The sequence below is a fragment of the Barbus barbus genome, assembly GCF_936440315.1.
Source record: "Barbus barbus genome assembly, chromosome: 3".
NCBI lineage: Eukaryota > Metazoa > Chordata > Actinopteri > Cypriniformes > Cyprinidae > Barbus > Barbus barbus.
In genome coordinates, this window is record NC_136731.1 from 26,347,350 (window position 1) to 26,486,025 (window position 138,676).

Sequence of the window (138,676 nt, forward strand, 5' to 3'; positions counted from 1 at the left end):
AGCATTACTGTCCATTACCATGATCCCTCAAGTTCTCTAGGACAACTTTTTTATCTGCTTATTATTTTCAAGACAATTTTCGAAGCATTTTGTGGTACCAGAACCACGTGAAATATGTTCCCTCGAGAAAAAGAAAATTGGTTTCCAATCAGCTCTCAATATATGGTTGTTCTCCATTTTACAGTGACCCAGCATGAGTCCACTGAAATGGCTGCTGGTAGGATTACTGCATTGTGTCGAAAAGGAGAGCATATAAACCTTGTGACATCACTTTTGGTAAGCCAGAATTCAATGAAAGTGATTTTATGAATTGAAGCTGTGCTGTAACTCTTCTCCAGTCAAGCTTCACAGTTGAGTGCGTTTTATTGTTCTATAAAGCTGGTTTGTCAGGACAGCCACTGTTCTCCTGTTCCACTAACGTCTTTCACAGTGTTAATGCTTTGAAATGGACTGCACTATGTATTGTAGGAAAACTCATATTTCATTTCTATTGACTATTGAGGTAACAATTGGGCTGTTTTATTATTAGAAACTACTCTCTGGACAAAGGAAAAGTGATCTGGTTACTGAAACATTCTAGCACAGCTCTGACATGGAATATTTTACATTAGAATATTTATAACATTTATATATGTGACCATGGACCACAAAACCAGTCATGAGGGTCATTTTTTTGAAATTGAGATTTATACATCATCTGAAAGCTGAATAAACAAGCTTTCCATTGATGTATTGTTTGTTAGGACTGGACAATATACAACTTGACCGAGATGCAACTATTTGAATATCTTGAATCTGAGGGTGCAGCAAAAAAAATCTAAATATTGAGAAAATCGCCTTTAAAGTTGTCCAAATAAAGTTCTTAGCAATACATATTACTAATCAAACATTAAGTTTTGATATATTTACAGTAGGAAATTTACAAAATATCTTCATAGAACATGATCTTTACTTAATATCCTAATGATTTTTGGCATAAAAGAAAAATCAATAATTTTGACCCATACAATGTATTTTTGGCTATTGCTACAAATATACCCCAGCGACTTAAGACTGGTTTTGTGCTCCATAATCACATATAGTTATAGTTTTAATAAACTTTACCTTTGTCAGAAAATCACAAATAAATCCGTTTGGAATTTCTGTCATAACTTGTAACGAATATAAGGAATCCTACACCGGTTTAGAAACAGTTTTTAAGGAAATTTCACAAACTATTACAAAGAAAAGGCAAAGTAACACATTGAATATGAAATTGTGAGGTAGAAAAACTGAAATGGTAGAACATCCTCCAATTTGTATTTATTTATAACTTAATTCAAATAATTTTCCGCTTAACTAAATGTTTTTGTATTTTAAAGCACTTTTTTTGAAACTATTGAAAATCAAAGAATCTTGTAGTTACAGTAGATCACACTTTGATTTGATCACATTAGTTTTTGATAAAATTCCTTTAGGGTTTTTCTAGGGATACTTTAAACAATTATTGTAAAAACAGCTGCAATTTATATTTTGACAAACACACTGCAAAGACCAGTTCAAAAGAAGTCAGTATTAAGATAAGGCTGTTTTACTGAGTGCAGCTATAAGGCACAGCAATTCAGAGAGCATCGGATCTTGTCATGCGAATTGCAGGGTGCGTTTCAATATCCAAGCCACATTTACTGTCACTGTAAAGCACCCCCAAGGATGTCTGGGATGCCTGTAAAAAATTGCATCCGTCAATGGTCCGCACAAGCAATCACAAATCCGGGAAAAACGGTTTGACAGCAAGGACATGGGTGCGGGTTTTTGTAATAAAACATGTTGATTGAATCTGAGCAAAATTATAAAAAAACATCTCACAGGATGGTTTGTGTTTGCTTTGCTCACTGGGTTCTGCTTTGGTAAAGGCCGTGAAGGCTGGGCTGGTATGACCCAGATTTGCAGACAGCTGTTTCTATGCATTTGGACACACCCCAGAGAGCACAGGAGATGGAGCCATTACAAATTAAAAGGAAACAAAGTGCGATCAGCTTTGCTGGGCTTGAAATAGCAGCATGTATGTTTTATTTCTCCTTTCTAGCAATCCTTTATTCAGGTTTTAGAATTTTATTCTCCCCACACAGCTGGGTATCTCGTTTTGGAGAAGGGGTGCTGGTAACAGCTTATTTGGTCTGAGCCAGAAAGCTCATAAGGCAAAATGAATAATGAAGGTTTCCACCCATGCTGTATGACTAACATTTTAGAGACATTACATCCTAGAGAAATAACATTGCTTGCATGTAGTATTCAAAGATGGCACAGGCTGCTTCACGAGAGTGTTGTAAATGTGTTTGACAGTCGGTCCCTGCAGACATAAGTTGCAAATAGAGAATGCGTGGCTGAAGTTGAGAACTACACAATGCTGAAGGTCATTGAAATGTGTGGTTTGCGTTCACCACACATGCAACGTTTTAAGTGAGAACATTATTATACAGCTGACATATTTACTACCGCAGCCCAACAAAACACTTGCAAGTTTGAAGTTTTTTAAACTAGAAGTTAATACTGAGTACACTGTAAAAACAAACAAAATGTAATTTACTGTAAAAAAACAGCAGATGTGCTTGTCAGAACTTTACTGAAAGAAATACAGTATGAACAATTTATGTTTTACAGACTGACCTTAAAATTACAGTAAAATTTAACAAAAGTATAATACAGTCAAAACAAAAATTATTCAGACACCAGATATCATCTAAAAATCTTATTTACTAGTGGGTGCAGGACACTATAGTTCATAAATGTAAGTGAGAATAGCAAAATAAAGTGAACTGTGACATATTATACCCAAAAATTATTCATACAGTGGATTCCCAGTAACATTTGGAATCAAAAAATATTCAGACACTTTGACCTGACCATATTTTGCTTAAGTGCTTTTTCTTTAATTGCTAATGCGACCTTTTTTACACCACAGACTGAACAAAATTAAGCATTGGTTGGTAATTGATTGACCTAAATTGGTATTATCTAATTGTGTACTTAAATTTAACAGCTGAATATTTTTTGGTTGATTGTAATCCATTTCTGTCAAAGTTATCTGACATATCAAGATGAATTTGTTCTGACACAATCTAAATTCTGAGTTCTTGTCATATTTTATTACCATTTTCTAAACTGTAGCGAATAAACTGTGATAAAATCGGAGAAATGTTGAAGGTGTCTGAATAAATTTTGGTTTGATTGTATTTCATTAATTGAATCTAAGATGAAACTCTAAAATAATTTGAATGGGAAAAAAACCCCATCAAATTTGGGAAATATAGGAATGTCAATTATAATATAAAAATGTAAATTATGGTGACTTCTTTTTCTTCTGAAAACTGTACATTTAACAGTATTTTACTGTAAAATTACATAAAATGTCCTATGTTTTTAAAGGTTAGTTCACCCAAAAATGAAAATTCTGTCATTAAGTAATCAGCGTTGTTTATGTTCATCATGCTATTCTACTGAACAGAAACAGCGCTGATTATGTTGATTACGTTCTGGGGTTCTCTCCAAAATGGCGGAAGACGGTAACTCTGGGAGAAGAATTGCTGAATAAATGATGTTATTATTGTATTAAGTGCAGTCATTCAATCCCATAATACACCTCAATAACAAAATATGTACACTTACCAGCTATAAGTGCTAAATGAACAAGAAGATGGCATCTGCAGCACTTCTTGCTTAGTATTTAAATTGGGTCTCTCATTTTCAGTCATTCATGAAAAAAAAAATGTAATCAATCTGTGTACTGTATTAGTATATTATTAGTAATGTAGGGAATAGGGAATGGGAGTATAGGGCGATTTCAGGTACAACCACTGTTTTTGAACAAATAAATGTTCCTGAATGAATTGGTGTTTTGGACAAATTGGTTCATAAAACTAGTCCTTGTGAAGTAACGTGTAACCTCCTGAAAGAGTTCCCTGCTTTTCTGGAGCACGCTAAAAAACAACAACAGCAACAAAAAACAACAATACACACACAAAATACAGTGAAAAGTCTCTGTGATTTCTGTCTGTATGTATCAGCACTTTTGAAGGAATAAAAGTAAAGGTTGTAGGAGATAATAAGGTAAGATATGTTATTATACACCTTAATCATATGCAAGTTGTCATGAGTAATACGACCCAAGAGACTTCATAAAAGCCAGCGTGATTTCGACATACTGCAATGCACTCAGGAAACCATCTGAAAGTGTTGTTAGCAACATGCACACATTTCCCGAGCATTAGCCCGGCACCATCAGCTGGATATAGATAATTGACAATGACAGTTTCATTAAAGTCTTTCAAACATTTGTCTCTCATTCTTGTAATATGAAGTAGCTTTTGTGCCAAAGCGGCAAAGCTCCTCTCTCATCTGTGTGCACTTGTCTGCTTTGTGGAGTGACACGAGCAGCTGCATCTGGGCGCCTTTTCAGTTGAGGAAGTCGATACTCATGATGTCATGATTAAAAGAAGGCTAAAAAGAGCGAGTGTAACTGTAAGGTATTGTTTGGCAAGCTAAGTCGCGGCTCCGGGGGTGAGCTGTGGTTTTCATACCCAGAAATGGCATGCATGTTGCGGTTGATAGAGGCTGACACGCCTGCACTCCAGAGGCCTCAGAGTCACCGACTATGCAAACCGCACACGGGTAGATGAAAATGCTGTGTGGGTGCATTCAGAATAAGACAGTGCATATTAACAGGAGTTTGTTTTTGTCACGCTACGCTATTTTTGCACAATTGCTAGCAAACTTCAAAGCCACTTCCAAGCTGGGTTTTTTGCACATGGGTAAAATGCGGGTGGCGCTTTGTTAACATTCTCAGAGCCGTTTTATTGCATAAAACTGAAAAAAAAAAGATGACATTATTTTAGTCCAGCAGCAGCTGGAACATGATGATTACTGTGATCTAGTAAAGAATAAAACATTTCACTTCGGTTGTAGTCGATTTTAAAGGTTTGTAGCTACAGCATTGTATTTGCTTTATTGCCCACTTGTATTAAGCCATCATCCTCTTTCTGTCAAGCTTTATGCTTTCATATGCATATACGTCAATATTTCACGGCACAGTTGCCAGTCCCAAAAAACAATAACCTTGATTGTGGTCAGAAGCAATTAAATACTGAACCCGTTTTTCCCATATATTTATATCCCTAATGCATGCACTTGATATTTTTTCAAATCCATGCAGGTTCACAGAAATTTAGGCATCCATCATCCCGGTCATAGTTTCCAAGAGATCAATAATGCAAAATGAAACTTTTTATATGCAGGCTCAAAACGAAAGCCTTCCATTTTCTGTGTGATTTATTTCTGTGCTAGAAGCTGTCACCTTCCATCACCACAGCTTTTATCACTAAATAAAAAGCTGTGCTATAAATCGCAGGCATAGTGGGGTCATTGTATCACAATGCAGTGACGCTCACGCTGTGCCACAGCAATCCCGCTCTTCATCTGACCAATTTATTCAAAGCATCAGGCCTTTATTTAACACGGGAGAGGTCAGGTGACCTTCCTAGATTGGTGCGCCTGGGTTAATGGCAAAGAGCTGAAGCACATCACATTGTATTTCCCAGAATTCACAGCCAGCTACACTACAGGGGAAGTTATGGCCTAATGGTTAGAGAGTCGGACTCGTAATCCAAAGGTTGCGGGTTCGAGACTCGGGCCAGCAGGGATTGTAGGTGGGGGGAGTGAATGTCCAGCGCTCTCTCCACCCTCAATACCACGACTGAGGTGCCCTTGAGCAAGGCACCGAACCCCCAACTGCACCTTCATGCACGTAAAGACTATTTAGACTCCAAGATAAACATTACGGTAGCAAAAAATCAATATTGTGTTTTTGTTTCTTAGCGTCCTAAAAGATGTCTTCTTTGATAAACACTCATTTGTGGCTTCTATCTTTGATTACATCACTTGAAAACAGCATAATGATTGTGCTGATTGTCATTTGCACCGTATGTTTATCATTTTATCTCTTAGAATGTAGCTTGAGGATGAACTGAAATAAAGTTCACATCTGTTCATTTAAACTGACGCACTGCTCTTTCATTACTACCAAGCATTTATAACCATTGGCATTTATGATTAGTCATTTAATGTGAATAGGTTTCCATAAACTGTTTATTTACGATACCAGGCTGCCGTTTATTAGACTATGTATTGATGCAAAAAGCAAATCCATCAAACAAAATGATTTCTATTGTATGTGATTGATGAGATGAAGCAAAATGAGAGCAAATGAGCACAACTGATGGAGTCCAGTAACAAAGCAGAAAATGACTGTCATTTGTCCCTCTTCTATGGATCAATAGGAGTACAATGAGTTCTGAAAATGTCATATTAGGGTTTTGTTCCACTGCTTGTTTGTCATGGCTCTCGTAACGCAAGTAAATTATTTTTTGGACTTCTGAATGACTACTACCTGGTAAACACTTTAATTGCTTTTCATGCTCTTTTTTAGGGTCTCTGTGCTGTTATTACGTTTCACTTTTCAACCACAGTCACTGCTACAGTCAGAAGTCCTTTGCCTGAAATTGCGAGTGTGGGAAAGTATAGTGATGGATGGAATGCAAGATATTTACCGAACAGTGATACTGGAGTGTATGCACAAGTAAGTTATATCAATTTAAAAGCAAAAACAAAATGTTTTTGGTAAATTGAATCATAAACAGGTGTTGCAGAAGCTTGGTTCCAGTGTAAATGGTCTAGAAACATAAATAAACATATCTAACTCGCAAGACATCATAAGACAATTCACAACCTCATATTACTTCTGGGTTATAATTTGATTTGTGATCAGATTCATTCATATTAAATGACAGAACTGGCACCACATTGACTTTCATCTCAGTGTTTTATGTAATTGTTAATTAATTCATCCAAGTTGTTTGCTAAATGCTTTGAATGCTCATGAAATATGTGGATTTGTGGGAAATGCTTGATGTGGGATGGCTTAAAAACACAACTCTTTATATTTGAATGATAGATTTAAAACCATAGATTTAAGAGAAATTAGGATAAATAGTGCAATAAAAATTAATTATAACTGAATAACATTTATCTTATTCTTTTTCCCCATTTTAAATCAAAATGCTCTGGGTGGATTTATAAGAAATGCTTGATGGGGGTTCCACAACTGTTTATATTTGAATATTAGATTTAAAACCATAGATTTATTAAAAGAAACGAGTGAAAATAGCACCATAAAATAAAAGTTACAACAACTAGTATACAACAACTCTCCTGGTCCCCCCTGTTTAATACCTGTAATGAGATAATTGATGGAAAATGTGCAAAATTGCTCATGACATTTAATTACTACAGCTATTTTTTCCCAATTAATATTTCTGTATATATTCCAAAGCCATGTGGACGTAATTGACTGTGGGCACAGAGCACCCACGACACCTGCTTAAACTCCACCATAGATGAGAAGCTAAGATAAACCATGTTTATCTATAAAAATCAGCCTCTTTCCTCAGAATCGCATGAGACTATTTACTGTTATGTTTTTCCCATGACTTTTTAATAGCAAGTTTTCAACCATCGCCGTCCTCGAAATACAGTGCCAGCTTTGTGCTATTTAAAGGCTATTTTCTGCTATTTAAAGGCTATTTAAAACAGCGGGAGCAAAAAAGTGCGTGTACACTCTGATTTTGAACAAGAGCTGCACACTTTTTCCCACCACTGTGGATAAAGCAAATAATTTCCCCATATCATGGAAACATGCAGTCCAGACGTTCAAAGATACAATAACATAAAAGAGATTGAAATCAGAAGCACTGGTACATAAATATGCACTGATTATATTCTACAGTCTCATCTATAATCCACATCAGCAAGTATGTGTAACGGTTTGCTTTCCCAGGCAGACACGGGATACAAAACGAAATCCAATTTTATTAAAGAAACAGGAGAAACTCTGAGATGCAGCAGAAACGTAACTTTAAGACAAGACAGTGACAAAGACTAAACTGAATGCTTATAAAGGAAACGGAAACAATAGAGCAGACTAGATAATTAATTAAACACAGGTGACAGGACTAAATGATGATTACGAATTAACTAAATCAGAACAGGAACTAAGTCAAATAAGGTCAAAACAGAACTGAAAAGAAACAGACACTTAACAGCATGTAATCAGCCAGTCTTTCTGTGGAGTGGTTAAATAAATAAAGAAATGACTTTAGAATGATATTATTCTCAACTCTAAAGCCCTGAAGAACTCTTTTGGTTTTAAGGTTTAATTGCAGCTCTGATGTGCATCAGATCAGAGTGTTATCTGCATATAACAAAACACAAATTCAACAGAACATTTAATCTCACTATTAAGCATCAGAACCCAAGCACACATATTGGAGGGGAACAAATGGTTTAAAAAGCCAAGCTATCGTGATATGGTTATGATCACAGAGCTTAAAACGAAGCACGTCAAAAGGACTCCAAACACTCCTTGCTGTATTGTGAATAATGAGCGGTCATATAAGAAACGGTGTGGGTTGCGAACATTGTGGCAAGACGACTTGGGTTTTCATGAGGGCCTAATTTCCCCATGCTGAGGACGGATTGTCATGTGTGTGCGAACTTGAGCCAAAGCTCAAGGGGAGAAGATGGACTTAAATTCTGCTCTGGCAACAAAATTCTATTCAGACTGACACTTGAGGACCAGAAGTCAGTAGAAGCTGGCAGAAAAAAAGAGCAGGAAGGTCACCGGAGGTCAGGCGGCAGGGTTATTGGGGAAGAGCTCATGCTATCTCTGTATGTGTGTTGTTGGGCTCTAGCTGAAACGTCTGAAGCTTTGCCCTTTTGAAAGACTGCATCTCGATTACTGAGGTACACTGCTGGTTTGTGATGAACCCAGGGCTACTACAAAGCCTGAGTTAATTAAAAATGTCAAACGCTCTCCCACCCGCACCGAATGCCCCCTCAATAGGGTCTGATTTGAACAGCATTTAATTTTTCATTGAAATAAGTTTAATTTCCTGAAAGCTCTCTCTCCCCTCCGAGTCTGATAGACGCTTTGTGTTAGGTCCCTGATTGGATTTCACTGGAAATGTTTAAGCCACAACAACATTCTTATTCACAACGTTTCTTCCAGAGGATTACAGATGGATTTGCTGTATAGTCCTTGTATTAAAAACTGTAAATATTTGGGAAAATGACTGCCGAATTCTGAGTTGCAGATGAATATCTTTCTTTTAATAGACAGCATGTTAAACATGTTTTTACAGTTTATGTGACCCTGGACCACAAAACCAGTCTTAAGTGTCAATTTTTCGAAATTGAGATTTATACATCATCCGAAAGCTGAATAAATAAGCATTACATTGATGTATGGTTTGTTAGGATCGGACAATATTTGGCTGAGATACAACTATTTGAAAATCTGGAATCTGAGGGTGCAAAAAAAACTAAATATTGAGAAAATCGCATTTAAAATTGTCCAAATAAAGTTCTTAGCAATGCATATTACTAATCAAAAATTAAATTTTTATATATTTACGGTAAGAAATTTACAAAATATCTTCATGGAACATGATGTTTACTTAATATCCTAATGATTTTTGGCATAAAAGAAAAATGGATAATTTTGACCCATTCAATGTATTTTTGGCTATTGCTACAAATATACCCCAGCGACTTAAGACTGCTTTTGTGCTCCAGGGTCACAAATTTGATTATTTTCTGCCAAGAAATGTTCTTTCTGCGACTGAGGAAGTGTATTTTTCTTAAAAAATGTTTATGAATATCCAAAAAATGCTGCCTAATGTTTTGATGACTTTGAACAACATATATGAGAGATACCTAGACTGTCATTAAAAGATTTTTTGCTTGTTAATAAACACAATTTGCAATTGACAAAAAATACAATGATTTTGAAATATAAACTGCATATTTTAAAAAAAGAAAGAAACAGACAAAACTTAGACTTTAAACACATTTAAACATTATTAGTCATAAAATAATAAAAACCATAGGAAAAAATATTAGAAAATTAAACTAAAATTAAAAAGTATCATAGCAATACTGTACACCTTACATGCATATACAGAGACAATGGGTTATTTTCATATTATTTTAATGATTTTATTCTGATTTTTTCTATTGCTACATTTGCCCCAACAACTGTTAAAATAACCCAATATTATCGTCTCATTATAAGTCTGTTAAAGCTAGTTACTTTTCATGTTTGACATGTCGTCAGTTAAATATAAGCAGCCTGTGAGTTAAAATATTGAAAAGAGAAAACTGTTTCTTGCATATTGATTTCCTTTTAAATTAAAGAGAAGACTATCACTATATCTAGTGAAATGTGCACCATGAACATCCCATCTCGCTGTATGATTTGATGTGTAATCCTTTTTTTTGTGCATTTTGGGCTACACTGAGCAGTCTGGTCTAGCGGCCGTTCTCTTGTCACTCACAGACAGACGCTGCACAGGGGAGAGAGCGGCCTAACAAAAGGCAAACAAACTCATGAATAAAAGAGCCATGAATATATGTGATGGTGTAAAGTGGGTTGGGACACGTTGGCTGGAATGTGAATATCCTGGGGTACATTTGATCCAGCGCCCATAGCAGACAGTGCATGATGAATGTTGCCCAGAGAGAATTAAAAGCTGTCATAGAAGCGGCCCACCATACTGAGATTAAGCCCCAGAAGGTCTCTGAGCGCTGTGGCAGGTTGTCTCACTTGCCTGTCACTGCCTCACTCGTTTGTCACTGCCTATAAGACTGAAGGCACAGGAAGGCAGAAAGCTACATTCCCTGAGGATTTCTACCAAGGATCCCTCAGAAATGCGAGTCTGTAAAGCGCAATAAATTCTGTATCCAAACATATATTTCAGATAAGTGGCATTTAAAATACAAGATTTCCTCATGTTTAGCGACGTAGAAAAGGGTTGTCCCGTTTCAGAAGAGATCTCTAAGCTGGTTATTTACCTTTTGATGCACTGAGCTATTTTGCCAGTGAGCAGTTGTGTCTCCATAAACTGCAGATAAAGCAGTAAAGTAGATTACATCTGCCCCAGGGGATCAATGTTAAGCATTTGTGTGACTGAAATCACAGACCTGGGAAAACCATTGGAATCAAACAGGCACGACTGAACTTAAGTGTATCATTTTTAAAATATATTTGTATAGGTTTTGCTCTGCCAGATTTGAGTGTTTAAATGAACTCAGAAAAACTCCTCTCTTAAAATGTCACACTGGCGCTGTCGTTTCTGCAAAAACATTCCAGCTTAGAAATTTGTTGGCTATCAGAAAATATGACTTATTTTTAAGAGAAGAGTTTCCTCTCACACACACAGAAAATTTGCTGGTGTTATGTACAACATGATCACAGGCTAATACATTTTTCATTTGTTATTGATAAACTTTTCATCCTTTTTAAAAAAATGTCATTTCTGAAGATCTGAATATTTCTATTACGATGTGAATGGTTTGTACTACAATTTACAACACTTTTATACTTTAGCTATTCACCATATTAGTAAAAATAAGGGGTTAAAACAAACAAACAAACAAATACTAATGGTCAAAAACTTGGAATGATTAAGATTTTGAAAGAAAACATTTTCTGCTCACCAAGGCTGCATGTGATCAAAACACAATAAAAACAGCAATACTGTGAAATATTATTCCAAATGAACATAACTGTTTTCTATTTGAACGCATTTTAAAATATTATTTATTTCTGTGATGTCATATGGCTTTTTTTAGCAGCCATTACTCCAGTCTTCAGTGTCACATGATCCTGATTTTTTGCTAATTATTATAAATGTTGCAACATAGAGTTAATAGCTTAAACTATTTCATATAAATGCTGTTCTTTTGAATTTTCTATTCATCAAAAAAAAAAAAAAAATGATCATGACTTTGAAAATTGTAAAGCGCTAAAACGGATTTCAACATTAACAATAAGAAACATTATAAAAAATTTTTTTTCCAATAATAATCAAGCAATGTTAGAATGATTTCTGAAGGATCACGTGACACTGAAACCTGGAGTAATGACTGCTGAAATTTTAGTTTGGCATCATAGGAGTAAACTACATAAAAAAAGAAAATAGTTATTTTAAACTTTAATATTTGACAATATTCCTATTTTTACTGTATGTTGTGCATAAGAGACTTCTTTCAAAACATCTTGGTTATTTTAAAATGTTGAAGGTTATTACAACACCTCTTTTGGTTAGTCACAGCACGTGGCATTACTTTGCCCTTGACTGTAAATTATATCTGTTGATAAACAGTAATCTTTATTGCTGATGGAGTAGGAAAGATTGCACTCTTGGCTAACATACACAACAATCAGCTTTTCTGTTCATGTGCAGTTAGTCATGGTCATGTGAACTTAGTGCACTGCAAACATCGGTTCTTTGGTTTATGTCTATTTTTTGTTTCTAAGCAGGGGTCAGTTTTCCTCACTAGTATTGTATGAAAATTATAGGGTAACAAGTTATAAAACGAGCTTAGCCAGCAAGGCTAGATACAAGTACGTTGAATTGCATAGCTTGCTAAGGTCCCCCTCCCCCTCCCTTCTCTGGACCTTGAGAAATAAAGCCCACGGACTTACACTAGCTAAAGCATGTGGCTGATACCTTTAGATTGCACCGTTTCTCATCACACATTTTTTACCGAATCACGATCTTTTCTTCCTATATAAAAACAAAAACTTTTTCCACAATCGTCATTAATAAGTTAGTGACATATTAAAATGAGAAATGTAGGATTTCATATGCAGCATAACACGGCACAGTAAACAGGCAAGGTGAAATTATCACAAGTTCGTTTTTTTTTTTTTACACACAGCCCAACACACAGAATAATATAAACACTTACATAAAAAAAAAACGCTCAAATTAGTCCTTTCTTTTTCTCAAACCACACGTTCATGGTTTTAAAAGGCATTTAAAACATGCACTGGAAATGGCAGCCACAACAATCTACGTTTTTATCTTTTGTGTCACACACACACACACACACATGTTGGTTTTTGTGGTTTATGGGGACTCTCCATAGGCGTAATGGTTTTTATACTGAACTGTGTGTGCTATTGCCCTACACCAACCCTACACCTAAACTTAGCTCTCACAGGAGACTTTGTGCATTTTTAGATTTTCAAAAAAACACCATTTAGTATGTTTTTTAAGCCTTTTGAATTACGGGGACATGGGCATTGTCCTCATAAACCACCTTCATATTGTAATACCTGTCATACCCATGTCATTATACAAATTTGTGTCCTCATAAACCACACACACACACACACACACACACACACACAGAGGCTGTCATCTGATTCAAAAGCAACAGAGGCTGTGGGAGGCAGATCATATCTTTATTTTATAGAATTGACCTTTTGCTCAACTGGTAGAGGGGTAAAATTATAGAATTATATCTTTGGTTGCAATAAGTTAGGCCTTTTGTTACTTATTTTGGTAAAAATGTGTCTGCCAAGAATATGTGATGTTGAAATTATGCTGTTTAGAAATGTCAAAAGTTCATATGCCCTCAGAAGAGTCAAAGTCTATTGCTTTAGGAAACTGATTCCCTCATGATTGTAGGATATTTTCCCAGCATGTTCAAGCCCTCTGCAAATAAATAAATAAATAAATAAAATAAAACCCAGGCAAAATTCTATGAGTTTGTATGTTTACCTTGCATATAGACTTTTAGAATCTTGATAGTATTCCATATATTCCTCATATATTCCTGACAAATTGACAGACTTACAAACACTTGGACATCAGCCATGTTTTCATGATCATCACAACACAAGATATTTTCTTCTGTGCAGTAACAGTTTACATATTTTGTAGACAAGAATACCGTTTATTTTTGTTGAATTGTGAACACAGACAATATTTCAAATTAAGTAAAAAAAAGCTACAAGATGCTTGAAGTCAGATATAGTGTCCTTACACACACACACACACACACACATATATATATATATATATTAGTGCTGTCAAATGTGTGTGCTGTGTATATTTATTATGTATATATAATACACAGTCAGTATATATATTTGAAATATTTACATGCATATACATTTATATTCTTATATTATATATTTTTTTAATATATAAAGATATCATATTTTATTACATATATACATGCGTGTGTGTGTATTTATATATACATAATATACACAGTACACACACATATATTTTGTAAACAAAAACTTTTATTTTGGATGCGATTAATCGTTTGACACCACTAATATATATTTATTGTGTTGTATTGTAAGACACAAGCTAATGAAACTGTGGCTTGCCAATTACTGTCAATGGTGAGTGAGTTTCAATGCTTTTAAGTCTACCGTGAATTTTGTGGGCATTTGCATTATAATTATAAACATCTAGCTTCAATTTCACTTGTACAAGGGATGTACAAGCCAGTGTGACTTGCAAATTCTTGGAGGGCATTAAGTTGTTTTTATTTGCACATTTCAGGAAAAAGGCCTGTTACGTACGCCATGCAAAATGTCTGTGGGTTTTACTAACGTAATGTTTATTATGTTATTTAGTTCTCTTCTGGTCTGAATAAACAAGGATTTGCATGGCTCAAAATTCTTTATGTGAAACTGTACATAACAGTTCATGTTTTACGTGAGAATTGTGTAAACTTTTTGTTTAACCTTTTATTCATTTTAATACACTGATTATTGATTTATTAGATTATTAACAGTGCAACTGGCACGAATCTCGAAACATTTTTACTTTATTATATAGATTCGCATTTTTGCACCCATCTGTGCTTTTTCAGGCATTTTACCGGCATTCCCAAGATTCTAACATATTGTAAATTGTTTGGATCAATGTGCAAGACTGCAAGTTGTAGCAAGCTTTGAAAAAAAAAAAAAGTGTGTTTTTGGTACATCCAATACACCAGACATTTTTTGTTTTTCATTTATTTTAATACCTTGATGTTTGTACACATTGCGCATTGCTTTTAGGCAATTAAGGCATTTTATTAAGCATAAAATGTTATAGGCATGTAAGATCATGTTTAAATAAATATAAAATATCTGCATAATATAACTAAGGCTAATATATAATAAAAGCCAGAGCCCTTCCATCAAGTCATATTTTCATTTGAGACATATATTATATTGTACAATATTAAAAAAAAAATAAAAATAAGAAGAAGATAAAAAAATCAACGTTCGGCTTATATGTAACAATTCTATATTTTACAATTAATTTCCTTAATAGACATAGCCTAACCAATATTCACTAAATATTAAGTCCAGCTGGCTTATGGACTGTGGCGCAGAACATTTAAACAATAATACTAAAACACAGAACCATTAAAAACATAGGCTTGGTAGATGTAAAATGTGCATTTTCACGACACGCATGAAACACCCACCTTAACCATCGAGACGATGGGTCATCGTGAACAATGGACGCAAGCAAAGATCCCAAATCAACTATCCATGCTGATATTTATGCATTGGATAAGGCGCACGGCTGTACGTTAACCAACATCCGAAGACAATCGGTATTTTATCAGAGTAAGTTACAGTTAAATGCTCCATTAATGACACACGCGTTCAGAGAGAGCCACGAAGCTGTGGAGATGCACGGATACAACGTCTCGAGACGAGCGGCAAATCCGAGCTATTGTTCCCGCGAGTCCTTGGAGAAACCGGTCAGTCCCGAAGCACGGTGTTTTCCCGAAAGTGTTGTCATTTCAGTAGGAGTTACAATTGAGGAATGCTCTTTCAAACCTGACAATTCACGTAGGTCTTTTCCTCCTATGTGACCCGTTTCCCACTGCCTTCATGAGGACACCTTGAAACCGCCTCACTGGAGAGGCGGACGCCAGGGGCGGTTAGAAACAGTGCCAGTTTTTTTTTCCTAATCATCTTTTTTTTCCCCCCAATGTGGTAAGGTCTCGTGAACTGATCGATTGATCGGCTTGAGTTTGTAGTTCAAGTTCAGATGAAATCGTGATGTCATGCTGACAATGAAAGTGAACGGGTGATTCAGAAAACTGGGAAAATATACTTTGATATTTCTTGCTTGAGCTTGTTTCACAGGCTGTGATTTTGTCAATTGAAACTTCAGTATTTAATTTTACGGATTCTCTGTATTCTCTTGTGGTTATTAAAGTTTTAAAAGGAAACAGATTGCTGGCAAGGGAAATTTACCAATTTTTAACAAATAAACGCATGCGCTGCTTTACACCTGGGGCCTATTTCATAAAACAAGTTTACCAAATAATAAATCAAATCAGCTGACAAAAAGTCAGGCTAACTGAAATAAACCTGGTTTTACCTGGTAGACTTGTTTTATGAAACAGGCTCCTGGTTGATAAAATTATGAAATGCGTGAAGAAATAACAAGCCTTCAGTCAATCTCATATGTGTTCAACTTCACATTAATGCAAGGCAGGGGTTTTTAAATTTAAGACAAGAACTGCCAAATGGGATTATATTTCCATAAAAACCATTTTATACTGTTTGTGTAAAAATATAGTAGCCTAATGCTGTTATAAGACAATGTTCTGTTTCCTAAATATAATAATTTACTTTTATATTTTCACTGAACAAAAGCCAATTAAAGCAAAGTAATAAAATATTATCTGCAAAATAGGTGTACCATCTGAAGACAACAATAGCGAGGAGAAACTATAGGAAGATAGGCCTACAATACATTTTACTATCTGTTCTTGAATATATGCGTCGCTAAATAGTCTAACTTTATTTTATTCCATTAAAAGCTACGACTGTCAGTAAAAGACAGAATGAGAGTGTAATAATATCAGATCGTGAAAGATCAAGCATTGAACATACTGAGGGGACAGGGTTTAAGATTGGTCCTAGATTAAAATAAATGTCAGAGCGGTCTAAACTGAAAAAAGCTTGGACTGGATCTTAAAATACATCAGTGCCATCGTTAGGTCTTAAAATGCACACAAATAATGCCTTTTTCTAAGGCATGTTTGTAAAATCTACTTAAATGTCCTAATTTAACAAAGGCCAAGTCCTGGTTTAATCTAAATTTTTCGCCGATCGCCCCCTTGCGGTTCCCGGACTCAATTTCGAAATCCCCTGGTCTGATCTACAAAGCTCTACTCATACCATGGATGCTTTAGAGAGTTGACTGGTGTAGTGTGTGTTCATTGAGTTATAACCAGGTCCGCATCCGTCTTTTAATGAGTCGAGTTTGAGCGGCCTTGAAACTGCCCTCCAAAAATTCTTCGCTTGTTTTGATCATTCAAGTCTAGAAGGAAGGGGAGCTTGAAACAGTTCAACCTCCTTGTTCCATAATTGGCTTTATAGAGCTGGCGAGGAGCCGACGTGTTTACATGGAGTTGATGGACACTTCTGTAGACCAATCAAATGCTTCGTTGTAGACCGTGTCGGGTGAGATTGGCGGAGGCGGAGCTTGTTAAACAATGCGTGTTTCATTGCAGAAGAGTTTAGCGAGAGCTACAGTGGTTTGAGCACAGGGCCTCCCTCCGTATGTGCTTTGCTCTGCGTAACTACGGATGGTTTGTAAATGGAGTCTAAGACATTTTCCACCACACGTCTCACGGATTTTGCGAAGAAACTGGATTTTATAAACTGAGTCGCCATTTCAAGTAAGACGTCGCCAGCTATCATTCCGCACATGATCCGGTACACAGTAACATGATGATTACGAAGCAAAATCTGAGACACTTTAAACAAAAACAAGAAGAATGTTCTGTTTACGCGGGGGATAGTTTGGCTCGCGAGGTTTAGTCACGCTACTTCTTTATCTGCAGCTCACCGAGCACTGTTTTCGAAAGATTAACGTTTGGGCGGAAAAGTTTTGTTGCTGGAAATAGAAACGGGAAAGTTTGAAACGTGGCTGTCGATCGGCTTGGTGTTGCCATCATGATAACTTATATAACAAGCGCGCATCTAAATTAAACTTTGACTCGTCGTTATTTTCAGTCGTGTTTTGATGCCTATATTACTTAATCTTGACATTCAAGCTACTAAAAGTTGCCATGTCAAAAGGGCAGGCGTTTGTATACGGCATTGTGTAATTTTTTTTATTTTTTTGTAATAAAAATAATAAGTGAAATCACATTTGGAAAGGAAGAAGTGGAACCACCTCATCAAATCATAATCCTGTTAACATTAACCATTTATTTTAAATTAATATCGCCTAATATAAGGATAAGGCTGCAGTGACAAACTGTTCAGCAAGGTATTAGCCTAACTTACATGATTGAAACTGCTTCTGTATGCATGTAAAACTAGTTATTAGTTTAACGGGATAATGTAGCTACTTCTCTGGATATTAAAACAGACTTATATGCATTATATGCTGTATAGCCCATTTGGAGGAGATAAGCCTGGTTTATTTGCACTCAAACGTCTCGGCAGAGGTCAATAACACACTCCGTTAAATGGTAGCCTACAAGAAGCAAAGAAAATAACATTATTTTTACCATCATTAAGAGGTTTGGATAACCAAAATCAACCTGACTCGTTCTCCAGTGGTGGTTCTTACATTCATCCGTTTAATACAGTTATTTTGATTTAAACACACTGCTCTTGACCGTTTACGTAGAATATTATATATATGTTTATGTATACGATACGAACAATAATAAATATGTTTGCAATCCGTTTGAATGAACCTATAGGTCACTTTGGGTGAATGATCAGTCAAGGGTGGACCAAAAGGCTGGATTTTCGCCCAATATAGTGCCTGCAAGCAGATTACGAGAGGCATTACCGTCTGTTTATCCTAAAACGGACTTTTAGTGAGTGATATTAAACGTTTTGATGTCGGCTTGCATCCTCGCTCGCGTTGAGAAGATTGCTCTCTTTTTCTAGTGATCTAGTTGAGATTAAAACTGCGTCATTATATGCCAGCACTGCTCGTGGTCACCTCCATATAATTTTGGATTAATTTCAGTAGTGATCCGCATCTATCGAGATTATTTCTTCTTCTGTTTTGTTTTTGTAGGTCGGCAGAATGCCGGATAAAGACACTGATTTGCCTGGGAATCTAGGGACATTATAGCCATTAAGACTGGCTTATTCGGATTTACCCGATCGGACTGTTTCTTTGATCAAGTTGGGTCATTGTGGATGATGGATGGCCGAGACTTCGGACCCCCCAGATCTGTTCATCTCTCGGGGCTGCCCATGGAGTCACACCGGCTCGGCGCGGCGCCTGCGGCCGGCAGAATGCCACCGTCTCCCGGTCATCTGGGCGCGGGGCACCCGGCGGCTCTACACACTGGAAAATTTCTTTCATCGGCCATGAACCTACATTCTCACCACAGTAAGTGCAGTTTAGTTTATTTTTCCTCATTTTAGCAAAAGCATTTTTTTTTTGGTAGAATATGAAAACGCAAAAATCACTTTTTAACTTTTTGGCATTTTTGTAAACGATCTGCAGTGCTGTTCAGATCTTCACGTGTTATGTCGCTTGGTACGACTTTACGGAAACATGGAGAGGAATGAATGATGTTTAATAGTGTTAATAGTGATTTAATACTTCTGTTCAAGTTTATGCGGAAATGTGTATGTGCGCGAATACTCCTATTAAACAAGTGTTATGATTCGTCTTAATATAGACTATAAACTATTCACAAAACAGGAATCGCGTCCGGTTACAGATAAACACAAACATATTCTCATTGGCTTTCAGATGTAGGCGACTCGTAAACATTTATGGGAACAGTTGTTTTTAAAAGCAGTGCAAATCACGCGTCTCCTCGCTCGCAAACAAAACTAAAGAAAAATGCAAAAAACGTAGAAAGTAATGCGTGTTTGTTGGCGCAAGTTGAATTATTCAGCTGTTTGAGTTAAACACAAGGTGTCTTTTGGGCAGAAGACCTAATGTTTTAACTAGCATTCAATGAAAATCGACAATATGGATTAATGACTGAAATTGCCCCATTTGTTTTCCATCACTCCCCCTCTACGGCTGGGGCAAACACTACAATTATTGCTCTTCCCGAGTGAACTATTGCCTTCCCTGTCACTCAGTTAAGTCACAGTGTCTGACCCTTGTGTTTAGAAATACTCTAACAGTCTACACTGCATATTAAAGGAAAATTATGTTTGCTGAGATGCTACATTTCGTCCTGTAAATGTTATGATGTTATTTAGATGCATATAGCTGGATTCATTAGTAACATGCTGTATGGTCTTGTGATTTAGTTATAATATTTTTTTAGTAGGCCTAGTTGTTGTTTTTATTAAGAAACAGATCTGTATGTTGTTCTCATTGAGATGACTAACGTGTTGCACAAATTATTTTAAAGTTGAAAATATAATGAAAATGTCACACTATATGACCCTTCTCAGGAAAAATCCACACATTTGTGCTGCATATAGGCATTGGGGCATTTTTTTTTACTGGGTTTAATTGGATGCTGATAAGAACATTGTGTTGTGAAGTCTTAAAGACTGCAAAAAAAATCTTTATTGTGAGGATATTGAGTTCAGAGAAAGAACTGTTGGTGTATTATGTGTTTCTGCAACTAATAGATTTGAGGTTCTGTTACTGTCTCTGTCAATTATTGTGAAATGGTGGTTTCTGGCATGTGCAGTAATAGAAATAAATGTTCAGCTTATGTTGCTAAAATAATGCAGTAGTTTGTTGTAATAGTTATTGGAAATTCTGAAATGTAAGTCTTCATTAAACAAATGACTGCCAAACAGCATTAATGATGCTGTATAACATAGCTGTCTTGTGTCCTGGGGCTGGACCCAATGCAAATTATTTGTAACGAATGTAGAACAAACCACCATCTACATCAAGGTTTGTCATGAATGACAACAGTGCTTGGATTGTTTGTGGGGGAAAAAAACTGTAATTTTCCAGTGTAGCAACCTATATTAAAAAGTGATTCTGTGTTATATCTCTGGTATATTGTTAATGTTTTTATATAGTTAATGAAGTTCTTGACTTTTCCCTTTTCAGATAGATGTAACATTTTGCAGATGTCAAAGAGAGCCTTTAGATCTCAAAAGAAAGGAGATTTTACTTTGTTTAGGTGTGTAGATCTCAGCAGTTTACTATGCATTTTTACAATCTATCTGAGAGAGCATTGCATTAGTTCTAGTTGCCCTCACCCTAACCTTCAACTACCATGACATTTTTACACTGTTATTTGATGATTTATACTGATTTGGGTAGTGTAATAAATTGTCACTGCATTTGATAGCACCTTACCCTTATTGGATGATTACCTATCAGAGATGATTGTTTTATTGCCTAGAGCTTTGAGTCATCCAGTTCTTTAAAGAATTAAAAAATGCATTTTGTGTTGTGTGTGTGTGTGTGTGCGCGCACATACACGTCTATCTTTATCTAGCAATTTCTTGGGTACAGGAATCAATAGAAACAAGACCTTCAAAGGGCATGAGGTGCTCTTTGCTCATGAGTCCAAATATGTGTTTTTATTATTTTGATCTGCCAATATGTTCGCTAAAACATTTTTTGTGGCATTAACCTACCACACAGTGTCCTTGTAACATTTTGTAAGAAATGTTATATTGACAACATTACATAAATGCATTTATTTTAAAATGTGACATCTCATTGAAGTATTCATTTGTATTTAATTACTTTTTTCATATATGGTCTTCATGCGTAGTTGTACTGAGTGGCGGATACATCATATGTTTATGGAATGACTCAGTTTCCTGGGAACTGCCTGAACATTCCATTCTTTCCAATAATAACTGTTCAATAGCCAAATGTCCTCTCTTTGAAAGAGAAAACGGATTTCTGTCTCTTGTTTTGCTGGTTCACCAGATTCTATGGAATATGTTTTTGTGACTGGATACATTAGTTACTGAATGTAGTTTTTGGAAGAGTTAAGAGCAGCATGTAAGTGCACTGTAACTTGAATTTGATCACTGTTCAGTATGGGGCACAATGTTGGGAAGTGAGCTTTTTAAATTATATTATCAAGCACTTTGTACACAGACATGTTGAATTGTAAAGGAAGGCTGTTTTTGAACCCCTGTCTCAGCGCCAGGTAACAAGGGAGGGTGGCTTCTGGTTTGTTGGATTTAAACCAAGTCACATGGTGAGAGACTTGAGGGGAATGTGAGCAAAACTTCATGCCTGCAATTTCATGTGGAGTATATGAAAATATGTAATTTGAGTCTTGAATGCACTACCCTTTTACATGTGGGGTGGAAAGAAAGCAATCTCAGTTTGTGCCACATGGGTGCTTCTCAACAGATTCAGAACTGTTCTGGTTTTCACCCAGCTGTTCGTCATCCTGCATTACTTAACACTGTTTGATACTTGTAAGGCTTTGTAGAATTGTCCAGAAAAAAGAATAACAGCAGTAGTTGTGGAGAGGATAGAACCGTGAATAAATGGGTGATTTAGTTTGTAACATTGTTTTTCTCTTAAACCGAAGGAGAGTAGATGTTTGAGCAAGCTAAATGAAGTGGCTCTATTTTGGGAAAGGGGTGGGTGTACATTTTGGAGTTTTTGCACCAGCTTGTGAAGCAAACATGTACAATATTGAACACTCGTTCCAAAAATTTCACGCATGAATCCAACTCACCAGATGGCTGTTATTCTTGGATTTCAAAGTGACAACATTCTGTCCCTTAACTTTAATGCTTTGCTGTTATGGAAAGCCTTTTACTAGTTGCAGAGCATTTCTATAGGAAGTGCTTTTTTTCTGTAATTCACCTTAATGGCAACCATTTTTTCTGCAATCTGACAAGGACCCTATGCATTGCACACATTGTTTATGAACTGTAAATCGTCATAATGATAGTAGAATTACAGGGGTTTGGAGTTTTGTTTTAACTTCCAAGATATGGTTAAGGTTCCTTTTATGTAACTGTTTTTTTTTTTTTGTATTTACTTAAATTCAAAATGTTGTATTTAATGCTCATTTTTGTTTTTAAGCAGAGGCATGTTTTCCTTTGGGTAATGGCTTTCTCATTTGAACTGTTTAGATTCTTAGAACTTCTTACATTTACCTCCTCATTTGATTCGCATCTAAAGATCAACTTTTTCAAATATGTTTTGAACACCTCTTGATATTTACAGCACAACACTTTAAAACAGACCTGTAAACATGGCAGAAATGATATGAATCATCACCCAAAGGGCTGAGTTTTTGGGCATCTGGTAGGAAATGGCAGAGGGTGTTGAGAGCTTAAAGAGATGGTTTGAGAAACATGAATCCAGGAGTGTTTTATAGGGACATAAACTGCTCATATGCTGGTCTTCACATTTAACACTGAACATTTCACTGAAAAGGAATATGCTGTTATGCATAATATTTGCTTCATCTCTACAACATTTTATGTAATACAATTTATATGTCATTGTAATTAAAGCGGTGGATCTAGATGAATATACTCGCCTTCTGTGATACTGTAGTTTAGGGACAGTAGAATTAACATTGTTTTTCTGTTGCTGGGAAGGAGGATGAAGGAGAACAAGCTTAAATTGTGTAATGCTCAGGGTCTGTGTAATAGCTGACATGTTCTGAGATTTTTAAAGGATATTAATCTGAAGATTATATGGCTTTCTGAACCTCAGAGAATGATTCACCAAGTTTGTTTTGACCTGCATTTACTGGTTGATGGTTTTTTCCTTTCTCGTTGTCCTTGAGTCAGTGATTGTCTATTGTTCAGACTGAACAAGCATCCATTATTTTTTACTTCCTTGTCTTATATCAGTCATGTTAGCCTTAGTAATTGTAATAGCCTTACTAATAGGGGGGTGTTAATGTTTGTTGAACATGCTGAAAATTAATGCATGAAACGTGCCTTTCTACTCCATAGCCAACTCGTTTAACAAGGTTCCCGTGCATCATGAGAAAATGCAAATATTCGCTTGATATGCCTTTGAAGTGCGCTGCCTTTTGAAATGTACGCTTGATCGATTTTCATATGGCGCATCAGAGGATCCCAGGGTTGCAGCCCTGCTGGTGGTTTATGGGCTGTTTTTAATAGAGGACCCTGGTGTTTGGCCTCAAGATAGGAATGACTGCCTCCACATGGTTCACTCCCCTCTCGATTTTGGGGTTTGTTTTTATTGATTCCGTTTGAGCACCCTCTTTTTGCTAAAACCCCAAATCGCAGCTCTGTTTTATGTGAATTCTTCTATTTTGGAAGAACTGTCTTTCCTGTTGTTACAGCAGCTTGCGGGTATACAAAGCCGTTTCTGTTGTTACGTTTGTTATTTTAGCCTTATTTCTCAAGCTGTACATTATACCATCATTTTAATGGCTTCTCCAGAAATGGCTGTGCTGCCTTATTCAGGAAGGGAACAAGCCGTCATTTATAACCTGAAGGGTGTTTTTAGGGGGGAAAACCACTTGCAAAAATGACCTTTGCCATCCAGGTGTTATCCTTTCCCGCTATGTACGCTGAGGTTTCAAGGTTACAGGAAAATTCCTATGAAGTACAGAGGGAGGGAAAGAGCTAAACCAGTGATTGTTGCCATTTATTTAGCAACAGGATGCGACGAAAGCCGAATTAATGTGTGACAGTCCTCAGTGCTGTCTGGTTGTATCACGGCAGTGGAACTTACTCTGTGGTCTGCCTGCAGCGTCGGCTAGGAGCGGGCCGTAGTAGACAGTATGAGACCTGTCCCTCATTGTGATCTACTGTGACAGGCGAGGAGCTCAGCTGAAAGGGTGAATGGTAAAATGCGGGTGTCCAACCCCCTCTCTTTCTGAGTGGTATGGCAGGAGCGCAGGGACTGATGGAAAGAGAGCAGGAGGGGGAGGATGTGTGTAAACGTCCTGCAGCCTTGACTTTCCTCTGAATTAAACATAAAGTGTTTAGTGTCCTGGCGCGTAGACCCCATTTGCTTCATCCTACATGGGTTATGCGCTGCACACATTTGAAATAATCTCCCCCGGCTGTTAGACATGCTCATGTGAATGTATTTTATTAGGAGTGCTGGGGTCTCACTGGAGGGTGTTTGCAGTTTATTTTTTCCTTTTTTTATGTGTCCGGATGATTTTGAGTTTTTTTTTTTTTTTTGATTATTTGAAGCCTTTCTTTCTAAAGCGTTGATCCCTAGTCTTCCTTCATAATGCTGCTCAAAAAAAAACAAAAAAACTTGGGAGTGCCAGGAACTAATACGAAATTCCCTTTAGAATAATCCCATTGTACAGCAAGAGTGGGAAATGGAACATCCTTGATTTAACATCTGCATGAAGTGGCAGTGGGGATAAAATGTTATTAAAATGTGATTGGAAGGCTGATAAGATCAAGTTTCTATGTTGCAGAACCTCGTGGCCTAGAAAAACTACAGTGTGTCTGTGCTGTTTAATTTGGCTCATTTTTACTTATTTTTGGTATCACTATACTAAGTGGCTATATTATATTTTATATTATATTACGTTATTTTATATTATGGTTCAGATATGTTCACTTATGTTGTGTTAGCTCATTATTATTATTATTATTATTATTATTATTATTATTATTATTATTTGTATTTTTTTTCTTCAGGTTTGAGTTTCAGTGATTGCTTTTCTGGAAGTTCTTTTATAATTTGATATCTATAAATGATTTTATAGGCTGGTAATGGCATTTTACAGTACACTGAGTCACTAGCAGTAATAATTAGTGCTCTCAACTGAAGTTGCTGAGACTGCATGTGCACACGGGTCTGAAGGATGGGCCAAAGGGCAGTGAGGGTGGTGTCGAGACCGGCCTGCATGTGGATGGGGTAGTTTGTGACGGGGGAAGGGCCACACATGATAGCAATGACCTGACCTGGGATTAGGCCGTGCCTCTGAAAAGCTAACAAAGGATTTGAAATGAAAGCCAGCACTGCAGCCCTGCTCTCTCATATCACTGACTCCAGTTACAGTCCCTGCAACAAAGTGCTGAAGACGCTCATACTATTTTAGCTTGCCCAGCCGTGGCAAACATTTACCAAATGCACACAGTTGTTTTCATTTAGTTTCCTAAATCAGTACATGGATTATTAGAGGTAATTTTTGGTTCTTTAAATGTGCAGTTTTAGGTAAAAGTATCTACTTTTACTTTGAGTAATCTTTGCTTGAATTGGATTTTATTACACTAGAATTTATACTGCAGCTGCAGTTTAAAGAAATTTCCAGTGTATACAATGTTTTCCAATTCTACTAATTCTGCTAGTTATATTGTTATTATTTAGATATTTATTATAGAAATTTGATCAGCTCATATGGAAATGTGGTCTTTTTGCATTTGTATTTATTTTTTCATAATTCGCAGGAAACTTTTTTTTTTTTTTTTTCCCTCCTGAGGCGTTTGTCATCATGTGCTAATTTGTCTGAGGTAAGATGAAAGGGTCAGGTGAAATCACAGCACCCTGTGTAATATCTGGAATGGTGGGATCTTGAATTTGGACACAAAGCCTTATTTTCCATGTCACTGATGTACAGTGTTGTTCTTGTGTAATGAAAAGGTGATGAGCAGCTTTTCTTCAGTGCAGATATTAATGTTAGTAGGGCAGTACATCACATCGCACAGCTGTTTGAAGTAGATATGATGGAAAAAGCTGCCGCATAATACAGAGCTGCTTCTGTGTTTTTATTCCATGCAGCATTTAAATTTTTTTCTTGTTTCATTGTGGGCAAGAAATTGCAAAATTTCATCACACACTCGCGTCACTCCTTGGCCGCAAGGTCACGGCTCTGGCTGCTGGCAGCACCTTAAAAAGACACGCTGTGAACAAATGCTACTTTTGTAAGTTTAACAGCGTTCTGCCTTGAAAAGAAGGATTGAATGTTGATGGTCACAAATGTGCTTGACCTTTCTATTGCTGGCTCATGTTTCTGCCTCTCCTGGTAACCAATCAGGCGTTGGGTGGAGCTCAAAGGAAAATAGAATACAGCAATAGAACACATACTTTATTTAGATTATAGATTTAATTGAGTCTTTGTATATCAAATCTGTTTAAATAATAAAGAAAAGTACCTTTTGTCCTGAATCATATTTACTTCCCATGTGCTTTATGAGTACATATTATTCTGCTCAAACTAAAGGACAAACTAAACATTCACTATTGTATACAACAAAGGGCCATAATCCTTGCTATTTTCTCGGATTAATTGCTGCCCAGGCACATTGTTTAACACAGTTGTAGACTTGGTAGTTGAATAGGCAGTGACGCCTAAATTTACGGAGCCCCTAAGAGCTCATGGTGGTGGAAAGATTTCGGGGTGGGTGAAAAATTCGGGGTGGGAGGAAAAAATATTTTTCAAATCTTTTGCGTTCTCTCTCTGATATTTGCTTTGCGAGAGAACGCAAAGTTTTGCGAGGGAACGCAAACATCTTTGCGAGAGAACGCAAAGTTTCTCGAGGGAATGCAAAAGATTTGAGAAATATTTTTTCCTCCCACCCCGAAATCTTTCCACCACCATGAGCTCTAAGGGGCTCCGTATAAACTTGACACTTAGAATCTTGTTTATTAGACAAAGATTACCTCGTTGGATTTACCACTATATGCTGCAATTATTTTGTCACTTTTTTTCCTGTCAAAACATCTGAACAAAAGTTTCAGTTTGAGCCCTGCAGTGCGAGTGAGGTGCAAGAATTCAGTGCATTGTATAAGATCCAGGTTGACTTGTTAGAACTGGTACGTTTTAACATTTGTTTCTTTGCAGGTGATGCATTGAGTTGAGATAGAATCCCAAATTACTCGTTTTCCATCGGGTCGTTAAAATGTGCCAAGCTTAATGGATAGGAATGCTTGCAAAAATAACTCTGCAAAAACATCAGAAAGAGATTAAAAAAACAACAACTTAAATTTATGTTTTCCCCAAGTGAGTGCTGCTTTGCTTAACAAGGATGGTGTTTAAATCTTATTGGTAGGCTAGGCTAAAAGTTGAACAGCTGTTTTCCACCGTAATCATTGGGCTACCAGTAGGGTAAGTTAAAAAGGAACTGGCACGTAAACTTTTTTTTCTTTTTCTTTTTAACAGCAGAAACTAGCAAGGACAAAGATTTTTGCCCTTCTGTTATGTATTTGGGTATCCAAACAATAAGATTAAAATAATTCCCAGTGCAGGTTTTAAAAAGATGCATCCTTAAGTGGAAGATGATATTATAAGATATTAGTGTTTAGTGTGGATATGATAAAAATATAATTTACTGTCTGCTATTGGTTGACAGCAATATTGTTTCAATCAATGGAAACATCTGTTTATGTCAGCCTGATTGTTGCCTGTTGCTCTACTTAGTTTTAGTATTGTTTTTAAATATAGTAGTGTCTGCACATTAAATCTCAGCAGGACATAAATTGCAACCAACTTCCATATTTTAACAGATTCCCAAGTGGAACTGCTTATCATGCTAGAAAAAAAATATGAGTATGAGGTTAGTTAGGAAAGAAAGTACTTTAAATACTTTTAATCACCATTAAAATGTCTTTTTTTTTTTTTGTGCATGTTCGCCGCAATTTTTTAAGCATTCTTGTGTAGTTCTGCCATGTTTTTTGCTTTAAGTGACATTAAATCCAGTTTCCCCTTGATGTGTGAATTGGTCTGCTGAGCATGCTTTACGTCTACAGCATTGTAATGTCTATCATAATGTCGTCTATTGTCGTGTGGGAGTGCTCTTTATGTTTTTCAGAGCAGGTGGTGGGCTTTGAAGGACCAGTTAAGAGTGGCTCTGAGTATTTTAATGGTCCCGTTTTCTTTGCCTCCGTTTAAGACCTTATTCTAATTAGTGTCTCTTTTCTCTAATTTACAACAGTTTTTTTCTGAATTGTTTTTAAGGGTCTGGCTTTAATTATAAGGGTTGTTGGTAGGGGAATTGCGAAAGCTCTCTGCAAGGCCTGTTGGGTTGCAGACGAGTTGAGCAACATAAGCAATTAGGAAATTCCTGTGTCCTATTCAGCTGGTCTCTGACAGTGCCCATTTCTTTTGGAGGAGGAAAATAGTTGAATCCTTCTGAAAAACTCTCATGTTAAGGAATTGAACTATTTCTGACCTACTGAACTTGTGTTTTTCTTCATGCGTCTGAGATGACGACTGTAAGCACTATAAAGCTGAGTGATTGGAAACAATTAACATGCCCTGGGTTCAGAAGGATTATATGGCACTGCGAAATGTTTGCAGATGGGATATGAATATTTCAGAGATAATGTGAAACAACTGACTTTGTAATTTCCCACTGAGACCTTCTTGGACATACTTCTAGGTAAATGATCAGTGCAACATTTTTCGGTTGCTGTTGTGTTGTGGTTCTCTTACTGTGCTCGGAAACTGCACGCCGACATGATGCTGGCTTTGAGGTTTAGTTTTATTTATTTGACAGGAGCTGCTGCTTATGTTACAGGCCGTGACCCGAATGGAGCGTTCACCCTACAGAAACGCCGAAAGAACTTGTTCTCAGCCAAAACTCGATAATATGCAAGAATGTTTACTGTGCATGGCCAAATGTCTGGACAAACTTCTGATTCAGTCATTCCAGTCGCACCCCAAAGTGAAGTACACAGCCATAGACAAACAATGACAGTAAAATGGACATTATTGAGAAGCTTTAGGATGTGATGTGGAGCCATCACAGGATGCCACCTCTTTAAAATCTTCACATTTCAGTTTTGTCCTCATGCTCTCAAATATGGAAAGGAAACACAAAGATGTTTCAGACTTTTTGAAAGAGTTTAGGCAAGGCCCTTTCCTGTTTTAATACGTCTATATACACATGCACAGAAAATGGCCAGTGCAGAAATGAGATGGGAATTGCATAACTTGATTGACCTGCACAGAGCATTTAAATCAACCTGAATAAACACCTTTGGGATGAAGCTGAATGCCAGCTAGTCTGACTGCCTGATATCAATGCCTGACATTAATGTTCTTGGGCTGAATGGAGCCAAATCCCATTGCATCAAATAGGGACTAGGCATGCAAAACTGCGTTCCTATTCATCGATCTGATAATTAAGATTTTTTTTTTTTTCATATGCGTATTATGTAGAATAAACTTGATGTTCCCAAATGTATGTCTTGATGAGTATTTGTTCATCATGAGTTCCATTCCATTAATGTATAGTTGTTATTCTTTAAGCCTCCTTGATTTAAAAGAGAGCCATTTTTGGTTTAATAAATTTTACATGTATACAAATCTGTTATGCATATTTAATAGACAGTCTACCAAACATCTGTTTGTTTGTTACTTTGCAGACTTCATATTACCCATTTTCTATTGGATCAATAATAAATGAAGACTTCAGATGCAAAAACCTCTGAGTACATCTGAGATTTTTCTTTTACTTAAGTATTTTTATCAGGCTCCTATGAAAATAACATTGGACATTTCTAAAAACAAGGCGTTCAGTAACTCCCCTATAACCCTTTTTTGCTGTTAAAGTGAAATTACTGAACCTAAATATAGGAGCCTGGGAAAGTTCTCATTTAAAAGAAAAAATCGGACTTTTTCCAGTGTAAATTTACATTTACATTTATTCATTTAGCTGACGCTTTTATCCAAAGCGACTTACAATTGCTATATATGTCAGAGGTTGCACGCCTCTGGAGCAACTAGGGGTTAAGTGTCTTGCTCAGGGACACATTGGTGTCTCACAGTGGATTCGAACCCGGGTCTCTCACACCAAAGGCATGTGTCTTATCCACTACGCCATCAACACCCCAAAAACTTCAACAAAAATTCACTTCTTGAGACTTCTCAACAAACTCTCCAGTTGCAGTCTTCGGCATGATTTTGGAAATATTTCTGAATCATTTCAAAATAATTTCTGACTGAATTGTGACCCAGTTTCATATTTGCTCAACTCAATATAAACCCTTGTTATTTTGAAACGAGGAACTTGATGAACAAGTATACTTTTCATAAAGTTGTGTTGGTGTAGTGGTTAAAGAGTAACCCAAAAGGTTCTACATTCAAATCACATAAGGAGTGAACCGTAAACTGGACAGTTGCTGATTTACCAAGTAACCATTGCACTCCTGAGGAGAGGATGACCCTGTAATTATAATGTACTATTCTTTGCTTTGGATTAGATGCATCTCCTAAATGTCTCATTCTTGTGTTATAGGACTGGACTCAAATGGGAAAAAAACTGCTTCTTGTCATGTGACCCCTACAATTGTCCAGATCTTCTGTTCAAATGAATGAGGCAGTGCCCTTGCTGTGTGTTTGAAGAAAAGGCTTACGAGTATGAAATGCACCCCTGGTCAAGTCAATAGATCTAGAGTTAAGAGCCCAGTAGTTTTGCAATCCTTCGTTTAGAAGAACCTTTTGTAATAATATATTCTTTCTTTCTTCTCAAGGAAATGAATGTGTGTTATTGCAAAAACTATAGATTCTGGTGTTCGTCTCGCATATTGCAGAATAACCTTCCAAGTCTCCCAAGTATGGATCTCCTCAAGCTCTATCTCCTCTCCTCCGTTTGCACCCCATCCAGAGGTCTAATCTGTCCTGTGGTTAATGTTTAGATGTAGTCCAAAGGGTTCACATCTGCTGTTAGCGATGTGCAATACAATGGCCCAATGGTTCATCAGTAGAGCAAGACTGCTTCCCTCCTAGGTTAATCGCATGCTAACCTCTACTACAAAAGGCTCATGTTAGCGTTGATGCCTTGTTGTTCCTCCTCCTCTTGTCATGCTAATGCACTATTTACACATGCAAAAAATGGATCCATTGTGCCAAGGTGTCTGCAGCACAGGAGGAAGTGCTGTGTGTGTGTATCTGTGAAAGTGTGTCCGAATCCATCTCTGGTGTTTGAGTAATAAGTGCGAAGTGCTCCTTCCACGCTGGATTGAGGAAAGGCATGTGGGAACGAAGAGCAGTCGTATCGGAGGAATTGGGGGAAGGGCTCATTAATTTCCACAGCCGTCCCTGTTTATTCGTCATGCTTGAATAGATAGTGTGGTGTATAGATGGACCTTTGTTGATTTAAATGCAAGCAATATCCCGCACTAGGGTCAAACTTCAAGCACATATCCGTTCCCGTGGATTTTCAGTGACCCGTCCAGAGTCGTTACAGACCCGGCCAACTTTTGTAAATGTTTCTGCAGATCGTATCGCTATTATTTTTATCAGTTTTACTTTAAAAGCTCTGAGGAGGTAGCAGACCGAATACCATACGTGTCTCTGCGTCGTCTCTCACTCCGATGTCAAAGCTGGCAAAATGAAAACATGCTTTTATTTAGACATTCCCCCTTTTGAAGCTGCACATCTGGTGGCTGTTGTAATGACAGTTAACATAACATTTAGGATGAGTAATAATTACTCGTGACATTTGTTTACAAGCAAAAGCAGTTCGTGTTTGTGGTCTTTCTGTGCCTCTCGGTAAACATTCTTATTTTGAAGCGAATTAAAAGGCGTCTGGCAATAGAAACAGGATTGTGGTTCCTGTATTTCAAAAGAAAACCGCAGAGCATCACAGACTAATCATTCCACTTTTGCCAAGGCTATTCTCCTGAGTGGAATGTCATCATATCAAATGACAGCACTTACGGAGTACGGACTTTTTAGAGTCTCATTTTATTCTGTCACTTCATAAGCAAACGTTTGATCCTCTCTTTCACAGGTGATGCCTTCCCAGGTGCCTCTAGCTCATTCCTCGGCGGATACGTCAGCGCCTCCAGTGCTCACGGGTCGTCGGATCCGGCCTTCCGATCCCCAAACCCAGCCAGCCTGCAAATGGCCCAGCTCTGGGCCTCTCACCCTCATGAAGGTAAGAATCGCAACCTTTCTATGTGTCCTGCGAGAAATGGGGAGAAACGTCGCAGCATGTCAGAGCTTAAAACGAAGCGTGACCTGCCTTTGCACGAGGCAGCCTGAACATATTGGGTTTAACGATTAGGTTTGTTGGCAGATCAGTGAACTCAAGACAAAAGCTGTAGTCAGAGGTCTGGGCAAGACCGGGTGGACAGGCTAATGGAAAAAACACACCCTCTACTCTACGACCCACAGGGACTTTTAGGCGGTTTTATATTTGAAGATAATGGAAATCGACTTGGTATTGGAAGTACGAGCATGTGCTGTGGACTGTGCTTGAGCAGATAAAGGTGCAGTATTGTTTTTGGTAAGCGAGTGTGTGGCTGGTTAAGGCTGTCGGCTGGTGATGTGTAATATGCAGTCATGTCTGATGTCTACGATGGATTACCCTCTCTCTCTCTCTCTCTCTTTCTTTTGAAGTCAATAAACTAGATTTGTGTGAATGGTGTGCCACTACCGTAGAAAAAATCAATTTCGTCTCTGCAATCCTAATGTAGAATAGGCCACATCTGACAGCCGCTCTGCTGCAACGTAATTGTAACCAATTCCTTTTGTGAAATAGCTGGTGTCGGTCAATAGTCAATGTCTAAGAGATTTGACAGAGCTTAAGATGGATATTAGTGCTGCAGTTCTTTGTATAACAGTGCTATGTATATTATATTTTATTGCTATGTTTAGAGACTTAGCTTGAAGTAGCTTATAAGGGCTCAAGTTTTTTGTCTGTACTAGTTAGTACCGTAGGACAAGATTTTCAAAAGTCTCTTATTCTCACCAAGGCTCCATTTATTTTATCAAAATACAGTAGAAATAATATAATATTACCTTTTAAAGTAACTGTTTTTTTATTTGAATATATTTTAGCATGCAATTTATTCCTGTGATGGCAAATCTGAATTTTCAGCATCATAACTCCAGTCTTCAGTGTCACATGATCCTTCAGAAATCAATCTAATATGCTGATTTGCCGTTCAAAAACATCTCTTACTTTCAGTGTTAATGAGAACTAGAGAGACATTAGAGAAACTGATTAGGCTAATATTTTTTGGAAACTGTGATACGTTTTCTTCAGGATTCTTTGATAAATAGAAAGGTCCTGACAAGGGCAAAATATTTATTTTAAATCTTACTGATTCTAAACTTTTGAACAGTAGTGTACCCTTTTTAAACCATTAAATGTGTGTGTAATAAATGGCAATAAAATCTGGATCTGGAATTATACAAGTATAATGTAACACTGGCAGCAATGGCATATGATGATGATGATTAATGATTTCTTTTTTTAATCCATTTTAACCAGTGCTTCCAAGGCTATCGCAAATCATTCTTGCAAAAAAAGTTTTTTTAAAGCTCATATTTATCTGTAGTTTCCACTCAGGTTAAAAAAATCTGAATGTCATAAAAACAAATAATAAAGCATAGTTTATGTGCATGTCATCTTACAGAGTGAATAAATAAATCAACTTACATTTATAATTTATTTGTATGTTGGTGTTTCCGTGAAGCATTTCCTGAAACACACACAAAATAATGCAGATAAATCTTTGATTATATTAGCTAGATAACATTACCTTATAGATAATGTTATGAACAGATATTTCAGTTTGCGCTATACATGTATATGATCAACCTATGTAAGCTTTAGTGTTACATCAGCTGGCCCAAAACTCAACGCTCCACCAAACCACTCTTCTTGTTAAGCCCTGTAGAGTTTTGAGATCTTTATTTTGCCCTGCAGTTGCATTACACATTTCCTTCATATTCTCTCCTTCTCACCTCATCCAGTGTGTAAAGTCAAGCCCTTATCTGTGCTCTAACTTCAAACTTGCACGCTCAAGCAAGATGATTAATTCGGCACTAAAGCCGTTCCAGTCCCTGCCATTTTGAGAAGACTGAGATTTCAGCTCTCAAAATGGTTCACATGTATACCAAACAATCAAAAGAAAAGCAATGCTAGCTCTGTAAAAGGGTGTGGGCGGATTATTAACAAGGTTTGTCGAAGGGCCTTGTACCCATAGGCCTTTGTTTCAAGTCCCCACAGAGAAAGTATAGATGAATTGTCTAAAACCTTGGCACAGATCATAGCAAGCCTGTCTCGCTCTGCCTGCGTAGAAATGCGATGAATGACATTGCAGTGTACTCTGTCTCTGCAGCCTGTGAAAATATTTGAACATGCCTGTTTATTCTGAAGGGTGCACCTGGCTCTTATTAACTGAAGGAAGTCGAAGTAACAGCTGTGGAATTTGGCTATTTTTACACGAAACGTGTGAAACAATTGGGCATGCCGCACTCCCTCCGTTGCAGATTGTAAATAATAAGGGAAAAACGCTGCTGTGCTGTCGGATTCTTCTTTGAAGTTCAATTAATAAACATGAATCGCAGCGACCTGTGAAATGTTACCGTTTGTTTGGACGCGGGGCTCGTATATGTAGCGGGTATTTGCTCTAACTCCTCACGTGGCGGTTAACTTTAAAATACGCAATTTATGCGAAAGATTTTTGTGAGGACAACGTGTTCCACAACAGTGGAGCCTTGTGTGACAGTTTGAACCACATCTCTGTTTGTTTTAGACAAGAATCAGAGTATCCCTGGAATGTGTCCTCCCTGGTTTTAATTCACGGGCCGATGTGGCTTCGCAGCTGCACCGCTCCTTTTTGTCCAAGCATGTGTCTGTGGCTGTTATCTGCAGTGGTCTGTGGTTTGCAATCAGATGTGTGGCCGTTGAAATCCACTCACCTTTGGACTGTTCAGGAGATGCTGGTGGCTGCAGGGCGGCACTGTGTGGTTGATCGAGCGTCCATGCCTGCTGTTGGACTCTGCTCGGAAAGGAATGCCCCTCTTTGACTATGATGATGGATTTGTTGGCGCAGGTAGCGCTTTGATGTTCTGCTGCGCTTCCTGTGGCGTCCCTGGGGTCCAGATGACTGTTTTGAATACTGATGTGTTTGTGAAATTGGAGATGTATAATAAAGATAATGAAAAGAGAGAGTGTGGAGGCGGATTCACGTTGGCAGAAATTCTGGAAGGTGCCTCTTTCTGGTGCAAACGAACGGGTTTGTTGAAATTCGTGCAGCTTCTTCTGACCTTTGCAGCCCCTCTGTGCCTAAATACAGGTCTTGAACCACCTCCTCTCCTTCAAAGCCTTTTTCAATGACTTTTATATAGTCCGAACCTCAGGGAACAGTTTTTCTCTTATGTCAGCAAGGGCATGTCGTAGCACCTTTGCTTTTGAATGTTAATGGCCTCCTTTTTTGACTGTTCCTTTTTAAACTAAATTCCCCTCTCCACACGTAGCCCATTTACACGTAACCTTCCGTTGTCCTTAGTAAAAGATCCCTAAAGAATGAGCTAGGATAAATGGTTCTGTGCTCCAGAAAACACGCATATCTTTCCTCTTTACATTCACACTGACTAAACCAGTTATGGTAAAACACCACTTTTTCTTTTTAAAATTATTATTATTTCAGGAGGTATTCTTATCTACACTGTTCTCACAGCCATAAAAATCCTGGAAATATCAGGTCATTTTAAAAATGATTGGAAATATCATAAAAATCAATCATAATTTCTTCCATGGGAAAAATCTAGGGGATATAAATAACGAATTTAAAATTCCTTCATATTTCCTATTATTATTATTATTATTATTATTGTTTTTCATGCTTGAATACATTTTATTTTATTTACAGGCAATAATGATAATAGTAGTGTTTTAAATATTTATGTAGACTTTATTATAATGTTCATAACTTTTCTAGTCTTCCTCATATTTCCTCAAATTCCTCATATTTCCAGGTATTATCAACATCATTTGTTTTTTCATGCTTGAATAAATTAGTAGTAGTAAATAATAATAATAAACTAGTATAATTATAATATAAAATGAAATAATATTATTAATGTTATTTTAATTCTAAACTTAAAAAGGAAATGTCCTCGCATTCAATAACTTTTGTTTCCAGCAAATGTCTTAAGGTGTAAATATTTGTATTAACATTTAAAGCTGAACAACTGAGACATAAACTGAACGAGTTTCTCAGACATTTGAACAAAAATTAAATGTCTTCCTGAATGTATTATTTGTTTAAAGTCTTATTAGAAACATTTGTAGATTGAAAGTTTAAATGGTTCATATCCATTAATTAAAATGTATACTAATGGATATTCTGCCCAGCAATCCCTAAAAAAAATATTTCTTTCCAGTAATCATGAGGGCACTGAGAAGTCATGTACATTCATTGGTCAAAATGTGTGGGAAACCTGTATCTAGCTTTCTGGCTTGTCAGGAAGTTTCTCTGCATTAGGCACATTGTGGTGCAGAACTGTAGGAAATGACAGTGGCAATCAAAACTAATTAGTCTGCAGATATATGTAGGCTGAGACTTTCTCTCTATTTCACTTCAGAGAAAGCGAGATTAACTGAGATTAGATGTGCCATACATTGAGAGCAATGCAATCAGTGGCATAGCAGTACCCAGTCACCTGAGATGTACTAAATGAAGTGATAGCCTTTGAACCACCGCTCTTCTTACATGTAGTGCCATAAAGACACACACTGTGCAACATGCATTTTAAAACAAGGTTGTATTTTTAGACCGCCAATAACACTTAATGTTCTCACGTTACTGTTACTAATTACGAAGACTTTGCTTTGACTGCGAGGCTGCGATTTGTAGATAAGTGTCGAGTAACCCTGGTGTTTTATTTGCAATGTTTCGTCTCTGACTCCCAATTAAAATAAAAAAACCGAACGCAGTCTTTCCATGTAAATGTAGCTTATTTAGACCGATCGACCGATGCATGCCACCTCTTTGCCACCCATACAATGCATAAATAAACAGCTCAACCACTGGCATTTTGGCAATCGTGTGACTAAATATTACCGCACTAGCTTTGTGGGCTGACTCAGTCCTTTATTTAGCCTGTTGTTGACACTGTGTTTTAAGCAGCCCTGCCTGCTCTGTCTGAGGAATTTAATCTATGGCATATGAGATTCACAGAGAGAGATTGAAGACACTGTTTCAGTTTCTGAGGCTTTGAGGCCGTTTCCATGTGCCCCCAATAAAACTTGCTTCAGAGCTCTGGTAACTCTCATTGAAATGGGCTGACCTTTGATCTTACCCCTCCAGGACCCAATATCTATCTCTCTCTAAACATTGCGTTGAAGGACTGACCGCTCTGGGCGCACAAGTCAATCCATAATTGTTGATGTGACCTGATTTGAATTGCATTGATGGCAAGAACTAATCCATTACACCTAAGACACTCCTTCTGTTGTTCATAAACTGAACTTGTCAATATCTGCGCACAGAGGAGACCGGTCTGTTCACACTGCAAATTTGATTGCCAAGAATTAAGAGTTTTCTGTACACTTCTTGTAATCTTTGTTTATTTGGAAATTAGTTCTAACCCTCTGCTTTCTGGTCGTCTTCAGTTGCAGTAATTTGTTGTGAAATCTTAAAAGGTGCTTCAGCAGCCATGTGCCCCCGTAGCTTGGCCGTAAATCCAATATAACGGCTGCTTGACCTTTCTCCAGCAAAGCTTCTGTGAACGTGTTGCAATTTTGCCAGAGGGATGGGAGAAGCGCACATTCCAGCCTCATTTCGCTCCATTCATTTGCAGCAGAAGACGCTCTCGCTTCTTGTTTCAGCAGCTAGCATTTAGCGCGAACACATCGTTTACTCTTTGATTTAGTGGTTCCTCATCTCTTCGGGGTGTTCTTATGAGTCATTCCAGCACCACCTGACCTCTCGCCAAAGTGCCAAGCCTGCATGACGCAGCTGCTGGTGTTCTGAATAACTGCGTGCTTTAAGACGTGGTCATCCGAAAACAAACATTTCATTTGCCTGTCCTCATGTAGAGTCGCTCTTGGATCTGTGTGCACCGGGGGCCAGGGCGGTACGGGCCTGCCAGTGTACTCCATAAAAGCAGCAACAGGCCTTGTATGCGCCTCAGTTCCTGTTGGTTTTAAATGGGAGTGTGCCCCACCCACCATGCATTGCAAGTCTCACAATGGAGGTTCTGAGTGAAGGATGTGATGCACCCCATTTGAATGTATCTTCTACAAGCAGGAATGATGAATGCACTTACATGACCCTATATATCTTCCAGAGGGATTATGCTCTAAACATTTCATCCTCCCCTTTGAATGTTGAGCATTTCTATCTTTAGAGGGCCATTTGTTCTTAGCCCTGACAACCCTTTTGTCTTTCATTAAAGCTTATTTTTTTAAAGGAGGGATAATGTTATGTGTCAGCAGTATTTGTGCATGCCTTTGTGCTTTTGTTTATGGCTGTTTGTAGTGTTTGAGGTTATGAATGTGCATTTGTGCGTTTTTGCCCTTGGTGAAATCTTAGATGAATTTCATGACTTTGCATGTGTGAATGGTCGCTCCCCGGTTACCAGATGTCAGGTTTGAGAAATATTTCTCTCCCTTTGCTTTGGGTGGTAATAAGTCAATTTTATGATTGGGCTGAGGTGAGCTGCTGCTCCGGCTATGAAGCAGATTCATGAACTGATAAGATAATTCATTGTCAAATCTGTGTATTTGTAAGTGTGCATAATTTGCCTTTGAATAATGACACCGAAAGATTTTTGCTCGGCTGGAAAAAGGTTTTGTGGACCGATGTACAGTCAATGACTCAAGTGTCGATGCCATAAACTATTTTCAAAGGTTATTGCACTAACGTCCCTTCTGCCTGATGATAGCCAGATACAGATGCATTAAATACTGGAGGTAGTACTGACAGTTTGGGCCACTCCCTTAGTCTCTCGAATAACAGGACTTGACATGTTTGTACTCTCTCTCTTTTCCAGGTTTTCCTCATTTGCCAAGCAGTTTGTACCCCAGCCCTTACATTCCCTTGGGCCACCTTGAGCATCCACAGCTCAGCCAACATGCACTCTTTAACTCACAAAAAGGTCTGTACATGTCTGTCATGTCAAATAACAAGTTTAACCATTATCACTGTGATTTATGTGTGTATATGACTATCATAACATTTAGGTCTGTATGTGTATATAAAGTTATCTATCAGGGTGAATCTCTCTAAACTGTGAAGAGTTATCCAGGTCATGGTTCACCCTAAATTCAAAAGGTAAAATAAAAATGAAGCCTGTTTTAGGATTATAAATTACCTACAGTAATGCTAAATAATAAGAGTAATAATAATTGTTTAATATCAAAATTGATACGTTTAAAGTATTTTTGGAAGTTTTTCTTGTACTAAATTTATGTAGGAATTGAATGTTCTTGTTTTACTTATTTTATCATGTATCTTTTTTTGTTATTATCAAGATTTGTTTTTTATTTTCATATTTTGATTTGGAGATGAAAAATACCTGGCATTTCTTCATGATTGTACCACTTGTGTGTGTATGTATGTATGTATGTATGTGTATATATATATATATATATATATATATATATATATATATATATATATATATACATATATACATACATACATACATACATACATACATACATACATACATACATACACACACACACACACACACACACACACACACACACACACACACACACACACACACACACACACACACACACACACACAAGTGGTACATGGTACATATATATTTATTTATTTGTTTGTGGCGGGAGGAGCAAACGACAGACACAGTGGGCGTGGCGTCAGGCCTCGGAGAGGTTTTTATTAAACAATAATAATCCAAATAGTGTCCAAGGGGAAAAAAGTGTCCAAAATAAACAGGGGATCTGGTGTCCTCTTCGTGTTGCGGGGCTTGTGAAGGAGGGCAGTGTTCAGGAGGGAAGGGTCCAGGGAAGGGGCGGAGTCCGGTGGCCGCACGCGCTCCCCTCTCGGGTCCGGGAGCGAGTGGCGGCGGCTTCTTCCAGCGGCTTCGTCCTACTCCTTGGCCCCCGGAGCTTCTGGGGGATTACACGGCCCGGCATCCTGGCCCGTCAGCCGTAACGGGTGCGGCAGTCTCCCATCTCGACGTGCCCTTCCTGGACCCACGAGGACACCAGTGTGCATGCATGGGGAAGAGACCAGTCTCCCGAGGAGAGGCACGCTCGGCATTTAAACGGCGGCGGTGATGAGGCTCTATTCACATCAGGTGCACCTCATCACACGCCGCCAGCCCTGGCTCTTTCAGCGCCCCTCCTCTCTCACACACCCACTCCCGTCGGGAGCCTGGTGAAGGGCGGCGAATACGGGACGGGGTGGTGATGATGATAAGGGGGGAGGTATATGTATATGTGTGTGTGTATATATAATGGCTGATATAATCTGAATGTTCTCTTTCACACTATTATTATTTTCTGTAATATGCTGTCAGATGGAAATTAGGCTTTAGAACTAAAGTGTGCATGGATGAGTGGTTTGATAGATTGCTAGCTATTATGCTAGATGGACTACTTTAGAGCTATGAACCATGCCATTTTTGCAATGGCTTTGTTCATAACCCTGTGTACTTTACCTGTGTCACAGTAAAATGTTACCATGCAAAACTTTAGACTTAATTCTGCCTCAACAGATAGCACTTTGTTATTGTTAGCATTCACTATCGCTTGAACTTTTACATGTCCTTTGCTTTCTACTCTGCTGTATTTGCAGATAGTGTCTCATTGAGTGTTTTAACAATTTAATAGTATATGGTCTCTTTTTATATACTTTCTGCACTTCAGGGCCTTTGAGCAGTCTTATCTTTTACACCAGAGGCTTACTCTTTCTATTTTGTTCTCATTTTCTCAGAGGGGTTTTACCTGCCAGGTTCAGTGCACTCCCAGTCTGCAATGGCCAGGAGCCCAGTGGCTCACATGCCTGGCTCATTCTCCAGGGAAAAGGAGGCCCTGGCTCCTCACAAAAGCTCTAAAGACTCAAGTAGGGATCTGGGAAAAGAGAGGCCCTGTAAGAGTGACCTCGGCCACTCCCTCCCAAGGAAGGAACGAGAGAGGCCAAAAGAGGAGTCACGGCCCCACAGTGTGGTGGACCTCACCTTGGATGTCAAGGCGGAAGATGAGCGTAGAGTGAACAACTCGGACAGGTCTGCGAAAACTGCAGCGCACGCTCGGCCTTTCTCTCACCAGCACTCGCCTGCTCTGAGCATCACGGACACTAAACCCAAACAATCTCACCAGAGTTTACTTGGCAACTGCAGGACAAGCAGCAGCACGCCAACCCGACACCCGATTACGGAACAGGACAGGAGGGACAGGGACCGGGATGACGAAAACAGCCGACCGGGGGGCCACCTTTCCTCCGACAAGCAGAAAAGAAGTGATTTGGTCGCTACATCAGCTGGCACTCTGCATGTGTCGTATGCCAGTCCCTCTTCCCTGCAGCCCAACCCATCCCATCTCCCGCCCAGGCTGGTGTCCTCTGGCACCTACCCTCCCCCTCACCACATGCCACCCAGCATGTACCCGCTCTACTCTACAGCAAAAGAGCCAGGCAAAGAACACAGAGTGATAGCTCCTACTTATGTGCCTTCTGTCGAGGTTTACGATGAGCGAAAAGGGCCAATTCAAATTGCCTCCCAAGCTCGAGATAATAAAAATGACAAGAGCAGGGAAAGAGACTCGCACAGATCATCCCTGCAGGTGGGGAATGAGAGAACGCATATGGACCATAGTCGGTCCTCCGTTAGGAGCGAATCTCCCCCTCACGGAGACGTTAAGAGAGACATTTTACGAGAGGAAGGCTCGATAATTAGGTCAAATGGTTTGGCCATGAAAAAGCCCTTGCATTTGGAAATGTGCACAAATAAATCTGGAAACAGCCCAGATGCCAGGGACTTATCCAACACTACATCAAAACACACGATCAAAACGGGACTCGAGACCGAATTCCGCAGCCAAGAGCGGGATAGGGTTCAAAGGTCCGCCCATCCATTTTCTGGAATGGATCCAGCTACGCTCCATTCAGAACAGCATCCATTGAAGGCCTTGAGTTCCGCCGAACCCAGATGGAAGCCTTTTGAGATGGGCAATTATGCTACCAGTCACATCGCCGCATTGGCGGCCCAACACACCCATGGCACTCGAGGTGAAGAAGAGGGCAAGCGAATGTACTTGGACACTACTGGCTTACATAGACCGGTAGGCAGCAGCGGAAGTCCCAAGGGCCACGGGGAGGTTTCGGCCATGCAGAGCCTCATCAAATACAGTGGCAACTTCTCCAGCGAGTCTGGCTCCAGGCACGGATCTGATAGCCGTAGTTTGTTTGCAGGACTAGGCAGCATGAAACTGGAGGCTGGTTATCCTGGAGTGTCCAGAGTTCAGCACCTTCCACCCCAGCAGTCTGGAAAGCAGTTGAAGAAGGAACCCGAGAGACCTGAGAGCGCTAAATCCTTTGGCAGAGAAGGAAGCTCTTCTCAGGGGGAAGCTGAGGTTCGTCATCCACCGGTAGGCATTGCGGTGGCTGTTGCCCGCCAGAGGGACAACAGCAGCAAGCCCAGCTTGGTATCGGACAGGGACAGGCCAATTCTTGGAGGAGCCATCAAAGGTGTGTTGCTTCTTATCTTTAAATGCATCATTCTTAAAGGGATAGTTCACCCAAAAATTAACATTCTGTAACCTGTTACTCATCCTCATCTTGTTCCAAAGCTATTTTCTTCTGTGGAACATAAAAGGATATATGTGACCCATGCTGGCAAAATAAGTCTGAATGGGCTAAATTTGAGCTAAAGGTAGAAAAAATGTTGATTTTAGTTGATTTTGAGATGTTCAACAAAATGAGTTCATTAAGCCCTTGTCTAGTAATCCCAATGCTCCAAATAGTAATTAAACATCTAAATGATCTTTAGTTGTATGTTTTCTGAGAGGAGTACCTTTTGTCCACTCGCTTCTTGCGCTGACTGTCACCTAGTGTTGTTTTTGGCAGCCTGTTTTAATTTTAGTTGTAGTCTATTATTTGTGTGAAGCTGTCATTTTAGTTTTTATTAGTTTTAGTCACGTTCATACTCTTTTTAGTCTAGTTTAGTTTGTCGACGAAAACTGATGACATTTTAGTTTAGTTTTAGTCAGAATTATCCATGACTATTTTCGTCTAGTTTTATTCGACGAAAACTGATGACATTTAGTCTAGTTTTCGTCAATGAAAATTGTCTTTTAGTCTCTTTTTAGTAATACAATTCTATTTAACCCATTCAATATAGTATAAGTACCTAGTAGTATAGACGAAACCAACATTTTCTTTTAGCCAAACCCATTTCAAACAAGGTTATCTTATTATATTGTTGCCTTATAGACTCAAGAATACATCCATTCCAGACACGGAAGACGCTCTGATTTGAATTTACAACATTTATTTTACCAACCAGACATGTTAGAAGTACACACACATCTCCCAAAGATGAACCCCGGCTGGCCGGCCATCGGTCCCTTTCTCTGTGTCAGACTTAACTTTGTTGTCGTCTTCTAAATAATGCCGCGAGTGGGGCTTGAGGAAGTGACATCGCCTGCGTCTGCGCAGTACGACCTGAAGTGAGACACCGGAAATAGAAATACTGCAGCATAATATTAATAACGTGACTAAACGAGACGAAATAACGTTATAACATTGTTTCGTCTCGTTTTAGTCAACGAAAATTAAGAGACATTTTAGTATAGTTTTTATTTTGTAAACCACATTTAGTCTCGTTTTTATTCGTCAACTATTGCATTATACATTTAATTATCGTCATCGTCACATGACCAGCATTTACGTTGCGTCTCGTCTCGTTTTCGCCACATGATAAAGGTTCGTTGACGATGATATTTAGTCATAATTTTCGTTGACGAAAGCAACACTACTGTCACTTGAAGACTCTCAATCTCGATAAATGCACGCAGAATTACAGTATTTCAGTATTCACGAAAACATAAACGTATGTCTTAAGTGAACTGGGGAATTTTTGGGGAAAAACATCTGATGTGTAACATTATATTAGATCTGTGCAGTTCAGTAGGTCTTAATATATAGGCCGCCTGTCTCATTAATGTTAATCTAACAATAAAAGAAAAGAGCGAATCACTGGCTGCCCTTGATTGAACTGCTTTTGTAGTTTTAATAATCAATTTATTTGTAATAAATGCACTAAAGGGATTTTTACAATTGATTATTTGTTTTTCTTCCTTGAATGCTTTTGTTTAAATGTAAAATGAAAAAGGTAATGCATTACTTTTTCATATGTATAGTTTATTTATAGTAAAGATAACATTAAAAAAGCTATATTGTAATTATTAATACAGTAATTATTAATAAGAAAAGAACTGGAGGAAAAGATGTGATGACTACTTCAAACCAGTTGTAGCTCAGTCGTTTTTCCTCTGATTCCAACAAATCATTTTGAAGGTTGTTTATTGGAGAATGTGTTAATAAAAATAATGTTTTTGAAAATTTGCTCATTGTGACTCGTTTTGCTAGCACTGGTCAATCCTATTTTTATGTTTTGGACCCTGTTGACTTTTATTGTATGTAGTTTTTTTGTGGTCAGCCGGAAAAAGCAGCACAACTAACTAGGGCTGGGTAAAAAATATCGATTCTCCGATTTTAATCGATCTTCAGTTTAACGCAACGATATCGATTCGGGAAATCCCTGAATCGATTCTTAATGCGCGTGCTTCACGTAAGAGGATATGAATATTCACCTCTCGTCCTGAAGGTGTCACCATCTTTCGAATTGTTCCACTAAAAAAACCAACTGTGTGCACCCTATTATTAATGTAGATGTGTATTTCAGTAATAAACTTAAGTAGGAGAGTTTCAGTTACCAGCATTTATATCAAAATATGGATCCCATGTCTGCAAAACTAACATTTTAAATGATATATTGATAGCTAATCGATATCGAATCGAATCGAAATCGAATCGAATCGAAACCATAAAAATAAGAATCGAATCGAATCGCAGAATTGGTCACAATACCCAGCCCTACAACTAACCCTTTGAGGTGGCAAAACGTGTACATTTCTGGTCTCTGTTGTTACATGCTTTCACACCTTTAACGAAACTGAAGAACAACACATTGACCCTGTCTTATTTTCTGTGGTTACAGCCCATTTACGTGGGCATGCTCGACAGCAAGGTCACTCCTGCTTTCGTTTAATTTCTTAAACAGCATGAGCTTTGCTATTGCTTTGGCCCACAGCGTTTCCTGTTAGCATAGGGAGTGTGTTAAACCTTTCACTAAGACACTGCATGCCCGCCTGCTTATAAACATAATTTACCGAGCTCTACTAAAGGTGGCAAACAAGCAGTGCATTCTAATATGACTTTAGGTTTGTTGCTTAGCAATCGAATCTGCTTCGGAAAGGGACAGAAAAGGGTGGAGAGAAAGACATTAATTTATGTCCTCTTGTGTGCAAGGAAATTGCAGTAATAACATTAGTCCCCACACTCTGAGAGAAGGTTTGAATTTACATTTAAAACAAGTGTTGGGGACAGAGCTTTGCTTGACTAATTTGCCCTCTTTTTGATGCAAACTGATAGCATGTCGGACAGGCTTTTGGTAACCTTGGAAACAGACTGAAACCTTTTCCCTGGAGCATGACAGAGATCTGTGTGCACTTTCGTCCCCCTCCTCGGTTTAGAAGAACACAATCTCTTCTCAGCTGCTGTCTGTCAGGACTGAAAGGTTCAATACACTCCTAACTAAATCCTGCTTTCTGCGCGTTTATCATTTCCTATACAGGGCTGTGGTATTTTGAACACAGACTTCAAAGGCTCTTTTAGTTTAGTTTGAATTCTGAAACACTGCTTGTTTTGTCTGGTGATTCTCCAAATGGCTGTCTCTATGAAGAGCAATTTGAACCGTGTATGACACCACAGTGGTGTTGATACATTGATAAGTGATTGATGGGCCTCAATGGGCTCTTGTAAATGTGATATGTTACTCTGCATAGGTTCTCCATGGGTTTTTTCCTCTGCGCGGTCTGTCTGTAATCTCATAGATGTGTAAGACACTACTTATGACTGGTGCTGAGTGTCAGGACTGATAAACACTCTTAGAGTTTGGGCTATTTCTGGAGTGGTGTATTTATAAAAAGAAAACGGTAACATTTAAGTCTTGCCAGACTGGCAGACACTGTTTTCATTCTTTGTAAGCTAAGAATGGTAAGAGATGTGTGTGTTGGTATCAAACATATCTTAAATGATGAAAAATAAAATGAAATATCATTGGCAAACACTACGAAGTTAGAGATCCCACTTTATATTAGGTGGCCTTAACTACGATGTACTTGCATCAAAAAATAAGTACAATGTATTGTGTTCATATTGTATTGCAAAACACTTTTGCTGCTATTTAGGTGGGAGAGGGGTAAGTTTAGGGACCGGTTTGGTGGAATGGGTAGGTTTAAGGGTGGGTTAAGGTGTAAGGGATGGGTCAACAGTGTAATTATAAGTGTAATTACCAAAGTTAGTTATGTAATTACATGCTGGTAATTTAAGTACTTTAAGTATTTTAAGAAATGTAAAAACGTGTACACAATAAGTGCATTGTATCAAATTATTAATTTAAAAGTAAGTACATAGTAGTTGAGGCCACCTAATATAAAGTGGGATCAAGTTAGCAAATTTGGTTAAAATATTTTGGATCGGATGTCAATGTCTTCAATTGGTGTAATGTCCTGTAGGTCCAATCCACACAGAGGAAGAGCGAGGAGGCGAGAGGACACGTCATGGGGACGAGCGCCTGCTGTCGGGACGTGTGGAGCGTGAGCAGGAGAAATTGTTAAGGTAAGATGAGTTTATAAGCGTTGGCGAAAAGCGCCTTGAGCACTTTGAGTGCATGTTGAAGCAAGCTCTCAGAAATGTACTGGGCATTGGTTTAGCTGCTAATTCAATTCCGCGTTTGGAGTTTCATTAGTTCAGCAGATCTGGAAAGACGCTGGAACCTTACTTTTATATTTATGTAAACGTCTCTTTTAGTTCACAAGTCACAAGGATAACTTTTCAAACTCTTACGTTTGAGATTTATAAAGGTTTGTGTTTCACTGGCTGTAAATTTTAACTGTGTGGTGACAGCTGTTGATGTTGCTTTAAACAAGACTGATGGCTGAAATCACATTGACGTTGGTCATTTTTGTGGTAAGCCATATGGAATAGTGTGTGTGTTTGTTTTGTATTCAAAATAGTTTTATAAAGAAATTAATAGTTGACCTACTGTGAAAATTGACTCATATGTACTCTGTAGCCTAATAAAAGCATTTTTATTTTACATAGTGCATCACCTAAAGCTTATCATGTGATTGGCCATTTCCTAAGTAAATGCATCATGGATCACTGCAAATGCAGTTCTTTCGTGGCATTGGTGGTGTCCACATTGTTAGCTGTCAAGATCACTGCCATATTGTCCAGCACAAGATAAACAAAAATGAATGAAGGCACCTTTTAGAGTCCCAGTATTAATATATGGGTATTTTCTACAACTTTCAATGTCTAATGCCAAATGGTATATTACCCTGTCATTTTTTTTTTTTGTCATACAAAGTCAAATGTGTCAACTGTTTTGGTTCAGAGGTTTGATTGAAAGTGGAACAGGACATTTTTACAGTTTTCGCCAAAAAGCAAAGAGAGCTAGTGACTGATTGATTGATTGATTTATTTATTTTTTTAGCCCTGATGTTGTGTGGAAGCTGGTGATATGGGCAGCTAAAGCATAGATGCCCTGTGAAGGTGACTCATTAAAGTCACTTCAGTGCAAATTACAGTGACAGCTTGATACTCTCTCTGCTGCCTTGATCGAAGCTAGTTTATAATCTCAGCAGACATTTAGCAGCAGTACTGAAGTGCTGATATGTGCAAATAGATTTTTATTTTTTTTTAATTTAGAAGCCTGGATGAAAGTCTGTTAATTAAAAGCACACTTTTATTACAATAATTCACCTTATAGTAAGGATCAAGAATATCCAGCCAGTGCGAAATCTGCGAATGGATTCTTGTTTCTTTGATATCACACACTGGCTAAACGGTGCAACATTTTACTTTCATTGGTCACACTCTGTTTTTTTTTTTTTTTTTTTTCTTTTTTTTGAGTGGACAGATATATGGCAACAGTTCTCAGCAACTATGAACCTATTTTCAAAGTGTGGCTCTCATTTCGAGGAGCAGGAAAAAGTCAGTGTTACCCACTGGGGAAATTGGTGCTTATAAAAGCAACTGGCTCTCTCAGCAGGATTCCACCCTCAGTGTCTGTCCTTAAGTGTAAGGCAGAATAGAAGTCATGGACTGGGGAATTTGTGTCTCAGTCAGGGCTAAATGGCCACCAGTCTTCCTGCTGGGCTTGAATAAGCATACATTTTGCAATGTAAAAGCATCCATGACATTTTACTGGTTGTCAAATGTAGATGCCTGGATATTGGGCACTTGAAGGAATAGTTCAGCCAAAAATGGTAATGATTTACTTTCCCTCATATTGTTCCAATCCTGTGCGCTGTATTTCTTCCAGCAAACACACAAGGTGAATTTGAGGAATTTTCTTGGCCACTATAGTGAAAGTGGCTGTTGAGATTCAAATGGTAAGAAAAACACCTTAAAAAGCACCTTTTTAGTGTTTCACTTTTAGTCAAACAAAAAGTCATGAGCATTTTTGAAAGAATATGAAAATAATTACATAATTATTGAAATGGTAATGAACTGTACTTTTTTTTTTTTTTAAGTTCAGCAAATATAGCTTTAAAATTTGTTGAAAATATGTAGTGAAGCACCAAACTGAGCATTCTTGCCCAAAAACAGAACATTTGGACACTTGGCCTTAGTTATTTTATAGCCTAGTATTTGTTATCTTTGTTGGGAATAATACAAACAACAAATTCTTTAAAATATTAAAAGCTAACAAAATAAAGTGATTTTAATTTAAGTTAGTTGGGAATAATACATTCTAAAAAAACTAAAATGAATTAATTGATTACTCTTTTCTTCATTCAGAAAGCATTACTACCATGACATCAGGGCTCTTAACATCTTTTCTTCTCCCTTTTAAATGTTGAAAAATATTAAAGTAAGTGTAATAACCTGATTAATATCAGTTAGTGTGTGCTCTTTATTAACCTGATTATTAATATCAGTAAATATGTGTTCTTTATTCATAAATATGTGGGTCATTGTGATTTGTCGTTGTTTTTTTTTTTTTTTTGTGACAGTTTAATTCATATTTAATTGGTGCCAATGCATAAGGGTTATTAAAATGCCTAGTATTGACAATGCAATGAAATTTATCGTTTAACTATCTCTGCTCTGTTCAGGTGTGGTTTAGTAATTTACAGTTAATATGTATTCAGTATTAAAAAGGAAAGTTCAATAATCATTTGGTTACGTTAAAGATTTAGAGGTTTAATAAAGTTGGTATTGGGTTGACCTCTGGGAGATCACGCGAGAAGAGAGAGGCGGGAGAGGATGGCTTAGAGCGGAGAAAAAAAACCCGATTGCCAGTCGATACAAACTAGAGTGGTTATTGTGTGCTTAACGTTTAAATTAGACTTTAATTTGTTTGAGACGACACGCTCTCCATGTAGGAGTGTGGGACCTGCTGATGGAGATGTGTGGTTTTGTACGGTAAAGCGAGCTCAGCCAAGTTAGCTTGCTCTGGCTAAGTTAGCTCAGCACAATGTTAAGGGGACTTGAGACACATCCTTTGCTTGCCGAACGAGAGGAGACTGCGTCGGGAGGAGATCGTCACCTGCCGCAAGTGGTTTCCCATCGATGTGGACTGTTTGCTGTCGGAGGAGTGCGGACGAAGCGACTCATACCTGCACAGCGGTTGTATGCAGATGCGGTAGGAGTTGTTTTTTCCCACTCTACACAAGGAGGTACTGATGTTTTCTCCATGAGCTCCAACATTAAGCGCGTCGTCAAACTTAAATGCCAGCTTGCTTAAAAAAACGTAACTGTGCACTCAGGTTAAGACAAACAAGGCTATACCCGGGTCTTTTGTTTGTTTACCTTTTTTATTTTTCATATTGGTTGTTTAATGCATTGTGATCTCTTTTTTTCCCCATAATACAAAGTCAAAATTGAGCTGCTGTTCATGTTGTTTATTTCATTACATACTCTGTAAGTGTATAAGTCAGTAGTCCAGTGGTAACATATTGTTTAAAACCAAATATTCCCCTTACCCTTTCATTAAGGTGATAGTGAGAATCATATTACTACCCTAAACTGGTTATTCCACAATGAGATGTCTCTTTCACCATTTTACCAATAGAGTCTAAAGGGGTTTAATACTTCACCCAATACTGTGGTGAAAAGGGTTACATAAGAAAATTAGAAAACTGCCTTTTGGCTAATATAAGCATAATTTCTTTACATTTAAAAGTAGGATATATTTGAATATATTAAATGATATTTTTGCACATGTGCATGTTTTTGCTGCCATGTTTCTTTTAAAGGAAATGTGGCAGGTTTTTTTGTTTTGCTTTTTACTGCAGCAGGTTTTATTGGAATGTAGGCTTTACAAACACCATGTGCAAACGCAAATACTAACTGACTTTGCTATAGATTGGTTAAGCGCTAATAAGTAAATCTCTTGTCATTCACAGAGAGACTAAAGAGTTGGCAGACTACACCCAGTTGCATCCACCTATGGTGCCTGCTAGCGGACTGAACCCCAACCTGATGGTGACTGGTGGACCGACTCTGGCTGGTGGAGGCCGCTGGCCTGCTGACCCCGCCTCCCACCTGGCCTCCCACCCGTGGCTGCCCCGGCCAGGAGCCCCCTCCATGTGGCTTTCTGGTTCTCCATATGGTACCCACCTTTTCTTCACTTATGCCTGTTGTATAAGAATTATGTCATGTTACAGCAAACAATTGCCTTGCATTTATTCCTGTTTTAATGAGTAATAAATGATTATGGGTCATGGACTTTGGAATGCTGCAGAACTATGTTGTGAATGGGATTTGGACGCTGAATTATTTCCTCGAGGCAGTCTGTTGCCGAGCGTTTTGTCTAGGCTGAGTGTTTCAGACATTCTTAGAAACAATCAGTCTCACTCCACAACTTCCATCCAAGAATAACAGTGAACAGCACGGTCAGTTCACAGTTGTCTGACGTTTGAGTTTCTGTCTAGACTTTACTTTAAAAACAAAAATGTCCCCTAAGTAAATTGCTGTAGTTAAAGTGCTGTGCCTCTTGGCAGGATTTCAACGAGGTCCGTGCTCCATACACAAGGGTGAGATTATGGTGGGAATGGTGTTTCTCTTGGGAATTAACTCTTGAGTGTTCGCGAAGCTGCCAGAAAGCAAGTGCAAATGGACCGTCAACTACAAGTATGGTGAACCAAACCATTTTCCCCTCTGTACAGGTCTGGGTCCCCCTTCCCTTCATCAGGCGCTGCCTCCAGGATATCCTCCTGCCTTGACGGGCTCCATCCCCCCACCTTACCAGTTTGCCCGAGATCCACAAACCGGGCAGGTGGTTGTTATTCCAACAGAGCATCTGCCACACTACGGTAGGTCCCATGTATTCGCCACAGTTTCTGTGTTCATATTTTCCTGTGTTTCCATTCTCATACATGCATAAAACTTGCATTTCTAAAAGTGAGTGGGAGTGATATATCCCTGACATGTAGCCGAATAAATCTACTAGATGCAGGATGCTCAAGTATTCCTCCTGTTCTTTTAAAAGCTGAGATGTTAGAGCGAGGCCCCCCGCTGTGGTCGGCCATATACCCGCCGACAGGAAGCACTCTGCAGCATGCCCATCAGCTCCAGCTCCTCTCCCACCAGCAGCTCCTGCGCCAACAGGAGCTCTACATGATCCAGCACCAGACCGCACAGGTCATGGAGCTGCAGAGGAACGCACAGTTAGTGGTATGAGGCTCTTTGTCTGTCAATGTCATTATAATCGTTGGGAGGCATTCCTGTATTTCACATTTTGTAGTCCTTAAAGGATAAGTCCACTTCCAGAATAAAAATTTCCTGATAATTTACTCACCCCCATGTCATCCAGGATGCTTGTGTCTTTCTTTCTTCAGTCACAAAGAAATTAAGTTTTTTGAGGAAAACACTTGAGGATTTTTTTGGGACTTCAGTAGTGGCCAAAGATTTCAAGGTCAAAAATGCAGTAACAATGCTGCTTCAATCTACACAATCCCAGCCAAGGAATAAGGGTCTTATCTAGTGAAACGATCAATCATTTTCTGAAAAAAAAAAAAAAAAAGATATTTATACTTTTTAAACACAAATGCTCTGCTTGCTCTAGCTCCGCGATGCGCTTTCTTGTCTTCACACATTACTCATTTTCTCCTCCGACTTTAAAATCATTGACCTTTCCAATATCACCTAATCAAGACGCGCATGCACATCGCAGAGCTAATGCCAGCCCAGCATTTGTGGTTAACACGTGTATAAATATAATTTTAAGAAAATGACATTGTTTCGCTAGATAAGGCCCTTATTCCTCGGCTGAGATCTTGTAGAGCCCTTTGAAGCTGCATTAAAACTGCATTTTTGACCTTGAAATCATTGGCCACCATTGAAGTCCACTACATGGAAAAAAACATCCTGGAATGTTTTCCTCAAAACAAATTATTTCTTTGTAACTGAAGAATGAAAAGACCATGAACATCTTGGATGACATGGGGGTGAGTAAATTATCAGGAAATTTTTATTCTGGAAGTGGACTTATATATCCTTTTAAGGTCTTTTTGCACCAGCTCAGGTAGCTTTTTGTATCAAGTCCAAAATATTGTAAATTTGCATCTATTTTATACTTTCAACATTATGTATTTTATAAAAATATATTTTTAGACAATTTTGAATAGGCTTGTAATTAAGTATTTAAAAAAAAGTTTTGATTTGTTTGTTTTTTACGATGGTGCAGGAGAGATTAAATGTAAGTCAAACGAGGACCGATTTGGAGGAAAAGCCAGACAAGAGAGGAGCCGACGGGGCCAAATCCAGTCTTTCGGGCATCCCCACTCCAGCCCTGCACTCACGCAAGCCTCCCCCACGCTCCCCGACCCCCTCCGACTCATACCGCAAAGCCCTGACGCCAATGCCCGTCCCACCGCTGCCTTCACCTGTCACTGCACTGAAGTCTGAGGACAGACCCAAAGTGGCAAAGTCCCTCCCTCAACAGCCCTACTCCCATCCGTCGTCTCCTGTCCCTCACTCAGTCAGCCCTGCTTCAGCATCGCCCTCTCCAACCTCCCCCATCCAGACCAAAGAGGAGTCTGTGGAAGTGCCAGAGAAAGAACCACTCAGTCTACAGAAGCAACCTTCTGCTCCCTTCCCATCCATGTACCGTGGTAAGTGGGAAGATCAGCTTTCCCAGAATTAAATGTCCAGGATTAAGTCTGCTTAATATGTCACAGTCGCCTCAACTGTAGATTTGCATGATCTTATGAAATAATTGTTTATTTGCATATTGCACCGTAAATGAGAGGGACACTAATCAAAAACCGAAAGGAAAGCTGTTTAATAATGCATGGTGGTTAATCACCATAGTGCTGTTTTTAAAGAAATCTGTTTGGGAGGGGACTGAGAATCCACACAGGACTGCAATCAAACGCAGTGTGCTATTATTCATGTCAGAATGTGCAGGGTAGTGCAGTCTTAATGAGTAGCCTGCAAATATCCCCACATATGGGATTACCAACTGCCACTTCACTGGAATAGAGACTTCTTATGACAGCAGCCCTTTTGTACCCGTATTCCCTGGCGGTTTCCCTTTAAAAATGTTCAATGCTCAGAATAAATAGATTTTCTGCTCACGGTGCATTCTGAATGTATAAGTATGCATGAATGTGTTGGCCTCTGTGTATATAAGGGCTTTTGGGATGCTTGTGCTGAAGCCATTTGGTTCATGAAAGTTTCATAAAGCCCCAGTGCCGAAGAACATGTGGGGTTATTAATCACTTTGTCACTCTGTTTCAGGAAACTAAAGCCCCTCTACTCTTTGCATAAGCACCTCAAAAACCTGTCTCTTCTGTTTCTTTGGCAGAAATTCCTCCCGGCTACCCGTACCAATCGATAACGGCACCTTTCGGCAGCCATTACCCGTACCTCCTCCAGCCGGCTGCTGCCGCAGATGCTGACGGCCTGGCACCAGATGTGCCGTTGCCGGCTGAGACCTCCGAGCACTTGGCGACTGCTGCAGATGTCAAACCCCAGCACTTGTGTTCTCCAGTGGTTGTGGAGCCACTTCATGCATCCAGAGAGCCAGAGTCCATGGAGGAGGGCGGCACGGTGTTCAAAAAAGAGCCAAACCTGGAAGACAACAAAGACGTCCTGAGCCAGGACAGCTTGAGGCTTGCACCCATCACCACTCAAGACTCTAGCACCCCCACAGAGGCTGAAGCTCACCCTAGAGGCAAAACCACACCATCGCCAGAGGAGGAATCAGATGAGGAGGATAGGGAGGCTATCAAAATCGAAGCTGCCGCCTCAAGCCATCCAGTGCTATACAAAACATCTAGGCTGGACTCTGAGAGAACCACCAGAGCAGAAACTGCAGAGGCCTCAAATGGTCTGGTAGACCAAGTCTACAAATCTTCATCTAGTTACACGGATGCACACCATGTGGTTCGTGACATCCAACCAACAAAACCGCCCTTAGATCTCTCTGATAGCCTGAACCCAGTAGACCTCAGAGATCCTGTCCCAGACGCTCAACACCTGGAGTCCAAACTTGACAATCCTTTCCTGCCTAACAGCAGCCCTCCTCACCTTCAGTCCTCTTCCGCACCGGTGGCCATCCTGCCTGAAGACCCCATGGCAGGCATGTTTGCCCTGGTCACAGCCAGCGAGCTTCCGCAGGCCGGAGTGGTGTCCATCCTGGCCGATGCGTGTAGCTCTAGATCTGAGCTCTGCTCTGGTGTCAGTCCCCTAGAGTCCACTGCTCTGGAAGGCATGGTTCTGCTCAGCCAGATGGCAGAGCTGGAGATGCAGAGGCAACCCAGAGATGACACACAGGGTGAGTCTCGTTTCAGAGACAGGAAGGGAAATCTGAAGGATGTGGGACTTGATCTAGTGTGCTCCAACAGTTCTCAGGGTAGCGGGGTGATTGGGGAGAGAGATTTGATCGCTGTAGTGTGCTGTATAGTGAAATGTGCTGAAACAAGCTCAGGAATCGTTTCAGCTCTAGTGAATATATTCAGAATTTGCTGGAGTGTTGACCGGTGTGCCAGTGCTGCTTGTTCTTCAAGCAGCTTTTAGAGTAAAAATGTTTGTTTAAAGAATAAGTAAATGCAACTGTCTAGTCTTTTGGATGTGTCTTGAGGTCAACTCCATTTATGCAGTCTGACACAAGAAACACCCGTATATACTGATGTATTGTAGAATGCGGGGCTGCCCCGTTCTCCCTAGAGGTAATTAATGTTGCTATCGATCGTGTGTTTGTGTGTGCAGCTGTAATGCTCTGTGGACTGGAGAGTCTGCTGGAAGCTGGCAGGCAGGTCCTCCTGGAGGCCATCGAGTGTCAACCTCAGGTTATCATCCACCTCCCCCGAGAGCTCAACCCTAATAAGAAATACAGCTGGAGACAGAAGAAAGATGAACCTGTATGCTTGCCTTTTTATTACACTTTTTATTTTCTTCCTCTCATAAACCTGTGCTTAAGGTTTTTTTTTTTGCTCTCAGAATGGTGATTTCTAAAATCTTTGTAGATTTAAATACAAGCAATGTTAACATTTTAAAATTTGCATGTTTACAAATTCCAGTAGCATTTGAATTGCTCAACATTTAACAATTTTTACAAATAGTGGCATTTGAATTTTCGTACATTTGAGCAGTGTTTGCAAATTCCAGTGGCATTTACATTATTTTAACTGTTTACATTTAGTGGTGTTTGATTTAACTTCTAAGCAGTGCTTACAATTTCCAATGGCATTTAAATTTTTCAGTTTTGGCTAGTGGCATTTGAAGTTTTAACATGTAAGCAGTGTTTACAAATTCCAGTGGAATTTTTTTTTTTTTTTTTAAACAGCGTTTTAACAGCGTTTCAGTTAGAGACATTTGTAGTTTTTACATTTATAATGCAGTTAAAATGTAAAATCCAACGGCATTTAAATTTTTACATTTTAGCAGTGTTTACTTTTTTCAGACATTTGGCATAGGGACATAACCTCATAGCTCCCTTTTAGCTAATAATACTTTTGTTGCTGCTTAGAGTACTGGCTATGGAAGTCCAACCAGAGACGGTAATCTTGTTTTCCTCTCTTAGATGTTCTCCAAATCCTCTTTGGAGGGAATGGACACCGTAGAAGTGGACTACCGTGTGAGACTCGCTGAGCTTCAGCAACATTACAAAGAAAAGCAACAAGAGCTGGTCAAACTGCAGAGGCGGAGAGACAAAGAGTGAGTCACCCAATTTACATTACCTCCCTTTACACCACTTCATTAATACCTCTAACAAACAGTCTTCTGTTTGTGATCTCTGTGATTCACAGAGATAAATGTCAGCAGCACCAACAACAGCAGCAGCAGCACCAACAACAACAACAGATCCAGCAGCAGGAGATGAACAGAAATTTAGCCCGCAGGGGCCCGGGACGTCCCCGAAAGAGGAAACATGGCCTATGCGCACTGTCTCCACCCTCCAGCAAGCTGGATTCGAAGTCTGCAAAGTAAGTGTGTTGCTCAGGCACCGATAAGGCCCAGCTGTGCTCCACACGGCCTGCCCTCCAGCTGAACGCTCTGTTGTTTTGCAGGTTGGGCAGAAGCGTGCTTTACTCAGAGGACTCTGAGAGTGGGGAGGTGCCGAGGAAGCGCTTTTGGGCCTCTAACCGAGATGAGGAGGAGGAGGAAGAGAGTGCGTTGAGATGGAAGAAGAAAAAAAAGAGCTGGAGCAAGCAGGAGGCATCTTCAAGCTTCTCTCATGAGGTTGGTCTCTGTTATACTGGAGTGGATTTCTAGCTCCTAAATATATGAAATTTTTGCTTTTGTTGAACAAACATGTTGTATCAAATAAAAATCCATTCGTTGCTTTTATCTCTTTGAACAGGCACCAAAAATGGCTGTGAAGAAGAGCCGAGTGAGCGAGCAGGAGCAGTTGGCATCCAAACTCGACAAGGCCTTGTCCCTCACTAAGCTCAGTAAACTCAGCAAGCCCTCTTTTAAATTCATAGATGGTTCCTCAGGGAAGTCCAGGGCTAGTTCTGGAAGCAGAGTCCCCATGCTCACCGAAATAGACATGAGAGTCAATATGGGAAAATCCAGCCTGTCGAAAGATCTCAGCATCTTTCACAAGTTTTCCAAAGGAGGTAAAAGCAAAATGGCAGCCAAAACAAAGCCTTCAGATCCACGCCTTAAGGGAAAAGGCCAGCGGAAAGCACCTTATTCTCCAATGAGGTCAGAAATCAGCAGCTATTCTAACAGTAAGTCAGACTTTTTGTAAGTGTAATTTTTGTTGTTGCCAGTTTTTTGTTTCTAATGTAAACAGGTTACAAGAACCCCAGGGGCTTTTTCCTGCTAAATATGTATTTTTTTGTCTTAGATAATGGAGAGCATTTGTTGATAACTATCTACCATTATGTGTTTATGGTAATATCTGTAATAAATTACTGTGGGCTGCATTTAGATGTTACTATGTAGGAACGAGGCAGTACGAGTAATTTTAAATCAGTAATGGTATTAATCAAGAAATTTGATTTAGGATTTTTTGTTACATAAAATGAACAAAATGCTGTCCTAATATATAAATATATTCATTACCATTCAAAAGTTTGGGATTAAGATTTTTACTAATGTTTTGAAAGAAGACTCTCATACTCACCAAGCCTGCATTTTTTAATCATAAATACAGTAAAAACAGTATTATTGGGAAATATTATTTTAGTTTATTAACTTTTCTATTTTAATATATTTTAAAATGTAATTTATTTCAAAGCTGAATTTTCAGCTGCCATTACTCCAGTCTTCAGTGTCACATGATCCTTCAGAAAGCATTCTAATATACTGATTTGCTGCTTGAGAAACATTTCTTATGTTGAAAACTTTAGTGCTGCTTAATACTTTTGTGGAAACTGTGATGCATTTTTCCAGGATTCTTTGAATAGAAAGTTAGAAAGAATGGCATTTACTTGAAATTTTTTATAACGTTATAAATAATCGTATCGTCACTTTTGATCAATTTAAGCATCCTTGATTAATAAAAGTATTATGCATTAGTCCAAAAATATCTTACTGACCCCAAATTTTTGTGTGTGTGTATATATACGTATACATATACAATAGTCTAGTATAATTGTTTTGAACCAGTTTTTAGTTTATCGTGATTTTGGACCTGCATTCTGAGTGAAATCTGTGGTGATTTGTACCAGACACAGATTCAGAAGAGGACGATTCCCTGAAGGATGGCTGGCCTCCCAGCTCCATATTAGGAAGAGCAGAGTCACGTCCACAGCTCCCCGGCCTGTGCAGCACTCCATCCAAGAAAAAGCACTCATCGTCCAAGAGAGCCTCTTCATCATCTTCATCACTCAAGTCCAAGCAGGCGGCCAAAGAGAGGAAACATAAGCACTTTGCTTTATTGCTACAGGAGGCAGGAGTCAGCTCCTCTGAGGACTCATTTGACCAAGGTTAATAAAGCATGCCTCACTATGCACCGAATCGAGAAGGCAGCCTCTTGGTTTTAGATTTTTATTTTTTTTGGTCTGTCTTGTATTTTTAACCATGACCATTGGTCATGATGACATTTTTCCTGAGAAGCCATTTTAAGATGCTTGCGTCAGAATTTGCTACCTCACACAGTATATAATATAATCGGCTCTTGTTAGAGTCACTTCTAAATGGTTTTACTTTTTTTATATGGGAATGTCTTGCCATTGTGCATTAAAATGTGTGTGGCTGTGGAAAGTGTTCTTTATTGTATTGCAGTTTGGTACCCAAGCTTTATTAAACATGCTGATTTCATTTTTACTGAAAGTAAAGAAATGCAGTGTTCTGTCTCTTTCGCTACATCTCCTGCTGTAGAGTGTTAGGTTGCAACGCTCCACACTCCTGGTTTCCTCTGTTGTTCAAATATCCCTTTCATCAGTGAAGAGCTGTCACAAGGAGATCTTTGCATAAGTTCAGTGCTCATGAGATTCATTAGGCCAAATGACTTTGAGAAGCATAACTAACTTCTTGTTAGGTTCTTCAAAGTGATCAGATATTTAAAAAATGAGAAACTGTTGAATTCAGATAAGATGAATGTTGGCTAATATTTTTTTACATTTATAATATTGTATACATTTATCATTTAACGAGTCTTATAAACTAACGTGAAAGCACTGGTAGTAGAGCATACTACTATTATAACTACACTTAAGTCACTAAATCAACATGCACACAACCAGAATTTGTAGAACTTTCAAGCTTAAGCTGCAATCGTAAATCTTTAACTGTTCAAAGAAGTATTTTCCACTATGGTAAATGTGTGAACAGGCAAAGCATTGTGGGATATTTGGAAAATAGGGAGCTCCCTGATTTACTCAAATGAATAACCTAGCTTCTCTAGACTGCTCGCTCTCTCCCTGCAGCTGCTTGGCCACCCCTCCACCTCTGACCCCTTCTCCTACCCATGATGCTTTTGAATGTCTATCGGTCTGTGCGTTTGCTTGTCCTGCTGCAACAAAATAAGGAGCAAAGCGCTTGGCTGGGAGTAGGGCAGCCAGCTGTTCAGCGTGAGGTCACTATCCATGTCACCTGAGCCTTGAGCATTGTTCTGTAAGTAGGCCACCACCCTCATTTGCTGTGACTTCTCAATAATTCCTGCTAATTTGTGCTTATACTGTTACAGAACCAAAACACAAAAAAAAGACTGGATAACAGACGAGGTGTTGAAAATGCCTTTGTAACATGCTCACCTCCTGTTACATGCCCTCAAGCCATGGTTATGTTTGTATTTGGTGTAAAGTTTTTTTTTTTTTTTTTTTTTTTTTTTTTTTTTTTTTTTTTTTTTGCAATTTAGGAGATCTCCATCTTCTCCTCCATCTCCTCCCTCACAATCTTGTTCTTCATCTTGACCTTCTTCTCCTCCTTCACATTCTTCTTTACCGTCACCCTTTTCTTCTTCACTGCCTTATTTTTGGTCATTAATAATTGAATGTTTTAGAAGTTTTCTACATCTGCGAGATTTGATTTGAGATTTTGACATTGTTTCACAGTATATAACTAAATAGTCTTTCTCTTTCATGTTGGTTAGAATTTAATGCATGATTAAGATTGCTATGTATAAGATTTAATTATTATTTTTATTCCATTTTTATTATTATTTTCCCTTAAGTTTTTGTTTTATCATTTTCCGCAAAGGAAGCAAGAGGTTTGAATTGAAAAAGAACATAACCATGGTTGAAGTGGTTAATGGTCTGAGTTGAGTCTCAGGAGCCATGGAGGACTGTCCTCACAGAGCCTGCTTTGTGTTCCTCAGCTTTCCTCTTCCTGTACGCATCCTCTGCTTGCTGTCAGTTCGTGTAATACATGCTTCAGGTTTTAACGCTTTGGCATCTATAAAATTATTTTCACAACATAACCAATCGAAGTCCTTGTCTGCTACAAAGTCTGTGTCTTTAACAAACTCACCTCTGGCTTCAGCTACTCACAACTGCGCTGAAACATCCTGTGTGTCTGTTTCCATCACCGAGTGTGTTCCTCACCCTCCAGAGAATGAGAGAAAAGGGGGTGTTGCTTAAAGTGGGTACCTACTGTCTTACAGTTAGTCCTTGAGTTTTTTTTTTTTTTTTGTCCTTTATCAGTTTAGACCAGCTCCGAGCTAAAGAGACTGTTAATAATTGATGACTTTCTTAGTCAGGGATTCTGCCAGCAACCTTAGCTTTCTGCAGTGCTTGTGGCTTATTTCTATTCCCATTTTTCGCTGTGATTCAGCTCATTCAGCACATGGGGCAAGGCCGCTTTACTGGCTTTTCTTATTTGGTTTGGGCTTTTGCATTCCCTGCCCCTCTCGATTTGGAACGAGCCGACAACCATGCTGATTTTAAATCCTGCCCTAAAGCTCTGAAGGTTTGAAAGCTGCGCTTGCTAGATCCTGCCTACCCAGCTTAGTATATGCTGCCCGCATGAAACCAGGCTTTGTCCCCCACCAGTAATCTTGTGTAGTGGTGGGTGGGCTGCAGTGTTTGAGCAAGAACACATTAATCTAGAGAAAGTCGGCTTCTGCGGTGCTAGATTACATTGGATACGTGAAAGTGAGAAGAACACTACTGCTGGCAGAATGATGCATTAGTGATAGAAATCTAGTATTCATAGCTATACAGATTGAATTCGATGGTTTTATTATTCTACAAAGAGAACTAGCAGGGAAAATAGTCTTTATATGTTGGATATTTCTTATTTATTTGCATGGGATGATTGAAATTGATCGTTCACACAAAAATGAAACTTTTGCCATTTACTCCCTCTCATGTTATTCCAAACCTGTTATTTTTTTTCATCTTTTCCTAATTCAGGACACAGTTAAATTTTTTTTTTTTTTTTTTTTTTTGTCCATTCAATGAAACTCAGTATGGTCTGAAACAACATTGATTAGACCCAATTAACTTCCATTGTATGGACAAAAAAAAAACATTCTTCAAATTATCTTTAAGTCCAGGAGAAGAAACTCATACAGGTTTGGAACAACATGAAGGTGAGCAAATAATGACAGAATTTCTACATATGGGTAAACTATCACTTTAAACGTGGGCACTTCAACTCCAGTGCTGGAGGGCCAGTGCCCTGCAAACTTTAATCTCTATTTAACCCACTTGTCTGCACACTCTTAAAAATAATGGTTCTTTATTGGCACCCACAGTTTCATGAAGAATTTTTCCACTGATTCTAGCGAAAAAGTGTTTGTTAAATGATTAAAATGTTCCTTTAAGAACTGTTCACTTAAAGGTCCTTTGAGCAGCCAAAATGGTTCTTCAAAAAAAAAAACTTATGGAACCTTTGTTTTTAAAAGTGTAATTTACAAGTAATTCTTAACACCTTTATTAACTTGTTTGGTTGGGGTTATATAGTTAAACTCAGCAGGGCACTGCTCCTCCAGGTCTAGAGTTGAAAGCTCTGCATTATATGATGGGATGTCACAGGCTTCATCAATTTCTGAACCTATCATGTTTTGTTAAAAATACTAAATGATTTTCTTCCCACTGTTAACAGAGTATTTTACCGAACGGGATGATTATGAGGATGAGGATGATGGGTATGATTACGAACTTGATGAAAGCGACGGCATGTGTTCGTCATCTATAGAAGAAAGCGGGCTAGGTCTTCTGGCCCGCTTCGCCGCCAGTGCTATCCCGAGCCCCATTGTTACCAATCCGCTCTCCATTGTCCAACTGGAGGCTAAACAGAAAGCCAAGAAAAAAGAGGAACGGCAGAGTCTTCTGGGTAAGGAAGTGTTTTTTTTTTTCTCTACACTCTTAGGTTCATCTGTAATCTCTTAAATGTGACATCAGTTGCTTTTCCAAGCCCATGGGACTTGAATTGCCAGGTGACAAGGTGATGCATTGTTATTGGCTATCTTTTGTTGCGCTGTGTCGTGCATGTGCACCGGCGAGTGAGAGAATTGAAAGGTGCTGGCAGATGAAAACGCATTGTGCTTGGAGCAGTCACTCAGTAGGGGTGTTATTCAATATAGACACCCATCAGTTGTGCCCCACCTTGAGAATGGAGTGTCATTATCCCCCCGCCGCATTGGTGTGTGTGTGTGTGTGTGTGTGTGTGTTTGTTTGCTGTGCCGCTTGCGTTCACTGAGAATGTGATGCTGACAGGCCTTGATTTGATGAGGTTGTGCTGTGATCCTGAGCGGGTACCCAGCAGTGCACACGACAGGCCTGTCAGCGGAGACCAACAGCCCCCTTCATTAACTATTCCAAGACCCTGCAACAACGCTCAGGCTTAATTCTGGTCCCACATCTGGCCCTGTTTATCTCACGTGCACATTATATTGTCGTTCTTGGTTTGCAAATGAGTCTAGTATTTACATTACTGGTGTGTCTTTCATAAAAGGCTCTTTGCGTTTATGTGCGAGTGCATTTAGTTTGCATGTTTTAGTAATAACCGAAGGTTATGCCTTCTGGATTGTAGGTACAGAGTTCGAGTTTACAGATTCTGAGAGCGATGTTAAGACGAGAAAGAAGTTTCCGTCGCTGTTGCACGGCAAACGGTCGGCTCCTGAGCTCCCGCTCTTGCCACCCGCGAGCATCATGCGTGACGACTCCAGCCCCAGCAAGCGTGGACGCAAACCCAAGAAACCCAAGTCTCCCCGGGAGTTCAGTTTCGACCTTACCGCTGACGGGAGCGAAGACGAACAATGGACGCGGCGGAGGAGCGAACGCATCTTCCTCCACGATGCAGCCCAAGCCAACCCCATCTCCCCGTCCAGCAAAACTCTTCTTCCGCTTACTCCCAAACCCACCCGTGGCCCCAAAGCATCCCCGCAGAGCCCTAAGGAGCTGGCCAAAGGAAAGGAAGCGAAAGACCCCAACAAGGTAAGCCCTTGTTTTATTGATGTAAATCAAGTTCTATGTGCCAGACCAGGGGTCCTACGGCACGCGAGCAATAGGGAAAACTGCATACTGACGTACATGTTGATGTAATAACTTCTCATAGTCACACAGCCTGCTAGGAGCTATAAATATTATTGTGTGAGAATTAACTTGCACTAGTCTACGGATGCGTGCACGACCGCTGCACATACTAGGTGCTTCAGATCAAATCCTCAGCGGTCTATCAGCGCTAGTCAATGTCAAAATAACTGAGATGGTCAATCAAATCAATGTAGGCGGGGTTTACCATTCACTGATGCTGAGCGCGATGCATTAGTTTAACGTTGAGAGAGAGCGAGGTAAGCTGAAGCAAATCATTTAATATTAGTCAAATGTTGCACGACAGAAATGTTAAATGACCAACTTAAATGACCGACCGCTATATCCAGTGATGCAAACTTGAATTTTTTTTTTCTCAAATATAGTGAGCGAGAGAGAGATGTGAGAATTGTCTGCATCTGTCTCTCTCTCTACAAACAATGAAGCTGAGTTTAGTCACAGGCACAGTGGTTAACCAGAAAAATTAAAAATGGCACGTCATGCCGAAAAGGTTGCCGACCCCTGTGCCAGACCCAACGAAACAGTGAGGGCGCTTGGTACCAGCAGGTGTCCTGCTACATTTGTCGGACAAGAAAGCCTCCCGCTGTGAGTGTCATGTTGTTGGACACAAAAGGATGACTGCTGCTTGCCAGGCTACAATTACCAGCCATCACCGTTCCACCCTCCGAATCCTCCATCGTTTTTTTTTTTTTTTTTTTTTTTTTTTTTTTTTTTTTTTATAGTGTTCAGTGCATGACTGCCTATTAATGTTTGCTTGTCTATCCAACTGTTGTTGAATGGCTGTAATGTGTGAGAGAACTGAGCCCAATTGTGTCATGCATTTGTACGAGGCTTTTCATGCTGATGGTTTGGCTTTGTATCTGGTGTGAATGTTCCAGAAGAAGAGGGTTAAGGAGACCCCCCTGAATCTGCCCCCACCCCAGCTCTCCAGCACTCCCTCGGATGGCACCGGAGCTCTCCCTGTCAGCCCAGGGCGCAAGAGCAAGGTGAAGCCCAAAGCCAGAGAGGTAACTTGGCTAACTCTGCAATGCTAATAAGTCATAAACTGGCTGATATTTCGCAATATTTTGACTGATTCAATTCCAAGATCTACCAGCAACCATCAACTGGAAAATATATATATTTTTGTTTATTAAATACAGTAGTCAACATTTGAAGTGGATCAAAAACGTTCATCAAAGTTGTCCTAAGACAAGAACGCATTTTGGTTTTAGGACAACTTTTGATCCACTTCAAATGCTGAAATCCTTAAAAAAATTTATCATGGGTTCCACAAACATATTAAGCAATATGACTGTTTTCAGCATTGATAATAAGAAATGTTTTTAAACAAATCAGCATATTAGAATGAATTCTGAAGGATCATGAGACATGGAAAACCAGAGCAATGACTGCTGAAAATTCAGCTTTACCATCATTAGAATAAATTACATTTTAAAATAGAAAAATGAAATGGAAAACAGTTCTTTTCAATTTTAATAATACTTAACATACAGCCTTGGGGAGCATTACAGACGACATTCCATAACCCCCCAAAATATCTTATCAACCTCCAAACTTTTGAACTTTAATGATTATATTATATTTTGACCACTCTTACGATTGATGACAAAAATATCATACATTTAAATTTGTTTGGCCTGCCTTAACACTCTTAGTACATAAAATACAAGATGTACTGTGTATTACCTCACATTTTTACATGCCACATAATAAATATTTGAAACGAACTTAGTGTTGAGCAGCCATTTTGTGCTACACTGTGACGCCGAGGAGAAACCGCGAAAGAGATCAGAATAATTTTACCTGGCAGGCTCAAGGCCTATTGGGAGAAGCCTTGCATTTAAATGAGCTGCCCCTTCCTGCTCTCCTGTCCCAGTCTGCATGGGCCTGCTCTCGGTACATGCCGTGACCAAAGGGAGGGAGGAAGGGAAAGGGGAAGGAGAAGGAAAGAGAAAAGGGGCGAGTGCAATAGAGCAGCAAGCCTAATTAGACTGCACACTCAGCGGGAAAGCAGTGAAATTAACCAAACGACATCTCGCTCCATCCATTTCTCCGCCTCTTCCGCACAATTTATTTATTTCAAGATAAATCTCCACTGCATTTTAAAACTCTCCACCGCCGCTCTTTTTTCGTCTTATGTATAAATCACGTGTTATAATGCACAGTGCAGAAGCTCAGGAAATCCTCTGGGTATTTGCCGCATTTAAAATCAAGAAATCCTACATCTCGCGAGCCGAGCTTGTCACTCATCTAAATGAGTTTTACTGAATCAATTCTCCTCTAGTGAGCACATGGGTCTCATCTTTAGAACTGAACCAACAATGGCTCAGTGTTCAATATTTCATATTGTCACAGGAATTGGGCCAAAATGTGCTTGAATTCCCCCAGCAGGCTCGAGGGAAGGGCGGTGCTGTCAGCAAACTGATGGAAAGTATGGCTGCTGATGAGGACTTTGAGCCCAACCAGGACAGCAGCTTCTCCGAGGATGAGAATCCCCCTGTGAGCGCTCAGCCCGAAAGACCCTGCACCCCCGGTGAGACGCTTTCACATTCCCTCTCGTCAGCAAGGCCGCAGAGCTCTTTCCCTTCATTGCTCCCCCATTTTTAATTGCGGTTTTATGACTAAATCAGACTTCATTTTCTTGTCCGTGCATGCAATTAAAAGTGAATGTCTTTTCAATGACGTGAGGGAGAGATAATTTCACAGCCTATCTTATCTTAATCCAGCATTAAAAATCAGAAAATTGATTTGGCCTGATTGCATTCATACATTTAATAGGGCGAGCTGAGTGTTACTGCATGCATTAGCTTGTGAGCTGCTTCCTACCTACATTGACAGGATCATAAACCATGAAACCACACAAGTGACCGATTTGGAACAATGTGCATACACAGCAAACAGCCCTTCCCATGAGAGAGAGAGGCACAGTTGTTCACAATTGATTGCAGTAGTCTTTGATGTGAGGATGTTGCACATCAATTTTGGGAATAACATTACCTTTTTTATTATTTTAACATTAAACAATTTTATTTATTGATTTGATTTTAATGTTTCATTTTAATTCATAATTTTGTCACAATGCACTCTGGGATTTACTTCTTCTTCGAATTTGGCTAAAATGAGGTATTTTGGAGAGTAGCATAATTAAGTTGCCTTTGGGAACAGTTTTCACATTAAGATGCTGCATCCATAAGCAGCTCCATGGGTTTTGGAAGCTAGCTATTTTCTAACATTTGCAGTTTTAAGGGGGTGATGAGATGTCTCAGGTTTTATTTAGTAGCACAAGTTTCGGCATCTCTCTCTTCTCATCTCCCTCTGTTCTGTTTCCCCCAGCCCCTCGGAACTGTGTCATTAACAAAGATGAACTGCAGGATGGATTACGGGTCCTCATCCCTATGGATGACAAACTCCTGTATGCCGGCCACGTCAGCACGGTTCACTCTCCTGACATGTAAGAGACCCTCCCGCCTGCGCTGTTTTCATTCTCTTTATACCCTCTGCTGTGTCTTGCTTCTTGTTTGTCTATGTACGAATCTCTTATAGGCTGCAATAACTGTCATAGAGAAATATGTGTAATATTGTGTAAAATGCTTGCTAGACCCACTCCTATCTGCTTGAATGGGGAAACACAGAAATCTGAAAAACTGCTTGCTATATTCACATTTAAAGTAGCATTTCAAATCAGCAACAAAATTGTATAATATTGTGAGTTGTGGATTCTTACATTCTTAGTATTATGTGTGAACTGTCTTGGTTTTTGGCAAGGGTGCATTCTTCTGTAGAGCCAGTAAGTCCGTGTTTGTTTATTATTTTTAAATCATGTTTAATTGACAAATGAATCATATACATTATTGTCAATCCTGAAGCGAGATCCACTGATTAGAGAAGTATATTTGTGACGGAAATCACAGCAAAGATGGCTTGGTAAAATGACCTAAAATGTCCTAACCGAAACTTGTGGTGTTTGATACATTTACAAATCAAAAGAAGAGATGTTTTATTGTAAGCAAATGCATTACAGTGATAAAAAAATTCACTTATTTGATTGCATAATTCTCAGTAGTTTACTCAAGGAGAAAGTTTTGACTAGTTTTCCTCTGAATGAAGTGTTGTATTGTTTTGATTAATCTCAGAGGCAGTTGGTTTGGTTCAAGGCTTCGAACCAAGGCCACTAAAAAAAGTTGGCATTCATTGCTGTACCCTTTTCTAGCACTAGCTCCCTGGCCATTTACAGATTCTTTTTACCGAACTGATTACTTGAGCCACTTAGTGTTACAGGCAGTAAAATATTGCCAAGTTTTTCCTATTGTAAGGTCCAGTTCAGGGTTCTCCATGGAAAAATTGGGAAGTACAACGTTTTGTTTGGTCAGGAAACAGAAGGGGTGTGAAGTGTCTTGCGGGAGGCGATGACAGAAATGGGCAGTTTTGTTTTGTTTGGACTTTGTATGCTTTCTGTAGTCTCCCATGGCCTAATATCCACTTGGATGAACAAGTTTTAGTCCATTGAGCGGTGAGAGAGTTCCTCTCAAAGTCATCTCTATAAAAGAATCTCATTTGGTGAAAATGTCAAACTGGTGCAGCATCTGGTCTGGGGATCTTTAATGAGAGGGGCTCTGTTGCATTTCTGCCCTCTGTGAAATGTTGTCCTCCATTTTAGTTTCATTAGTGCAACAACCCACGGTTGCTCAATGACTGTTTAAGATGCAGCACAGAAACACGTCTTCCTCTTATCAGTCTGAAAGCGAGGAGCAGCTATCACAATCCCTTCTCCCAAACTCCAGCGGTCTGCGAGTCAGAGGTGAGGCAACGTGTTGAAAATCTGGAAAAAAAACAAAAAAAAAGTTGTGACGTATTGTCAAGTATGGTGACCCATACTCGAAATTGGTGCTCTGCGTTTAACCCATCCAAGTGCACACACACACACACACACACACCCGGAGCAGTGGGCAGCCATGCTGCAGCGCCCGGGGAGCAGTTGGGGGTTCGGTGCCTTGCTCAAGGGCACCTCAGTCGTGGTATTGAGGGTGGAGAGAGTGCTGTACATTCACTCCCCCCACCTACAATCCCTGCCGGCCCGAGACTCGAACCCGCAACCTTTCGATTACGAGTCCGACTCTCTAACCATTAGGCCACGACTTCCCCTAGCTAGTTCACAAACGTTAATCCCTAAATTAAGGGAGCAGAAAGGTGGTGCTTTATCTGTTAATTTACAGCACATTTGCGTGGCATAATGAGATGTTTGTCATATTTTGGCAGTGAAATATCTCTCCCTCTCTCTGCATGTCTCTTGTACTAAAAATAGCAGTTCCAGCCAAGCAAGGGAAGGTGCCTTTGTGCAGGACTGTTACCGCGGCTCTTCAAAGCGGGTAGTTCGGTGTGATAGTGAGAACTGCTTGCGAGAGGATTTAATATGACAAGACCAGGCCCTAGTGCGAAGGGCTTGACTGCAACAGATCGCTTGTTGTCCACCTTGCCCTCTGGAAATTTAATTCTGTGACTGCTTGTGCTACACAACACCTTAAACGCATCCAGAAAATCCATGCTTGGGCACGCGGATGTTTATATGCCTCGCCTGTCTTCATTAACAGAGCCTGATGTGGAGAGCCTGGGCTTCTGCAGGCATGAACATACTTGCAGTACATGAGAGTGGACTGGTTAATTGTGCAGTCAATAACTCACACAGCCGGTGTCGAATTGGAACTGAAATCTAGGGTAAGGAAAAGTGTCTGTTCTCAGCCTGAGCCTCGGCTTTCATGAAGCCTTTGTGTTCTGCTCAGAAAAGTCCTTTGGCAAAGCCATTGTCACACTTTCCAACGTGAAGACCATGCTAATGGCACAGGCCCATTATTTATGGGTAATGGCAAACTAATTGAAGCCTTCACTTCATCCTTCACTGCCTCACTATTTTTTCCCTCTGTTGTATCTGTAATTATGTTTTAGAGATGTGGCTCTATGTAAAGAGAGAAAAATGTGATTTTTCACATCTAAAATTTCCCATCTCTCTGTTCCGACAATAATCAAAGATTTCTGAATCTACACAACTACTTTCTTTTGAGACGTTTTCTCCATTAACATGTAAATAGTAATTTTTTAAACCTGCTTTTTATGCTGTTCTGTTGAAATGCTGAAGGATTTATTTATATTAAGTGATGTTGTAGAGTCAGTGTGTGTGTGTGTGTGAGAGAGAGAGAGAGAGAGAGAGTCGAGTACATTTTCAAGATATTCAACACTAAAATAAACCCACACGGAGCAACCAGTATAAGGCTACTTCCCAAATATATAAAACAATGGGTATGAAAAATTGATCTGAGCTGAAATTGTTTATTATTTGAGAACAAAGAGACTCTGGAATAACAGTAGTCACTTGCTATTTAGGAAAACCAGTTTCTTGGAATATTATACATTTTTGCGGTCATTATACAAAAATGTTTGACTGCAGAATGCTGTGCCGTGAGAGAATCAGATCAGAATCAGTTATTTCCCAAAGGAAATTATTACAAATTCTTCTGTAAAGACTTTTAGTACCAAATACCTTCCACTTAAAAAAAAAAAAAAAAACAAATTTAGAATGACCCATTCCATGTCCCAAGCCTACATTAGGCGAGCCATCCACAGACACGACAGATACTTAACCCCACTTGTTCGGTCAGTCCCCCCCCCCCCCCCCCCCGAGCTGGCGTGGCGCAGCTGGCGTGATTTTATCCCAGGCTTTGCAGACAGAACCAATCAGGTTTGGCCAGCAGAGTCCTCCCCCTCAGGCTAGATCCAGGAGGAACTGATCTGGGGGACGCTGTCCCACATCACCTCCCAAGTCCATGTCACAGTAATAAGGCTGCCACTCAGTGATGGACACCTCTGAAGCCTGGCTCTGGGTCCATGCTTGAACTGCAGGCACCCTCATGAATCCAAATGAAAAAGGCCAAACATCCAACTGTCACTGTCATTTATTTATGTATTTATTTATTTATTTTAAATCCAGAAGCACCATTTTGGACATCACACATGCAGCTGCATGTATGCGCCCATTCTGATTTATAAGGCTCATGTGCTTGCATCCAGTAATAGAGAGTGACCTGCACTTTAAAGGACCGGTCATTGTTGTTTCTCTTTTCCTCAGACAACCAATAAAAGTCCAAAAGCTTCCTTTTTATTTAACAGTATTGATGCATTTGCGTGTTTGTTCACTTTGGTAGTGGAAACTAGTTTAGCTGGAAGTGGGTGTTGCAGATTTTTCAAAGGTAAAATCTGCCAACTTCCAGAAATAATAATCCAATAATATTCCAAATCTGGAGAGAGAACCCTATGTTTGGATTGTGGTCCGCCTACACTCTGACTTAGCCTGATCTGTCTCTTTTTTTTAATTCCTTTTTTCCATTTGCGTCAGAGCCCATTTTGGCTCTCACATGTGATGTCAAGAAACTGATTTATCTTACATATCCCCACTGCTCTGACTCCTTGACAGTAAAGACAATAAAAGCGCCACAAAAGGATAAATTTATCGGGCAAGGAATTCAAAAAAGGGGGCAAGCCCCTCCAAATTGTATCCCTAAGGTTGAGCTTGAATAAGTAAGGGAGGGTGTTAGAGAGAAAGCCAAGCTCCTTTGGGCATTGTGAAAAAAGGCCGGTTCAAAGCACATCTGTGCATGTTACTCCAAAGAATAAAAACAACGGTTGTCTTAATCTTTCATCACATTGTAAAAACTTGCTCAACTTTCACTTCTTGCTGAAATCATCTAGGATATGCAGGCTATTAGTTACTGTTAACCAATAGCCATGTAGCTCTACAGCCATAGTTTTTGTTAATTGTTGTGGTTATTGCAGCCTTTGTAAAAACTTCATGATATTTAAAGGAACACTCCACTTTTTTTGGAAATAGGCTCATTTTCCAAGTCCCCAAGAGTTAAAAAGTTGAGTTTTACCGTTTTTGAATCCATTCAGCTGATATCTGGGTCTGGTGGTAGCACTTTTAGCTTAGCTTAGCATAGATCATTGAATCGGATTAGACCATTAGCATCTCGCTCAAAAATGACCAAAGAGTTTCGATATTTTTCCTATTTAAAACTTGCCACTTCTGTAGTTACATCGTGTACTAAGACCGATGGAAAATGAAAAGTTGTGATTTTCTGGGCTGATATGGCTAGGAACTATACTCTCATTCCGGCGTAATAATCAAGGAACTTTGCTGCCGTACCACGGGTGCAGAAAGCACAGTGATATTATGCAGCATCTGAAAGTAGTCCCCAGCTCAGTAGCCTATGATATAGCTGGGGACTACTTTCAGGCACTGCGTAATATAATTGTGCCTGCTGCACCCGTGGTACGGCAGCAAAGTTCCTTGATTATTACGCTTCAAAAATGATCAAACTCAACTGTAGGGGAGTTGTACAATGAACCTATTTCCAAAAAAGTGGAGTGTTCCTTTAAAATCTGCATTAATTGAATATTCACCCATCACCTTTATCTATTTTAAAATGCATGTTATTGTGTCTATGATTAGATGCGATTTGATTGTCATTTAATTTTAAAACAGCCATCACAAAATCAGACTTTAGCACCTCTTTTTACTTTGAGATCATTCTGAGGTTAAATAGAGATTTAAAATCATAACAAGAAATAATAAATATTAATACAAGAAGTATTCAAATCCTAAACCTTTGTAATCGTTAACATTTTCACAAGTACCTTTAATTTAATGACATGTTGTTTCTAACGGTAACAGATTACGGTTGCATTTATTTTGTAATTAAATTATGTAATGTTGTTTCCTGTAACTAGTTACTCCCCAACACTGCATACTTCTCTCTGTTGACGTATGCAGGACTTCTAACATTCAGTCTGTTAGAACTTGACCTCTTTCTTACAATTTACTGCAAACTCGCATTCAGATCAAACAGTGCATAGAATCCAATAGAATAGAAGTCCCTGCCCTACGCTTAATTTTTTTAGATGATTTGTTGGACTCCGATATACTTCACAATACAAAAGAAAAGCTCTGTCACTGTTTGTTGTAACTTCATGCCAGATAATATTTTATTTAAAAATGATAGCACCTGTATTACAGAAAGGGAGTAGTTCTTTTCCAAAATGGAACAATCACTTTTCACTATCAAATCAGTTCCTGATGGATAAAATAAAGTCCTGGCCTACATTTTTGTTTGTTCCCATTGAATACCCTGATGCATTCTAAAATAAGTCACAATAAGGAAATCATTTAACGTTATTATTTAAGTGAAGTGACATACTGCCAAGTATGGTGACCCATACTCGGAATTCGTGCTCTGCATTTAACCCATCCAACATGCGCACACACAGCAGTGAACACACACACACGGTGAACACACACACAGCAGTGAACACACACACACGGTGAACACACACACAGCAGTGAACACACACACACTGTGAACACACACCCGGAGCAGTGGGCAGCCATTTATGCTGAAGCGCCCGGAGAGCAGTTGGGTGTTCGGTGCCTTGCTCAATACCATGATTGAGGGTGGATTTTCATGACAACAGGATGTGCGTTCCCTAGATTATCGTTTTGGGCTCATGACTGTGTCCTGTTTTACAGATACAGCGTGGTGGTGGAGGGGGAGAGGGGGAACAGGCCACATATCTACTGCCTGGAGCAGCTGCTACAGGAGGCGGTAAGTACGCCACACTGCCCTACACCGTTTGCTGACCCACATACACGTTACGGCTCACCACAACAGGCCTGTGTGTTTTACTCCAGGCACACTCCTCGGTTTCCTCTCTCTGCTAACAGGCCCGAGGCACGGTGTAATATAGAAGCTGTTTAGCACCTTCCCCTGCTATTAAGCTAAGGGCATGTTTTGCTCCAGTACCTCTGTCTGTTGGTTTAGGCACATTCGCTTTCGCGGCTACCGCCTTTCCTTCCTAAATGTACCGTTGGAAGCGGACCACTGCCAAGAGCAACCTTAGCCATTACCGCCTCTCTAAAATGGATTATATACACAAAATGTACATTTCCTAGTCAGAAAATTATTCATTAGTTATTCGGCTTGGAGGATAGACGACCGCAAAGTCTGAATGCACACAGGTGTTGATTTAATAATCTTCTCTGATCCTCACTGCCTTTGTCCTGCAGATTATTGATGTGAAACCCCCCTCCGTTAGATACCTTCCCCAGGGGACCCGGATTGCAGCCTACTGGAGCCAGCAGTACCATTGCCTCTACCCTGGCACGGTCGTCAGAGGTATGGCTTTCCTGTTCCGCTTAATTGAGCGCTTTTCACTGGCTATTACAGACTATTAATCAATGCATTTTACTGCATCTACATTTCTCAAATGGAAAAATATGCACAAATGTCCACTGTCCTCTGCATAGAGGCGCGTAGTAAGAGAACCTTTCAGGGTTGTTTCATTTCCTTTAATCTAAATCTTTTAGCCAAGCCCATAAGCACTGCCAGATAAACCGAGCCGGGGAATGAAGGATGGTGTGGTTAGCTACATGCAGAGCTCTGCTCTATTATTATTTATTTTCCCTCCCGTTGAGTAAGGAGGGAGCTGGAGACTTGTCAAGAAACTCTTAAAGTCGCTGCTACTGCCACTTCAGCCAATGAAAAGGCCCTGTATGAATCCCGGCAGCCGCTGAGAAATATGTGGTAGCTCTTTTCACGCAGCAGTGTTTGCTGTTTCACTCCGTGGAAACGTAAGTTGAGGTGATGCGTGTTCTTTTGTGTCAGACGTCAACCCTGTTACTTGTCCACAGGGAGCCCGGACATGGAAGATGTGGATGATTTGATTACAGTGGAGTTTGACGATGGAGACACTGGCCGGATCCCGCTCTCTCATATTAGACTGCTGCCGGCGGACTACAAGATTCAGTGTGAGTATTCCGCGAAGCAGGGAGTAAAAGCCAAGGCAAGAAGGAGCGCATGAAAAATTACCTGAATCTCGAAGTTAGGTAAACAGCCCATATGCACTCTGTTTGATTTGGAGTCCATGCGGCCACTGATTTGTGTTTGGTTTTGCTCTTGAAGCTTGATGATGGATTCAGTAAAAGATGTTTTTCCACTAGTTGCGTGGGGGTTGCATATGATTGAGAGTGAGACTGAGAGATTTGAAGGCTTGTGTGTAATATTTAAGAGCACTGGGTAAATATTAATGTGTGTATATGTGTTTGACCATGAAAATGTTTGTGGATGATCATTTTCAAAATATATCAAATAGCGAAGCACATGGAAATGTGCCAGTATTTTTGTCAATTTTTTCAATCACAAATGTTCTTATTGGGTCTATTAATGTTTTCTAATCTGAATTTATCTGAAACAGGTGCAGAACCGTCCCCTGCGCTCCTCGTGGCTAGCACCAAAAGGCGAGGAAGGAAGTGCAGTAAAGATGTACCTGATGGCAAAGAGACATCACCCAAAAACACAGAGGAGCCTGCTCCGAAAAAGAGGGGCCGAGGACGAAAACCCAAACCCAAGCCAGGTAATTTCCACTCCTTTGAATCAAATATTTACCCTCATTGACATTTTGGCTGGTATTTTTGTAAAAGTGGTTATTGCTTTGGTTCAAATTAAACATTAAGACGTCAGAACTGGTGTTACTGAAATGAGAAATGCAGTGATCTTCCAAAAGTGGATTGGATTGGAGGTTTCATAGTTAGTAAATCACTTACTTTTGCTTGGAAAGAGCTTACTGTCAGCCAGCATTTTTATGGAGGTAAGTATGTTTTTGGTCTGGCATATTAAAACCTTCCCTCCTGTGCTGCTTTCCAGAGCCTGAAGTCGCTCCAAAGGAGCATGAAAAGCCTGACACCCCAACACAGGTCCCTGAGAGGCCCCTGTCCAGCCAGAAAAGCGGCCCACGGCCAGGTAGAAAAATTAAGCAAATCGGCACAGCCAACCCCTCCATCCCCGTATCTAATGAAAGCCAGAAAAAAACCACAGGAATCAAGCCTCCAGCCAAAGTGCGTTCCCAGCCCCAGTCTGTCTACTCGCCGCCACTCTATGGAAAAGTTCTGTCTGTGGATCTCTATAATGAGCCCTCCACTTCTCTGGCCTCCTTTATATCCAGCAATGAGACTGCGAGTCCAGCGGGGAAAGGAAAGCCGGTCAAACGCTTGCGAAAACCTGAGGAGGCATCTGGGTTTGGTGTGAAAACGCAACGCAAGCAACCACAGACTGAGATCCTTATCAAACTGGACCATGAGGGAGTCATGTCACCCAAAACCAAGAAGACCAAAGCCCTCATGATGATGGAGGGCCAAAACCTCTCCAAAAGAGAGAATAAGTCTGTCATGGGTGTTAGCTACACTACAATAGCCACTGCAGACAAAAGACTGAAAGCTAAAAACAAGCCGAGTGAGGCAGACCCGCCTACTACAGACAGCGTGTCCACCTACAGTGTTCGTAAGCTTGGCAGTGGAAGCGAGGGTCTGATGAAGATGAGCAAATCGGGGGAGAAGGACAAGAAAGAACTGGAGTGTCCCAATTGCAGTAGTAGTAGCAGCTCGGAGTCTGAGGGAGAAGAGGAGCGAGGGGCCTCGCAGGAAAAGAAGCCCAAACAAGACTCGACCAGCTCCAACAGCTCGCGGGCATCAAGTCCCACCTCTTCCAGCTCATCCACAAGCAGTTCCTCATCCTCAGCTGGTTCTCACTCCTCCTCCTCCTCCTCCTCATCGTCCTCCACCACCAGTGATGAAGAATCCTCCTGTAGCTCAGATGAAGAAGCGGTTGCTGTTTCTCAGTCATCCCCAGCCGCAGAGCATGTGCCACCTCAAGAGGAGGAAGACGAGAAGGCCAAGTCAAAAACGGGGCCTGCTGCAAACATCCATAAGCTCCAGAAGCAGCAGGCATCTGCCACACAGCAGCAGAAGCCTCAGAAACAGCAGAAGGTGAAGCAGGGAGTCGGTCGCCCCAAAAGACGAGAGGGAATCCACCTCCCAACTACTAAGGAGCTAGCAAAAAGACAGAGGCTACCCTCCGTCGAGAACAGGCCCAAGATCTCCGCTTTCCTTCCTGCCAGACAACTGTGGAAGTGGTTTGGAAAGCCTACTCAGGTAAGCCCATGGATTTTAGGATCTTTCTTGATGTCCCACCTATGCTATATCTACAGCATCTCAAATTATGTATTGCATTGTGTAAAGTCCAAAGTATACTTCAGTTTTGATATGAACTTGAGGGTATACCCTTTCAATCTTTGCTTAATTCGGTAGCATACACAAACTCGGTGCATTACAAAGCTTCATCCTTTTCTAGTGGATGTGCAACAGCGATCAAGTACTCGAGTACTCGGCCGTGACAGCGATGATCGATCATGAAAACAATGATCGTGGGAAAAAAAAAAATCTCTCGTGGGAAAATCTAATCTATCTCTCTCTCTCTCTCTCTCCTCTCTCTCTCTCTCTCTCTCTCTCTCTCTCTCTCTCTCTCTCTCTCTCTCTCTCTCTCTCTCTCTCGCTATAGCACGTAACTTAAAGCTCACTGGCATATACATCATTTTGTGCAGATACAAGTTGTAATGTTGCGTTTACGTTATGTATCTAAGTTATCTGATTAATATCATAGGAGGTGTCATAGAATGGGTTTCGGTTTATTGGTATAAAGTCAGCTTCACCTCAGGCAGCTATTCGTTTTTAGATTTGCTTTTTTAATAACATTGGTGCATCATAATCATAATCTAACATCTAATCATGTGTTCATGTTTTCATAGACATGCTTTCATGTCATATTTTAAATTTTAACATTCATTTTCATAACAGTCTTCAGATATTTTCATTATCTCCATTTCGGTCATGCCTCACCCCCGAGTACTCGATTAATCGTTTTTGAAACCTATCGATGATCGAAATAAGAAATTGCCAAAAATGCCCATCCCTAGTTTATACTGGAGTTGCGTGTATCAGCACTCATTGATGTAGGTGTCTGTTGTTGCCATCTCCAGTAGTTTTTTGTTGTTGTTCTGTTTCTGTTTTCTTTTTCTACTGTGAAAACAGCATGCCTGAGACAATAAATGTAAAAAATTCAAGACGTTTGAGCTGAGCGTGTCGTATGCGTGGTTAGAATAATCTGCCTGTGCAGTACTATGTTGACGATGAAATTCACACGGAGCACTGAATGCATACTCATTTCATATTTTTGGAAAAACAATGGCCAGCCCCTTTGTCTTGCTAAGACTAGGCTTTCAAAAATAAATACATGTTATTGAATAATATTTTACACTTTTTGCATAATTGGACAAAATTACAGCATGATTGGAAATGATACACAATGAAAATATTATTTTTTTTCACATCACGTATGTCATTTTATCTCAAAAATGCTCCTCATTGACACCTTTATCTTACTGGTAAACAAGTAGATTATTTTTTGACATTTTTAGTGGCATAAATATTTGGTGTTATGAAAAATGATGTCATAACTGTGAGAAAATAAAAACACTAAACCATTATTTTCCCAAAATATTAAAATAGTTCATGTTTCACACTTTTTTTTTTAAAGTGCCATACTTAAAAATTCAAATTTTTTTATTTTATTTTGAAAAGTTGCAAATACAAATGAAGGCCTTGTAAAAAGTTTCCAAGACCATTTTAATGTGACCTTCTTATAACAAATTGAAAGAAATCTGTTAGTTTTTAATAAAAGTGCCTGAAGAAATATCCTTTTGCTTTTCCTTCAACTTCTGACAGAGGCGGGGAATGAAAGGGAAGGCGAAGAAGCTTTTCTACAAAGCCATAATGCGTGGGAAGGAAATGATCCGTATTGGAGACTGTGCCGTGTTCCTGTCTGCTGGACGACCAAACCTCCCCTTCATCGGACACATCCAGAGCATGTGGGAGTCCTGGGGAAACAACATGGTGGTCCGTGTCAAATGGTTCTATCATCCTGAGGAAACCAACCCTGGAAAGAAACTTCATGACAAAAAGGTTACTTTAATCTCCCTTTGCTGAATAAGAATAATGGTTTGCGGGCACAGCATTATGATGTTAGTACTGGAATGGTACTTAATCTGTCCCAGTCTTGCCTTTGTCTGGGTTTGTAACTAATCAAATTTTGTTTGGCAGAACTGGGATCAAATGTCTGGCCAGAGTCTTCCTGCTGTTCTGCAGGCTTCCAACCAGAGAAAAGACTTCATGGAGGTAAGAAAACCAATCCAGTAAATGGTTTGATCCTCTTCGTCCAGGTGAAAACAGACCAATAGCTCTCTCTGCTTTCTCTTTTCAGCGGGCCCTCTACCAGTCCTCTCACATTGATGAGAATGACGTCCAGACCATTTCTCATAAATGTCTGGTGGTTAGCCTTGAGCAATATGAGCAGATGATTAAAACGAAGAAGTACCAAGACAGCGAAGACCTCTACTACCTGGCTGGCACTTATGAACCCACCACTGGAATGATATTCAACACGGATGGGGTTCCTGTAATCTGTTGAGGATCAACAAATGTGGAACCAAACGAATGAGATACAAGGGCTAGACCGATGTGTTGGCTTCACCCAAAGCCCAACTAATCAGACGAGTACAGAAAACGTCCTGACAAAGACACAAGCATCCATTGAGATCAGAGACCACTTCATCAGATGCCCATCATTACAAACACGATGGTGATGGTATTGTCAAATTGCGCTAGATTCGAAGTTCAACGCAAGTGTTTGGTCTGTTAATGGAGTACTCTGCTTCATGATTGTGGCTGACAAATGATGTTCTCGGGAATCTCCAGTTGAAGAGTAATACGTGGCAAAGAAAGTGAAAGTACGTCAAAAATGTCTCGAAAGTCAACTGCATCAGCACCGCTGAGCCCTGTTTGCCTCGGCCATCACTGGTGCAGCTGGATTGGAGGTGACACCACTTCTGCAGGACTCATTCTCCGAGTGAGAAGGCCTGCTTGGAACCAGCTTCTTTGGCCGTGGGACCAACAATGGAAAGAGTAATTAAAGCTGACAGGCCTTGTCAGCCCAGAGAGTCGTCCCCACCACACGCTCCACTGTCCAGTTACTACTGGTAGATCCCTGGCAGAACTTCAAGGGCTGGTTAATGAACTCAGACGGGTAAAACGATAGCAGACGTAAAGCTACGGCCCATGTGAGAAACACTTAAAGAAAGGACTGAACTGTGGTCTGCCAGCCTGCAAGGACTGTTTATTAATAGGAAAGTGTGAGTCACATCTCAACCGAGCGTCCCAGAAGATCTATCAGAATATTTATATACGATCCTCGGCCCTCAGCCGTGGCGGCAGAAAGGTTTCTTTTTCCAAGTCAAGGGCTCTACTGGGACAGAAACAGATGCAGATGACACCCGTTTGTAAATACATGTATACAAGCTATATACGCTATGGATAAATATATTTTATTTTCGTGTACCATAGATTTATGTGACAGCAATTTTTTTTAAAGCAGCAAAAGATAAAAAAAAAAGCTTTAATAAACTGTGAATAATGTTTAAAATGTTAACAAATATCAGGTTTTAGAGTACAGATCTTGTAAGTCGTTACTGGAATCTCAGATGCCCACTACATTGACGACGCAATGTAATGTAATCTTGATATCAAAACTACTATTACAGGACAAATGGTTCGTGGGATTTGACAGTGTTCGAAGCCAGTTGTCCCATAATGCAGTTTTACAACAGAAAGCACTTAAATTCTGCCCTTGGTCTTACACAGGACAGACTTCCCTTGACAATCCCCTGTTCAGGTGGACGTGAAGCGCTTTGCGGGAAAACCATTTTAGTTCTCTCATTGCTTCTCAGGGTCAGTGAGAGATGGAGAATGAGAGTTTAAAAGCACTATATAATCAGGCTACGCTTGCTTATCATGTCTATTTTACTCTGCTCTCTCTTTTTTCTGGAATTATCCCCCACAGAAAGCAATTACATCTCATGCATGAAAGCACTTTCTTCGAATAAACAAATAGCAGCAGTGCAGGTGACGTTATCTGTTAGCGCTGAAAGTCGAAAGCAGAGTTGTTTTTTGCCTTTCTCACATCTACGTTTTTCTTTTATTTCAAGCCATTTTCTGGTTCTTCCTTAATAGCCTTAACCTTGGTCCCTAAAAGCTGCCGTGTACCGGCAGAATCAAAGTCTGAATGTTGTGTTTGAAAATTGGTCCTTCTGATTGATATTGTGCTCCAGAGAAAGTGCCATCAGTCATCAGAGGCGGTTAGGACCAGGCTATGTATTCGCTGCTTCTCTAATCAAGACCAGTCAAATGTATTTGATTTATGGCATCCTTGCATGGATGAAGAGACTAGCAAACACCTTATTTGCTTAATTGTAATTATGGTTCTTATTTGTGCCTCATTTTTACGGTTCAGAGGAGGTATGAATGTCTTTTTCATTTTAAAGGTTGGGCACGTGTTGTTTGATGCTGGAAGGAAAGGGTTCTTAAAAGTTTGTCATGTCTGTATGTTTTTTTTTTTTTTTTCATCTAAAAACAATTAGATGATCTGTACTGATCTTTTTTAAACAATTATGGTTACCAAGATATATAGAAGGTGAGGTTAGAGGCTACTTTTTGTTGTTGTTATCTGCAGTTGCCCAGCCAAATTTTTTTCAACTCTGTAATTCTTTCTACTTCCCACCTTGGTTCAACGTTTCATGTTTTTGTTTGGTATTTTTACACTTGTGAAAGAAATGTCACTGCATGTGGGCTTTTAAACCATTGCCTGTTTTTAATTCTTTCGCCATGATGAATACCCTGATGTCTCTGTGAATGGTGTTCATTGGATGCGTATTGGTTCTTTCTGTTTTATTTTTTCCCCCGTTTTTAGAGGGAGAATAGTGAGATCAAGAAGGGTATGGACACTAGAGACTTCCAGTCTTTGCGATTGGAAAATATTTGGCCTACTCAGTATTTTGGAAATTTCTTTATATTATAGAAATGTTGACACTATTACGTACAGTAGAACCGTCTGAAATATATATTTTTTTTCATGTACGTTTCATATTACATTGCCCAGTCTCTCTTAAAGAGATATTATCTTGTTGATATTCAATAGGTTGTATTTCTTAACATGTTTTATCATTGTATGTGTGGTCTCGAGGCTTAAAACGATATTCAGCCTATTCCGGTTCGGACTGTTTTTCTAAGTCACCTAATTTGGTTGAGGATTTTACACACACCCAAAGCTAATTCAAGTGCCAAATGATCTTCGAATGCACAGTGAATCTGAAGCAACATTAACCAAGCTCTTTATGATTTGACACGATCTTTTAAATACGGATCTGTGTTGAATATTTTTGCCTGTTTAGTGAGTTTTACAATTTAAGTGCCCCTCAAAATAAATGTTTACTCGGAGCTTGAGTCAAGCTGAAAGCACTTTTTAGAGTATTTTTGTCTGCATGTTTTAGAAATCGCATATATGCTTCTAGGAATAATAATAGAGCAATCAACAAAAAGTATATTTTGCTTATTGTGACGTAGTGTAACGTGAATGGAGGCCGGAGTCCATCCCTTCCCCTTGGGTCACTGAATGAGACAGTGGCCTCCGCTGGTAGCAATCATGTGGGATGAATCGCTAAAGTCCTCTGCTACTCGTCCAGGGTCCGTTTGAGTGTATCTTATGATGTATAAGGTTTAACTGGCTTATTAGAAAACAGTGTATAGCCGAGTAGACGCGTTATAGAGTTCACTGTTTGCATGATTCTGTTCAACCTTTTTCTTTTGGTTTCTTTCTTTATGACATTCCCCCTCTCGGAACAATTGTCCTCCATGCTTAATGTGCAATACTGCTGAATTTGGTTTCTGGGAGGTAGCTGCTAGTGAGGGAAGGAACGTGTTCATGAATGTGGGAGATGAGAGCGAGAAAGTGTGGACTGGAGGCTGGTCCTTCACTGGTCTTCATCTGCTGTTCCTTCAGCATTGATATGGTCCTGTTACAAAATAAAAATAATAATAAAAATTTAAAAAGCTATAGTTTTGAAATTATTTGAAATTTTAAATCAAGGTTTTGTAAATAATCCTTTATGAGAGGGGGAGATGAGTACGGATATACTTTGTACACACATTTAATCTTGTAAAAAGCAAAATACATTTTTTTAAACATTGAAACTGATATTAAAGATTGCTGTTGACTTGTGTGTGAATTTATGGAATTGGATTTTTTTTTTTCAGACCCAACCAGCATTATCAGTGTTTTTCAATTCTTTTAGTATCTCAGTATTTTCTAGTTCATCAATAAACGTCATGAAATGGAATTGAGTTTGTCTATTTTTTATTGCATTTTTCTCTTTTTTTTTTTTTTCTACAATAATCAAGTGTGTAAAACCCTCTGGCTCTGAATTGCTTCAGTCCACATTGTATTTGGATCCAAAACCTTTTGGGAGAACTGTTATTTTGACCTGATGAGCTTTTTACAGCTCCTGTCATTTGCTTTAAGTGCATCTTTAAAGATGCCTGTGAGAGCCGAGCAATAAGACTTGTAGTGTAACACTCAGTCTTCCTTATGACCACCACCACACTGAAATTTCAGTCATGTGACCACAGGAATGCTGTAAAAAGGTTTCATCATACAACATGGCTGAATTGCATATTCATGTCCACATTGAGGAAAATTAATGTTGTCCTCTGTGAAAATATTGTGGTGCTCTATTGAATGAGTGTTATTTGTCTTATGGTAGTCCTTGAGCCATTTAACCGACAATGGAATGTTGCGCCCCCCCCCCCCCCTCCCATCCTTAAAAAATCCCATTTCTGAAAGTGTTTTTCAGCATGCGTGATGATTCGTTGCACACTGTTCACATTGGTGCAATAGATTCAAAAGGTCACCAGGGTATGTTGTTAGGCAAGAGGTGGTTTCTGAGTCTCCCTTGTGAGCAATCACATCCATCAGGATGCCATTTTAGAGCTTCCTGGAACAATTTACAATTTATAGCAGCTGTTGCATTGAACTGAAGCTGAGCTCATTTTGCTAATGCTAGTGCAATGACATGAATGAAGCTTGCTTTGACGGGAAAAAAAAAAATGTTTCCTGAGCAATTAATGTTACCAAGGGAGTCATGTTTGCTGTGTTGACCATTCATAAATTTTTTTTCTTCAAGTGGAAATGAGCCACCTCCCTTCCAAAATGGCAAAACATGTTTGCGTATTTGCTGATCTCAAGTCTACCATGATGAAATGGAACTAAAGTGCTCTCTTTAGAGGGAACTCCTATTAATAGTGGGCTGGCATGACTCTGACTTCACTGTTTGAAACCATTCACTCTTCCAGAAGTCTAAATAAGGAAGAGATTGCATTTTAAGTGCTTGTGAAATCGGAAGGAATGCTTGCTTTGTGCTGTCACAAATCATGTTGAATTTAAAGCCCTTGGCTTATTTTTCTCCATCAAAAGCACAACTTCTCAATTTCAATTAGCACTGCAGATGAGATTTGAAAATGCATGTCTTTGATTTTGCTTGTAGTGGCAGAAAATTAGCATAATGCAATCTAACAGAATTGCGCCTTAAATTTTATTACTGGCAAAATGCATCTTGCATATAGGGGCACGCATCATGATTTCTCATACCTTTCTTAATGTTCTAAATATGTAAAAAGAATGTTTCTGATTAAAACAAATGCCTGTGAAGTAGGTTTAGCTGAAATATTTCACTCTTAAAGAGACAGATGAGACAAAAATGGCAAGTCATCCAGATTTGCAAAATGAGTAAATGATGAATTTTTGTTTTGCACTGAATCCCTTTAACTCCCACATTTGGATTTGCCAATCACTTAAGCAGTGGCATCGCATGAGAAAAAAGGTTTTTAGAGACCTCTGTGCCTCTGAGCACACGGATAATTTGCAACAAGGTGCAATCAGAGTAGCACATGTACTCTGTGATGTGTAGTAACAGTGTAGTAAATATGAGAAATTACAGGCTAATGACAATCCCAATGCTCTTCTGCTTGTGCATTCAGCACGAGAGAATTCACATGTGACTAAAAGATATTCAAAGGTGTACCACCTCAGAATTATGGAATTTCATTTAAATAAAAGAGAGAACAGGAGCTCTGGGGCAAAGACAGATACGGCTCAATAATGTGCCCCGAGTAATTGGCGACTCCTTCTGTGTGTGAAAATGACAACAGTCAAAGAGATGCGGTAGCTCAAAGGGAGCATACCCCCCCCCCCCCCCCCCCCCCCCCCCCCAAAAAAAAAAACCCGTGGGTATTTTTAAGAGCAGAGCTGCGGCCTTGTGGGAGTCAACTGCCGCTGTCAAAGCTCATAAAAGCAATTAAACCCTCCAATAAACCCACCAAAGGCCACCTTCTTCTCTGTCGACTAGCTATGATCCTCAGTCAGAAGGGGCCACAGCGCAACGCAAAGAATCATTATGCTAATAAGACCAAAAAAAGCAGAAAGCGGGCATGCAATATTCATACCCTCCATCATGATAAACTATTCAGGAGTCATTTAGTCGGAATGCTCATTTAACGAACTGAGGCGTGGAACAATTAACGCGCGCCAAACGATGGAAGCATACTGTGATGGAGAGGACGTCGGCAGCTCAATCTCTCACCAGGAATGCCATTTGAAGTTCTACACACTAATGGTTGACTTTTCCTCTACACTTCCCCTCGGTATCCAGAGTCCATTTTGTGTCTTCCATCACCAAGGCCAGCATAAAATGGCCTCTGAATGGAAGCGTTGGCTGATTTTCACTGTTACCGATCACAAGCTGTTTGAATGGAGATATGATTGAGTGTTTGTTTTAGGACTGCATTAAACATTAAGGTCCTCAGAGCAAGGGTCGTTCATATTGCAGTAGCATTTTACCATTTATGACCCATTAAAATGATTGCAGTATAACAAACATTTACCAGCAGTCTCAGTCCATCAGTATAAAAGGGAAAGTGGAATAATTCAGAAGTGATTGCTGGGTAGAAAATGGCTTCATTTCAGTGAAGCGGTGCTTTGACCCTCTAGGGTCTGTGGATTGGAAGGAGTCTCAGTCCAGAGCCTCTGCCTTCCTTCATTACTGCATGTGCTGACCGCAAACAAGCCGACTGGCATTGCTAGGGGCCACGAGGCCTGTGTCATGGCTCCGAGGCCCAAGACCCGGTCCTGTCATGGCCCATATCGCTCTGCCCACCAAATTGCTTCCCCCTCAATAGAAACAGGATTTATGGCAGTATGAAGCGCAGAGATGCATGTCTGACCCCACTCTCGGCTGTACAAACCACTTCAGGGAGGGCCCCGTTCATATTATGATCTCCAGGGTATAGCAATCACCACCTCAGCATTAAGACAAAATGAGAGAACAACTCGCAGCGCCGAAGCGTGTGTGCGTGCGCACCTGTTAGGAATAAACCAAGAAAATGTGTGCAATGGACCTCGGCTCCTCACAGGAGAGCCATTTGCCTTGTTGTTCCAATATCCTGCTGTGTGGATACATTAGTGGCCGACTCCCCCATTCTGACTGTCACCGAATCTCAAGGCCCCCATTGTGGCAAGAGAGAGAAGCCCAGAGCCTTGGTAATATCACACTGCCATTTTGCCTGAAATGGTAATCTTTTACAAGAATAAAGATGAGATTTTCAGTAACGGAAAGCAATAAATGACCAGTTGCGCTGTGTTTTTGTACACTATAAGCTGTCTTGGAAGGGGCCAGCTGAGGTTGCACATGGCTTTTATAGTAAAATTACACAGGGAAATTGCATGATGGAAGTGAATCATCGTATCTGTGGGTTATTCAATCCTCGGAGTACTGAAATTATTACCAGACTTCATAATGAAATCTGCAGTCAAGCGCTTCCAATTTGTTTCGTAGTGCTTCATCAGAGAGGGGCGTTTGTTTAGCTGCGCTGACGTGTCGATGTATTTACTCTGATAGCGCCTTTGAGCACATGTTGGCTATCTAGTGGTGGCACATGCTCCTTGGCAATTTAAGGCAGAATGTAAAGTGCAGTTCACAAGCATTCCCATTGGTTTTCTATTGGCCAATCTGTTGCCGAGTCGCATATTGTATGATGAAAGTTGCATGCGACTCACGTCAATGATTACCCAGCATTCAACCTAGTCTCACATACTTTGCTATTGATTGCGACAACATCATCATCATCAACAACAACATCAGCCATGCTGGTAATAAACTGTGTGCCAAAGTTGACTTATGGAGGTGAAAAGCCAAGCTCTAGCTCAGCGTTTTCATTCAGGCAGAGCATGCGTGAGTGAGAACCAGACAACCGGAAATCAAACTGAGCAAATGGCGGTTTAGAGGAGGGGAGGGGTTGATTGTAGTGGTTGGATCAAGAGTCATTATGTTCAACAAAATGGGACCTTCAAACCCCGCGGAGCACTTTTCCCAAAGATTGCCAAAGTTTGCAGTCTGAGGGGAGGCTGGGTGGGAAAAAAAACCTAGATCTGTCGCTGGGAGGATTGCTTTTCCTGCTGCCTTCCTATCAAGTCACCGTTAACAAATTACTGTCTATCTATTTGGGAATTAGCAGTTGGGTCCCTAGAAGTGAAGGGCTGATAGATGGAGGTGTTAATAAAGGCTGCTCACCTCCTCTAGCTGTGATGATTGTCAAAGAGGGAGGTGGGCAATAATCAGCAATAGGCCATCTACACCATTCTTCTGCCAGCAGAGCGAATTCAGCGGCCACAAGATTCGCAAACATGCCACACACACCTGGGATGCCTGTCTTTTGAGGAGGGCCATTTAACAGTAATTCTAGCTCTGTGTTGCAGAGAATGATTTGACATTGGTGGGGGTGAATCCTGCAACGCCCCTCAGTTTGCTGTTGAGGAGGAGGAAATCGACTGAAGGAGAATTGTCACCCTCAATAGAGTTCACAAACCGTGCAGTCAAGGGCTGGTTTCATCCGTCAAAGCTTGGCCCGGAATGAAGTGTTTTTACACAGGGAATCACTTCAAATGATGTTATATCCAATCAGCCTGATGAACTTTTTGGAGTTTTGACTGTCACAGTTTTAAATGGTGGGACATAATGAAGCTCAGCTCAACTGCCAGTATAAATTGACTGTTGTCCTGAAGAATAACTCGAGAAGGGTCTGGCTGCAGACTTGCACTTGCACTCTCAGACTTGCACTCTCAGACACTTGCACTTCCACGGGTGACGTCACTTGCACTTTTTTTTATAATTTTTTATTATGCAATAACAAAACAACAATTACAAAGACAAAGAGAGAACAATAAAACAAACAGTGAGGGTTACAAACAATAATCCAAAGCATACTAAGTTATCTTATAAGATTTACACCATAAGAGAGTCTTACATGCAATAGAATTATTAGAGTTACTCAACGAGTTTACATACATATCAAAATCTTTCCTGAAAATAAAAAAATAAGGTGTTTTCTTTTAAAATTTACATTTATGAATGAAAGATTTAGCAAGAAATATCAATAGATTAATAATACATTTGCAGTGAGAAGGGTCTAAATTTAAAGAATAACCAAAAAACACAATTTTGGGGGTTATACAGAAATTTGGATATAAATATTTAACAAAATTGGAAAAGTCAACCCAAAATACTTTACAATAGACACAGTCCCAAAACAAATGATTGATTGTTTCTTCAGACTGAAGGCAAAAGGAGCAATTGGGGGAAATATTATTGTTAAATTTAGCAAGTTTGTAGTTTACCGGATAGCAATTATGGATAATTTTGATAGAGACTTCAACAACTTTATTAGATAAGAAGAATTTTTGTCGAAGAAGCCAAAATTCTTCCCATTCTATATCACTAAATATGTTATTCCAAAAACTCACACATGCAGGTAAAGAGATCTGAGATCTATTAATAATTGAACGAATGTCTTTGTTTGACATGGTATTGAGAAGTCTTTGGTCAACAAGAAGAGAGTCTAAACAACCTTTAGGGCCAGACTTGACTAAGGGTATAATACAATCAGGAATTGCACCAAAAACAATGGCATATTCTCTCGGGGGGACTGGAAAAGAGAATGCTTGCATAAATTGTTCATAAGTAAAAAGGACACCCTGATCATCTAAAAGTTGACTGACTAAAAGTATAGTTTTACCACTGGTGTCAAAAGTATTCACATTCATTACTCAAGTAGAAGTATACTAGGGTTTAAAAAGACTTCTGTAGAAGTTGAAGTATCAACTCAAGTTTTTTACTCAAGTAAAAGTGTAAAAGTACTGGTTTCAAAACTTTTTTTTATTTTTTTATTAACAAACAAATTACATGTATATAACAAACATTATACATGATGTAAACAATTATACACTAGAGCAGGGGTTTTCAACCTGTGGGGCGCCAGCACCTGTCAAGGGGGGCGCGAGCATCAATTAATTCAGAGACATTGCCTTGAAGATTTATGAATACGAGCTTTCAATTCTTCAGCCATCCGCTAGGGGGCAATCTGACTCACGCTGTTCGGCGACAGTGAGAATGGTGTAAAATAGGGGTGTGCGATATGACGATTTTTGATCGTGGACGATAAAAATGTCTCCACGATCTGCTTTTGAAGAAATATGGTAGTATCGTGCTACAGCACACATTCTGTCAAATACAGTTCTGGTGCCTCCTGTATACTGTACAACACGACATACAGCAGTAGAGTTACTCTGACAGGACACTGCACTTATTCGCGATCGCAAAAGTACATTATTTGCACACAAGCCTTGCTGGTTAAATGTTTAATTCGCGCGCTGGTCTGAGGTGCCCTTTTTCTTTTCTTTTTTCGCGCACTAAAAAGCCTGTCTAACAGCGCCAGATTACTCAACTAACTTATCTTTTGCGCTAATACTGTCAAAACACACAAGGTTTACATACAGACTCAGTTGGTTATCTCTAAAATGAAAGTAAATAGTTAAGAGAGAAACGGATGCGTGCCTGTATATTAGATGCGTGCAGCTCTTAAAGAGACAGGACACTAAACATGCTGTCGACTGTCATTAAAGGGATAATTCACCCTAAATGTTAATTTCTGTCATTATTTACTCACTCACGTTGTCCCAAACCTCTATTAATGTCTTGTGCTGAACCCAAAATAAGATATTTTGAAGAATGAGGGTAACCAAACAGTTGCTGGTCCACACTGAATTTGATAGCAGGAAAGAACAATCCTATGGATGTCACTGAGGACCAGCAACTGTTTGGTTTTCCACCTTCAAAATAGCATTTATGTTCCGCAGAAGAAAGAAACTCATTCAGGTTTAAAACAACTTTTGAGTAAATGATGGTATAAAAATAAAACATTATGACAGAATTGACAGACAGATGACAGAATATTTATTTTTGGGGGAACTAGTCATGTAACGTTAACAAAACAACAAAACGCAAAGAGAAAAATCACTCACTATTCTTTACTGAAAATCTTTAATACAGTTGCTTTAGGAATCAGTCTATCTAGTGTTTTATTTTTATATTTGTTAATTCAATTTCATTGAATGCTCTGCTAAATACACCTATTGTACCTGAAAATAAAGCACTGTTCTTCATACATCATTGTATCTTTGTTCTTATTTTTTAATAAGAAAGATAAAATGATGACAAAGATTTTTATCTTTGCCCACTTTGGCCTAAATATCTGCAATGTCTTTTTTTTTTTTTTTTTCTACCTTGAAAGGTTTTGCCTTTCTAGTTTGGCTGTAATGCTCAGACAACTTGTAAAACCAAAATAGTAAAACTACCACGACAAAGAATCGTGATAAAATCGTGAATCGTGATATTTAAAAAAAAAAAATTGTGATATGATATTTTTCCCATATCGCCCACCCCTAGTGTAAAATGATTTACGGTTTAGTCATGTCAGAAATCCAACCACAGATTGGCATGTTGTTATCTCAGAAACAAGCTCAGCCATCACACTGAATCAGGTAAACTGGTTATATGTTTATGTTTCTTAATGCTACGCACTGGAAACGCAGCAAACAATATGTGAATGATGTTCGCACACTTTGGGCTCGGGGGGGGGGTTGTTGGGGGGGCGCGAGTGAAATTAGACAAACTTAGGGGGGCGCATGTCCTAAAAGGTTGAAAACCTCTGCACTAGAGGGGCTATTTACTAATACAGATTTATATAAAAATATTAAAGCGTTTACAAACTTTCAACGTTTTAATTGCCTTTTGTTTAATAGAAAATCGTATAGTATCAATATAATGCTCCATTTCCTTCCTAAAAGAAAAAAAACAAGGTTTTTTGCTGGAGAACTTACACGTCACTTGCACTCACACTTGCACGTCCGCGGGTGACGTCACTTGCAGTCTTTTTTATTTTTTTTATTTTGTTCTATTTATTGATCATTTTTTGTTTGAATCTCTCAACATTTTACAACAGTAGCCAGGTGGTGAAGACAAGAAAAAAGAAACTAAATTGCAATGTCACTTGCAATCGCCGCTATCTGCGACGTCACTTGCGTTGCCAATGGAGACGAGACGCTGTGGTGCTTAAACGATTAAAACTAATTTAGTACTAATTTAGTACGAACAGGATCCTGCAAGTCATCTGTAGAAGAAAAAGAAAAGACCCGCAAATCCGTGACTACAGAACAGCAGAATATGAACGCAATGCGCAAAGTTTCTTCATTAAGCGCCTCCCATAGAAAACCATAAACACTTAATATGTAAATTAATAAATGACAAAAAATAATCAATGAGTTTATAGTGCATATATTCAGTTATATTATATATAGCTTTAATATTCCGAAATAATGAAAGCTGAATTGACCAATCAGAATTAAGTATCACATCTATAGACCTATTTGTTTTAGGTTTTTCTAAAATATTTAATGTGTGGCACTGTAATCATTGATTAGTTTTGCATTTATTATCCATTGTAGTATGGAAATAAGTGCGGTTCATGAAGTGCACTAATGCAGGTTTCCTTTAAAGCAACAATGAAAGCCTTGGCAGACAGCTGGAGGCTTCAGACCGCTGTGTGGGAGGGAGGACGGGAGAATGACAGCGGCTCTGTGCCTCTTCACCTTGTGCAGGAGGATATTTACACCCAAACAACACCGCACCTATGATGAAAATGCTTCATATGTAAAGAAGGGTTGTGGTTACCCGGAGTAACATGCGAATAAGAGAGGAAAGACACATTTAATTGTTCGGGGGTAAGATTTAACCTGTTGTGTTTCGGATGACTGTATCGCTTTTGTCTCTTTAAAATGATGCACGAGCGCTGCTAGATGAATAACATGCTGCGATTTGATCGTATAACAAGTCCTGTGAGAGCAACAATTAAAGCAGCCTACAGATAGCAGATAACATTATGAGAGATTTTCTCGCAGGGCTGGTGTGTTTTGAAAAGAAGAAAGTGATTAAATTCCCTCTAAAAAGCGTGTTGACATACAGCTGCTTTTTGGCTTACAGCTAATTAAACATATTAGTTTTGATCGCGAAGCGCATTATTAGTTTTCGCATATCGTTTGGAATTGGAATTGAAAACTTATGTTAAACACACAACTCAACAATAATCATCGCGAGCATCAGGTCCTCTTATTGTTCCTCTTACATGCTTCATCTGCATTCATCAGCCCTTTCTTCTGTATCATTGGATCTCTGCATCATTTTTAGCAAGCCTTTATACATGTTATTATATTTTATAATATATTTACTTTTTTTCTAGTGCATATTATATAGAAAATGACAGTAATAAATAAGCAGAGTAATATGAGTGACACATCTCAACAGTTCATGGTTCAGCAGGTGTGCTTTTAATTTCCATGTCTCAGCACTGTTTACACACAGTATCTTAGTTAATCAACATCAGTTCAATTCATCACTGGGAATCATTGTTTATCTTTTGTTATAATCCCACTTTGCTCGCTGTCCTCTAAACTGGATATACTCCAATAGAACAATGTCAGACAGGTAACTTTATGGCTCTTTGGACTGACCTTTAGTGGTTATCCGGCTGTTACAGAAGTAGGACACAGACTGAGTGACAACGGGTTTTATTGACAGACTTGAGGTGGTGGAATGAATCAGGTAGGTGATGATACAAGGATTCTTCGGTGTTCAGGAGGGATGGTAACTTAATATCTTTTTCCAAACAGGAGACACGGAACAGGAGTAACTGCACACCTCACCAACACAGTGGATCAGGACGAGACTCGGGCTCGCTGGAAGACACACTTGGGAGGGAACACAGCAGGTAAGTAAACAAGACACTGGAGTGTTGTGAGGTGTGAGTATTTGAGGAGTGCGGGCAGTGGCGGAGCCAGAGGGCTAGTTGGGGTGGCAATTGCCACCCCAGACGAAGTCCTTGCCACCCCTGTTGCCACCCCGCTGAAAACATTACACTGTTTGATTTTTACGAACATTTCTCAAATCTCCCAGCGGACGTGAATGCATCCTTACACAGCACGCACAAGCGTGCAGCGTGCTGTTGCTGCTACACTTTTCATTGGTTAAGCTGACACGCAGCTCTTTCGTGCTCCAAACGGCTCCAAAACATCGCGGCAGCACACACGGGACCGATGAAGATCTGCGATTTTTTAAATAAAAAACTCGATTTACGATTCGAATCGATTTTTTTTGTCTGTTACCATTGTCACTGTGTCAGATTACACGATGTTGACTCCTAAAAATTTTGTCACGTCGTGGACAAGAAACATGTCAGACTACACGTTGTTTTCCGACCAGTCATCGCGAGCTGTCTCACACACTCATTCACTCGCACATACACAAGCTCACTCATATAGCCTACACACACACACTCGCACATACACTCTCTCACATACACGCACTCTCTCTCTCACACACACACACAGACACACACACTCACTCTCGCGCGCACACACACAGTCACACACACTCGCTCGCGAACGCACTCTCACTCACTCTCCCTCCCTCACTCACTCAATCGCTTACTTTTTCGAATTACTTTTTGCTGCTCATTTATATACTCACTAAGTTTAATAAAAATACATAATACATTTATGTAATATTTAAAGGTGTTAACTGTAATCTTACAATGCAAAATGATAACTTACAAAGGATTAAATTCATCAAAATTATGTAAGTATCTGGATATTTGCCGCGGGGCGAGGGCTTCAATAACCTCTCTCTTTTTTTGACCATACATGTGTTTGCATCCCTGAATAGATGTGACTGTAGAGATGTACTGAAGTAACTTTGTGTAGACATACAATTTATTAGCACTTAACATAACATGTCTAGACGTCTTTAAGCAATTTTCCTTGTGTTGTCAAATAGGCTAGACCTCAATATACTCACATTTTGTCGTAATGTATTACTTTAGTATTTGTAGTAATGGTGTACTCATGGTAAATAATAACAAGCAAATTGTTCCAAATTTTGGTTTCTTCATGAGGTGTGTAACCAAGCTTTCCTTTGAATAGGGACAGCAGAATGAAGAGAAAAAGCGATATCACCAACTTCTTTCTAAAGAAGCAAAAGTCAGGTGCAGATCAGGGCCAAACAGATCCCAGTGTCAGCTGTTGTAGTGAACCATATGTAGGTGGTGGACAGGGAAGTCAAGAAGAGAAAGATGATGACACACAAGAACCCAGTGTATCACCAGCAGGTCAGAGCAGTGAGCAGAGGCAGTAAATTGTGTCTTAAATTCAGATTGTGTGATGATTTTTGTGCAAAGTATTATGGTATAATATCCAATGATAATTTTATAATGAATTCAAATTCAGAAGAAGACCAGAGTGAGACGGTTATTTCTACCAGTGATGAGGAAGACAGTGAGCCAGTCCTAATAGAAAAAGAAGAACAATGCACTGAACTTCCCATACCCAGCTCAAGCATCACATGTGCACCAAAAGGACCAAGTGGTAGGTAGAGTAGCCATGTACAAAAAACATTAAAGGGATACTCTACCAAAAAATTCTGTCATCATATACTCAGCCTCATGTTGTTTCAAACCTGTATGAATTTCTTTCTTCTGCTGAACAGAAAGGAAGATATTTAGAAGAATGTCAGTAATCTGACAGTTTTAGATACCATTGACTTCCATAGTCAATGGTATCTAAAACTGTCTGATTACTGACATTCTTCTAAATATCTTCCTTTCTGTTCAGCAGAAGAAAGAAATTTTGGAAAATAAACAACTTTAATTAATCTGTATACATTTTGTGTAAAATAATTTATTTTTAGTGTAATTGAACACTTTGTATATTGACCCCCCAAAATAATACCTTGCCACCCCTTTGCCACCCCTGTTTTAAAAGTCTAGCTCCGCCACTGAGTGCGGGGTGATTGCCATTGATGACGTGCAGGTGCAGGTGATTAGAATTCAGGTGAGGGAGTGCGCCGTGATTGACTGGTGATTGAGACTGGCCAATCTGTGACACCGGCTTAATTACACAGCTACTCAAAAATTACATTTAATGTTTAAATGAATCATTGGTTTGACTTGAAATTTTACACAACTATTTAAAAGTTTGAGGTCAGTAAGAGTTTTAAATATTTTTAAAGTTTGATCAAAAATACAGTAAAAATAGTTATAATGTGAAAAAGTTTTCTACTTTTTATTTTAAATATAATTTATTCCTGTAATGTCAAAGCTGAATTTTCAGCATCATTACTCCAGTTTTCAGTGTCACATGATCCTTCAGAAATTATTGTAATATGCTGATTTGCTGCTCAAGAGACATTTCTTATTACCGGTGCTGCGCTGCTTAATATTTTTGTGGAAACCATGAAACATTTTAGTCAGGATTCTGAATGAAAGGATTTTATGAATAGAAACTTCAAAAGAAAGAAAATAATTTATTTAAATTTTTGTAATGTTAGAAAATGACTTTTCTTTCACTTTTGATTAATTGAATGAATCCTTGCTAAATAAAGGTATTAATTTATTTAAAAAAAGCATCACTGTAGTACTACTGCAGTATTCTGTTTGCTATAGGCTTCATATATATATATATATACAGTGGGGGGAAAATTATTTGATCCCCTGCTGATTTTGTACGTTTGCCCACTGACATAGGAATGATATTTGAACAGTGAGAGACAGAATAACAGCAAAAAAATATGCATTTCAAAAAAGTAATAAATTGATTTGCATTTTAATGAGTCAAATAAATATTTGACACCTTCGCAAAACATGACTTAGTACTTTGTGGAAAACCCCTTGTTGGCAATCACAGAGGTCAGACGTTTCTTGTAGTTGGCCAGCAGGTTTGCACACATCTCAGGAGGGATTTTGTCCCACTCCTCTTTGCAGATCCTCTCCAAGTCATTAAGGTTTCGAGGCTGACGTTTGGCAGCTCGAACCTTCAGCTCCCTCCACAGATTTTCTATGGGATGAAGGTCTTGAGACTGGCTAGGCCACTCCAGGACCTTCATGTGCTTCTTCTTGAGCCACTACTTCGTTGAAAACGCTTAATGAAGAAACTTTGCGCATTGCGTTCATATTCTGCTGTTCTGTAGTCACGGATTTGCGGGTCTTTTCTTTTTCTTCTACAGATGACTTGCAGGACCCTGTTCGTTATTGTACTAAATTAGTTTTAATCGTTTAAGCACCACAGTGTCTCGTCTCCATTGGCAACGCAAGTGACGTCGCAGATAGCGGCGATTGCAAGTGACATTGCAATTTAGTTTCTTTTTTCTTGTCTTCACCACCTGGCTACTGTTGTAAAATGTTGAGAAATTCAAACAAAAAATTATCAATAAATAGAACAAAATAAAAAAATAAAAAAGACTGCAAGTGACGTCACCCGCGGATAACAAGTGTCTGAGCGTGCAAGTCTGCAGCTAGACCCTATTGAATAACTCACAAAAGCTAGGCTAGGATGTTATTACTTTCTGTCTTAAAGCAGTGCCAGGTTTCATTTATCTATTAAATTGTCGGTACAATCTGGTGATGATTAGTTGATAAACCTTGTTCTACACAAACATCATTAAAATTGAATTAATATTTAGATTGACTGCAAACAAGAGTAGGATTATTATGTGACCCACTCCATCATAGGAAATCGTCTTGATCCAGGAAGTCATTTGGTGTTTTATGCATTGTATGAAAGTAATTTAAATAGTGATAAAAATCTTCACAGATTTTTTATTTTATTTTTTACATGTATGCTCAATTTATTCAAGCATACATTTCTGTAATTAATAAATTAATAAATGATGGCAAAAATAATCAATGCATTTATAGTGCATATATTCAGTTATATTTACAGTTTTAGCTATATGCTCTTGTAAATTTATTTCTTGAATTTCATAATGAAACTGACATAATTTGAAAGCTGAGACTTTGTTTCATCAAAAACAACATAAGACGCAAAAGAATAAAAAATTCAATGTTTTTGCTGAACTTTTTTTCCACAAATGGCCCACTGTGACATCCGACTCATTTCGATGGAGCGTCACATACAGTATGTCCACCAAGTGTGTCCGGCTAATTTTCTGTCTGCTAAATACCTCTTGTCTTATCTAAGGATACTTTTTCTTTTTTTGCTTGTAGCTTTATTGTGCTAGTTTAGGACCAAAATGTTAGCATAGCCTATTGTTATAGCACCATTAGCCCCTGCTGGTCGATGCTTGAACTACACACTCTCTGGGCAAGTATCTTTTCTTCAATGACAGCCATTAAAAAATAGCTGGGTATTCTGACTAAATACATTTTTTTGCAAGCAACATCTCATATTATAGTTAGTATATGTTTCACTTTTTTGTTTTGTTCAGAGGGCTCTTAAAACCATTAAACAGACTTTCTGAAATAGATTTTTTTATTATAATAATTACATATTTTGCAGTGTCATCACAATGTTTTTTTCACGATGGACTGATGGATTTTTCTGGGTTTAGCATTACCATATGCATGTATGTTTAGTTCATAACAAAATAAAATTTTCTTCACTCCACAGCTTAACAGACTGAATGGGAAATGATGAAAATTGTTTCCACCCTTTGCCATCTAAAGTCTTTTCTTCTTTTCCTCATTTCCATTATGTGCCTTTTCAAATGTTTTGATTGTGTGAGACATTTTCTTTTTACAACTTCATAATAAAGAAGCGGATAGAAGACTGCTGTGTTCTCAAATGGATCGCTATCTGGTTATTAATCTGACAAAAGCATCTCCACCAAGATCAACTGAAAGCAGTGCAGCTCCTTTGCCAGTAATAACAAAGCGTGCTTTTTTAATATGCAGACCGAGAATGCTAGTGCATAAGCAGTTCGCACTCAGAAAAGTGCCAAGGCGGTTTTGAATTTTAATCAAATCTCGACTAATGCTTCTTTGCGTAAAAGAGTGCATCTGAAGTGAATGTTCTGAAACGACACACTGAGGTTCTGAGCGCTCTCACTGCATGCCAACATACAAAGCATTCATCTGCTCAAAGAGAGGCAGAGGAAACCATTGATCCGTGTTGCCTGGAGGGGTAAAGGTCTCCTTTCCTGCGGAATCCGGTAGGTCTGCCTCAAATATTCTGACAGGAGTCCCAGATGGAGGCCCCACCACTGAGATCTCCCATCCCACCACCGCAGCGCCCCTCTGAAAGGAACAAACAGTGAAGAAGGAGCTGTCAACACCCAAACTGCCTGGAGGTTCTTCACCTTCTTGCATTAGATGGTCCGGTCCACTGTAAACGCACCTGAAGCGCTGAGCTTTATCCTGTAAACTGTGTGTTGAAAGCAGAGTTCACTCAGCGACGACTGACGCCAGGATGTGAAAAAGTAAACCTTGTTCCTTTTTTCCTTTCAGCTGCCCTGCCAGGCCTGCCAAGAGAGTTGGGCGGAAACTGTCTTTCTGCTCCCTGAAGGCAGGTAGACGGCCACTGTGATGTTCAATCAAGCCTTGCACAGCTCCGCACTTTCTAACTTGAAAAGAATCAAATCCATCAAAGTCACCATAGCGTCTTTTGTTTCGCACAGCATTCGCAGGCACTGCACTGAATGTATAACAGATCTACCTGTGGTACTAGCAAAGTGCTTTTTCCATACATGCGGCGAACTCCACAATACACAATAACTTTGTCCCTGATTCAACCCTGAGTGAATGAACAGAGACTGGCAGAGAGGCCACGAGGTTCAGCGTTCCCTCGGAGCTCATTAGTTTCATTCTACACCCGATGTCCTTACAGATTGATTGATGACCTTCATCTGTAGATCACAGCATTTGGAGAGCAGCAGGACAGCTGAGATTGTGCTGCAGCACAGGGTCTATTAAGTGTGGAGTCCAGCTTCTCTCTGTCCCAGGGTTGAGAGTGTGTGACCATGGGCGATTGGCGATTTCACCCAGTGCCTGGAACATTTCTGACAGCTTTCAACAGCTTGATGGGGTGAGTCACATAAACAAAGTGGCACTTGATGTCGAAGCGTCCATTAGCTCAGAAACACGTTTAAAAAAAGAGTTCGTCCAAAAATGAAAGTTCTGTCATCATTTACTCACCCTCAACTCGCTCTAAAACTGCATGACTCAATCTTATTTCTATACAGGCATTTTGAAGTCTGCATTGATCTAAAGCTACTGAATCTTTAGAGCCACGGTAAAAAGTTATAAATATTTACCTCAGTTTTACTATGAGTAAACATTGGTCTACATTGAAAGTAACTTTTTAAAAAAAGACTTAAACTAAAGACCTAAACTAAATCGATCAAAGCGGTTACAGAATCATCAGACTCACTTACTATACTGCAAATAATCATTCTTTTTAGTCGTGTCCATAGAAATCCATCAAGTTTTTTGTCAGTAAATATACTGTGTTTTATAATTATGCAGCTATATGATGCTAAAACAAAATTTGATTATTAAATATTTAAATATAATACATATTTTATGTATGTATAGTTTTATTAGTATTTTTATTTAACATTCTTTGATTTTTTAAAAAAATATATTTTACTATTTGTTTCCAGTTAGTGCACAATTTTAGTTCTTACATGTAAACTAAAGGTGGCCTTGACTAACTGAAATAAGTTTTAGTTTTCTTAACGTTTTTATTTTATTTTTGCTTTATTTCAAGTAATACAAAATGTTTATTCATTTAGCAGATGCTTTTCCAAATTGACTTACAAATGAGTAAAACAAGCAATTCATGATAAAGAGGAGAAGTGCTTGTAAGACAACATTTCAGATGTAGAACGGAAGGATTAAGAAAAAGTGACAGCATTTATTTATTTTTCAGAAGGATGCAGTTAAGTGCTCACAGAAGAGATGAGATGAATGTCCCTTGATTCTGTGTTCTGGATAAGGTTGGTAAGATCATTCCACTGGCAAGAAACAGCTAATGAAATTGTTCTGGACAGTGATTTTGTGCCCTTGCTGTGTGACATTTATGGAATTGTAGTTAACGATAATCACCCTGTTTCTCTATTGTATCGTATATTGCTTCATCATAATATAACATATGGTGCACAAGCCATATATGTCCCTTTTCACATGCATTTACATTACTGCTCTTGTGCCTTTTTAGAAGCTTGGAATCTTTAGTCCTCATTCATTATAACTGCATGGAGAAGAGTGAAAGTGTTATAGCATTGCAGTTCTACCAGTGCCACCGCTTGAATGCTACATTGTGACACGTGCCGAGGTCCATCTTGTGTCCCGGCTGTGATGCTGCCCGCCTCAAAACAAGACACCATTATTTGTCTGATAGCTTCTGTTCTGTCATTTTGTCTGTAAATGTCACGCAGCAAGGGAGTGACGAAAAGGCTGACCGCTAAGCCAAAAAAAAATTATTCTGCTTTTTTGGGGGTCTGGCTGCCATTTCCTGAGATTTCAGCCTTCCCATCTCGTGACTGGACTGTAAATTTCTTGGATGCTGCAGGGATGTCACCTCCAGCTGTGTGCTAAAACACGGGTGGGGGGGTGGGGGTGTATAGATTCAAGGATGAAGTGTATTTTTTGACAGGTACATTTTAACCATGTGCCCAGAGCGGGACTCTGCACCTGCTCTGCACCATCTGGGCACCATCTCACGAACCCTTATAACAGTGATGCTCCCGTGGCTGTTCTCTATGACTGACATATTCATACACCATGAATGTATATGTAAATGTCCAAGGCACATGGCACTTTTTTGGTGAAGGCATCACTGAGCATTATGTTTATTGGACGTATATCCGTTCAGAGCTGGAGCATGACGTAAAGCTCCCCTGACAACATGCAAACAGAGCACAGGGGAACTGCTGTTACTCACTTGTGTGCACATTACAACTAACGCAATGCTGTGTTTAAATGAAGACGGCAGGGTCAATGGGCTGTGAAGAGATGAGTCAGAGGATTACAGCCTGCAGAGATTCTTCCCACAAGAATATTCAGGTGTCATAATAGCACAAATGTTATAATAAGAGAGTTATTAGTGGAAAACACTCATTTTATCTCAGGACATAATGATTAGATGCCTTTGCGTACCACATAAGAAGTGTTAGGGTTAGGTCATTCCAAATCTATTCGACTTTCTTTCTTGTTAAAGCTGATATTTTCCATACAGTGAAAGTGTGCTGATCAAGCACTGTCAAGCTTCAAAAATGACAAAACATCACATCACAGAGTATGTCTCCGGTGCTATATCCCATGTCTTTAAATGCCATATTATAGCTTAGTGTGATGTTTGGAACGACATGAGGGTGAGTAAGTAATTACAAAAAATTATCCCTATCCCTTTACAGCCGTGCATTATGGGGATTTAGGTTATGATGTTTACATTCATTATGGTATTCAGCAACGGTACAAAAAAACTGATTTCTTTAGTTTTTGAATATTCAATTTAATTCAATTCACTTTTTATTTTTTTGTGTAGTGTTTGTATCGTTGCAAAGCAGCTTTACATAAAATGCATGTTACTACATTACAATAAAGAGTAATCTGTTATCAGAGGTGAGTGTGTCAAAGTAATGTCCATATGAAAGAAATGTGCCAGGTTCTAAGGTTCTAAATGTACTAGTTTTAGGATAATACAAATCATGCAGTTAATTAATGACAGTATTTAAGCAGAAACGATGAACACAAATGAAAGCAATGATTACATGCTGTGATCTTGATGATTATAATATAGCAGTTTCAGCTGTTAATCGAGAGTTTGCGCCATCTGAAATGCTCACAGGGGTTGGCATCATCTAAAATCTTTTTAGAAATCTTAAAAATATATAACATTAACAATAAACAAAATAAACAGTTGTTCCATTATAGTTCATAGTTTTAATGATTTGCAGCAATATGGTTGTTGTGTTTTTAGTACTATAATTGTAAAAAGCATTTCAAATGAACACAATATAAGTTTTAGCGGGACATGTAATGCTACTGTAAATAGTTGTAAACAGTTTTGCTCGTTTTGGTTATGTTACATTGTATGTTGTTCAGTCAGTGTTTACAGCCGTGTGTTACAATGATGGCATTTTGTCTTTGTAAGGGTAACACTGCAGCAAAGCATTAGCAATTGTTTATGGAAAGGGAAATTATGATGATCTTTAATTCATCATGTGGCTTTCTGTTTTACTCCATGTCATTATGGTGGTTATTAGTATTTATGGTACAAAGCAGATTTGAGTAGTTTAAGTAGGCTGGTATATTAATGAAAAACAGGCCTACAGTTATGAAATGCAGAACAGGGACCAGAATGCTTCCTGTAATGCCTGAAGCGCTGGTACTGTATTTTTTACGGTGAATATTTGTTATTCTTTAATGCAGGGATAAATAAAGAATCCTTGGTTTGATTCTTTTTAAAGTGGAATGACAGTATTTGTTGTGCAAGACAAAGAAATGCAGCGATGATCACAACACCTTGACTTTGTGGAATGACAGCATAAAGCAACTTCCTGCACATCGTTCAGTGGTATACCGAGCCTGTGCAGAGCTGTAATGAAAGCCATGATGAATGTGACATCCAGTGAATAGGGACATTGTATAGAATCCCTCTGACAGCTCAGAAAGCCTCTAATCCACAAGCAAATTGAACTTGGAATTAAGCATCTATTTATTTGCATGATTTGATTTATTATTCTAAGACTATAAGATGAAAGATGAGATATTAATTATTAGAATAGCTGAAGATTTGACATCCAGATGGCTTGTCTCACTTTCTCAATATTTTTAATTTGAGGCCAGCGTTAAACTGCTCAAAGGACAGACTTGGCTTGCGTTTGGTTCCCCTTGTGAATTATGTGTGGCACATTCCCCATGCTTTTATTAAAATGGTTTAATTTATATTGGAGTTAGGTGATAATTTGAAAGCAGTTTGTTGTGCATTCACAATACAGATTCTTTTTGTGTCAGTTATATAAAAGCTGCTTCATATGAACAGAAATAAAAATATAAAGAGCAAAAGGAAGCATCTAAGCTGCTTCTCATAAGTATTGTAACGTATTGCAGAACTATCTCCTAATGATGAGTTGCCTGCCATTATAACTGTCCCTTGGGCTCTGCAGGAAATGGGACTCTGTACTAAAAGTGGAAGACGCTCTTTTCAAATGAAATTTTACAAGGACACTGTAACAAATCAATTATACTTCCCCATATGATGGCAAAATGTATTTCTTGAAGTTAGAAAAAGCCTACATCATCACAGATACTGATTCCTCTCCCAAGGTTTCAGCTGAAGAATCAAGTTAACTAAAACTAAAACCATAAAAAAACCTTTGTCACTTGAAAACCATATGGTTTTTTCCCCCTTTATATGTGTAGTATTGAAATGTTGTTGTATGCATTTGTCAATTTTATTTAATTTCTGTATTTTCTTAAATGGGTGTGTATAGAGTATTTACAGAGTGTTAACTTTTAGTTGTAGTTACTTTTTCTTATTTGTATGTCGCTTTGGATAAAAGCGTCTGCTAAATGACTAAAAGTAAAAGTAAAATAAAAGAAGAAAAAAAATTAATCTGACTGACCTTTAATAATTTAGTTTATATTGGAATTAGGTGACAGCAGGTTTCATTTGTTAAAACAAATACATAAATTAAAAAAGTGTTTCGTTTAAATTTTTATTTATCATTTATCATTTTAATTTATTTGAAGTTGTTGAACTTAAATTAACCTAAACTAAAATTATAATGAATAAAACCTGACAGACTTTTAATTAAATATTTCCGTTTATTTTGGGGTTAGGTGACAACAGATTTGATTCATTTAAAAGTTAATTGGTGGTTCATAAAAAAAAAAAAAAATCATTTGAAATATTTTATCATACCTTATATTGTTTTAGCTAATTGCAAAGGCAATTTTAAGTTGATGTACTAAAATAACTTGTATAAAAAATGTATAAAAAATAATAAAAAACTTAAAAATATATATAGATAATTAAAAATAAGAATGATACAAAAACTTTCAACTTTGAAGTTAAAACGAAAACAGAAAATACAAAAATAAAACATTCAAAATATGAATAACTATAAAAAACTATAATAGTATCTAAATGAGACTAAAATAACACTGGTTAGATAGAGGGTCTGTCCTGGAGCAGAAAACCTCCTACACGCTCAGTCGGACACTGTGAGGCACCACAAAATTGTTCTGAGACCTCCAGTGCTCATTTGACCACAGCTCTGCAGGGGCCCCGAGCACAGTGGATCTAATAACACTGGAGCTCGTCCATATCACAGGCACAACACCTCCGGCAGCACCCCTCGCTTCTGTTCATTATAAAAGCACAACAAAATTAAAACATCCTTCAGTCTAGTTTGCATTAAGTAATCAGTCACAAATGCTCATATCTGTGGGACAGGACTAAATGAGTCTCTCGAATAATTGCGCAATCAATGAGAAATAGCGCGGTGAATGCGGATGCCCCTGTCGCCCACTACTCACTTATTAGCGGCTTGCTCCTCTGTGTAATTATTTCATTCGCGCGCGGCCTGCGTCCCTGCGTGGGAAGTTGAAGGGAAGAATGTCATTGTGCGCTTGTGTTGGGGTAGAGACTAGAGAGCGAATTCAGATTAACTCGGCTGATTATGAGATTCACAAGATTCATCTGTAAATCATTTATTTTTGCTGCTTAATGAATAAAAGATTTAAGGACACAAATAATTAAATGGTCAGTGGTAATAACATTTATTCAATAAAGCACAATCTGTATTATGTACACAGCAGGAAAATCTCTTGATCATTTTTCATCAAGTGCTGTCAGACGAGGAGCAGCTCGCAGTAAATCATATGCAACTCATATTTATAAGTATCTACTACACCAATAACCAAAGTGCAAGCACACCAGGATCTAACTAAAAACAGCAGCCGCTTATTAGAGTATATTTTTAGCGCAAACTGGATGTGCCACGTTTTGTTTTTGTATTTCATATCACTTACTAATTTTTCATATTTTTTGTATTCTTCCGAGGAGAAAACGCTGAATCTCTTGCACCTTTGAGTTACCATTGGTCTGTTTAGAGGCTGTTTTCTGAAAGTGAAGCAACAAAAACTTCCTTTATTGTGAGTGTAGCGCCATCTGCTGTACACTTGTGACGCATAAATTAAAATGTAGCACCATCTGACCATAAGGTGGCATAATGCTCTCAAAGATGTACCTTTCATCAATATAAAGGAGCAATAATGCATTCACTACTGCTCCCTAATACCGTAAGAAACTGAATTCATATTAAAACGGTGAGTTATGAAGTTACGAGTAATTTGTTAGCCCCTTGGGTCAGCTACCTATTAATAAATTGAGCTTCATTCTTACATACTTTAAATGCCCCAAAGTCATGTTTAGTAATATATTTCGAGTTTATGGTGTTAATAGGGTTTATGTGCTTGAGCAGTTATGTCAGCTATGGTGGCAGACATTTGACGCAAATGGTGTCCACAAAGCCTTGGTATAATTTTATCCTATGGAAACTTAAAGGCTAATTAAAAGGCAGTTTCAAAGTAAATTGAAGAACATTTAGTTTTGAAAACCCATTTATAATGGTTTTAGGAAATGCAGTACAGATTTGTACAAATGCATTGTGTAGTTAGTTTAGTCTGAGATTCTCAAAAGATAGTTTTAGAGCAAATTCATTATGCATCATAGGCCACTGAGAAAAGTATCAAAGTGGATTTTTTTTTAACAATCCCTTTACTGAAGTGCTCCATTGAGAAATGTGAAGGCCCACAACACTATGGAAAGACTGCTTTTATCAAAGAGGGAATCTACTGGAAGACGTAAGGGTGAGTTCATCTAGCACAAACAGGAAGTCACACAGGAGTAGGATGTCTTACACTTGTGCACTTTTATTGGAATTGAATTAGTCAGTGTACAGGTTGGCCCCACCAAACCTCTGGCACCACCACGTTCCACACAGCTTTTACAATATGCCCAGGGGGAATGAAAACCTTTACATCTTGAAATGGTAAAGCTTCGTTTTTGGAACAAAAGGGAAAAAATAAAAAAAAAATAACCCAAGATTTTAAGGCTGAAAGTACAAAAACCCAGACATTGTTTTGTTACATAATTTACATACAATACTACAATGTTAAGTATGCTCCCAATTACTGGGCAGCCTTCATAGAGGCAAATAAGTTTCAGAACAATGCATTTAACAAACATTTGGAATGACTAAAGAAAAAAAAAAAAAAAAAAAAAAAAAAAAAAAAACCAAAAACATTGAGTCCTCAGATGCATTGTAGAACTACGGGGATGCTTATTTGCCAAAAAACATTGCCGTCACCTTCACCGTTCCAGTTTTTAGATCCTGAGTCAAGCGCCAAAAATAACAAAAGCCATGCCAATGTTGTCGTTTGAAGTTTTTCCTCTGCGCAGTTTGAGTCGGCGTGAAGTGGTAACAGTCCGTTTAGAAGCATTTGCGGTGGACGATGGATGGTCCAGACTCATCGTACTCCTGCTTGCTAATCCACATCTGCTGGAAGGTGGACAGGGAGGCCAGGATGGAACCTCCGATCCAGACAGAGTATTTACGCTCAGGTGGGGCAATGATCTGCGGAGAGATGAACGATTAGCAAGACGCAGAGGTGCCACACATGTGCAGACACTGACTGATATGAGAGGCAACGGTCAAAGTTCATAGAACAGCTCACCTTGATTTTCATTGTGCTGGGGGCCAGGGATGTGATCTCCTTCTGCATCCTATCAGCAATGCCAGGGTACATGGTGGTACCACCAGACAATACAGTGTTGGCATACAGGTCCTTACGGATGTCGACGTCACACTTCATGATGGAGTTGAAGGTAGTCTCATGGATACCGCAAGACTCCATACCTGCAAAAGGAATATGAATGATTAACCCAAGTTCTTTAGATCTCCTGCAACTCAAAACTAGAAGTACACACGGACCAGGTAATGTTTGTTAGGACACCTACCCAAGAAGGATGGCTGGAACAGGGCCTCTGGGCACCTGAACCTCTCATTGCCAATGGTGATGACCTGTCCGTCAGGCAGCTCATAGCTCTTCTCCAGGGAGGAGGAGGAAGCAGCGGTGCCCATCTCCTGCTCGAAGTCAAGAGCCACATAGCAGAGCTTCTCCTTGATGTCACGGACAATTTCCCTCTCAGCTGTGGTGGTGAAGCTGTAGCCTCTCTCGGTCAGGATCTTCATGAGGTAGTCAGTCAGGTCACGGCCAGCCAAGTCCAGACGGAGGATGGCATGGGGCAGGGCGTAACCCTCATAGATGGGCACAGTGTGGGTGACACCATCACCAGAGTCCATCACGATACCAGTGGTACGACCAGAGGCATACAGGGACAGCACAGCCTGGATGGCAACGTACATGGCGGGGGTGTTGAAGGTCTCGAACATGATCTGGAAAGAGAGGGTTTGAGAGGTTAACTTCACGCTCAAAACAGTTACAGCACACCATCCACACAACCATGCAGAGGTTAGTTGAAAATCCAGAGTAAAGAAACAAGTGCAGGAAGAATAACAGTGGGAGAAAACTGCAAAACAGGCAGGCAAAGTATAGATAACCTGCTGCTTCCAGCAAAAGAGGAGAAACTCAGGAGCTCAGAGGACACAAAGCCTGGAGGAAGTGAACGAATGAACAGGAGAATCTAAAGTGAGGTAACAGGACCGACAAGAATCTTTAAAGCACTGCTTGATAGCCAAAAAAAAAAAACAACCTGTGTCATCTTTTCCCTGTTGGCCTTGGGGTTCAGGGGGGCCTCTGTGAGCAGGACGGGGTGCTCCTCTGGGGCAACACGCAGCTCGTTGTAGAAGGTGTGATGCCAGATTTTCTCCATATCATCCCAGTTGGTGACAATACCGTGCTCGATGGGGTACTTCAGGGTCAGGATACCCCTCTTGCTCTGGGCCTCATCACCAACGTAGCTGTCCTTCTGTCCCATACCAACCATGACACCCTGAAAAACAAAAAAACATGTTAGAATTAGATAAAGTTAAGGAACTAGAAAAGAAAGAATAGTTCTCACTATAAAGCAACCTGACATTAATCCACAGTTTCTCACCTGATGTCTGGGGCGACCCACGATGGATGGGAAGACAGCACGGGGAGCATCATCTCCAGCGAATCCGGCTTTGCACATACCAGATCCGTTATCAACAACCAGTGCGGCAATTTCATCATCCATGGCTGAACTGCAAAAGAATGAGAAGCCCGGTTTAAGTGCAATGCAAGAGCGTTTCAGAGAGCACGTGACCACGTGGAGTCAACTTCCTGTTTCGTGCTGCATTCTACAGTCTGACCGCCAGTGGGTGCTAGAGCGACAATGCGCGCCTCAGATATGCCAGACAAAGGAAGTCCCTCTGCATTCTCTCATTATTACCATAAAAGGCAATGGATTGAGCCGCTATGCGGCTGCCGGCGGCGTGGCACTCAGCCAGAGTCTTAGAGTTCAATAAAAAGGAACAGATTTCGACATTCATCACGCCAGGGCCACTCCCTAAATTCTACACAAATGAAGTTTTACATCCTCTTCAATCCTCGCCTGGTGTCAGTTACACAACCGAATTTCGACGGGTGTCTGCCCAAAATTACTGCGTCACAGACATGCAGTCACTTCTGGAGCAGACTTCACACCAAAGCACGATCTTCCTCAGCCCATTCAGCTTATATTATAAAGCCTCCAATGAGATAGAAAAATTGCTTCCTCCGACACGATAACCACCATTTAAAAAAATTAACCAGAACACGTTTCGGTAAAAACTGACCAACTTGCCTTACACTTAAAGCTTTAATAGCGAGTATAGAGTAAGTTACTTGAAGGAGCTTACTCAGTCTTACCAAGAGACTAAAGGGCTGACTAAACAGACGTGTCTGATCACTGAACGGTAACGGTAAATGTAAAAGAGGTTATATTGTTTCTTCAGGTTAAGGGCGGCAGATGAGTGCTGGTTAGCCGGCTAACAGCTAAAATAGGTCACACCCTGCTGCAGCACAAAGAGCTTCCCGTGCCGGCTATCCATCAAGTGTACAACATGCCTCTCTAACAGCTTTAAACTCTACAATCATATTCACAGCCGTTAAATCGTCATTAATCAGGGCACATCTTAAGGTTTAAAGGGTTGAAGACTTATTTCACACCGGCCCATTCAAAGTCGTGCATACAACGGGCGCAGTCACTTCCACCTGACATATCCACTAACTTACATAGAGTTAAGATAACACAGCACACATTTATAACACTTACCGCATGTTAATACAGAATAACTAGCGTTTAAGCAAAGCTTGTGCTTAACATTAACTGCAAAGAGACCGGTAAATTAACCGCGCCTAATAACTCAATCTAGCTTCATTCGTACATTATAATTAAACATTTGAATTAATATTAACGAACTAATAATGTAATAAAATTCTTCAAAAGCTTATAAAACCAACTCACCTTAGGTTTGGGGGTTTGTCGAGTTAAGAGAAAGTGTTACAAGCAGATGATTATTCCGCACTAGCTGCGTGTGGAGGAGCTCAGAGTGACGCGGAGGAGCTGGGCGCGCTCTTTTATATGACGGCATGTGCCCGGCTCGAGCCATAAAAGGTAAACTTTCGCAGCTCTGCGCTCTGATTGGTCCAGCGTCACACACCCGGCTGTCGCGTGCACATTGCTACACTTGCTTCTTGCAACTTGAGAGTGAAAGAAGGGGAAGCTAGATTATATGAGGAGCCAGGCCTAGGCGATTTTGATCAAAATTGCCCTTTTTGTTTGCGGATTTTAATACGTTGCTTACAGTTAGGCGTCTTTCAAAAAGTCTGTGCAAAGGTTACAAGTGCTAGTATTGGTCAACATAGTGATGGACACCTCCTTGATCCTGTGTTGTGTTTACAATCGAACACAGCAGCAGCTCTGTAGCTAGGTCTTTTACTTCTTACTGTGTTCACAATAGTGCCTGTGGTTATCTACCAAGTACTTCTCTTTGCTAAATATTGGGGTATTTTTCATTGACATGAGGATGGCAAAGTGACATGACTGCAGAGAAGCAGCTAACTTAGCTGGTCTTGAGTTCATAAGGTAATGTTTTCAATGAAAGTGCAGTGAAACCTGGAATGAATCAGGCTTGCATTCCTGTAATTGTCAGTTGCCTACGCAAAATTCACAGGAGTAATATTTTTACGTGCTTGGGTGTGCATGTTACGTGATAAATATGATAAAAGGGAGAGATAGTAGTTGTTGAGGGCTGTAAGTGGGCCTAACCCAGGTTTATGTTAGACATGAGGTTAACCGTTAGCATTCACGTCTTCGTCTTGACCATTGAAAGGATGTAGATGTTTCAAGGCAAGGTTGGTTTCTCATTCAAAAATATATTATACACTATTGATATCCGTACAGACAAATTAACTCGCTGGAGAGATTTCTAATAATAACAAATCTTGAAAACATTGTTTCCTTTGGATAAGAAAACAGTGTAGGCGTTCATGGTCAACTTATATTTCTATAAAATATTTCTTGCATATTGCGGATGTTGCCACAGTCTGAATAATAGATAAGGCTGTGCTTGAACAGCAGTGATGTTGGGAAGCTACATGTGACTTTTTAATGTGTAACTTGGGAGCAATGCACATGGCCTTCAATGGCAGTTATAAACAAAAACAGCTGATTATGTCAAAATCTCTTGCTGATTTCAAGGATAGTGTGGTTTTGTGGCTTATATGAATGTTTTTTTTTATTGAGATAATGGTTACTGTATATAAGCCCAAAAGTAAGAAGGTCTAAAAGTATTTTATCTACATGCAGGACATATACTCATCAATATGGTCTATTCCTCCCATCCCCCAGCATTTTTTTTTTGCTTTTCGAAGAATGCCAAACGTCCACCCCCCCCTCATAAACACACAAGTTGCTGTAAGATAAGCAAATAGTAACTAGGCACCAAACTGTGATTAATGTGATGTGACATGCATCTTCCAATGCAGTCAGTATTTTTACTTTGAACAGCCATGCTTCTCTTTGTAACTTTTGTAGATTGGACTGGGGTCTTGTTACAGCAGATGTGCTTTTGTGAGTCCATAGTTCCCCTGAGGACCACCACCCTTCCCTGATAGCAGCCTGCCTTCCCCCACTTCAGCGTTCCCATTCATCTCTAAATAAGGTACTATCCTAATGATGTTCAGCTTTGCCCCATGACATAAGATGTCCAGAGCAATAAAAATGATGTTGTGGGCTATCACCATGATAATGTCATTGTACTTGAGAGTGCTGAAGTTCTTATCTTATTTCTGATACCAAAGCAACACTTGCGACAAGATAAGAAACATAATTATGAAGTTCTTCTCAAAGGACCACTTTCTGGGTGTGTGCTGTTTTTGTGAAATCTGTTGCATTTAGAGTTTTGTTGTCTGACTGATCATTTCGCTCCGTTCAGCAGTATACTATCCCAATCACTAAACTAACCTTTTCTTTTGTTCTTCCATGATTGTAAGTGTTGAACAGAAACACCTCATCTTGAAACAAGCATTGAAACGCAGCAGAAAGCCAAAATTTGCCCCCCGCAAATAGCAGAAGGACCACCGATTGATTTTAGATTCACTTATACTTTGTTGCTTGGTGTGTAAAGCCAGATACTCAAGCTAGAAAGGAAGTCGCATGCTGCCAGCTGGCCTCTTAGTCTAGAGATTGGATTATCCCCCCTCTTTATGACCCAACTGAATTCATATGGACTCGTCCATCTCCTTATGCATGTAAACAAATTAGACACTTTTCTGACTCAAGTATTATGCAGTAATGGTTGGTTTGAGATGCAGTTATGGCGGTTTTACATTCAACCAAATAATCTTCCCAAGTGGTTCTGAGCTGAACTTTTGCAGACAGAGAAATCTTTTGTATCTTCATTTATGCTGTCAAACCATATGCAACAGGATTTGATACTGACCGAGAAAAAAGCACACTGTTCCTCATTTGTGTTCCTCAGCAAAACAGTTGTGACTCTGTCCTTTCTTACATACCAAAGCTTCACTTCCTCTTTGCTGTAATAATGGGTAGAGGACCACAGGTCCCATATATGGCTGTCTGCATGTATACGGTTGACAAACATATAGCTCTGCATACCTGTTGAGGCTGGGTTTGTTGCCATTCATCATGTAGAGCAGGGATAGGTCATGCAAAAATGAAAATTCTGGTACTTTTAACTCTCATGTCGACCCAACCCTGTATAACTTTATTTTTTTTGTGGAGGATATTTTGAAGAACTGGTTTTGTCCATAAAATGAAAGTAATTAGGGTTCAAAACAGTTATTCTGTGGTCAAAAAAAGTTCTTCAAAACATTCAGACAAAAAATTCTTCAGAATGTCTTTTGTTTTCCACAGAAGAAATGAAGTCATACGGGATTTTAAATTATTGGGTGAACCGTTCATTTGGTGGTGCATGGGTTTTGTCACCTTCTTGTAATGTTTACACTGTAAAAAACAATCCATAATAGTTATTAAATAATTTTGGCTCCTGTATGTGCCAGAATAATTTAGTAAAATATACAGAAAAACTCTAAACACATTTACAGAACAAACTGTAAATTTTACAGTATAAAACTGTAATTCACAAACAAGAAATGTTGAACGTAAACCAGTAAATTCAACAACGTTTCTCCTGCTACTAAAATCTGTTTTGTAGCATTACAAAACATATACTTAACATATACTGACATCCACCATAATAATGCACGTGGTAAAAGAGAAAGCCATCTAAAAAATAAAAGTTCATCACAAGTAGCTTTTCCACAAGCTGAAGTATAAATAATATATAGAAAGTAGACCGAGTCATTCACACAAATACAAAACACTTTCATGGTAACACACATAACACTTAAATAATGTATTAAACATTACTCAAACAACAGGAGATGTAACTTAAAACCCAAATGTACATAACTGATAACAATAGCTATTGAGAAACATGGTTATTTAAGCAAAATACTCTCAAATCTAGAGTCATGCAGGGAATTCTGGGAATATCAGTTTACAGTTTTTGACTGTAAATTATACACTGATTTTTTTTCTTTTTTACTTCTAAAAATTGTATAATTAACAGTATTGTACTGTAAAATTACATGAAATGTCTGGTTAGATCTTTTAAATTTTATCTTTGTATATAGTACAGGAACTTACTGGTAACTTATTAACAGTTATTTTCTGTAGCATTTTACAATATTTTACAGTTATAATTACACTCATTTTTTACAGTGTACATGATGCACCCTCTTTTTTTCAGCGAGTTGCTTCTCACTGTAGTGATGTAAAAATCTGATCATTCTAATGTCTTGGATCTCATTCAGGAAGATAAGCAAAACTTTATTCAAGTCATTTTGTTTATTTGAGCTATTTGATTTATTACTTTTTTCCAATATCCAAATTACCTGATGTCTGTCAATATGTCTATTTGTGCAAACTTTCATCATATTCCATTTTAAAAAATCATGATAATGAAGCCAAAGACAAATCATGAGAAATGATTGATGACTACTTGACCACGTCTTCGTCCACTGTGTGCAGTAAACAGAATTAATTAGTTCACCTGAGGCATTTTGTTCATGAACAAAAGGATGTTAAGCATGGGTGATCACAAAAAAATGAACAAATCACTCTTGAGTTATATAAAAATCCATGGTTGACACACCACCCCACTTTGACTACTGCTAACAGGGGCTATTAATGAGATTAGAAATGTTACTGATTCCCTGTTATTGAGATATACATAACTTATATTGATAGAATTTCTTCAGAGATTGCATAAAGTGTCTGTTTACCATTGTAAGCCCATGCATTATTAACATGATCAGTTGACATACTGGAATGTAGGATTAATGCATTTGGTTCCACTACTGTGTGGCCTACAATTGTCCTCTCCAAATGCATTGGGATTTACCCAGAGCCGAAGGGGCATGTGAGATGGTACTACCATTTCGGTCAGTTTCTAGCAATATCTGATTTTTGACCAGGACCCTAGGCCTGCTAATCTACCCTCCACCATCTGGCTGCTCGTGAGAGGAGGGCTGAGCAGGGATTGGCCCTGGATTGAGTCAGACATGCACATCCACACTCCAGACTCAGTCAGCCTTTAAACCAGCATGGGAGAGATTACTGTGCCAAGCAGCATCGCCTAAGCCTGCTTCAGGAAGTTGAGTAATGCTAGCAGGAAAGAGATCCTGCACCATAATAGAATTTTACATATCAGAGAGCGGTTTCAACATTCATGAAACTTGGTCAAGCATACACTTAATGCAAGATTGAAATGATCTTTGAAGAATATTTCAGCAAGGTCAGCTCATGAAAGCTCTTGTTTTCTTAGAAGAAATGGCCAGATTAGTGTCTGCAAATCATGCCAGTCATGTTGACTACACTGGAACCTTTATCTAAATGTAATGAAAGCTGCTTGTCATTTTGTCATTACCCTATTCATCAGACCTTTTATTCTCAAGAGTTTCGTATTAATGTCTCTTGTGCATTAAATATTTGAGTGATGTCTATGTGAAACATATGCTGGGTGTGGCACTCTCAACATATTTGGCTAGACTGAGTGAGTCTAAGATCCAAGGCCCAGCTCCAACATTAATATTGGCAGACCCCTATGTTTGGGTCATCAGTGCACAAAACATACATTTAACCTTCCAGTCTAACCAATAGCTGAGCACTGACCTAATTAACTACTAAACAATTGTCATTTACACAGATTTTATTAACTTTGAGTTTCAACAGATTCAGATCTGACCCAGTCAAGTATGTCCAGCACTCTCTCCACCCTCAATACCACGACTGAGGTGCCCTTGAGCAAGGCACCGAACCCCCAACTGCTCCCCGGGCGCTGCAGCATAAATGGCTCCCACTGCTCCGGGTGTGTGTTCACGGTGTGTGTGTGTGTTCACTGCTGTGTGTGTACATGTTGGATGGGTTAAATACAGAGCACGAATTCCGAGTATGGGTCACCATACTTGGCAGTATGTCACTTCACTTCACTAAATATGCTCACTGAAATGTAGCTCCTTCCTTAAAAGATTCAAATTCCACAGCATGAAAACCAAAGGCCATTGTTAGTTGCCAAATAAGGGAATGATCTACGCATGTCTTGCAGGAAGTGAATATTTAAGGGATGTCATTTCTTCTGCAAGTTTGCACAGGAAATCACATTCAAATATTCTGGAGTGGGGAGAGCGTAGCCAACTCAGGAATGTACAGAGTAGTGCATACTTACTGTTCTGTGTGCAGTGCACGGCTCACTCTCACTGATGTGTAAAAGACAACATTAGAGCACACAAACAGGTTTTTTAAAAATTACTTTGTAAACAGCTGCCCACCTTATATGGGTGCTTTATTACTTTTAGTAGTAATTTACTACTAAAAATTACTTTATTACTTAATTAGTTAAGAGCTTATAAAGACCATGTTTATTGTCTTGTATTGTCTGATTTTTTTAATTAATATAATTCCCTCTACCAGAAGGCTTTTATTTATTCAGTTGTTTTGTATGTGCATCTCATTTTATGAAAAAAGAAAGACAATCTTTTTGGGACTAAGCATAACATTGTGTTTAAGATATGAGCAATCGAAAGGAAAACCATACTAAGGTTTTCTGATGACTGCTCTGTTTGTAACCTTTTGCCACAATTTTGCATATTCAAGTCTTTTGCATGGGCTCTGCAAGTCTTTTGCTTATTTTCAGTGACTTGAAATGCACTGACTGTGCAACGTGAAAGAAATAGACAAGTCCTTTCTTGTAGAGCAAATTGGGAGATCTTTTGGCTCAGGTGTGGCACAAAGCTCAGAATAATAGCCAACAGAAAGAGTGTATTTTGTAATGTACAATATTCTACAATTAATGTACATTTAACACAGTGTAATATAATATAATTTACAATTAAGTTTTTGTAAAAGTAAAAAGTTTTCATACACATGCTTGTAAAACTATGTTTGACATTCGAGTATGATAGGAACCCTTGGCATCACCAGATATGTGAAGAATTTTCATACAGAGAGATAAGATGCAATGTAGCACGAAATTCAGCTTGGCTTGTGCTGTATTTTTCCTCTAACTTTGTCCGCAAAAGGATTCTTCATATTTATTTCCTCAAGGGCTTTTACTGTAGACGGTTTGTGCACTTTGGCTGGGTTAGGCCTCGCCCTCTGGTTGATGTAACAGCAACCGCCATAAAAGGAAATCTTTAAGTGTGTCACATGGTAACAATGCCAAGAATTCAAGGCCCTTGTCACATGGGACTTTCTCATGAAAATCAGATTGAAACTTCTAAGCCTGATGAATGAAGCAGCGCTTGGTCAGAGATGCTGGGGAGTTTTAATTAAAGAAGTTTTTACTTTTGGTTTGCTGCAGTTGCTGCAGTTTCAGTTTGAGTCTCTTTCCTTCACACATGCTTGCATATTTGAGTATTTTATGTAAATTTCATTATATAGTCAGCCTTGGCAGGGCAACGATGACTGATGATGTCTCAACTTTAGATAGCTGATTTAATATCTCTGTGTTTTGCCATGTTGTCTCAAAATCATTCGCTCACATTGCACTTTCACACACTAACGCTTGATACAATCCATTAAGCCAGGTATACTATCAACGGTCTCTCGTTCTTTTTCAAAATCTCTCTCACTTTTACTCTTAATCTACCTCTCCCAAACACGCACACATTCTCATACTCGCACCGTCACTCTCATGCTCGGCCCCTCCTTGCACTGTTTAGACAGCAAACAATTACGAGTAGAGAGCTGGTGGGCAGGGCTTAGCTTTATCTTCAACTTCTCAGCCTCCATATATGGAGAGGACTAGCAGGTAGTGATTGCCAAACTTAGTCATCAATGCATGCGTCTCATTCATTGCACACTCAGCTTGTGTTTTGTTTGGGCTCTGAAGACGTGCGACTCTTGCCTTGTAAGCTCTGACTTCTTTCTGATTTCCCTTTTCTCCACAAAATTAAATGACATAATATGCGAATTGATTTGCGAGAGAAAATGGCATTGTGCTGTTGCAGAACCATATATCTTCGGAATTGACTTGTGGATGTGGCCACAGCAGCTTTTCCTTTGGTTTACGAGGTGGTAAATTCCTCTCAGCAGATTGTTATTTGTTGATTATTGACTGAACCAGTGTCATGTTTAAGATTGAGGGACACAAAAGATTTCCCCTCTCCCTTTGGCTGAGAAAACAAAAGCGAGTGACCACATTTGTCAATAAAGATTCAGTCTGAATTATGTTTAGGTCTCAGTGTGTTCACTGCCCAGCGCCACAACAGTTCTTTAGAGAGGAAAATTATAGACTGTGCCCATGACTCTTCTTGACTCAAAAGTTTTGTTAAGGTGGGTATAGTTGAGCCCATAGGCATGGTAATCATCAACTACATTGTGGGATGAAACAGTGGTTTTTGGGTGAATGCTTGCCCATGTCAAAGTCTACTTTCATGGAGGCACAGCAAGACATTCCCTGAGTGCCACTAGAATTACCTGCAGCTCTTATGTAACTAAATCTTATTGGCTCATGGAAAGCTGACCCTGATGACCCTGTAATTAAGAGTTAAGCCCTTGTATCAGTCAACAGCCACTCAAATGTGCATTAACCATTCAGCGTATGTGAGCAAAGTGTACAGAATTTAGAAACATCTTGGGAAATGTATATTTTAACTAGTGCTGTCAGATGATTAATTGCATCCAAAATAAAAGTTTTTTTTATTTACATATGTCTGTGTGTATTGTGTATATTTATAATGTAAATATAAATACACATACATACATTATGTATTTTGAAAATATTTACATGTATATATTTATATGAATATCATTTGTTATATATAAATATATTAAATATATAAACTTAACATATTTTTCTTAAATATATACATGCATGGGTGTGGATTATATATACATAATAAATATACACAGTACACATAAATATACTATGTAAACAAAAACTTTTATTTTGGATGAGATTAATCATTTGACAGCACTAATTTTAACCTTATTAGTGTTTTTATTAAAAATGTAGAATATAAGAAAAATACCTTCATGGATCCAAAAATAAGATCTTTGTTTTGAAGGCCCCCAAATGTTGATTAAGGTGACTAAACTGTGTTTAAAAACAGACTGAAGCTGAGGACTATAGTTCACGACATTGCTCAGTGCAGGCATTCCCAGCATACAGACTGTAGGTCAGGAACAACATCCCCCTTTCCTCATGTTACATAATGCACGTTTTGCACAGCTGGAAGACTTGGGCCTGTTAACCATGTAATGAGGCAGCTAAGTGAACATAAAGGCTGCTGATATTTAGAAAGCTTTAAAACTCACTGACTTGCAATTCAGGAATCACGCATTCAAGTGGGTAATTAGCATTTTAAGCCAACTAATTTGATTCACGTCATTGTGCATTTAATGTCGTTAATTATTCAGATTCAGACTTTATTAAAGCTGGATCTTCCATATTGTGACCTACTTTTTGACTGTAATGCAACCAGCTTTTCACCTGCCTTCTCTGGGAAGCATAGGATCTTCCCTCTTTCCAGGGCATGAAAAAAAAGGAGACATGCCTGTTTTTCAGGGCTCTGCTGTTTTATTGAAATTGAGATGCTTAGTATTCTGGCTGGCCCTATGCCTGGCCTTTCTCTCTTTTAGCTCCGCCTCTGAACTGGGAAGCCTCTCCACCCTGATCCCCTCTCTTTCAGCAGCATTTCATTTTCTCCCACCGTCCCTAAAAACACAGCCAAGCCAACTGCCGCAGGCAACAGAGGGTCAGTCAGAGGCCTTTAAGGGTACCGTGACTGCAGCAATAATCTTGCTAAACCATGGAAAAAAGCTTTTTTTTTTTTTTTATGAGTCGAGAAAACGGTGAAATTCATAGCATCTTTACTTTATCAATGAGTTCAGTTCATTTTAGTGTAGTAACTATTAGTCACAAATATTAGTCTTTCACCTAAGCAAATAATTAATCATGTTTGAGGATGAGCAAACCTAAGTCAACAGTCACGTTTAAAAATGTCTGCTGCTGAATTTATAGTTTTTGTAGGCATATTTCAGATTAACTTAATTTGGTGTTTATGGGCCTTATTGGACAGTGAGAAAATAGTTACATTTTGTGCAGAAAATCTTCTTTCTTCCATCAGTCTAATCTGAAACTAAGAAAAAGGTTTCCTTCTTAAATTCAAATGCTCGTAAAATGCACTGTTAAAAGTATGAAAAGGTTTTACTTTTAAGTATGTTTTAGCAAAATACTTTGATTTCATTTTCTCCCACCCTCCCTAAAAACACAGTCAAGCCAACTGCCGCAGGCAACAGAGGGTCAGTCAGAGGCCTTTAAGGGTACCGTGACTGCAGCAATAATCTTGCTAAACCATGGAAAAAGCTTCTTTTTTTTTCCTACAGGCTGAGTCTAGGAGGGTGCATACAGTGTGCCCATCCCATCACTACTCTTTATGTACGACTGACTGGCTGATGCTCTGTTTACTGGATGACGGCTGACGTCACTTCACCTGCTTTTGAGCCTAAATATTGCTGCCCGTTAGAAAGGAAAAAGAGCACTCTGGAAAACCATTGTCATGTAAAGTCTGGACGGAGGTGATGAATGTTTAAATGGAACATTAATTTGCAAGGTCAAGTACAGTCAGAGAGTTTTCTTGTTGAATAATGAGACAACATAATTTGTTTACAAAGAAATGGTTTGATTACAAATTATGTAAATGCTGTGGCAGTCTATCTCTAGAAGTTTATAGAAATAGTTCTGTACATTTCACTTACATTTTGATGCACATTGATTTTATAGGTGTACTTCAGACTTCAGTCTCCATTATGATTGCTGCAGTCTGTTCCTTCTTGGCTATAGAAAACACTTCCTCCTCCTGTACCAATCTAACTGTGTTTTGGTAGCATTTGTGAGCATAGTGGTTTTCACTCCTTGAGCCCCTTAAACAGGGTGGCCATTTAGCCCAAATAATATCATTCAACTTATTTGACAATTACAGAAAATCGTAATCAAATCATGTTTTCTCTGAATGTCTGTGATACTTTCAGAATCATCAAAATAATTACATGTTAGATTAAATGACTTCTAAATCTTTTGTTATTGCACATACTGGCCTCATGAATCAGGACTATTGGTGTATTCAAGTCCTCCTGGGAAGTTTGTATTTTATAAGTTGGGAAATTGCAATTATGATGAGCAAGATGGAGGTTTTTAAACTATACTTTTACAAAATTATGAATTAATTTGTGCATCAGGTGTGTTTTGCTTTTTATGTTTTTATAAAATTTTCTAAAGATATATGCTGTAAACTTAATTGTTATATATGATATTGTAATTGTATGTTGTTCAATAAATTTAGTTTTATTGTAAATAAAAAATAGTCATTTCATACATTTTAACAAATTAACCAATAAAACCACAAAGGCATCCTTTGTGTCCACCATCAATGACATGCTCTCATCTCAGAAACTCGTAATTGTGACATTGTTCATGTGTGTTCCACTCATAAATACAATATTTTCTGACATGATTGAACACACCATTATTTAGCCGTTTGTAGGTGTTTTTCATATCTTAGGGGTTGCTGTTTAGTGTTTTGGAAGAAAAAATGGTCTTTTGATGATTAAAGCAGTTTACTGTGCCAGTGTAGCTTCTTGAATTGAATGTGAATCAGAGAAAACTTTCAGTCTAAATACAGTTCTGAAAATATATATTGTATAAATATATTGTTACTGTGTTTGGTAGCATGCTTGTTGATAAACAAAAAAAATTCAACACATTCTGACAGAAAGAGAGGGATGAAGGAAACAGGGTGAACTGAATAAAAAAGGAAGCAAGGGGAATCCAGAGCCTGCTCCAGGTCTGTGACAGCTATGCCCTAAAAAGGAAATCCAGTCTGTGGGCATGATGGGAGGGACACACAAGTAAAGAGATAGGCAGAAGCACAGGCCAGGTAACGACAGACAGGTCTCCCTCTTGGAGCCGGCAGTCCCAATCAATTAGCTGCCGCCTTGTTTAACTTTATGACTGTGTGAATGCAGCTGGGGGAAGCCACAGATTCCCCTGATCTAATTAGCTGTCCCATTATTGACCATTGTGTTTACAACAGGTAAGCACTACCCTCGTCCCACCTAGGCCTTTAATGCATGCGGCAATGCCTAAAAAGGCAATTGAAGGTTGACAGCGGGGTTTGGCAAAACACGTCTGGAAATTTTTATCCTGTCTTTCCCTCTGTCTCTCTCTCTCTATTTTCTCTTTTCACTTCTCTGTCTCTGCTCCTCATTTCTTCTCTCTCAGTCAGTGTTTCAGGAGGCCAGAATGAGGATTCAGTCTACAGATATGATGAAAAATGAGTGACCAGCTATAGCCACAGAACCTGTACTGTGAACATTAAGGCTTCCAAAAAGAGATGATATTTCCATAACGGGTGGAATATTTGGGTCAGGTGTTATGCTCAAGGCAAGAGCGTTTTGAAATAACACATTTACCATATTCGAATATCTGTTTGTGTTTCCAGTGATTACTATCTGTGAGGAACACGGAAGCTATCTTGAGCAAAATCATTAAAGGGGGAGCATTTCTTGTCAAAATAACAAGCAGATTTGCAACAGCAAGTCACAAATGGAGTCGTGTAATCTCAGAAAACACTGTGTTGAAGATTCATTTTAGTAGCAACAGATCTTTTCTTCCATAATGTGTCATGTAGTGGTTTGTTGAAAAATAAAAAATGTAGGCCAAGACTTGGTTCTGTCCATTGGTTCTGTTGATTTGAAGGAGGCAGATCTGAATGAGAGTTCAGAGTCAATTGTTAGAAAGGCTTTAAGCTGACTAAATGATTGATAAAGTTTGCTATTCCTCACCAGAGAGAAGTCTTATGTTTAACTGGATGTTTATGAAATTATGATTAAACATTATAAGCTTAAAAAAATTAAACATGCATGAACAAATTGTTCACTGCAAGGTCAATTATATGAATTTAGAAAACGGTGAAATTCATAGCATCTTTACTTTATCAATGAGTTCAGTTCATTTTAGTGTAGTAACTATTAGTCACAAATATTAGTCTTTCACCTAAGCAAATAATTAATCATGTTTGAGGATGAACAAACCTAAGTCAACAGTCACATTTAAAAATGTCTGCTGCTGAATTTATAGTTTTTGTAGGCATGTTTCAGATTAACCAGGGGGAAGTCGTGGCCTAATGGTTAGAGAGTCGGACTCGTAATCGAAAGGTTGCGAGTTCGAGCCCCCGGCCGGCAGGAATTGTAGGTGGGGGGAGTGAATGTCCAGCGCTCTCTCCACCCTCAATACCACGACTGAGGTGCCCTTGAGCAAGGCACCGAACCCCTAATTGCTCCCCGGGCGCTGCAGCATGGCTGCCCACTGCTCCGGGTGTGTGTTCACGGTGTGTGTGTGTGTGTGGATTTGTTCACTACTCACTGCTGTGTGTGTGCACTTGGATGGGTTAAACGCAGAGCACCAATTTCGAGTATGGGTCACCATACTTGACAATACGTCACGACTTTACTTTTTTTTACTTTTTTTTTACTTTAATTTGGTGTTTTGGGGCCTTATTGGACAGTGAGAAAATAGTTACATTTTGTGCAGAAAATCTTCTTTCTTCCATCAGTCTAATCTGAAACTAAGAAAAAGGTTTCCTTCTTAAATTCAAATGCTCGTAAAATGCACTGTTAAAAGTATGAAAAGGTTTTACTTTTAAGTATGTTTTAGCAAAATACTTTGATTTGACACAGTATACTCATTTGAGTATCTCAGCACTTTTTATTCCTGACAAGATATTTCACCTAAAAATAGGTGAAATCCAAGTAATAATTGTTCGTGTCCCTAGTAAAGCACCTCTCTTTCTCACTTCATGAGAAAGCTGCACTCTGGCACTAGCACCTCTCCACAGATAGGTGGCAGACTTTTTTTACTTCAAAGCATTTATTCCATGATTCGTCCCAAAATGCCTGTTGCTCCAATCACACACACTCACATTTGACCTATATTTCATAAACCATCAGCATGTATAGAAGGAGACTGGCTGTGCTCATGTTTTTTTAGTTCTCAGGTCTTCCCTTCAACCAAATATTGTTTCTCTGATGGGATGTGATGAGAACACAAATGGACTGGAGCCAGGTAGATGTGTGCCATGGCAAACAGATTGCTGTTTGACTAATGAATGAGAGAATGTGTGTTGTTGGGAGCTGGACAGATGGGCAGTGGTGAGGCAAGATCTCAGATCACAAAGACTTGGCTCAGCATGAGATGAAAGGGTGGTGCAGGCCCCTTTCCTCCACCAGCTTCAACCTACAGGCCTACAGCTGGCCTCTAGTCACCCCCACTGCTTTCTGATACACGTGGAAAGCATGGGTGGGCTGCACAAAGACATTATGGGCTGGTTAGTAGTTTTGGGACATCGTATAGGCTAAAATCATAAATATTTTGATGTTATATTTTCATATACATTTTACCTTAGAATTTAACAAAAAAGTCATTTTTTGATACTTTTAAAAACACTTTTTTTTTTTTTTTTTTGCAACAATGCCATAGAAGATCCATTTTAAGGCTCTTTATGGAACCATCAATGCCAATAACGAACCTTTATTTTGAAGAGTGTATTTGTGAAATGTGAATTTTGGAACAGTTTCACAGTAAACAATTAGCTTTCCATAGAGTGTTTTCCAAAATCAGACAGTGGACATGAACTTTGCAGACTGTCCTCTGATATCAGTAGTGTATGTGTTTGTTGGGCCATCTGTGCCAGATGTTAATGAAACATCACTCTGAACAGATGGTATGTGTGCCCACATATAGAGAGTATGACACTTGATAAGAGTCTCTGACTGGCATCAGTGTCATTGATAATATAATGTAATTCATGACAGTGTTAAAACAACACAATGTTGAAAAGACACCTTCAATAAATGAGGCATGGTTTTTTTAAATACCCTCTCCATGGAATCTCCTCTAGAGGTGCTATAATCTGGTTCTTAAATATTTAGTTTAATTTAATTTCTCACAACTGGGCCAATATGTGTAGAGAAAGAGAGCAAACAGCTGGTTGTGAATGGTCAAAAGAGTCGGCCCCACATGAGAGCAGAAGCTCTTTGTTGGACCAAAGCATATCATTAGCATATAAAATACCTTATTTACCCTGTGGAGATGTGAGTGAAGACGGAGGGGGAGGGGAACCGGTGGAAATCTTTACATGAGCACATGATATGAAAGCTTTCAGTTACATCTCAAATAGTAGATGTGTCATTCACACTCCTAATTCACAGCATGAATGACGGATGATGCTATAGAGGGCTTGATTTTACAGAATTAACATGCAATAACTTACTGTATATATCTTTAAATTACATTATGCATGCAATATTTTAGTATGATTTTTCAACAATGGTTTTATATATGTATTTGCAGCTTTTTCAGGAGGTGCCACATTAAGCACACGAATGCCATTACACTAGATTACATAGATCACATCAAATGAAATGAATGATTGTAGACCTTTCCTCAGAACGAACTTCTTTTTTTTTTTTTCCACAAAATGACTTAATTTTGATTAGCATCAATTGTTTGTTCATTTGATATCTATAAAAACATAAATTGTGGAATGTTTTGCTTAAAAGGTTTGATTGTACTTATCAAAATATCAAACCAAGTGAATTTCTGAATGACATTTTTACATTATTATGTGTGACCTAAATGTCCACATTTTTCTTTGGTCCCTTGTATTCAGACGTGTGGCCTGGCAGTAGTTATTAGATATGATGCAGTTGCAATAAAGGGTCAGTAGATGGCGTAGCAGAGCCCCAAACAGCCACAAAATCCACGTAATGCTGCACCCAAAAAGAAACCCTGTCAGTAAGACACCTGGTTCAGTCAGACTTTAGGTGCGTTCGACTTGAAGCACGGCTACAGACGGTGGTCAACGAGAGTAGCCGCTTGCAGTCAGGGGCGGAGTTGAAAACGGAGTCGTCAAGTCGGACACTTCGGGGCTCTCGTAGTTTGCTGCATCTACCTCAGTCATGGCAGATCACGTGGCGTTTGCTTGCTTTATTGCAGACGAACTGGAAGCTATAGAAATGTCGTTATTGTTGTATGAAATTGAGCACAATGAGCAACGAAAGTGAGTAAAGGTTCAATGTAATAAGTATTGTTTTTATATATCCAAAGTGACATGGGACCATACCCAACACCAGTGTGACTCGTTATTTCTAATACTAACCAATCAATGCAATTACACTTAACAATTTTCATTAGAAGTGATTCTTTTTTTATTACTATGTTGGTTTATGTTTTAATAAACCTTTAAGATGTATGTAATATTTTGAAAGGGTGTCATCACGACAAAAACAAGTTTTAAGTAAATAAACAGAACATATTGAAAATTTGACTTGTGCAGTATGATTCATTATGTGTGTTTTTGCTACTGCAACTTAATAAAAATAATCTATGAAGATAATAATTGTATGTACTAAATGTGGTTTTCATTACAGATAAAAGAATTAGGATGTTACATATTTGTTTACTTATTTGACTATTTCTCCAGTTAGGTAAGCACATTTTAGTAAGACAAAACACCATGAACATACGTGAACACCATGAACAGGCCTACGGATAAGCCCAATTTATTTGCCTTTCTATTATGATTTATACCAGCTTATGAAAGTGATCTGAATGTTGTATTAAGTTGACATCCAGCCAGAGTTGTTGGCAGTAATCACATGCAAGTGAAGATGGATGAACCCAGCAACTAGACAATTAGTATCAATCAGAATCCATGATGACCACATTATATTAAAAGTCTGTAAGATTGACATTTGATTTATTCCATAAAAAAATGATTATCTAAATAGGTTATGCAGCTTAATACTGTAAAGGGTCTGTATGAAAAAGGTCCAAAATAAACCTATGCACAAAACCTATATAAACGAATTAACAAAAAAGTGATTGCAGTAAAAATAATTGTAATCTTTTAATAAACATGATTTACGAGATGAAGATGACATGAAAAGTTAATTTATTTTTATTTTTATTTTTTTGAAAGTCCGTATATGAGCATTAGTGGGACTGAAGTTGTCAGAATAAACCCACATATCTACATCTGTGCAGTTCTTTGTCTTAAATACAGTTTACAAAAAGTCATGGGAGAGCAATCGGTTTCCAATCTTCTGTAAAGTTTTCGCTGCATTCACCACTCATCACACCACAGCTGTTTCCTTCAGCGAAAGCCCTTAACACATTATATGCATACTTTATAAAACGATCACGTTATTGCTATTTTCATTTGAAAATTTAGCTTTCAATATAGAACTTAATATTACAGTGCATGAGGCATTAACTACCATACAGTTATGCATAGAAGTGATTAAAGACAGTGACAGACAGCACTCAGTCAGTGCACTCATTTTAATTGCATATCAGAGTGATTGACAGAGATTGAAACATTGTGTGTCCTTCTCACAGACTGCTTCAGTTTTGCGGGGTTTTTTTATTTTTTGTTTTTTTACTTTTAAAAGTTAATCACAGCACCCACATAGTTTAATCCATTGTCCAGCCTTATAGCTGTGTTGTTTATATTGCTAATATGGATAGTCAGTGTAAGTTTAAAGTTATATGATGTTTTATGTTTGCAATTTTCTGTTTGTACTTGAGCATAGAAAAAGATTTGTACTAGTAATGCAAACAGTAACATTTTTGGTTTGTACAGTAAACAGGTGTGTGTGTGTGTGTGTGTGTGAGATCAGGTAGACTTGTATTTGGCTTGTACTCGGATGTTATACCCATCTATGCAATACAGTGGAATACTGCAATAAGTTTAGTATACCATCCTACCCTATTAATACATTGTTTTGTAAATATTTATTTATTTTTTATTATTATACCATCATTGGGGGCTGAGCCCCCCTAAAATGAAAATCCTAGCATCGCCCTTGCTCATCGCTCAAAAAAAAATAAAAACCTATCCAGATAAATCGCGCCATCCGGATAGAGTGAATTGTGGTTGGATGAGAGTATAAACCTATACCATTCCGACACCCTATTGGTTTGTACGCGATCCATCGCACCTGCACATGACACAAATCACGTCACACTCAAAAAAGATTATTTCTTAAAAGTTATTATTTCTCCACTACTGGCTCATTTATCAAACGGGTGCTTTCTCTTCGTCCGTTGCCCTCACAGATTCCTGCAGCTAAGCTTGGATGTACATTTACATTCCAATAAAGGTTATTGATGACATGCCTCTGAAGTTTGACTTTTTGCACCATTACAATACTTACAGGCAAGTAGTCATCATATCTTCCGCTCCATGAAACACGTTAATGCTCAGTAGTACACATATATGGTTTTTTAATGTATTTGCATTGTACTAAAATGCGTTCATTTTCAGTGGGCACATATCCGGCTGAAACAGGTAGCCTAGTGCATTCCACATTTTTCAACATTAACATTTTAATATAACATTATAGTCATTATGGCCTTTAGAAAAATGTTTTTTTGAGGAGGTGGGGTAGTGCACAATAGGCCCCTGTGCCGCGGCCTAAGCTTTTGTCCTTAATGGCATTTTTTTTTCCTTCCATTACTTTTACTTTTATACTTTAAGTAGTTTTGAAACCAGTACTTTTACACTTTTACTTGAGTAAAAAACTTGAGTTGATACTTCAACTTGTACAGAACTCTTTTTAAACCCTAGTATCTATACTTCTACTTGAGTAATGAATGTGAATACTTTTGACACCACTGACTAACTGTTAAAGGGTTTTGTTTGTTTCACCGATGGCATGACCTTGAACACTATCATATCAGCAGCTGCAAGGACATGCATTCCAGCTCCTCAGATCCTGTTCCCTATCCATCTGACACACTTTCCACATGAAGATCAATGGAGCCAAGGGCAGTGTGTAAGGGGATCCAGGACCAAGGAGTAGAGCAGATTAGTATTTTATTTGTTCTGTGGCGCAGACCCGTTTGATGTGACCGTCTCCCGTTTCATTCATCCGGAATATTTGCTGTGTGTGAGTGAAAACTGGGGGAGTGTGTCTCACTCAAGAGGAATGAAGAACTGCCAGTCACGTATGAGGGACAGTTCACCCCAAAAAATGTAAATTCTGTCAAAATGTAAAAATCATTTACTTCACCTAATGTTATTCCATACTTTCTTTAAATAAAAGAAGATATTTGGAGAAGTGTCTACATGTTATTTTTTTTATGTCCATGACAACCAACATTTTGTTACCAGAAATCTTCAGTAGAATATTTTTGGGGTGAACGATGCCTTAGCAGTAGGGTATAACATTGAATGTATTAAAAATAGGAAAATACAGTATTTGGAAATGTTGGTGTATGAGTGATGTTTACTGTCAGGGTCATCTTAGAGTACCAAATTTTGAATATTTCTATGTTGGTGATGATGTGTGTAATTTTCCTGATCTTAATTTCATATGCGTAGACTTCAACTTTACTAGTAATTTTCTCCTAAAAGTGTAAACGCTGTACTTTAGTTTGTGTTTTTTTTATCAGCCCCCAACACAGCAACATTGACTCAACACAAAGTGTGACTGCGCTAGGACCTGTTTTGCACTCGCAGACAAACATTTCCACATTGTGATGTTAGTTTCGCATAAATCTCACACTTTTTTAGCACAGAAATCTCACACTTTCACAGTTCTCACATTAAGTTTCTATAGAAATAGCAAAACATAAAACAGAAGATGCAACAAGAAAATGCATTGCTTGTTTCGACATGACAGAGATATGACTGTACTCTAGTCTTTTGTAATTAACCTCCAGGCTTTCCTGTGTGCTCCTAATTACTCCACATAAACAATGTGGGATCAGTGCTAATCTGCAAGAGCCCATTCAGAGGCTTTTATGTTGGGCTTCTAATGGGCTCTGCAGGCGGGGGAGTGCAGGCTGATCCGGAGGAGGTGGTGGGGGGAGTTCACAGGAGGGAACTGTTGGCAGATCACCCACACCACTGGATTCAGATACCAGGGTTGAAGGCATAAACTCAGCATCACATCAAAAAGCCTGGTTCCACTCAGAAGCCATAACCACCAAGCCCACACCGTAAACACGGGTCCTTCAAGTCTTAATGCACATATGGTGATGCAGACCTTGCCATCTTTATTAGATTATATTAGATTACAAGTACAGCCATTAAAATGCACTTCACATGCAACTAGAAGTACAAATAGTAGCATATAAAAGATGCAAATGCTGGACAAATGTCATTATAGTGCAAGTGGTCAGTGCAGAAGATATGGTATGTAGTACAGAATATGTAACTGAATGTCTCTGGATTTTGAAAGCTTAGGGTTAAGTTGGAAACAAAGAAACATTATGATGTAAATGTAAATTATTTCAGATTCTAATAAGTAAATTAGTGACATTGATCACGTGACTGTAAAGAAGGTCAGCTGTTCTTCCATTGAAGCTCAAGATGCTCTTTGGATTTCAAATCATGCAGCACATGGTCATCAGCTTTCAGACAATCTTGCTCGGTTTCTGCTATCATGAAAACAAAAAGGAACAAATTAGTACAATGCAAAATAGAAGCATTTTCACTTGAGGGCCCAGATGTTTGGATCTCACAATATCTTCGAAATATGTGGTGAAACTAAATACTGTAGGCATGCCATTTTTTTCCTCTTCTCTTTTCTCTGGTAATGTTTTCTCTGCCAACAGTTGTCTCAGTATATTTATTTGCACACAGGATGATCACCTTACCTCTCACACCATGAGTTCTATTTTATCTATTCTATTAGGAGTATGCAATCAGCAGCAAGCCTGAAAGACAGCTGGGGTTATAGGACGATCATTCATTAAATCTTAAGTGGATTTATTTGTTTACTTTTTCAAATAGTCACAACACCCTTGACTAGGAATATAATGTCAAACGATATAATTCCAGATTGAATAAATAAAAAATTTCCTGACCTTCAAGCCATTTAAGATGTAGATGAGTTTGTTTCTTTAGATTTGGAGAAATTTAGCAAACAAATTTAAAATGTTCATACAAGAGCACAGAAAAAAAATAAATGCATTTCAGTGCATGTCCCATCTGCTGTATCACGCACCACACTATCTGAATTTGATCAGATGATGTCAGCACTGTAATCCAGCGCCCCTTTTTGTGTGTCATGAAATTTAATTTACTGAACTGGAGCAGGGTCAGTAAAGGCGATTATGATGCTCGACATCATAATGAAATGTCTGCATGCTGAGTCTTGACATTTAGGAAGATTTGCATCTGCAGGTACAGAAGCCACCTTCCAACTGACTCTGGTTCATGCAGTCAGTGGCGCACACTGCAGTCACCCCTCCCCACATGTCTCTCTCTGCAGCACGACCGCCCCCTCCTGCCTCGCCGCCCTGTCTCAGGGTCTGACTGACCTATATCTGCCTGCTCTGAGTGTAATCTCTAGCACTCTCATGGCGCTCTTTGCTGCCTGCTGTCTCAGCGCTGACGGGCTCAGACTCACTCTGCCATGCTCTGAGCCCAGGAGCCCCTGCTGCAGATGTAGGGCAGCCCCGTCAGTTATTCAGCACTTCAACTGCTGCTGCAGTCCGGGTGGAGGGGCTAACCCGCCACTGCCAGAGTGATGAATTAAACAGGACACTCATTCTCCGCCTCTCTCTTTGTAGAAGCTGAGTTTTTTTCTGCCGGCTTTGCTGCTTTTGGCTCAGGCTGAGCAACCGTTTTCCTGTCGGCATGACAATGGCTGGAGGGAAATAGGAGGCGAGCACTCTAGCAGACTTGGGCCTCCACAAAAACAAGCCCGTGACCTTTCACCCCAGCTGCTGGAGAGCTCCCCAGTGGTCTTTTGTTGAGCAGAGGAGGTTGTGATGAAAGAGCTGCAGTTGGGAAGCAGTACATCCAGTGGTGCTACTCCTCAGAAATAAACAAGCAATTCTTCACTTTTGAATTCTATTCAGATTAGGTGGCAGTGTTTTTGACTGGTATCATATTGTGGATTGTTTACAACTTGGTGCATTTAATTAAATAAAGCCAATACATATAATCAGGGATGTCATGCAGCTGTTTTTGTGAGTAATCCAGTTTTATCTGATTTTGACAAGATAGGACATGATCTATGCAATCATGAGTGTAAGATGTGTTAATTTAGTCATACTGCTGTCATTCAGCACAGAGACCCAGGCGGTGACTCAGATCCCAACCCAAATATGTACACTGCTTTTCAAAGGTTTCTCACAAAAGAAGTCTCTTATGCTCACCATGCTGAGTTTCGTTTAAAATGTAATTTATTCCTGTGATGGCATGAATTTTCAGCATCATTACTCCAGACTTCAGTGTCACATGATCCTTCAGAAATCATTCAGATATGCTGATTTGCTGCTCAAGAAACATTTCTCATTGTTAATGTTGAAAACAATTGTGCTGCTTCATATTTTTGTGGAAAATGAGATGCACTTTTTTGAGGATTATTTGATGAATATAAATAAAAAAAAAACGTTATGTAAAATAGAAATCTTTTGTAACATATGTCTTTACTGTGACTTTTGATCAGTATCCCTGCAGAATAAAAGTATTAATTTCCTTTTAAAAAAACAATATTGACTCCAAACTGTTGAATGGTATTGTAATTTTAAAAAATACAGAAAACAAAGTTGCATCTGAACTTGACTGGCTGTGATCACAGTGCATTTCCATTGTTTTACAAAGAGCAACTTGGTCATTTTGATAACTTGTTTTGTGTTGTTTTGTGATGAAAAAAGGCATATAATGAAATAACGTAGATTTGTGAGGGGGCAGTGAAGGTTACCCTTGTTCTCTCTCTGTTCCCCTCACCCCATCCCTGGACTCCCTCTGCTTTTTCCTGTGCCCAAAATAATGTCATTCCACAGTCTCCAGCATGTGGAATAGTCATCAGAAAATTGTACTGCAGGTGCGATTTACTGCAGGATTTAAAACTGCCACTTTTCACATAAATTAAATTAATATTAAACATTTAAGTTTAATTAGCATAGAAACATATTACTGCAGACATGTGTACTCTGTTCATTATATAGACTTTTTGTATAAAGGCCCCTAACTGCATAACCGTTGGGACTGCTGTTCATGATTTGCTACATAGCTGTACTAGTTTCATGTATCTCGTATCACTTTGCTGTCTCTGTTTTCTCACATAAAAAAATAAGTCCAACTCAAATTAATATTTCATGTCCATTTATTTATTTATTTGGGAATAGCTATAAAACAAGAAGGATGGCCCCCTTTGATATGTCAGGTCTCTTAAGAATGAAGGAACAATATTAATTTAATTTCCTTTGGGGTGAAGTCTGCCTCATTATTAATTTGTGCATAGCACAAATTTGGCCCTCTAATAAACCCCTTTGCTCTTAATGGGGAATAGAAATGTAAAACATTTTCTATTATAAAATTTAAATTACAAATTATAAAACCACAACTAGCACTAGCATGATGTATCCAATTTGTCTGTGCCAGATCATCATGTTGTATAGGTGTGAGCCAATTGCATTCAATGCCTAACCCACTATGAGCATCTCACTTTACTGTATGTAGGTCAGTGAGTCAGTGCAAACTTTCCACAGAGAGGTGACTGCTATCAGTTCAGATCTGTGAGAAACAGGACAGTCATTGCTCAGTCAGCTGAGAGGAGACAACCAAAAGTGTGAGAGCTGAGAGGAAAACGTGTTCTTACGCACCACATTTGGGTCAATGACCTTCTGATGTGTTTCTGTCTGATTTGCCTTGCTATATAACCTCAACAGAGTTAAGAGGAAGTGTGGCAGAAACAAACGCCCATGCAGGATATATCCCTTAACATCCTCTTGGATTCTTCCACTGTGGTTAGGTGTCCAAAAATAAGAGCTATTGAGCCAGAGGCTGACGTGCAACAAGGATCCACAGTACACGTCATGTTTCAGGACAATGTTGCTTTTAACACATGTGGTTGTTGTAAAGAGATATCACAGATCATATCAAACCATTCATTTTAAGTAAACCCATGTTTAAAAGAAGAACGCAGTTACGGAAATAATATACCTTAAACGATTATACCCAAACTAAATGTAATGTTTTCGGCCAATTAAATGTAAATGTATTATAGTTTAAATTTATATTCCATATAAATAGCTTAAGTTCAGGGTGCTTTTGTCTGAATTAAGTAGGACTTGTGTACATTATATGTCATTTTATAATTGTATAATGTCTTTGAAATATGGTTAAAGTGTACTGCTGAATATACAAGCATTTTTGGTAAACTGAAATATACTTTAATGTAATTTCTATTCAGAATTTTATGTCATATTTAAAAATATTTGTAAATTTGTACTTAATTGTGTTAAGAAACATTTAAGAAGACTTAAGTTGCATTTTGTTTCATTAATATTATTTTATCTGCAAAATATTCTTTTAATAGTTGAAGTGTACTAAAGTGCACATTCAGTGCAATTAAGCACGCATAATGGAAGAGAGCAAAAACACACTTTTCAAGCAGCACAAGTCTTTTAGATTTCAAAGGATAAAATATTTGATATATTTTAGATGCATATATTTTAGCTGTTCAAAATTAGGACAACCTTTTAACTAATGTTTAAACATAGAAGTCATTCAAAGCCCCTATATGGTGTGTTTATTGTAACATAATCACCATTGGTGTGGATGTCTAGGACCGCATGCGAAGTACTAAACTGGCAGCAACATTTGCACAGTAACGACTGTTTTGCTTATTTTGTCGACTAGTGAAGTCTCTAGTGCCCAGGAGGTAAATGTGCTGCTGAAATGATAAATTACTCATCATGGTGAACACAAAGAAGCTCTGTAATCCAGACTCTGATGGTTTCACTTCGATGGAGGGGCTACACGAGGCTGTGTCTGTCAGCAGCTGGGCTCCAGAGGGGTGTGTGTGTCAAGGATGTGGGCGCTGGAGGAGTCTGCATCTGCTCAGAGCACTGCCAGGTCGCATACTGACGCAGTACTGCAGCATGACATTAAAATGCCAGGCACTGCACCTTTTCCTCATATTCTTCAAATGAAAGAGGTGATACAAAATGTTTCTAAAGTTTTCCATGCCCATATCTGCTGTTTGGAGAGAGAGTGACCGAGTGTTCATCCACACAAGGGTTTGTGTGCTGTTGCCATGCTGCGTGGCTTCAGGCATCTGCAAAGTCAGCCTCACATCACCAGCCGCCGCCAGCTCATGCCCACCCCACTATCCTCTCTCAGCAACCCAATCTCAGCACACAAAAGACTCTGTTTGGATCAGACAGAACATTATAAACAGCAGGGCCACAGTCATTGCTTTGAGTTACGGTGCTTACTTAATATATTTGTCTTTCTGTGTGTGCTTATTGAAATTTTGCTGAAAATTTCCAAGGTGTAGTTGAGTTTGTTTCTTCATCAGAACAGATTTGGAGAAAATTAGAATTACATCACTTGCTCACCAATGGATCCTCTGCAGTGAATGGGTGCCGTCAGAATGAGAGTCAAAACAGCTGATAACAACATCATAATAAACCAAACAACTCCAGTCTATCAGTTAATTTCTTGTGAAGCAAAAAGCTGCATGTTTGTATGAAACACATTTTAACTTAAAATATAAATCCATTATCCATAAAAACCTGCATACTTGTTTAGAACTGTTTTTCATTTGTAAATAGTGCTTGATTTGTGCATATTTCTCTCCTGATTCGGCACCCATTCACTGCTATCTTGGATAGCCAGAGGGTGAGTAAAGTTTAAGCAAATTTTAGTTTTGGGTGAACTGCCCATTTAATAAAAGCTTTAATAAGCACACTGAGAAAAACATTTTATTTTCTCAGCGTGCTTTTTGAGGTTTTATTAAGATTTCAAATTTCCTCCTTGTCTTCTAGAACATGGTGATGTGAACCCCCAATTGTTGGTCCAAGAACCATTTCTGATAAGATGTTTGGACCAATGTCCAATTGGCATTGCTTTCTACAGATTCTGTGTCTGAAAGACCTCTTGTGTCTGCTTTGCTGTCATCAGCTTTCATTGTGCTAACGCTGCAGACCTTGGTTTATTTTAGCACAGCAGATTGGAGTATCGTCTCCATGGCAACTGCTCTGGCTTCACACTGTTAACAAAGATAGCTTTCACTTAGAAATGCAGATAGATTCCCACCCATTCCTATCCAGCATTATGGGTGTAGCTATAACCTCAGTATTTTTTTAAAGTTTGAGGTGAAATTTTGTGTGGTAGACATGCAGTGATTTGCACTTAATCTCTTTAGACAAACATCAGCCACAACTGTCTGCCATTATGCATGAGGATCAAAAAGGGAGATGCCTTTGCTAAATGCACGTTTCCTTTTACATTTGTGTAAAGTAGATGGCCATTCTCAGCTCGTTAATAATCCCAGATAAGTAATGGGGCTAAATTGTAGTTGAATGGAACTGGAAGCGGAGGATTTCATCTCTCTGTCTTTCTTTCTCTCTCTAGTTGTATCGCAAATTACGTACTAGGCCTATATACTGTGCACTTTGCTATGGACCGTGTTCTCAACTCTCTAGTGTATATGTTTCATAAGATTATTTTGTCATCCAGCATGGAAACCTGATAGCCTTCTGAAACGCAATAAAGCTGCTGCAGTTGAATGCATGAGATCAATATTACGCAATTTTATTTATTTAGTCAGTTAAACGCATTATCCAGTTATTTGAAATGCACTTTTTAGGGGGGGGATTTTCACAATATTTTTTATAGGAATATTTGTTTTTACCCATAATATACCAAACCACTAATATATTTAAGTAATACAATACAGTAAATAACAAAAAGCATTATGCAATATAACAATATTCAACATGACATTAAGGATCTTTAATAATATTTTATTGTATGTACGTATGTTTACAACAGTGAATATGGTGATCAATGCAGTCATTGGTTTCTAAAGGGTGTGCAGTTCATTACGTAATAAAGCTGTACTGTACATACTCTCCGACAGTTTTATTTTTCAGCTAAATATGTTTATTTTTCTTACTGAAACATTCACTCTTTTTCTGCAAAACTTTCTCAGAATTATACACCAGAATCCACTACTTTACTTTTTTATTGACATTGTCTTGTGTATTTACACTAGGCGTTTTGCATAGTTCCTGTAATAAATATATGCCAATAAAGACATTTCAAGCATTTTTAAGGAATATGTGATTGATAAGTCATATGAAAGAATCATAGTAACTACAAAGACAGACACACTGTGGTATGTTTGTCCTGCATCATTTTCTCATGCCTGTGTGCTGCTGTTGAAAAAGTGCCAGTGGTATTTGGATGAAGCTGCTGTTTATTTGACTAGACTTTCCTGAACCCACTGACCAACATGTGCAGCCTGTGAATATATCTTTGTGCAGCATAAACACTGCATTGTGTTTCCTCATCCTCTCTCTGGCCGGCGAAGTAGCATTTGTCCTGAAGTAAAACATCTGCTGAGAGACTCATTATGCAGCATAAACATTATATGTAAATTTATGTAACCCATATACCAAGTTATGTTATTTGCCATCTATTTTTTTTCCTTAAAATTTAGCAATTTTAAAATAGGCCCACTTTTTTACTCCATACTTACTGCTCTGTCATCACTTACTCATCCTTTTTTTCTTCTTCTGTCTGTGGAACACAAAAGAAGATATGTGACCCTGGACCACAAAACCAGTCATATCAAGACCAGGGTATATTTAGCAATAGCCAACATTGTATGGGTCAAAATGATCTATTTTTATGTCAAAAATCATTAGAATATTAAGTAAAGATTTGCATTGGTGTGTTATATTTTGTGTTGTACTGAAATGACTGCTTAAAGAAAATAATTGTTCACAAAAGTAAAGATCACGTTCCATGAAGATATTTTGTCATTTTCCTACCGTAAATATAGCAAAACTTAATTTTTGATCAGTAATATGCATTGCTAAGAACTTAATTTGGACAACTTTAAAGGCAATATTTAGATTTTTTTTTTTTTTTGCGCCCTCAGATTCCAGATTCCAGCCAAATATTGTCCTAACCTAACAAACCATAGGGTGAAGTTAGCTAAAATGGGCCAAATAAGGTTGTAGCATCATATCTCTTTAAATTTTTACAGAAAATCACAATAACAGAGTTATTATTTTTGCTTCAACACTTGTTGACATGTAACAATAATTTTTATTGGTCTGAGTTTTTTAAGGCGGGCAGGGCAGAGTGTTACATGAAGCTTGTCAGAGAAATTGAGCCTGACATAGAAAATTTCATTAATCACTAATTAGGGTACTAAAGAAATTATAAGTAAGCTTACCAACAAAGCAAATGTTTATGAACAATGTTTTGACATGCTCTTTCAAATTGAAAAAAAATTATTTATAAAATAAACTTTTATTTTTGTGAAAAAGGTCATTTTAGGGAGAAATTGCGGGTTAAGCTAAAATGGGCCACAATTTTCAGTTAAAATGGGCTGCATATACACACACACACACTTTTAGACCGAAATTGAGGTTGAAAATAGGTTTATAGGCCTAGATATGTATCCATACAAACTCTTAACAGTCTTTTAAAAAATAATTGCATTGCAGACAGTATGACAGGAGGACAAGCAAAGAAAGGAAACAGAGAGACGAGAAGAGAAAGAGAAAGAAAGGAAAATGTCAGAAAAATGGGCTGCATACACACACTTTTACACAGAAATTGAGGGTGAAAATAGGTTTATAGGCCTACTGTATCCATACAAAATCTTAACAGTCTTTAAAAATAAAAATAAAAATACAAGCATACACACATACATACATGCACACAAAAGACACCAATGCACAGAAACACACACCTATGCAACATGATCAGTTCATTTTTAATTGCATTGTTTAATTAAATATTCATTCAACTTTCTATTTAATGAAATACATTTATGGTGTTGCTATGGCACACTAAAGACAATACTGTCAATTTACTGTTAAAAATAAAATGATTTAACATGAAATTACCTATGTTTTTCTCTTTTTATATTGGCCCATTTTACCTGAATGTTGTGCTGTGGCTCAAGAAGGTACCTGCTGATACTCTTAACTCTCATAATTTTAAAACTTTTATACTTTTTCACATTTAAAAAATATAAATATATTTAAGAGACCCATGCTAATTTATAAGAATATCATTAGATCTCATGCATAGCTTATTTGATGGTATTATAATAAGTCAGTTACCAAAACGTGGCCCGTTTTAGCTGACTTCACCTTACATCAATGGAAAGCTTATTTATTCATATGATGTATATATAAATCTCAATTTTAAAAAAATAGACCCTTATGACTGGTTTTGTGGTCCAGGGTCACATGTTTAAAAATGCCCCTCTTTTTGCCCATACAGTTTAAATACAATCCAGTGTGGTTTGG

The 138,676-nt window shown here is 38.9% G+C and overlaps 2 protein-coding genes across 5 annotated transcripts; one reads left to right on the forward strand and one right to left on the reverse strand.

The window, feature by feature from the left end:
• The first annotated feature begins 17,423 nt into the window (after window positions 1-17,423).
• Window positions 17,424-83,349, forward strand: LOC306853866 (trinucleotide repeat-containing gene 18 protein-like). 4 transcript variants are annotated; one of them, XM_079391517.1, is made up of 30 exons: window positions 17,424-17,598; window positions 18,963-19,283; window positions 32,504-32,650; window positions 39,508-39,612; window positions 41,430-43,181; window positions 47,294-47,396; window positions 51,197-51,402; window positions 51,959-52,105; window positions 52,282-52,466; window positions 53,479-53,905; window positions 54,601-55,572; window positions 56,007-56,158; window positions 56,821-56,954; window positions 57,047-57,223; window positions 57,308-57,479; window positions 57,601-57,973; window positions 58,919-59,176; window positions 62,739-62,969; window positions 63,669-64,072; window positions 65,068-65,196; window positions 66,581-66,725; window positions 67,526-67,643; window positions 73,764-73,839; window positions 74,301-74,409; window positions 74,925-75,041; window positions 75,488-75,646; window positions 75,937-77,219; window positions 78,849-79,085; window positions 79,224-79,298; window positions 79,384-83,349. In XM_079391517.1, the coding sequence occupies exons 2-30, from the start codon at window positions 19,088-19,090 to the stop codon at window positions 79,588-79,590; spliced, it is 8,796 nt and encodes a 2,931-aa protein (XP_079247643.1). In that variant the 5' UTR covers window positions 17,424-17,598; window positions 18,963-19,087; the 3' UTR covers window positions 79,591-83,349. The 4 variants fall into 4 exon arrangements, with proteins under 4 accessions (XP_079247643.1, XP_079247644.1, XP_079247645.1 ...); XM_079391518.1 differs by having other exon boundaries at window positions 66,584-66,725; XM_079391519.1 differs by having other exon boundaries at window positions 65,071-65,196.
• Window positions 83,350-106,159: 22,810 nt separating this feature from the next.
• LOC306844810 (actin, cytoplasmic 1) lies at window positions 106,160-109,865 on the reverse strand. The gene is made up of 6 exons (XM_079377192.1): window positions 109,747-109,865; window positions 108,373-108,502; window positions 108,028-108,267; window positions 107,272-107,710; window positions 106,989-107,170; window positions 106,160-106,888 (listed from the first exon to the last, which is right to left on the reverse strand). The coding sequence occupies exons 2-6, from the start codon at window positions 108,493-108,495 to the stop codon at window positions 106,745-106,747; spliced, it is 1,128 nt and encodes a 375-aa protein (XP_079233318.1). The 5' UTR covers window positions 108,496-108,502; window positions 109,747-109,865; the 3' UTR covers window positions 106,160-106,744.
• Between the last annotated feature and the right edge of the window lie 28,811 nt (window positions 109,866-138,676).

What these genes read in the sequence shown, in the direction of transcription:
- LOC306844810 (XM_079377192.1), bottom strand. Translation starts at nt 108,495, where the DNA reads ATGGATGATGAAATTGCCGCACTGGTTGTTGATAACGGATCTGGTATG. An exon ending in TGGGTCGCCCCAGACATCAG is followed by an intron (nt 108,268 to 108,372) that starts GTGAGAAACTGT and finishes TTTGTTTTTCAG; the next exon opens with GGTGTCATGGTTGGTATGGG. An exon ending in CCAGCACAATGAAAATCAAG is followed by an intron (nt 106,889 to 106,988) that starts GTGAGCTGTTCT and finishes ATCTCTCCGCAG; the next exon opens with ATCATTGCCCCACCTGAGCG.
- LOC306853866 (XM_079391517.1), top strand. Translation starts at nt 19,088, where the DNA reads ATGATGGATGGCCGAGACTTCGGACCCCCCAGATCTGTTCATCTCTCG. An exon ending in ACTCTTTAACTCACAAAAAG is followed by an intron (nt 39,613 to 41,429) that starts GTCTGTACATGT and finishes TCATTTTCTCAG; the next exon opens with AGGGGTTTTACCTGCCAGGT. An exon ending in GACAGAAGAAAGATGAACCT is followed by an intron (nt 56,159 to 56,820) that starts GTATGCTTGCCT and finishes TTCCTCTCTTAG; the next exon opens with ATGTTCTCCAAATCCTCTTT.